Raw genomic sequence first — 144,179 nt, 5'->3', positions numbered from 1 at the left:
TGACATTACAACACAATGCTGAGTGAAGTCCTTTATTACATATGTTTGATAAATTTATGCCAAATGCAAAGTGAGTATAAAATAAATCAGAACACAGAAGCATTATTAAAGCTTAGTTAGGAAGGAGTCTTAATCCTGGAACTGATGTGAAACAATTCACGGTCAGCTGGTAAAGCAGGGAGACAAGGACCCAGTGGAAACGTCATTAGGTTAGTTAGGCAGAGGCTGAGGACACTGCTCATTACAGGGGTTCAAATCGTGCTCTAGGTCTGCCCTTAGCACACACAACAGAACAAAGCTAACCTGACCAATTACTTTCTACCAGTCTACTTAACACCATTGTTCAGTTTAGATTCCACCAGGGCCATACAGCTTCTCCCTCATTACAATCTTTGTCTAAAGGCTAAACAGGTGAGGTGAGAGTGACTGCTGTTAACACCAAAGAGCCGAGCAAGACAAGGGAAATGGAATGGAAGAAAATGCTTGCACCACAAGCGGCAGGCAATAACCATCTCCAACCAGGAAAAAATCCAATTGCCACACTCACTTATCTTTCCCATTTTTCAAAATCCTGGAGGTTAACATTGACCAGAACTGGCTCTGCCAAATCGATGACGTGGCTGCAAGAGCAGGTCAGCAACTAGAAGTTCGATTATAAATAGTTCACCATCTTAATCTCCAAAGCCTAAAAAGAGGTAAGCCAGGAGAATGCCTGGAATGTGTGCAACTCCAACAACATTCAAAAACTATCTCAGACCAAGTAGCTGCTTGATTGAAACCTCATCCATCACCATTGCACAATAGCAGCAGTGTGTCCCAACTACAAGATGCAGTACAATTACACACCAAAGCTCCTTCCAAAAACACAACCACTGCACGTTTTTCTCCAAGCCACTCACCATTTTGACTTGGAGATACTGTCTTTCTTACAATGTCACTGGACCAAAATCTTGGTACTCCCTCACTAACAACATTGTGGATGGACTGTAGTGATTTAAGAAGGTAGGTAACCACCATTTTCTCCTGTGCAATTAAGCGTAGGCAATAAACAGTCACCTAGCCAGCAACACCCACGTCTCTTGAACAAGTGACATGATATTTGGGTATGAGGAGGAGGAGTGGGATCAGGTTTCCTCTGTTCTAATTTGAAAGCATATGTTCTGCAAAACAAAGGCAACTAAACTATAAAAAATGTCACGAGAAGTAACAAAAATCTTCAGTTATTTAAAATAACCTGTCTGAACTGCCCATAACAATTAGCACAATTCACAGACTGTCATCATTAAAATCACATGCTGTGCTTAAGCCATATTTTGATTTGGGGTGGGTGGGTGTGTGTATATTTGGAAAATGGACATGTGGAGAAATCCCCACCAAAGTATTCAGGATAGAAGATCTAATCTTTCCATAAGTCTGCTTAATACGGCAGGAACCAAATTCTATCTTCATTCAACTTCAACTCACTCCAACCTATTCCCTCCCTCCCCCTCCAAACTAAACCCAAGTCCACCCATCTTTTCCTTCCCAATTCATCCTCTCAACTCATTCTCTTAAACCCATCCCTCATTTCCTCATCCAACTCATCCTGTCAATCCTTCCCATTCAGGTCTTCCCTCCTAGGCTTCCTCCAACTCACTCTTCATTCATTGTCTCACTCCCTCTTCCTAATCCCTCCACCCACCCTCATATTCTCCATTCCCCTCCTCCAGTCTGATCTCCTTCACACTCGACAGATTGGCCATCTCAGAGGGCAGTGACTATTGAGCCTTGTGGATATCAATGATAACTCAAACATCCCAATCCTGGTGTGAGTGAATATATTGAGGTTTATTGACATTTTTATAGAGATATTGGCCCATATTAAGGAGAGGAGATCTGTGAACACGAATAAAAGGGGCTAAGGGAGCAGGACCTTAAGGTACAGGAGCAGAATTAAGCCGTTGGGCTGATTGACTCTGCTTTACCATTTCTCAACCTCATTCTCCTGCCTTCTCCCCATAACTATTGATAACCTTATTAATCAAGAAGGAAGGTTAACCCAAGCCAGGAATGGACAGAATTACTCCGAAGCAGCATCCTGATCCCTAGCCTTTGCAACTTTCCAGAGGCAGTGTCGGAAACATAGATCTTTCAATCCCTTGTGCCTGTCCCACTGTTCAATGAGATCATGGGGCAGATTACAGGGGGTTATAATCTCCCTTGTGTCTGATGTCAATTTTAACACTGGAGAGCAATTGTTACAGATGCTGTCTTCTTTGGTGCAAGTTTACTCTGAGGAAGGCGCAAAAACAAAAGTGAAACCAAAAGATTATTTAACCAAGAAAGTGGAATTTAATGACCAGGGAAAGAAAATGGCCTTGGGGGAAATAGGACAGATAGTGGTAAAGTTGAAGGGGAGGGTGCTGGGTGAAGGGGTGAGGAGATGGGGAGCAGAGGTGATGTGGAAGAAGGATCGGATGGGGGTGGTTGATGTGAAGGAGGGATGGAGTGTTGGGGTCAGAAAAACACCTATTATTTCATCAGTTCCTGTGATATTTAAATTTAGTTCCAGTAAAAGCTCATTCATCTTCGAGTTGTACACTGTGTACTTGTGCAATATGGTCGGTTGCAAGGCGTTGCTTGGTCTCAGACAGGTAACGGGAGGCTCAGGTTCTTTCCTTTCAAGACTGAGGAGAAGAAACAGATCAAACATTTCAGCAGGAGCAGCAAACTCAGATCCAGATCCAAATCAGAGACCCATGAAGCCCCGGCCTATGCTCCCACCGATTCCGAGCGATGGCTGCCCCTATCCCAAGAAGGGACAGTTTCTCGGAGCCCCACAGCAAGGACAGTAACTTCTAGAAGCCCCATTGCAGGGTGGATGGCTTCAAGGAATGCCTATGGCACTGAAAAGTTTCTAGCAGCCCGGTAGTTCGGTAGGCAGTTTCTAGGAGTCCCATGGAAAGGATACAGTTTCTTAGAACCCCAGGTCAGGGCAAGTTGCTTCTCGGTCTTACCTTTTGTGACATAGAGGTAGAAGAAGTCACAGTAAAAGATGGTCTGCACGACACCAGCCACGACAGCAATCTGATCAAAGAAGCGTTCTGTGTGGTACCGCCAAATCCAATTGGCTAGATACAGCGCCCGGTAAAGCCCCAGGAAAAAGAGGTAATGGGTGGTGATTGTCTCAGCCTCGCCGGTTTTGGTGATCATGAAGAGCTGGGGCAAAATCGCAACGGATTCCAAATAAATGGAGAAGGTCCAAAGAATCTGGGAAAGACAAAGTGCAGTCACAAATCATAAACTATGAAATGGGAGGTGACAAGTTCGCCTGAATCATTTGAAGTCAGAGGGGGAGATGGCAAGGGGGAATAGAGGGATGAAGGGGTGCAAGTGTTGGGTGAGGTGAGGACACAGTCAGGTGAGGCACAGAGGATAAGGCAAAGGACCAGAGTGGAAGGGGTGGATGGCAAGAGAGATTTTGGAGAGAGTTCCAGATTACGAGCGATAGTAAACAAGTTGAAGGTACCTAACGGTGGGAAGCAGGAAGAGGATCAACAAGAAATGGGTCAAATGAAGGTGACAAACACAAACTGCAAGAGAAACTCAGCAGACCTGCTAGAGAGAAACAAAATTAATGTTTCGAGTCCAGTTCTTCTTCAGAACAGGAGTTGAAAAGTTAACTTTTTTTCTTCACAGATGTTGCCAGACCTGCTGAGCTTCTCCAGCAATTTTGGTTTTTGTTTCAGATTTCCAGAATCTGCAGTTCTTTGTTTTATTCACACGAAGGTGAATTTGGAGATTGTGGGGAGGGTTAGGTCTTGCAGTTGGGTTCGGTCATCCTAAATGAGGATTTTAAATCTGAAGCACCAGAGCAGGATTGTGGCAAAGGGACTGACAATAGCAAGAATAAAGATGAATCTGAAGATGACTGCAGCATCAAAAGGGCCCTCAGGAAACTGCAACATTGGGAGATTGGGCAGTCAGTGGCAACAGAGTGGACCTTGTAAGGAGGCAAGTAGTTAATTACTTGGAGGAGGTTCTAAAGATTAGGCTGGAGACAGCTAACATACAGATCTGGAACTGAGTGTCAAAAAATGAGCAATGGAGTCAGCTCAAACACTGGGCAGCAAACACTGCCCTAACCCCACAACCATCTCAACAAATAACATGAGCCAGGCCCAGGTCGGAGAGCAAGAGTATCTCCAGCTTCGTTTTTACTGCTGCCGATTGTAACTGCAAGACCAGGACAGAGCTTCCAGTGAGCCTGGGGTGAGGAGGGAGACAGCCTTACTCCCTGATCCCCAAGACTGGCCTCAATCCTAATCTCAATGACAACGTATTGAAGACTAATGCCCAGTTCCTAGACAATGATGCAAATCACTAATTTCGGATCTCAATCAATATTAGGTTCAGATAAAGGTAATCCAAAACAAAGGGATCATTAAAATCGGTCTCACCTCCAATGGAGTGTAGTCATGGTTGACAAGGAAGGAGAGACCAGCAACAGGGACCAGGACAAACTCCACGCGGAATGTGTCATTCTCCCGGTCAAAGGTGGAGCTGTATTTGATGTAGATCAGGTAAACAGTCACGTAGATACAGAGCAGAAATATGATCTGGAAAAGAATTCAAAAGAAATAAACACAAGGGGAAATGAGAGCAGTGCCTGCAAGTGAGCTGTGGCTGGCTTTAGCTGAGTGATAATTTCCTGATCCAGTACTGTCGCTGCATTTTTGACTGGTGCCTTGATGTCTTTTCCACCTTGTCTTCTCCAGAAAAGCAGAACTTCTTGCAATAGTTCTATCATATAGTTCTATCGCACTCTTTCCAGAAGAACCAGCCCCAACTTCCTGGGCTTTGAAATCTTCAAGCCTTCTCTCAACAAGCAGACAGCTTATTAACTGTTGAATTTACATTTCATCTACTTCTCTGGAAACCAACTCTGTAATAAAAGCCACAATCTTTCAAAACTCCTTTGGTGCAGGCATCAGGAGCCATTCCAACAACGGGGAGTGGGAGGTGGCAGCATAACCCCAGGAATGAGAGGCTGCCATTTGGATACAGAACTGGCTCAAAGGTAGAAGACAGAGGGTGGTGGTAGAGGGTTGTTTTTCAGATTGGAGACCTGTGACCAGTGCAGTGCCACAAGGCTCCACTACTTTTCATCATTTATATAAGAAATTTGGATGTGAGCATAAGAGGTATATTTAGTAAGTTTGCTGATGGCACCAAAAATGGAGGTGTAGTGGACAGCGAAGAAGGTTACCTCAGATTACAACGGGATCTTGATCAGATGGGCCAATGGGCTGAGAGGTGGCAGATGGAGTTTAATTTAGATAAATGCGAGGTGCTTCATTTTGGGAAAGCAAATCTTAGCAGGACCTATACGCTTAATGGTAAGGTTCCAGGGAGTGTTGATGAACAAAGAGACCTTGGAATGCAGGTTCATAGCACCTTGAAAGTGGAGAAGGCATTTGAATCGCTTTCCTTTATTGGTCAGAGTACTGAGTACAGGAGTTGGGAGGTCATGTTGCGGCTGTACAGGATATTGGTTTGGCCACTGTTGGAATATTGCGTGCAATTCTGGTCTCCTTCCTATGGGAAAGATGTTGTGAAACTTGAAAGGGTTCAGAAAAGATTTACAAGGCTGTTGCCAGGGTTGGAGGATTTGAACTATAGGGAGAGGTTAAACAGGCTAGGGCTGTTTTCCCTGGAGCGTCGGAGGCTGAAGGGTGACCTTATAGAGGTTTATAAAATCATGAAGGGCATGGATAGGATAAATAGACAAAGTCTTTTCCCTGGGTGGGGGAGTCCAGAACTAGAGGACATAAGTTTAGGGTGAGAGGGGAAAGCTATAAAAGAGACCTACAGGGCAACTTTTTCACACAGAGGGTGGTACGTATATGGAATGAGCTGCCAGAGGAAGTGGTGGAGGCTGGTACAATTGCAACATTTAAAAGCCATCTGGATGGGTATATGAATAGGAAGGGATATGGGCCGGATGCTGGCAGGTGGGACTAGATTGGGTTGGGATATCTGGTTGGCATAGACAGGTTGGACCGAAGGGTCTGTTTCCATGCTGTACATCTCTATGACTATCAACATGATGCTGGCACTGGGAAAGATTTGAGACAATAATGGAGGACAGTGGGAATCTTTGGAGCGATAAATTAAAACCCACATGGATTTATTAAACATGAATTATGTCTGACAAATGAGTTCTTCAATTAAATGATGAGAAAGTTACATTTATATGGCACCTTTAACAGGGTCAAATAACATCTGATGTTGAGCTGCAGATGAAGGCAGAATATCGAGAGGCAATGAATGGATCAGTGTTACTTAGGGGAGAAGGGTGGTTCCTATTCCCACCCTTGGTGTGGGGATGGTCTTGGCAATCACAGGGTCATCCTTATTCCCACTAACTGCAGCATTGCCTACAAACTATGCCCTATTATTCCCAGGATCATGTCAAATGGTAATGCACTTTTTGTTTAAAGTATCAGCAATAATTTACATGGTTTTCAGAAAAAGTTTGATAGAAAACAGGACCAGGGTTCTGTACCAACCAAAGATGGTTGTTTTATTATGAGTAATTAGAATGTACATACTGGTAGTGTCACAGTCATGCAGCATTGAAACAGGCCTTTCACCCACCGTGCCTATTCTGACCAATAAACACCAAACTATACTAATCCCATTTACCTTGGCATACAAAACATAAGTTTATAAATAAAACTTATAAACTCCCCCTTACACATGCACAGGCAAATAAACAGGGTAAATAGATTCTGAGGTCAGTGCTTCCCAGTTCCAATGTTAATGTGATCTTTAATACTATCATTAGCATTAATCCTTAAATTGGTCTTCAATATCCTGCCTCCAGGTGCTGCTCAACTTCAGATGTTATTCGACCCTGTTTAGTTGCATTTAAATGTAACTTACTGATTAGTTAATTGAAAAACCTCACTTGTCAGACATAAGTCATGTTCAATAAATCCACACAGGTTTTTATTTATTGCTTCAAAATATTCCAATGTCCCCCATTATTTCATATCTTTCATATTCCATGTTGGCCAGCTTCCTGTTTTTCAGATGTCTTTCTCTGGAAGCTTTGACTGGTTTTTAAAATGTACAGAACAATTGATTGGTTAGAGAAATTCAAAAATCCAAACATGGGAAGTGGTGAGAGAATGTTAATCGTACAGATAAACAGAAGAGATCTGGCACTCAGAGAAATATTCACTATATTGAATAATGGAGATCAGGAGGAGAAGTTTAGCAGGAATGAGATTGAGGGAACCAGGCAGTGGATCACATGGAGCAGTCAAACCCAATGAGAGAATAGTGGGAGGTAGGAGAGAACTTAATGACAATATGAATTTAGGGCGACAGCTGGAGACAGAGTTGGAAGAAGGGAAGGAAAGTGATAGATGAAGGATAGATGAACAGGTCGGTTTCAACCTTGTGATAAATAAAGCCATGGGTCTTTAGTGCCTTCTGGAGAACAGATAGCAAAAGAACTGAAGACAGTTTGTAGTGAAGAAGAAAGAGGAAGGAATTATCTTGGAATTTCAGTGAAGACCTAGAATCCAAACCACAGAGAGGAAAGTGGCAAAGCAAGGAATGGGCCCACGTCTGAATGTGGAGACCGCCTCCAGCCAATCAGAGGCCAGAACACGATATAGTACTCCAGCTAAAACTTGTAGTGTTTTATAAATGTTTGGCATAAGTCAGAGATATATAGCTCTGAAAAGGGCCTTTCAGTCTATCAAGTCTGTTCCAGTCTAAAATAACCACCAACTATTCAAATCCTATTTTCCAGCTCTTGGCCCATAGCCTTGAATGTCTTAGCATTGCAGCTGCACGTCAAAATACTTGTGAAATGTTCTGAGTTTTTCTGCCTCTATTACCCTTACAGCAGTGAGTTCCAGATTCCCACCACACACAGTGAAAAAAATTCCTCCCCCTTCTACCCATTACCTTCAGTCTATAACCCCTGGTCTGTGATCCCTTCAACAGGGGAAGGTTTCTTCCTGTCAACCCTCAGTCCGCTCCTCAACTGTTTATACATTTCAATCACATCCCCTCTCAATCCCCTTTGTTCTAAGGAGAACACTTCCATGAACTGAATTGACAGATTTATCCTTCATGACAATTCTATTTCTTCTGGTCCAACGTCTTACCTTCATGGTGGTGTTGTAGACTGAGATGAATGTGGTGAATAAATCCAAGTAACGTGTCGTAAACACCAGAGCAAAGAGAAGCTGACTCTTCCCAGAAATACCTAACAAAGTAAATTACAAGGTTAACAATGTGTGTGTAAAATAAAATCCAGCAGGAGAAAGCCCTGAACTCTCCTTCTGTCCCCCTCCCTTGCTTCCCATTTAATCTCACTCCTTCGATTCCTCTCCCTTGTCCCTCCCTGTTCCAGGGAGATTAGCCATCTCCCCAATTCCTTTCTTTTGTCTCTCCTTCCCCATCCCCTCTCTTGTGCACTGTAGTAATTTAGAGATTTTGAAAAGATTTATATAGTAATATAAAGCATTAAGCTTGACTGTGTAATAAAGTAAATAGGAGTGTATATGTAACGACAGGAAATGATACATTATCTTGCTCTCTCAGCTTTATGGGAAGATGAAGCTATGGTTAGGTGGTTCCTGGATAAGTTTTCCTTATCTCAGCCAACTCTAAATATTCTTTAGCAGCAGCATGACAGCAAAAACATGTTGGAAACAAGTAAAAGAACAAGATGGATAAAGGTTTGGCATATCAAAAAGCTTCAGCAGGTCACAGGGCCCACTGAAACAGATGCAAGGCTGAATTGGCAAATATTTACCAGGTATTGCAGTGCGAAACCATATGGTTCAGTACACTATTGCACACACTGGGGGCTGTGCCGATAATATTCTATTCAGGCTTGGGACTGATAAGAAAAGGGTAGATACAAAGAAGTCATAAAAATACTTAGCTGTGGAAAATGAATTCCATTACTGGACAGACTGAATTTAATAAGCAGACCTAGTGACAAAGGGAAAATGTTGAAACTTTCATCAGTGATTTGTGTAGACAAGCATAAAAGATGAACTAATCAGGAACAGAATTGTTGTTGGACAGGAAGCAAAGTTAATCAGCAATTTGGGATGACAGGAAGGACCATATCCAAAAATGATTGACTTGGCAGAAAGATATTAATTTCAAAGCAGTGAGGTGGCTATAAAGAAGCAGAGGAGGTAGAACAGGGCCCATCCATTAGCTACCTCAGTTAACCCTAATTGGTGTCGCTATATTAAAAGAAGCTCATTAGTTACTACACAAGAGTTGTGAAAAGTTTGCAGGTTGTGTTGTTAGAGTGAAGGTAGAGTTCACAAATCCTTCGTGACACTTTTCAATTTTAAGGAGTTAGCAAAAAATACCCCCGTGATTCATAATCAAGTTTAGGACAGCAGATACTTTGTCCCATGTCACAGTAGCAAGGCCTAAACAAGAAGATGGGAACTTTGTTGAAGAGGTGGAACCTACCAAAGACTGAATGGAATTACAGGTGCCTAGAAATCTGACAAAGAACATGTTCAGGTGAGAGAAAAAAATGTCCAAGGCTGACTAGTACAATCCCATTCTCAGGCAATACACAAAGAGTTTGTGTATTCAGCCTCAATATGCTCAATGATAATTCTAGACACCTGAACTGAATAAAGATTCGTGCACCTTGTTAAAAAAATACTAGACACCTGGAACGTTGGAGGGACTGAGTGGTTTCTAACACAGTGCAACTATCAGTGATTGGAGTATGGCAGTTTGATTGGGAGTTGAGTTAATCTTTTGCTTGAGAATCTAGTACTAATTGATGCTAATTCTTTGAGACATTCGACTGTTTAGATAGTGAGTGGGGATGTAGTAGTTAATTAGGGTTAATGATTAATGTGGTTTAAACCAGTTCCTAAAAGTAGGAAGGGAGCAAAAAAAAAGCAGGTAGCCAGCATTGTGAGGAGTATGGCAGTAGCAGACAGAATCCCAAGAACTGGGAGATTATCAAGGAATCGGCTGAAAAGTACAGCTATAAGTAAAAGTCAGAGAATAAAAGGAGACTACTAAGATAAAGGGAGTATATTTATGATTAAATACTTAGAAAAGTTAGCAAGCAAGACTAAATACATTCAACTTTGTTGTGGTGGATGAGGCAGCTTCCTGGACTGAGTGACCTATGTGGAGAAGTCAAGGACCTTAACTGGCAGTATGACCACATGCAGAAAATGCTTTCAACTACAGACATGTGAGCTATTTCAGAGCTCTGGTGGCTGGAGAAACTGTGCCACATCCATGAGGCTGAGAGATACATGGCTTTCATGTCTAAAGCTGCAGCAGACCAAAGTCTGCTCTCGTATTATAGAGAAATGACTAGTGGTTTAACCAGAACATTGCAATACAGGAATGGGGAGTAGCTGAAATGGAGAGTCCTTATGGCAACCTCAGCATATTTGGAGAAGTGGTCACACTGTAGGAAAAGGTATTGGAAAAAAGAAGGGAATGGGTGACTACTGTACAGTGAAAGACAATCTGGTAGGTAGTGCAGGAGACCCCAGGGTCCTTCTCTCAAATTGGTGTTTCATTTTTGAAAGTTAACAAGAGCACTGATCCCTATAGGGAGTGCAGATAGAGCCAAGCTTCTAGCACAAGTGGCCTGACTGTGTATAGGAGGAGGACAAGAAGAAGAAAGCTGGAGTGATAGTGACAGGGGGTTCACTAGTTATGCTAGTGAATACAGAAATAAGAGAATGGGCAGATGAATGCATGGCTGAAGAGTTGGTGCAGGAGAGTGGACTCCTGCATCACTGGGTCCATTTTTGGGGAAGGTGGGACCTGTCTGTGCAGGACAGTCTGCACCTGAAACAGAATGTGACCCACATCCTTGTTGGGGGGGGGGTTTACTCGTGCTGTTGGGAGGACTGTAAACTAGTTCATAGAATCCCTATAGTGTGGAAGGAGGCATTTGGCCCATCAGTTAACACTGACCCTCTGAAGATCATCCCATGCAGACCTACTCTCCTAGTCTATCTATGTAACCCTGCATTTCTCATGGCTAACTCTGTGTGCACATCCCTAGACACTATATGGGCAATTTAGCATAACAAATCCACCTAACCTACACATCTTTTGGACTAAGGAAACTGGAGCACTTGGAGGAAACCCATGCAGACCAGGGGAGAACGTGCAAACTCTACACAATCACCTGAGACTGGAATTGAACCTGGGCACCTGGCACTGTGAGGCAGCAGTGCTAACAACTGCTTTCAGCAAGGAAAGAGGACAAGGGACACTTACTACCATAGTGATACTGCAAACCTTACCAAAGCAGAGTTCAACCACGCTGCTTTTCAGGGGAGTAAGGTGAGGCTGGATAGCTTTTATTTTTTTTGCTTAGAGTATTACTGGCAAGACCAAGGCATTCAGGGTGAAATTGCAAAGTTCCAAGATCTTCAGGCAGGGTGGGGAGGGTAAAAACAAGGAGATGGTTAGGGAGTCAGTTCCTGCAGTTAGGAGGAACAGTATCCAGACTGGTGCTCAAATGATGCTTTGTGGGTACTGTGTAGGAATAAAAAGGCAGACACTCTGGGAGTGCATTACTGACCCCCAAACAGCCAGTGGACAATAGTGGAACAGATACGTAAACAATTCACTGAGTATGTAAGAGCAATAATAAAATAGGGGATTTCAATTATATTCCTCAATTATATATCAGGGGATTTCAACTTCCCCAATATTGGGGAATAGAGGGTTTAGAGGGGACAGATTTCTTGAAGTGAAAGTTTTTATATCAACCTGTAAATTGTTTTACAAGGGACAGTGCAGTGCTGGACCTAATGCTGGGCATGAAGTTAGACAGGTGATAGAGATGGAAAGCATTTTGGTGAGAGTGACTACAATACCATATGCTTAAATTTGATCCAGATGGTCTGCAAAAAAAATGGTCTGCAAAATGAGTTTCAGATTTTTTGGCCGGGGGGGTGGGGGGTTGGAGAAAGAGACAGACTTCATTTAAAATAAGGCAGGAGCTGGTCAAAGTAGACGGGGAACAGTTACTCCTGGGTAAATCCACAGCAGAACAATGTTGAATGTTCTAAATGGAACTAGGGAAAGTGAAGGCCAAACAAAGGTGAAACGTAAAAGTAATGAGCTAAGAGGCACAGTGGCTCAGTCGTTAGCACTGCTGCCTCACAGCACCAAGGGACCTGAGTTCGATTCCATCCTCAGCCGACTGTGCAAACTCCACACAGACATTCTCCCCAAGTCTGTGTGGGTTTCCTCCGGGTGCTCTAGTTTCTTCCCACAGGTGAAAGATATGCAGGTCAGGTGAATTGGCCATGCTAAATTGCCCACAGTGTAAGGTGCATTAGTCAGGTGTAAATGTAGGGGAATGGATCTGGGTGGGTTACTCTTCGGAGGGTTGGTGTGGACTGGTTGGGCTGAAGGGCCTGTTTCCATGCTGTAGGGAATTTAATCTAATCGAGAGAATCCTGGATGACAATGAATATTCTGAACTGGATGAAAAGGAAAAGGTACAGCCAGACATCCCAAATCAATGGAGGCTCTAGTGGATTATAAAATGTGCAGAGGGAAATGTAAGAAAGCTATTAAGAGAACGTAAGAGAGCAAATATGGAAAAAAAAAGCATGAGTAAAATTAGAGAGAATCTCAAACCAATATCCAATTTATTGAATGGGAAGAGACTCTGGAAAATGCTGTCTGGGTGGGGAGTTGAGGCAGTAAACCTCACAACGTTTTAATGGCACTTGGATGAGTACGTGGAAGTGTTTGGACATTCAAAGTGCTGGAAAGTGGGACTAGCGTAGATTTAGTTGTTTCTCTTTTCTTTACTGTACGATTGCATGACTCCATTCACAACCAGGACTTAAAAACATTTCAAGAGACCATCTCCTACTGGATTACTGGGTGCCCCTCATTGTCAATAGGCCGGGCAATTGAAATAATTGAGATTTTCTTTCCTAAAGGCATCAATGAACCAAATGGGTTTCAACAGCAGTTGAACTTTTATATTCTAGATTTATTTAAACTCAAATTTCACCAGTTGAAATTTGAAAGCATATCCCTGGCTAACAAACTGAAGCCCATGGATCAAGTGATCTAACCATAACCCTATCTCTCTTTATGTACATCAGCCTGCTCCTGAACTGCTCTCACTCCTTTCCCCCCCCCCCCCTGTCCCATCTCTCGCCTTTATCCCGTTGCTCTCCTATACACCTCACTTTCTAACCCCAACTCTCTACTGTATTCTTCCCTTCCCCTCTCATTTCCCCTTCTGCTTCCTACCTCCCTCACTCACTCTCTATCACCTTCCCTTTCTCCTATCTCTACTCTGCTCTCTCCTACCACCCTTTTTCTTACCTACTCCTGCATACCCATAACTTTCTCTCCCACACCTTTTTATTGCCACCTTTTTTTTCTTTCCTCCAGCCCCCGCTCCGTGTCCCCATCTCTTTCTCTCCCATTTTCCCCCCCCCGCCCGGGGGGTTGTGTTCTCTCACTCACCAGCGCAGGATTTGGATTTCCACATTTTCCCCAGCAGGATAAGAATGGCCAGTAAATGGGACAGGTCCCCTGACAGTCTGAACGCGTTCATCTTTCGCCGATCCCCAACTTTGCAAAACTGCCCAAGTCGGCACCAACTTTGCAGACAGCACTACAGTTAGACTCGGTGACGTGGCTGCAGCTTGCAGTCTGTCCGTTAAAGGGAGCTGTTGTCAGCCGACACAAAATCCCATTAAAGGCATCAGCTCAACAAACAGGGCTGCATTAAAAACAGCAGTTTTAAAAAAACACATCAAAATGGAAAGAGAGAAGTTCCCCACTCGTGGTCAGATACTGCAACATTCCATTGTCAAAAAGTGGCATGAAATTCCTTTAATGTACAGGGCCTTAAAAAAAGTTACTTGACTTCGATTATATACATAGAGACTGTTTTACTGTATAATGGGGGGAGCTGGGAAAAGCACTACGGGTCAGGCAGCGTCAGAGGAAGAAAGAGTCAACACTTCATGTTGGAACCTTTCATCAGGACTGGGGGAGGGGGATGGGAAAAGGTGGATGGGATACAGGTAAGAGATTGCTGTGATTGGGCCATGGGAAGGATGGAATGGATCTGTGGAAGGAAGATGGACAGTTAGGGTCCAATTAAGGGGTGGGGTGGAGAGGGAAGGCTGGGCCTGGGATGAGGTAGAAATTGGGAGATTTGGAATCTGGTGAATTCTATTTTCGGCCCTGTGATTGTAAGCTCCTGCGGCAGAAGATGAGGTGTTCTTCCTCCAGTTTGTGTGCGCGCCCTTGTGTTGATGGTGGAGGAGGCCCAGGATAGACATGTCACTGGGGGAGACTGAGTTGAAATGGATGGCCGCCAGAAGGTGGGTTGGTTGCTGTCTACGGACCATAAATGGGTTTGTGCTCAGTCTCGCTGACGTACAGGAGACCACATCGAGAGCCCCAGATGCAATAAATCAGGTTGGAGGAAATGCAGGTGAATCTTTGCCAGACTTGGAATGATTCTTTGTGGCCTTGGATGGAAGTGAGGGGTGGGGAGTGGAAGGAGGCAGGCTTTGCTGCTTGTGCAGCTGCAGAGGAAAGGTTCTGGGGAGGGGGAGCTGTTGGTTTGATGGGAGGTTTAGACCTAACAAGGGAGTGAGGGAGTGAAAAATAGTCCCTGTGAAAAGCAGACAGGGTTGGGGAGGAAAATATCATTTTGGTGGTGGGTTCAGTCTGCAGGTGGTGGAAGTGGTGGAGGATTATGTTGTACTTGGAAATTAGTGGGGTGGGATGTGAGGACCAAGGGAAATCTAACCTTATTGTGGTTGGGATGGGGGGGGGGGGGGGTGGGTTGGTGGTTTTTGAGGGCAGAGATGCAGGAAATGGAGAAGATGTGGTTGAGGGCATTATTGATCACTGTGGAGGGGAAATTGCGGTCTGAGGTGTCCTGTTGTGGAATTGCTCATCCTGGGAGCAGATACAGCAGAGATGGAGGAATCGGGAGTACAGTTTCACTGTTTTGAAGCATGGGGGTGGGGGGCTGGGAGGAGGTGTAATCAAGGGAGTCAATGGCTTTGTAATAGATGTTGGTGCTGAATTGGTTGCTAGAGATGGAGACAGGTCTAGGAAGGGGAGAGAGATGGTCCAGGTGAAATTGAGGTCACGTGGAAGGTGTGGGTGAAGTGAATTAACCATTTGAGCATGAGGCAATGCAGATACAGTCATTGACGTAGCAGAGGAAACTGTGGGAATGGTGTTAGCAGAGCTGCGGAAGGAGGACTGTTTCACATACCGTCCAAAGAGGCAGGCATAGTCTGGACACATGCGGGTACCCAAGGCCACTTCTTCAGTTTGTCAGAAATAGGAGGATTGAAAAGAAAAGTTAAGGGTGAAGACCAGTTTTGCCAGGTGGATGAGAGTGTTAGTGGCGGGGGGCTGGTTGGATCTGCTGGAGAGGAAGTGATGTAGGGCCTTGAGGGGATACAGGTGTAGAGAGGCTGGATGTCCATAGTAAAGATAAGGTGTTGAGGGCCGGGGAACTGAAAGTTATGGAGAAGGTGGATGGCGTGGTTGGTGTCCTGAATGTAGATGGGGAATTCCTGGACCAACAGGGACCAGAATTAAGATAAGAGGTGATGGGTTCAGTGGCGTGGGAGCAGGCGGAGCTGATCAGTTGGCTGGAGAAGTCAGGTTTATGAATTTTGGCAAGAAAATAGAACCAGGCAGTGTGGGTTGGGGAACTGAGGGGTTGGGGAACTCAGAGGCTGGGGGCTGTGGGTGGGAGATATTCCAAAGCGATGAGATTGTGGTTGGTCTTGGAGATGATGGTTTGGCACTGAGTGGTGGGGTTATGATCATGGGGGAGGGTAGGAGGAGGTGTCAGTGAGTTGGTGTGTGTGGCTTTGGTGAGATAAAGGTTAGTGCACCATATTATCGCCATGCCTCTGTCAGCTGGTTTAATGGTGAGGTTGGGGTTGGAGTGGAGGGCCACCCATTCAGATGGACACAGGAACTGCTATTTACTGTCAGATACTGTCATGATTGGAGCTAGGTTAACCTTGTTGATTGGGACTATTAACCGGGCTAATCAGGAAAGCCCTGGCTGACCAATATGAACAGGAGATAACAAAATCCATTTATTACAACAAATTTTCTGTGCAATATATTAAATTGTCCTGGATGATGGTTGAACCTTAGTAGAACCTGTGCTCTGTTGCCCACGCGACATGCTCAGGTATGTGTCTGGTTCAGCCAACACTTTGTGTATTTGAAGCAACAAATTCTGATTGTTGTGGGTGCAATAGCTGGTATTGGCGCCCATGGTATGACAGTGGAATTAGTGGAATTATTTCTCGTTAGGTATAAAATGAAGGTTTTTGCACTTCCTTCACTTGGAATTTAAATGCACTTGGCAGTTTTTGTTAATTTGGCAGTTTGGCATGCTTCAGTTTTAAACAAAAGTAAGCACTGGAGATATTGGAGATTTCAAATCTTGGATACGTTGAATCTTGGCCACTGTTAATTCTTTTGTGTTCGAGTAAAGTCTCTTGACCCAGCAAAAAAACAGGAGATTTAGAATCTCCTCCGTTCACAGGACTGACTCCGAGCTGGCTGGCTACGTAAGTAAATAAAGGTGAGGGACACAGGCTTCTCTGCGGTTATGGTAGAGAAGTGGTGATGGGAGGAAACAGGACGTGCCTCAAGAACATTGACTTGTACCAGTCATCTTGGAGTTGGGGTAAGCATTTTTGGCATCCTGCTTCTATTTGGAAAGTTTAACCCCTTTGATCCTGCTGTTGAAGACTGGGCCCAGGATGTGGAAAGAATGCAATATTTTTTCCAGGCAAATGACGTTGAGTAATCCTTCTGACTGTGTGGCCCTGCAGCATTTTTGGTTATAAGGGGTTTAACATTCCCAGAGGCACCAGACACTAAAACCTTCCAAGAATTGATGACGTTGGTTAAGGAATATGCAACCCCAAAGCTTCTCTACTTCTGAGACGCTATCGGTTTTATTTGGCTGTTAAAGAACCAGGGCAATCTGTAACAGGATTTTTGATGAGGTTGAGATAACTGGAAGAGGCATGTGATTTTGAGTTAGTCCTGAATGAGATGCTGAGAGACCACTTGGTGTGTGGGATTAATGATGTAACCATGCAGAAGTGTCTACGAGTTGAAGCCCAACTGGACTTCAAACAGGCGCTACAACTGACCTGATCATTAGAGAATGTGGCAAGTGAAGCCTGGGAGCTGTAGGGCATCCCAATGTACGTGGACTCCTTCACCTGTCCAACTGAGCTTGGGGAGCACCCCTTGTGTGGAGGCAATACCAGAGCCTCACACAGGGCATGTCCTAAGCACAGGGACCCCAGGCCAGCCCACGGCAGAACCTCTCAACAAAGCCAAGCCTTGGCCAAGTGGCTAAAATGTGCTGCAGGATGTGGACCAACAAGCCAACGTAGTTGCTGCCGGTACATGGACCCAAGACAGTAAAGGAGTCCGACAAGGTGGCTCACTCCTGCCTCACAGCGCCAGGGACCCAGGTTCAATTCCCACCTCGGGCAACTGACTGTGTGGAGTTTGCACGTTCTCCCCGTGTCTGCGTGGGTTTCCTCCGGGTGCTCCGGTTTCCTCCCACAGTCCAAAGATGTGCAGGTCAGGTGAATTGGCCGTGCTAAATTGCCCGCAGTGTTAGGTGTAGAAGAATGGGTCTGGGTAGGTTGCTCTTCGGAGGGTTGGTGTGGACTTGTTGGGCCGAAGGGCCTGTTTCCACACTGTTGGTAATCTTTTTTAAAAAATGGGTCAGACTGGAGTAAGAAAACTCGTGGGCCAGTATCCAGGAGAATGTACACCCTGGAAAGTCCCCCGACATGTGGGTTGGAACAATTAAATTGCTTAGTGACATCCAAATCAGAGTGAATTAAAACTAAGGTTTGGTTAAATGCACTCAGTTCCCATGGAGTGCAGCTTTATCTGTGGTTATAGAATCTGTCTTTAACAAGATTCGTCCAGGACTCCAACCTTTAACCACAGACCTCAGCCAGCCTGAGAACATACACCGGGGAACCATTGCAGATTAAGGGCACAACTTCCGTTTCAGTCTCCTGTGAAAAGCAGTTGGAGCAGTTATCCCTGGTGATTGTGAAAGATGCAGGCCGAAGCCTATTGGAACAGAATTGGTTGAGAAAGATTCACTTTGATTGGCTCAACAAGTGGCTGTCTCAGTGAAATCCTAGTGAAGTACCCAGGAGTATTTTTAAGACTGGTCTGCCAAAGTCACTTTACATGTTAAGCAGGAAATAATTCCAAGATTTTGCAAAGGCCCACCCAGTGCCATTTGCCTTATGGGCAAAAGTATAGGTGGAAATCAGGAGGCTGGAGAGTGAAGGAATCGTGAAAGCAGTGCGGTTAGCAGCATGGGCAGCACTGGGCATGCCAATTGTGAAGCCTGAGGCTCGGTTCATCTTTGTGGGGATTTTACATAAACAGTAAACTGCTTCTCACAGCTGGGTAAATACCTGGTCCCTCACATAGAGGACTTGTATGTAACATTGCCAGGGGTGCATGGTGTATATACACCATGTCTATCTGCAATTGAGACTGGATGACCAGTCCCAGAGGTGTGCTATAATTTAATATCCATAAGGGTTTATATCAAGAAGAAAGACTGTTTTTTTGGGGTATCATCGCCTGCTCCTTTTTCCAGCTGACCATGGAGAGCATTTTACAAGGGCTACTCCAGGTTGACATTTATCTGGATGATCTACTAAATAACAGACGACCAGTAAAGAGCACCTAGAGAACTTGGACAGAGTGCGTAAATGTTTCTCCCAGGCGGGCGTATGCCTTTGAAAGGAAAAATGTGTTCCAGGCAGACCAAGTGACCTACTCAGGTTACAGAATCCACAAAATTGGATTACACCCATTGGCGGTTAAAGTGAGGGTGATCAAAACAGCCCCAACTCCCACATCTGTACTGGAGCTTCAGACCTTCCTTGGGTTAGTGAGTTATTCCAGAAAATTCAGACATAACCTGGTCTCCACCCTTTGTGCCCTTATAGCTGCTATTGAAGAAGAGTCAGCCTTGGAAATGGTTGTGTAGCCAAGAAGCAGCCTTTAGGGAAGTGAAAAAGCAGCTATCGTCATCTAAGGTGTTGGCCCACTACAATCCACAGTGAGAGAGAGTGCTGACATGTGATGCCTCCCCGTACAGTATCAGGGTAGTGTTGGCCCAATGGAGAGCAAGACCCAACAGGGTATGCTTCCTGGAGTTTGGCTGATGCCAAACGCTGATATGCTCAGGTAGAGAAGGATGGTTTGGCAGTCATCTTTGGTGTGAGGAAGTTCCACCAATACCTTTTTACAGATGGAAATTTGTCATAGTAACCCATGCTAGAGCTACTGAAGGAAGACAAGACAGTGCCACCCATAACTTCCAGCAGAATTCAATGATGGGCCCTTAATCTCAGAGTGTACAAGTTGGAACACTGTCCTGGAAGCCAAGGGGCTCATGCGGATGCCTTGAGCTGTCTCCCCCGCTGACAGATACCCAACTGGTGGAGCCTCCCTTAGAGTTCATTTTGGTTTTAAACTTCCTGGACACCCTTCTACTGACCGCTGACAATGTCCGATACAAAAGGCCCTATCCTAGCGAAACTAAACCAGCTGGGGGTAATGGGAGGAGGAACCAAAGGATCATCACAACCTGGCTTGAAACCTTTCTGGATCCGGTGAGACCAGATTACCATAGAGGACAGCATATTACTGTGGTGAGCAAGGGTAATTGTCCTGAGCTAAGGTCACCACCAGATACTGGCCAAACTCCACCAGGGTCATCTCGGGATTTCCAAACTGAAAATGCTAGCAAGAACCTGTCCTTTGGCCAGAGTTGGATGCTGACATAGCTGCATTGGTGCCCAGAGTGCCAACCAGGACAAATTGCCATCTGCAGCATCCCCACACTCGTGGAAGTAGCTAGGTAAACCCTGAACTCAGTTGCATGTTGACTATGCCAGTCCTTTCATGGGCTCAATGTTTATGGTCATTGTGGATGCCCATTCAAAGTGGTTGGACGTGCATGAAGTTCGCTCAGCAAACTCCAGGATGACGATTCAGAAGCTGCGAGAATCGTTCATCATATACGGACTCCTGAAAGTATTGGTCATGGACTGTGGGATGTTATTTACCAGCAGGGGATTCAGATATTTCCTCAAGTTAAATGGCATTTGGTACATAAGGGCAGCTCTATACCATCCATCATCCAATGGTCTAGCATAAAGAGCAGTGCAAATGTTGAAGGTAGGCTTAAAGAAGCAGTGTACACTGTCACTTGATACTAAACTGTCCCGGTTCCTGTTCAATTACAAGGCCACCCTCCACACAACAGGGATAGCTCCAGCAGAGCTCCTGATGGGGAGCAGACTCCATGCCGGCATAACCTGATTTATTCCTGGACCTGGGAGTGGGGAGAGGGTGAAACAGCAGCAGGAATGCCAGTGGCAGCCAAGTGCCTCCCTCTAAGTGAGAGAGACAATTTAATTTACTTCAGAGAAGGAAGTTTAGTGCTGGAACCATGGGAATGGCCCTGTATGGGTATGAGGTGAGGTTGAAGTGGGGTCAGGTTCGATTAGGTGAGGCAGTCCTGAACAAACATAGATCATCTGAAATGGGGCTAGAGGCCTGGCCCCTCAGAACTCCCCTCCCTCCACCCTCTAGTCAGTTTAATAACATTTGATATTGGAGGCTGCTGTGCTGAATATACCAGGCATTGTGGCCAGTATATTTTCTCTCTTCCCCTTCCCATCCCCCAAATGCTGTGCTAACTCTAACAGCGTTAGCCTGTATACAATCCAATGTCATTTTCTGGCCCAGTTTGTGACTGTGGCTATCATTTTGTACCTGTAGGTTGGAAGCAGTTGCTGTGGCTTAGGTTACTTAGTGTGGAAACAGGCCCTTCGGCCCAACAAGTCCACACTGACTCACCGAAGCGCAACCCACCCATACATTTACCCCTTCACCTAACACTACAGGCAATTTTAGCATAGCCAATTCACCTGACCTGCACATTTTTGGACTGTGGGAGGAAACCAGAGCACCCGGAGGAAACCCACGCAGACACAGGGAGAATGTGCAAACTCCACAGAGTCGCCTGAGGCGGGAATTGAACCCAGGTCTCTGGCACTGTGAGGCAGCAGTGCTAACCACTGTACTACGGTGCCACCCATAAAATATGACATGAAATATGTAAAAATGTACAAGACCCTGGTCAGACCACAGCTGGAACACAGTGAACCATTTTCTCTGCCTTATTTAGGGTGGCACGGTGGCACAGTGGTTAGCACTGCTGCCTCACAGCGCCAGGGACCCGGGTTCACTTCCCACCTCAGTCAACTGACTGTGTGGAGTTTGCACATTCTCCCCGTGTCTGTGTGGGTTTCCTCCCACAGTCCAAAGATGTGCAGCTCAGGTGAATTGGAGTTTGGGAGCAGGGCATGTAATCTCAGAATAAGGGGTTGCAACTTTATGACAGAGGTGAGGAACAATTCTTTTCTGAGTAGTAAGTCTGGGGAATTACTAACTACAGACGTCTGTAAGTCTATTCAAGGGTTGTTAAACATATTCAAAGCTCAGTATGGGAATCAAGGCTTAGAGCGAAGTAGCAGGAAACTGAATTTCAGGATGATCAGATCTCACTAAATGACAGAGCAGACTCAATGGGCCAAATAGCCTACATCTGCTCCTACATCTGATAGAAACAAAAAATTAGGATCAGGAGGAGGCCATTCAGCCCTTCAAGCCTGCTTCCCCATTCATCACGATCATGGCTGATTGTCTAATTCAATACCTAATCCTGCTTTTTCTCCATAACCTTTGATCCCCTTCACCCCAAGTGCTATATCTGCCGCCTTTTGAATACATCAACTCCTCCCTGTGGTAATGAATCTAACAGGCTCACTGCTGTTTGGGTGAAAAAAGAGTCTCCTTATCTCCATCCTAAATGGTCCACCTGAATCCTCAGACTGTGACCCCTGGTTTTGGATGCACCCACCATCAGGAACATCCTGTCTGCACCCACCCTGTCTAGTCCTGTTAAATGTTATAAGTCTCTGAGTTTCCCCCCTCATTCATCAGAACTCTAGTGAAAACTATCCTAAGCTAGTTGACTTCTCCTCACACATCAGTCCCACCATCCCCGGGATCAGCCTGGGAAACCTTTGGCTGCACTCCCTTGAGAGCAAGAGCATCCTTCCTCAATAACGAGAGTAAACTGCACACAATATTCCAGGTGTGACCTCACCAAGGTCCTGTATAACTTCAGCAACACTTCCCTGCTCCTGTACTTGAAATCTCTCACAATGAAGGCCAACATACCATTTGCCTTCTTTACTGCCTGCTGTACCTACACTCATATCTTCAGCAACTGATGCCCAAGGACACCCGGGTCCTGTGTACGCTCCCCTCTCCCAATTTACAGCCATTCAAGTTGTAATCTGCCTTATTTTTGCTTCCAAAGTGAATAACCTCACATTTATCGGAATTATACTGCATCTGTAATTGATTTGCCCACTCCCCAACCTGTCCAGATCAGGTTGAAGGATCTCTGAATCCTTGTCATTGTTTGCCTCCTGCCCAACTTGGTATCATCTGCAAACATTTGTCTCATTATGGACTCAATACAAAGAGTTTCTGTGTCATCCACTCTTCAAGGCAGTGATTTTGAGATGAATAACCTCAGCCAGTAAGCAGTTGCTTCTGGGAGTTTTACTGTTCTCGAAGGACTCAGGTCTTTGTCAGTTCTTCCAGGTATATTGACTTTCCTGCCTGCTGTCAGCCAAGACCTCTGTGACAGAGGTCAGGAACACCTGGGAGTCTGTGCTGTCTGTCGGCTTCATGTCATGGTCTCACATAAATGGATTTGCACATGCACCATGATGACTGACCAGAAACCTAGGTGTAAGTTGCACTCCGAGCATTCCCTTTCAACTGAAGATGGTGAAAGCATTAACACTTTGGGGTCTATAAATCATTGACAAGACCAGCATTTGTTTCCCATCCCTAATTTTCTTGAATTGATTGGTTTGCCTGACCATTTCGGAGGGCCATCAAGAGTTACAATGCTGTGGATCTGCACTTGCGTGTCTCATGACATGATGTCAAATCTCCTTCCCTGAAGGCCGTCAGCAATTGATGATGGACTCCACTTTCAGAATTTGTTCACTGAATTTAAATTCCGCCTGCAATGACGGAATTTGAATCTGTGACAAGTGAGTTGCTATCATGCTAGCTTTTGATTGACATCATATGGGGCAAAATGCTGTCTCTGTTGGAATTCTTTGTATTTGTTTTCACCGACTGAATAAAAGATCATTTTTGCATTTGTCCAATTGCTGGTTGTACGTGATTGTTTCCCAATGGACAATGACCTGATTTGGCTCTATGTTACAGTATGACAATACTGTATGGCTATGGCTGTATATACTGTATATACTATGGTTCTATATGACAATAGTAGTGGTGATTTAGAGACCATGGGGTTAGACATGATGTATCTAATAACAGATGAAACCTGTGGCCTGGTGCTTGATCGGTGACTGCGGTGAGAGAATGGGGGTGTGGGTCTGCAAGGGAATGTCAGCCAGGCCAGTAATTTGCCATGAGCAGCACGGCTGTTGTACCATTATAATGCTGGCAACGGTCTACACCAGAATGCCAGTGCTTGCTCAGGTACAGAACAACCCTTTAAGGATATTCCGGGTGCCAGGAATGCCAGTATCCAGTGAGTGGTGAGTTGTTTCAGGAAGGATGTGTGTTAGTGTGGAGCTAGAACTGGATGTGAGGGGAAACTAAGGAGAGGTAGGTAGTTCATCAGACGTGTTTGAGAAGAAATAGAGAAGGATTTCGCTCAGCCTCACTAGTTTCTCAGCGAGAAATTCTCCGTATAACTTCACAAAACTGACAGAACAGAAGATTCAGCTTGATGTTTCAAGATATGAATATCCTGTTTTTACTTCAGGAGGTGTGACCATTGAAATTCAACAAATTTTCCTCTGCCATTCTCTGTCTGCTTTTGGGAACGGAGAGAGAGGCCATGACAGGGCAAACTGTTAGATTGGAGGAGGGGGAGATAGAGAGAAAGTAAATAGAGTGTAGAAACAGGCCATTCAGCCCAACAAGTGCACACTGACTGTCCAGAGAGCATCCCACCCAGGCTCACCCTACTACTCTATCCCTGTAACCCTGCATTTCCCATGGTTAATCCACCTAACCTGCGCATCTTTGGACTGTCGGAGGAAACCCCCACAGATGTGGGGAGAATGTGCAAACGCTGTACAGATGGTGGCCCGAGGCTGGAATTGAACCCCAAAGTCACCATTGTGGACCATAATACTGCTTCCTTACGAGCTGGTGGTGCTTTAACCTGAAGGTCACAATGTCACAGGTGAAGGTAGAGGTTAAGGAGAGTCTTTTACAGCTACTTCAGCCAATGATGGAACTAAACATGTATCAGAATGTCATGTCGCAGCTTTGTAAGACTTTGGTTAGGCCTGTATTGCGTTCAATTCTGGTTGCTACATTCGAGGAAGGATGCGGAGGCTTTGGAGAGGGTGCAGAAGAGGTTTCCCAGGATGCTGCCTGGATTAGAGAGTATTAGCTATAAGGAGAGGCTAGAAAAATTCAGGTTATCCAGAAAGCCAGTCTAATGCTCCAGGATCATGGGTTCAGCTCCCACCATGACAGTGGCACGAACTTCAGTTCTGAAAAATCTGGAATTGTCCACAAATCTCAGCAACAGAACTATAATTGATTGCCATATAGAATCATCCAGTTCACAAAACACCGAGTTATGGTCCAACGGATTTGTTTGGGGTTGTAAGCTTTCAGGGCACTGCTCCTTCATCAGGTGAAATATTCCTTCGCCTGACCGAGGTGGAGGGTGGTGGTGGACAGCCCTGTGAAGGCTGGTGATTTCAGGCAGCCTGTTGGATTCTAGCCTGGTGTAGTGTGACTTCTGACTGACTACAGCAATATGACTAACTGTTAAAACTACCTTCTGAGACAACCTAGCAGGTCACCCAGTTCAAGGCTAGTTATGGAAGAGCAATAGCCCAGCCAGTGTGTCCACTTCCCAGAAAAGAATACAGAAACATGTCTTGCAGCGGAAGCTGGGGTTGCTAAAGCATATAGAGCAGGTGATTGCATCATCAGAGGCAAGAATCGGCATCTCCCATTCCGTGTGTCAGCAACAGCGTTGAGCACATTGGAAACTGATGCATATGTTTGTGCTGGGGCCATGGCTCCCAGAATGGCACAAACAATTTTTCATCATTGCAGTTAAGGAGTGAGTACCTGAACGCACCACAATATCAAAGCATTGTGGCCCCAACTGTTTCCAGTCTTGGAGACGCAGCCACAGACCTGTACACCCCTATTGATGGCAAGGGCATCACCTGAGTGCTCAGTCGTGGCTTTTAAGAATAACTGTGTCTGGACGTATATCATTGTGACAGCACTAGCCAGAGTGTTTATATAAATATTGGCTGGGAATTAATCTTACTTTCCTCCCTTCCTTCATTGTGTGATCCTGATCCCTCCTTGATTTCACTGGCAGATGCAGCTGTTATCTGGGACCAAAGTCCCAGAGTGATTCTGAGGAGAGAATATAGGAAGTTAGGTAGGAATTTAAAAAGGAGGTCCTGTTGTGTAGGTGTGAGTGTGTACTGTATCTTTAAGTGAGAGAGGAAGCTGGCAAGGACTGACTGAAAGCACAGAGTATCCTGAACAAGGTAAAAATGTAACAGTTGGTCAAAACAAATAGCTGGAGCTGTGTTGCCATGGAACAAAAACAAATTCAAACTCAGCCAATCAGTTTAAACTATGCCCCAGATACCAAAATCCAATCTAACTTGAATTTTACTGTTTGGTACATAACATTGGTCATGGAGGGTTAACCCCACAGAATGCAAAGATGAAGGTCATTGAGGAATTTCCACGATCAACCGCGAAGAAAGAGGTGCTTTGATTCTTGGGACTAAGCGGATTCGGTCAGAAGTCTGTTCCAAATTTCAGCAGTATTGTGGCACCATTAACAGGTTTGCTGAAGAAGAACACAATGTTTTGGTGGACAAAACAATGTCAGGAGGCATTCAACCATTTGAAAACAATATTGACCACCGCACCAGTTTTAGCAGCACCAAACTTTCGGAAGCTGCCGTCGATGCTAGTCACATTGAAGTTGGAGCTGTACTCCTACAGGAAGAAGATGATGGGATTGAACTGCCAGTTAGTTACTTTTTGAAGAAACTCAACATCGACCAGAGGAAATACTCCATGATCGAAAAAGAACTATTGAGTTTGGTGCTGGCTTTACAACGTTTTAATGTGTATATCACAAACAATGTGTCTGAGACGGTTGTGTACACAGATTACAATCCTGTTACATTCTTGGAATGCTTTAAAGGCAAAAATATGAAACTCTTTAATTGGAGTCTTATGTTACAGACTTTTAATTTACAAATCATACAAATCACAAATTTACGAATCATACATGTGGGTCATAAAAATGTAATAGATGTGTTATCGTAGATTTAACTGCTAAAGATGAGATTAGTATCTATTCAACGTTATATATATTTGGGAAGAAGTTAATATGAACTTAGATTAAAGTTATCTGTATGTCATGATAATGTGATTAAGGAATAGAGGAAAAGAGTGAAGCCATCTTTTCATTATGATAGTTCATTTTTTATTAAGGGGGGAGGTGTAATGAAGGTGTCAGGTGTGTACTGTACCTTTGAGCAAGAGAGGAAGCTGGCAAGGACTGACTGAAAGCACAGAGTGTGCTGAACAAGGTAAAAATGTAACACTTGATTGAAACAAATGGCTGGAGACGTGTTGCCATGGAACAAAAACAAATTCAAATTCTGTCGATCAGTTTAAATTATGCCCCAGATACCAAATTCCAATCAAATTTGAATATTACTGTTTGGGATGACATCAAACCAATGAAATGGTCCGATGGTTTGGGATATAAAGTCAGACATTTTGAACAGTTAGGGGGAGAAGTGCCAAGAAAACCAACAAGTATAGACTGCTAGCCAAATAGCTCTCTGAAAGGTACCTGTTCATATGAAAGATCTGTGTAGAAAAGACGACAGAAGAAAATCTGCAGAGGAAGATACAGAGAAGATTTAACAGCTGACTGGTTTTGAAATTTGAATTTTTTTTGTAAATCTTAATCGGGGTTTTTGTCAGACCAGTATTATATATAGTGGGAGGTAAAAGATAGGTTTAAGAGAAAGGATTTGTAAGTGGGTGCTTAATGTTCTCTTGTGGACTTTAAAGTAAAAATTAATAATTTTATTCTTTAATAGTGACCTCTGGATAGTTCTTTGCATCTCAAAATTCAACAGATTACGGCGTAGCTTCTCTGTGTTTAAATTTTAAATTTACATTAAATTTAATTTAGTTTAAATTAGCAGGGGAGTTTACCCTGTGTCATCACACTCCTTGAGGGTAGTAATAGCTGGATTACTCCCGGCCACGAGCCAGTGAGGGTAGGAATAGGAGGATGCAGCAGATGAATATGTGGCTGAGGAGCTGGTGCACAGGAGAAGGACTCACATTTTTGGATCATTGGAAACTCTTTTGGGGTAGAAGTGACTTGGATAAGAAGAAAGGATTGCATCTGAATCGGAAGGGGACTAATATACTGGCAGGGAGATTTGCTAGAGCTGTTTGGGAGGATCTAAACTAGACAGGTAGGTGGAGTGGGGGAGGCGGGGGGAAGGAACTCGGTGATTTAGTGAGGACACAATACCTTAATGTTGCAGAAGAGAGATGCTATAAGATGTAGAGAAAGGGGAGCAAGAGAGGAAGGGGGAGTGGTGTTTTTGATTAGGGATAAGATTACAGTTGTACTTAGGAAGGATATTCCTGGTAATACGTCCAGGGAAGTTATTTGGATGGAACTGAGAAATAAGAAAGGGATGGTTGTCTAATTGGGATTGTACTACAGACCCCCTCAATAGTCAGCAAGAAGTTGCGAAACAAATTTGTAAGGAGCTCTCAGTTATTTATATTTATAATAGAGTAGTTATGGAAGGGGATTTTAACTTTCCAAACATAAACTGGGAAAGGCTTGGATGGAGAGGAATTTATCACAGAGTCATAGAGATGTACAGCACGGAAACAGACCCTTCGTTCCAACTTGTCCATGCTGACCAGATATCCCAACCCAATCTAGTCTCATTTGCCAGCTCCTGGCCCATATCCCTCCAAACCCTTCCTATTCATATATCCATCCAGATGCCTTTTAAATGCTGTAATTGTACTAACCTCCTCCACTTCCTCTGGCAGCTCATTCCATACACGCACCACCCTCTGTGTGAAAAAGTTGCCCCTTAGGTCCCTTTTATATCTTTCCCCTCTCACCCTAAATTTATGCCCTCTAGTTCTGGACTCCCTGACATCAGGGAAAAGACCTTGTCTATTTATTCTATCCATGCCCCTGATGATTTTATCAACCTCTATAAGGTCACCCCTCAGCCTCCAACGCTCCAGGGAAAACACACCCAGCCTATTCAGCCTCTCTCTATTGCTCAGATCCTCCAACCCTGGCAACATCCTTGTAAATCTTTTCTGAACCCTTTCAAGTTTCACAAGGGTGGCACAGTGGCTCAGTGGTTAGCACTGCTGCCTCACAGTGCCAGGGACCCGGGTTCAATTCCAGCCTCGGGTGACTGTCTGTGTGGAGTTTGCACATTCTCCCCGTGTCTGCATGGATTTCCTCTGGGTGCTCCGGTTTCCTCTCACAGTCCACAGATGTGCAGGGGGGGTGAATTGGCCATGCTAAATTGTCCATGCTAAATTGTCCATAGTGTTATGTGCATTAGTCAGAAGAGGATGGGTCTGGGTGGGTTACTCTTCAGAGGGTCGGTGTGGACTTGTTGGGCCAAAGGGCCTGTTTCCACACTGTAGGGAACCTAATCTAATCTAAAAAAATCCTTCCAACAGGAAGATCAGAATTGCACACAATATTCCAAAAATAGCCGAACCAATGTCCTATATAGCTATTGCAGATGACCTCCAACTCCTGTAGTCAATACTCTGACCAATAAAGGAAAGCATAACAAACACCTTCTTCACTATCCTATATACCTGTGACTCCACTTTCAAGGAGCTATGAACCTGCACTCCAAGGTCTTTTTGTTCAGCAACATTCTCTAGGACCTTACTATTAAGTCAAGAGTGTGGTGCTGGAAAAGCAGGTCAGACAGCATCCAAGGAGCAGGAGAATCGACGTTTCAGGCAATAGGCTGTCATCAGGAAAGCATAGATCACCTTGAATACAAGGAGACCTCACCATCTGGATACAGAACTGGCTCGAAAGGTAGAAGACAGAGTGTGGTGTTGAAGGGTTGCTTTTCAGACTGGAGGCCTCTGACCAGTGGAGTGCCACAAGGTTCAGTATCCAGTCCACTGTTTTTTGTCATTTATATAAATGATTTGGATGTGAACATCGGAGGTTTGTTTGCAGATGACACCAAAATTGGGGGTGTAGTGGACAATGAAGTAGGTAACCTCAGAGTACAACAGGATCTTGACCAGATGGGCCAATGGACCGAGGAGTGGCAGATGGAGTTTAACTTAGATAAATGCGAGGTGCTGCATTTTGGAAAGGGAATTCAGGGCAAGATTTATATACCTACGGTAAGGTCCTGGGGAGTGTTGCTGAACGAGACCTTGGACTGCAGGTTCATAGTTCTTTAAAAGTGGAGTCACAACTCGATAGGATAGTGAAGATGATATTTGGTAGTGCATTGAGTATAAAAGTTGGGAGGTCATGTTGTGGCAGTGCAGGACATTGGTTAGGCCACTTGTGGAATACTGTGTGCAATTCCAGTCTCCCTGGTATAAGAAGGATGTTGTGAAACTTGAAAGGTTTGACAAGGATATTGCCCAGATTGGAGGATTTGAGCTGTAGGGAGAGGCTGAATACGCTGGGGAGCGCGGAGGCTGAGAGGGTGACTTCCCAGAGGTTTAAAAAATCATGAGGGGCATGGATAGGGTGAATAGACAAAGTATGTTTCCCTGGGATGGGGGAGTCCGAAACTAGGGGGAAAAGATTTGAGGGGCAACATTTTCATACAGAGAGTGATGAGTTGCCAGAGAAAGTGATGGAGGCTTGTACAATGACAACACTTAAAAGGCATCTGGATAGGTGTATGAATAGGAAGGGGTTACAGGGATAGACAATAGACAATAGACGCAGGAGTAGGCCATTCAGCCCTTCGAGCCTGCACCGCCATTCAATATGATCATGGCTGATCATTCCCAATCAGTATCCTGTTCCAGCCTTATCTCCATAACCCTTGACTCCACTATCTTTAAGAGCTCTATCCAATTCTTTCTTAAATGAATCCAGAGACTGAACCTCCACTGCCCTCTGGGGCAGAGCATTACACACAGCCACCACTCTCTGGGTGAAGTAGTTTCTCCTCATCTCTGTCCTAAATTTTTAAGTTGTGTCCTCTGGTTCGGCACTCCCCCATCAGCGGAAATATGTTTCCTCCTGCCAGAGTGTCCAATCCTTTCATAATCCTATACGTTTCAATCAGATCCCCTCTCAGTCTTCTAAACTCAAGGGTATACAAGCCCAGTCGCTTCAGTCTTTCAGTGTAAGGCAATCCTGCCATTCCAGGAATTGACCTCGTGAACCTACGCTGCACTCCCTCAATAGCCAGAATGTCTTTCCTCAAATTTGGAGACCAGAACTGTACACAGTACTCCAGGTGTGGTCTCACCAGGGCCTTGTACAGCTGCAGAAGCACCTCTTTGCTTCTATACTCAATCCCTCTTGTTATGAAGGCCAGCATGCTATTAGCCTTCTTCACGACCTGCTGTACCTGCATGCTTGCCTTCATTGACTGGTGGACAAGAACACCCAGATCTCTCTGAACAGCCCCTTTACCTAATTTGATACCATTGAGGTAGTAATCTGCCTTCCTGTTCTTGCCACCAAAGTGGATAACCAGACATTTATCCACATTAAACTGCATCTGCCATGCATCTGCCCACTCACCCAACTTGTCCAGGTCACCCTGTAATCTCCTAACATCCTCATCACATTTCACCCTACCACCCAGCTTTGTATCATCAGCAAATTTGCTTATGTTATTGCTGATACCATCTTCTATATCATTTATATATATTGTAAAAAGCTGCGGTCCCAGCACGGATCCCTGCGGTACCCCACTGGTCACTGCCTGCCATTCCGAAATGGAGCCGTTAATCACTACCCTTTGTTTCCTATTAGCCAATCAATTCTCTATCCAATCTAGTACTTTGCCCCCAGTACCGTGCGCCCTAATTTTACTCACTAACCTCTTGTGTGGGACTTTATCAAAAGCTTTCTGAAAGTCCAGGTACACTACATCCACTGGATCTCCCTCGTGCATCTTCCCGAGTTACATCCTCAAAAAATTCAAGAAGATTAGTCAAGCATGATTTCCCCTTCATAAATCCATGCTGACTCTGTCCTATCCTGTTACTATTATCCAGATGTGCCGTAATTTCATCCTTTATAATAGACTCCAGCATCTTTCCCACCACTGAGGTCAGACTAACTGGTCTATAATTTCCTGCTTTCTCCCGCCCACCCTTCTTAAAAAGTGGCACAACATTAGCCGCCCTCCAATCCTCAGGAACCGACCCCGATTCTATTGAACTCTGGAAAATAATCACCAGCGCATCCACGATTTCCCGAGCCACCTCCTTCAGTACCCTGGGATGCAGGCCATCAGGTCCCGGAGACTTATCAACCTTCAGACCTAACAGTCTCTCCAACACCAAATCCTGGCAAATAGAAATTCCCTTAAGTTCAGGTCCTTCAGCCACTGTTACCTCAGGGAGATTGCTTGTGTCTTCCCCAGTGAACACAGATCTGAAGTACCCATTTAATTCCTCTGCCATTTCTTTGTTCCCAGTAATATATTCCCCTGTTTCTGTCTTCAAGGGCCCAATTTTTGTCCTAACCATTTTTTTGCCTTGGACATACCTAAAAAAGCTTTTACTATCCTCCTTTATATTCTTGGCCAGTTTACCTTCGTACCTCATTTTTTCTCTGCATATTTCCTTCTTACTAATCCTCTGTTGCTCTTTAAAAGCTTCCCAGTCCTCAGTTTTCCCACTTATCTTTGCTCAGTTATACTTTTTCTTTTAACTTTATATGTTTCTTTACTTCCCTCGTCAGCCACGGCCGCCCATGTCTCCTCTTGGGATCTTTCTTCCTTTTAGGAATGAACTGATCCTGCAACTTCTGCATTATACACAGAAATATCCGCCATTGTTCCTCCACGGTCTTCCCTGTTAAGGTATTGCACCATTGAACTTTGGCCAGTTGCTCCCTCATAGCTCCATATTTCCCTTTATTCAACTGAAATATTGTCACTTCCGATTGTACCCACTCCCTCTCAAATTGCAGATTGAAGCTTATTGTATTATGGTCACTACTTCCCAATGGCTCCTTCACTTCGAGGTCACTGACCAATTCTGGTTCGTTACATAATACCAGATCCAGAATCGCCTTATCCCTAGTCGGCTCCAGCACCAGCTGCTCTAAAAATCCATCTCTGAGGCACTCCACAAAGTCTCTTTCTTGAGGCCCGATACCATCCTGATTCTCCCAGTCTACCTGCATGTTAAAATCCCCCATAACAACTGTAGTGACATCTTTGCGACAAGCCAATTTCAGCTCCTGATTCAACTTACATCCGACATCCAGACTACTGTTTGGGGGCCTGTAGATGACTCCCATGAGGGTCTTTTTACCCTTAGTGTTTCGAAGCTCTATCCACACTGACTCTACATCCCCTGACTCTAGGTCCCCCCGCACAAGGGACTGAATATCCTCCCTTACCAACAAGGCCACCCCACCCCCTCTGATATGGGACAATTGCTGGCAAATGGGTGGCACAGTAGCTCAGCGGTTAGCATTGCTGCCTTACAGCACCAGGGACCCGGATTTGATTTCCACCTTGGGCAACTGTCTGTGTGGAGTTTCCACATTCTCCCTGTGTCTGCGTTTCCTCCCACAATCCAAAGATGTGCAGGTCAGATGAATTGGCCATGCTAAATTGCCCATAGTGTTAGGTGCATTAGTAAGGGGTAAATATAGGATAGGGGAATAGGTCTGGGTGGGTTACTCTTCGGAGGGTCGGTGTGGACTTGTTGGGCCGAAGGGCCTGTTTCTATACTGTAGGTAATCTAATCTAAATTTATTTAGGATATCTGTTCGGCATGGATGAATTAGACCAAAGAGTCCATTTCCTTGCTGTACATCTCTATGACTATACAGTATGGAAGTCCCTGTTAATACTATAGAGAATAGCAATTTGTGTGTGTTATAGCAAAGATAATATGTATATTGTAGAGAATAGCAGCTCCTGTGTATATTACAGAGAGTAGTAGTTTGTATGTTTATAAAAGAGCAGCCCCTGTGTATATTATATAGAATTGCAGACCCTTTGTATAGTATGTGGAATGTCAGTTCACAAGTATATTAGAAATAATAGCAGTCATAGAGTTACACAGTGTGCAGAGAGACACTACGGTGCCAACCAGAGTGCCAACCATCTAAACTCATCTAGATCCATTAACCAACATGTGGCCCATATTTCTCTTAACCCTTCCTAGTCATGTACTCATCCAGATGCCTTTTAAATGTTGCAGTTGTACCTACAACAACCATCTCCCCGGCAGCTTGTCCAATACATGCACCACTATCTGTCTGAAACAGTTACCCCTCAGGTTCCTTTTAAATCTTTTCCTTCTCACCTTCGATCTATGCCCTCTATATTTGGATTCCCCTGTCCAACAGACCTTGTCTTTTCGCCTTCTCTATGGCCCTCATGATTTTATAAACCTCTATAAGGTCACCCCTCAGCCTCCTACACTCTGGGGAAAAACATCTAGCTATTCCTTACAACTGAAACCTTCCAGTGTTGATACCATTCTTGTAAATCTTTTTTGCATCCTTTCCAGTTTAATAACATCCTTCCTAAAGCAGGGTGCCCAGAATTGTATGTGGTGTTTCAATGTGGACTTAGTAATGTCTTGTACAGTGTAACATAACATCCCAACTCCTGTACTCAATCTTTCCAATTTAATAACATCCTTCCTATGGCAGAGTAACCAGAATTGTATGCAGTGTTTATATTTGGACTTACTGATGTCTTGTACGGTGTAACATGGTGTCCCAATTCCTGTACTCAGTGCTCTGACAAATGCCTTCTTCACTGCCCTGTCTACCTGTGACTTGCACCCATGAAGAAAGGTTGGATAGACTGGGTTTGTTTTCATTCAACACAGGAGGTGACCTGATAGAAGTTTATAAGATTGTGAATGGCATGGATAAGGATTGGGTGAAAAGTATGAGGCTTTTTCCCAGGGTGGAGGGGTCAATTACTAGGGGACATGTGTTCAAGATGTTTAAAAGAGATGAGCAAGGCATGTTTTTCACACAAAGGGCAGTGAGTGCCTGGAACGTGCTGCCAGAGGAGTTAGTGGAAGCAGACACAATAGCAGCATTCACAAAGCACCTGAACGATTACAGGAATAGGAAGGGAATAGATGGATACGGATCCTGTAAGTGAAAACAATTTTAGTATCGAAGGGCAAAGTGTGTTGGCACAGGCTTGCAGGGCCCAAGGACCTGTCCCCGTGCTGTCTCTGTTCCTTATTCTTTGAATAGCAGTCTCTCTGTGTAATATACAGAGTAGAATTTTCCATGTGTATTAAGGAGAATAGCAGTTCCTGAGTATATTAATGAGAATAGCAGTCCTGATGTACATTATGCAGAGTTGAACTTCCTGGGTATATTATAGAGAATAACCGTCCCTGTGTATATTATGGAGAATACAAAGACCAACAGAGAGCAACTCAAAAAGAAATCAGGGAGAAGATTAAATATGAGGATAAGCTAGCCAGTTATATAAAGGAAGACTGTAAGAGTTTCTATAGATATATAAAGGGCAAAAGAGAGGCAAAAGTGGACATTGAGTTGCTGGAAAATGCCACTGGAGAGATAGTAGTGGGGAACATGGAAATGGCCGAAGAACCAAATAATTACTTTGTGTCAGTCTTCAGGGTGAAACACACGAATAACACCCCAAACATTCAAGAGAGTGAGGGGGCAGAGCTGAGGATGGTGGCCATCACCAAGAAGGAGATGCTAGAAAAACTGAATGTCCTGAAGGTGGATAAATCACCTAGACTAGATGGATTAGACTCCAAAGTTCTAAGGGAAATAATTGAAGAGATGGTGGAGGCGTTAGTGGTGATTTTTCAGGAATTGCTAGAATCAGGGAGGGTCCCAGGGGACTGGGAAATCACTAACGTGACACTCCTGTTTAAGAAGGAAGTAAGGCAAAAGACAGAAAATTACAAACCGATTAGCCTAATCTCGGTCTTGGGTAAAATCCTAGACTTCGTCATGAAGGATGAGTTTTCTGAATACTTGGAGGTGTGTGGTAAAATAGGGCAGAGTCAGCATGGTTTCATCAAGGGGACGTCATGGCTGACAAATTTGGTAGAATTGAGGAAGTAACAAGCAAGTTAGACCAAGGAGAACCAATGGATGTTATCTACCTGGACTTCAAGAAGGCCTTTGACAAGGTGCCACACAGGAGATTACTGAGTAAGATAAAGGCCCATGGTGTCAGAGGCAAGGTGCTAGCATGGATAGAAGCTTGGCTGTCTAGCAGAGAGTGAGGATAAAAGGATCCTTCTCAGGGTGGCACCCAATGACAAGCAGTGTTCCGCAAGGTTCAGTGTTGGGACCACAACTTTTCACTTTATACTCTAACAACCTAGATGAAGGAACTGAGGGCAGATGATACAAAGATAGGTCGAGGGACAGATAGCAATGAGGAAACAGGGAAGCTGCAGATGGATTTGGTTAAGTTAGGGGAGTGGGCAAACAAGTGGCAGATGGGAGTACAGTGTGGGAAAGTGTGAGGTCATGCACCTTGGTAGGAAGGAAGCGTGGGCTATTTTCTAAATGGGGAGAAGATTCAGAAATCTGAAGTGCAAAGAGACTTGAGAGTTCTAGTCCAGGATTCTCTCAAGGTGAGCCAAATAGTGGTGAATCTGTGGAGTTCGTTACCACAGAAGGTTGTGGAGGCCAGGTCATTGAGTATATTTAAGACGGAGATAGATAGGGTTTTGAGTATCAAGGGGAGAAAGTGGGAGAAGGGGTTGAGAAACCTACCAGCCATGATTGAATAGTGGAGCAGACTCGATGGGCTGAATGGCCTAATTTCTGTTCCTATATCTTATGTCTAATAGCAGTCCCTGAATATATTATCGAGAATAGCAGTCCTGGTGTATATTATACAGAGTAGATATTTCTGTGTGTATTGTGGAGAAGATCAGTCCCTGGATGTGTTACGGAAAAGAGCAGTCCCAGTGTATGTTAAATACCTGCCCAGAGCACAGTATCCTGTTCATTCAACCTTTATTTATTTCTGCACAGCACACTAGCTGTGTCCAGCCAGCTCAGAGTCAGTCCCCTGAACTGAGGAGATGCTAAGTCTCCTGTTTATTGTTTTATTCTTTCATGCTGTTCACATGACAACCAAGCAGTCAATAATCAACACGAAGCAATAGGTTGCAAGAAACAGCAATTTACAGGGGAAAGGGGCAACTAGCTCAAACGCCAAACACCAAGCCCCAAAACACCACAGTGAAACAAGTTCACAGGGAAATGCAAACAAACCCCAAACCCGACAGTACAACCAGTTCACAGGGAAATGCAGCCAAACCCCAAACACCACTGTACAACCAGTTCACAGGGAAATGCAGACAAACCCCAAACCCCACGGTGCAACCAGTTCACAGGGAAACACAGACAAACCCCAAACCCCACGGTGCAACCAGTTCACAGGGAAACACAGACAAACCCCAAACCCCACTGTGGAACCGGTTAACAGGGAAACGCAGACAAATCCCAATCTGCACTGTGCAACCAGTTCACAGGGAAATGCAGCCAAACTCCAAACCCCACATTGCAACCAGTCTTCAGGGAAATGCAGCCAAACCCCAAACCACATTGTGCAACCAGTTCACCGGGAAATGCAGCCAAACTCCGAACCCCGTGGTGCAACCAGTTCACAGTAAAATGCAGACAAACCCAAACTCCACGGTGCAACCAGTTCACAGGGAAATGCAGCCAAACGCCGAATTCCACGGTGCAACCAGTTCACAGGGAAATGAGGCAAACCCCGAACCCCACGGTGCAACCAATTCACAGGGAAATGCAGCCAAACTCTGAACCCCATGGTGCAACCCGTTAACAGTGAAATGCAACCAAACCCCAAACACCACGGTGCAACCAGTTCACAGGGAAACGCAGACAAACCTCAAACCCCACTGTGCAACCAGTTCACAGGATAATGCAGCCAAACCCCAAACCCCACTGTGCAGCCAGTTCACAGTGAAATGCAGCCAAACCCCAAACCCCACAGTGCAACCAGTTCACCGGGAAATGCAGCCAAACTCCGAACCCCACGGTCCTACCAATTCACAGGGAAATGCGGCCAAACCCCAAACCCCACAGTGCAACAAGTTCACCGTGAAATGCAGACAGACCCCAAACCCCACGTCCTATCAATTCACAGGGAAATGCAGCCAAACTCCAACCCCATGGTGCAACCAGTTCACAGGGAAATGCAGACAAGCCCCAAACTCTACTGTGCAACCAGTTCACAGGGAAATGCAGCCAAACCCCGAACCCAATGGTGCAACCAGTTCACAGGGAAATGCAGACAAACCCCAAACCCCACTGTGCGACCTGTTCAGAGGGAAATGCAGCCGAACCCCAAACCCCATTGTGCAACCAGTTCACAGGAAAATGCAGCCAACCTCCAAACCCCACATTGCAACCAGTCTTCAGGGCATTGCAGACAACCCCAAACCACACTATGCAAGCAGTTCACAGTGAAATGCAGACAATCCCCAAACCCCACGGTGCAACCAGTTCACAGGGAAATGCTGATAATCCCCAAACCCCACGGTGCAACCAGTTCACAGGGAAATGCAGCCAAACTCCGAACACCACGGTGCAAACAGTTCACAGGGAAATGCAGATAAACCCCAAACCCCACGGTGCAACCAGTTCACAGGGAAATGCAGCCAAACTCCGAACACCACGGTGCAACCAGTTCACAGGGAAATGTAGATAAACCCCAAACCCCACGGTGCAGCCAGTTCACAGGGAAATGCAGATAAACCCCAAACACCATGGTGCAACCAGTTCACAGGGAAATGCAGATAAACCCCAAACCCCACGGTGCAGCCAGTTCACAGGGAAATGCAGATAAACCCCAAACCCCACGGTGCAACCAGTTCACAGGGAAATGCAGCAAAACCCCAAACCCCACTGTGCACCTAGTTAACACGGAAACGCAGACAAACCCCAAACACCACGGTGCAACCAGTTCACAGTGAAATGCAGACAATCCCCAAACCCCACGGTGCAACCAGTTCACAGGGAAATGCTGATAATCACCAAACCCCACGGTGCATCCAGTTTACAGGGAAATGCAGCCAAACTCCGAGCCCCACAGTGCAACCCGTAAACAGTGAAATGCAGCCAAACCCCAAACACCACGGTGCAACCAGTTCACAGGGAAATGCAGATAAACCCCAAACCCCACGGTGCAGCCAGTTCACAGGGAAATGCAGCAAAACCCCAAACCCCACTGTGCAACCAGTTAACAGGGAAACGCAGACAAACCCCAAACAAAAAGGTTCCACCAGTTCACAGTGAAATGCAGACAATCCCCAAACCCCACGGTGCAACCAGTTCACAGGGAAATGCTGATAATCACCAAACCCCACGGTGCATCCAGTTTACAGGGAAATGCAGCCAAACTCCGAGCCCCATAGTGCAACCCGTAAATAGTGAAATGCAGCCAAACCCCAAACACCACGGTGCAACCAGTTCACAGGGAAATGCAGATAAACCCCGAACCACATAGTGCACCCAGTTCACAGGGAAACGCAGACAAACCTCAAACCCCACGGTCCTACCAATTCACAGGGAAATGCAGCCAAACCCCAAACCCCACGGTATAACAAGTTCACAGGGAAATGCAGACAAAACCCAAACCCCACGGTGCAACTAGTTCACAGGGAAATGCAGCCAAACCCCAAACTCCACTGTGCAACCAGTTCACAGGGAAATGCAGCCAAACTCCGAACCCCATAGTGTAACCAGGTCACAGTAAAATGCTGACAAACCCCAAACCCCACGGTCCTACCAATTCACAGGGAAATGCAGCCAAACTCCAAACCCCACATTGCAACCAGTTTACAGGGAAATGCTGACAAACCCCAAACCCCACGGTGCAACCAGTTAACAGGGAAACACAGACAAACCCCAAACCCCACAGTGCAAGCAATTTACAGGGAAATGCAGCCAAACCCCAAACCCCACGGTGCAACCAGTTCACAGGGAAATGCAGCCAAACCCCAAACCCCACGGTGCAGCCAGTTCACAGGGAAATGCAGCCAAACTCCAAACCCCACTGTGCGACCAGTTCAGAGGGAAATGCAGCCAAACCCCAAACCCCATTGTGCAGCCAGTCCACAGGGAAATGCTGACAAACTCCATACACCGCAGTGCAACCAGTTCACAGGGAAATGCAGACAAACCACGAACCCCACTGTGCAACCAGTTCACAGGGAAATGCAGACATACCACAAACCCCACTGTACAGCCAGTTCACAGGGAAATGCAGCCAAACCCCAAACCCTACGGTGCTACCATATCACAGGGAAATGCAGCCAAACCCCAAACCCCACGGTGCAAACAGTTTGCCGGGAAATGCAGCCAAACTCCGAACCCCGTGGTGCAACCAATTCACAGTAAAATGCAGACAAACCCAAACTCCACGGTGCAACCAGTTCACCAGGGAAATGCAGACAAACCCCATACCCCACGGTGCAACCAGTTCACAGGGAAATGCAGACTAACCCTGAAGCCCACTGTGCAACCACCTCACAGGGAAATGCAGCCAAACCCCAAACCCCACTGTGCAACCAGTTCACAGGGAAATGCAGCCAAACTCCGAACCCCATGGTGCAACCCGTAAACAGTGAAATGCAGCCAAACCCCAAACACCACGGTGCAACCAGTTCACAGGGAAATGCAGATAAACCCCGAACCACATAGTGCACCCAGTTCACAGGGAAACGCAGACAAACCTCAAACCCCATGGTCCTACCAATTCACAGGGAAATGCAGCCAAACTCCAAACCCCATGGTCCTACCAATTCACAGGGAAATGCAGCCAAACCACAAACTCCACGGTATAACAAGTTCACAGGGAAATGCAGACAAAACCCAAACCCCACGGTGCAACCAGTTCACAGGGAAAAGCAGCCAAACCCCAAACTCCACTGAGCAACCAGTTCACAGGGAAATGCAGCCAAACTCTGAACCCCGTGGTGTAACCAGTTCACAGTAAAATGCAGACAAACCCCAAACCCCACGGTGCAACCAATTTACAGGGAAATGCAGACAAACCACGAACCCCACTGTGCAACCAGTTCACAGGGAAACACAGACAAGCCCCAAACACCACGGTGCAAGCAATTTCCAGGGAAATGCAACCAAACCCCAAATCCCACTGTGGAACCAGTTAACAGGGAAACACAGACAAACCACAATCCGCACTGTGCGACCAGTTCAGAGGGAAATGCAGCCAAACCCCAAACCCCACATTGCAACCAGTCTTCAGGGAAATGCAGACAACCCCAAACCACACTATGCAAGCAGTTCACAGTGAAATGCAGACAATCCCCAAACCCCACGGTGCAACCAGTTCACAGGGAAATGCAGACAAACCCCAAACCCCACGGTGCAACCAGTTCACAGGGAAACACAGACAAACCCCAAACCCCACTGTGGAACCGATTAACAGGGAAACGCAGACAAATCCCAATCCGCACTGTGCAACCAGTTCACAGGGAAATGCAGCCAAACTCCAAACCCCACATTGCAACCAGTCTTCAGGGAAATGCAGCCAAACCCCAAACCACATTGTGCAACCAGTTCACCGGGAAATGCAGCCAAACTCCGAACCCCGTGGTGCAACCAGTTCACAGTAAAATGCAGACAAACCCAAACTCCACGGTGCAACCAGTTCACAGGGAAATGCAGCCAAACTCCGAATTCCACGGAGCAACCAGTTCACAGGGAAATGCAGACAAACCCCGAACCCCATAGTGCAGCCAGTTCACAGGGAAATGCAGCCAAACCCCAAACCCCACTGTGCAACTAGTTAACGGGGAAACGCAGACAAACCCAAACCGCACTGTGCGACCAGTTCAGAGGGAAATGCAGCCAAACCCCATTGTGCAGCCAGTCCACAGGAAATGCTGACAAACTCCATACCCCGCAGTGCAACCAATTCACAGAGAAATGCAGCCAAACTCTGAACCCCATGGTGCAACCCGTTAACAGTGAAATGCAGCCAAACCCCAAACACCACGGTGCAACCAGTTCACAGGGAAATGCAGATAAACCTCGAACCACAAAGTGCAACCAGTTCACAGGGAAACGCAGACAAACCTCAAACCCCACTGTGCAACGAGTTCACAGGATAATGCAGCCAAACCCCAAACCCCACGGTGCAACCAGTTCACCGGGAAATGCAGCCAAACTCCGAACCCCACAGTCCTACCAATTCACAGGGAAATGCGGCCAAACCCCAAACCCCACAGTGCAACAAGTTCACCGTGAAATGCAGACAGACCCCAAACCCCACGGTCCTATCAATTCACAGGGAAATGCAGCCAAACTCCAACCCCATGGTGCAACCAGTTCACAGGGAAATGCAGACAAGCCCCAAACTCTACTGTGCAACCAGTTCACAGGGAAATGCAGCCAAACCCCGAACACAATGGTGCAACCAGTTCAGAGGGAAATGCAGCCGAACCCCAAACCCCATTGTGCAACCAGTTCACAGGGAAATGCAGCCAACCTCCAAACCCCACATTGCAACCAGTCTTCAGGGCATTGCAGACAACCCCAAACCACACTATGCAAGCAGTTCACAGTGAAATGCAGACAATCCCCAAACCCCACGGTGCAACCAGTTCACAGGGAAATGCAGACAAACCCCATACCCTACGGTGCAACCAGTTCACAGGGAAATGCTGATAATCCCCAAACCCCACGGTGCAACCAGTTCACAGGGAAATGCAGCCAAACTCCGAACACCACGGTGCAACCAGTTCACAGGGAAATGCAGATAAACCCCAAACCCCACGGTGCAACCAGTTCACAGGGAAATGCAGCCAAACTCCGAACACCACGGTGCAACCAGTTCACAGGGAAATGCAGATAAACCCCAAAACCCACGGTGCAACCAGTTCACAGTGAAATGCAGCCAAACCCCAAACACCACGGTGCAACCAGTTCACAGGGAAATGCAGCAAAACCCCAAACCCCACTGTGCAACTAGTTAACAGGGAAACGCAGACAAACTCCGAACACCACGGTGCAACCAGTTCACAGGGAAATGCAGATAAACCCCAAACCCCACGGTGCAACCAGTTCACAGGGAAATGCAGCCAAACTCGGAACACCACGGTGCAACCAGTTCACAGGGAAATGCTGATAATCACCAAACCCCACGGTGCCACCAGATCACAGGGAAATGCAGACTAACCCCATACCCCACGGTGCAAACAGTTTGCCGGGAAATGCAGCCAAACTCCGAACCCCGTGGTGCAACCAATTCACAGTAAAATGCAGACAAACCCAAACTCCACGGTGCAACCAGTTCACCAGGGAAATGCAGCCAAACTCCAAACTCCACTGTGCAACCAGTTCACAGGGAAATGCAGACTAACCCTGAAGCCCACTGTGCAACCACTTCACAGGGAAATGCAGCCAAACCCCAAACCCCACGGTGCAGCCAGTTCACAGGGAAATGCAGCCAAACCCCAAACCCCACTGTGCAACTAATTAACAGGGAAACGCAGACAAACGCCAAACCGCACTGTGCGACCAGTTCAGAGGGAAATGCAGCCAAACCCCAAACCCCACTGTGCAACTAATTAACAGGGAAACGCAGACAAACCCCAAACCGCACTGTGCGACCAGTTCAGAGGGAAATGCAGCCAAACCCCAAACCCCATTGTGCAACCAGTCGACAGGGAAATGCTGACAAACTCCATACACCGCAATGCAACCAGTTCACAGGGAAATGAGGCAAACCCCGAACCCCACGGTGCAACCAATTCACAGGGACATGCAGCAAAACTCCGAACCCCACATTGCAACCAGTCTTCAGGGAAATGCAGACAAACTCCAAACCACACTATGCAAGCAGTTCACAGTGAAAGGCAGACAATCACCAAACCCCACGGTGCCACCATATCACAGGGAAATGCAGACACACCACATACCCCACGGTGCAACCAGTTCACAGGGAAATGCAGCCAAACCCCGAACCCCACGGTGCAACCAATTCACATGGAAATGCAGCCAAACCCCAAGCCCCATAGTGCAACCCGTAAACAGTGAAATACAGCCAAAGCCCAAACACCACGGTGCAACCAGTTCACAGGGAAATGCAGATAAACCCCGAACCACATAGTGCACCCAGTTCAAAGGGAAACGCAGACAAACCTCAAACCCCACGGTCCTACCAATTCACAGGGAAATGCAGCCAAACTCCAAACCCCATGGTCCGACCAATTCACAGGGAAATGCAGCCAAACCCCAAACCCCACGGTATAACAAGTTCACAGGGAAATGCAGACAAAACCCAAACCCCACGGTGCAATCAGTTCACAGTGAAATGCAGACAAACCCCAAACCCAACGGTGCAACCAATTTACAGGGAAATGGAGAGAAACCACGAACCCCACTGTGCAACCAGTTCACAGGGAAATGCAGCCAAACCCCAAATCCCACGGTGCAACCAATTTACAGGGAAATGCAGACATACCCCAAACCCCACTGTACAGCCAGTTCACAGGAAAATGCAGACAAACACCAAATCCCACTGTGCAACCAGTCCACAGGGAAATGCTGACAAACTCCATACACCACAGTGCAACAAGTTCGCAGGGAAATGCAGCCAAACACCAAACCCCATTCTGCAACCAGTTCACCGTGAAATGCGGACAGACCCCAAACCCCACGGTCCTATCAATTCACAGGGAAATGCAGCCAAACCCCGAACCCAATGGTGCAACCAGTTCACAGGGAAATGCAGCCAAACCCCGAACCCAATGGTGCGACCAGTTCAGAGGGAAATGCAGCCAAACCCCAAACCCCATTGTGCAACCAGTTCACAGGGAAATGCAGCCAAACTCCAAACCCCACATTGCAACCAGTCTTCAGGGCATTGCAGACAACCCCAAACCACACTATGCAAGCAGTTCACAGGGAAATGCAGACAATCACCAAACCCCACGGTGCAACCAGTTCACAGGGAAATGGTGATAATCCCCAAACCCCACGGTGAAAACAGTTCACAGGGAAATGCAGCCAAACTCCGAACCGCATGGTGCAACCAGTTCACAGGGAAATGCAGATAAACCCCAAACCCCACGGTGCAGCCAGTTCACAGGGAAATGCAGCCAAACCCCAAACCCCACTGTCCAACTAGTTAACAGGGAAACGCAGACAAACCCCAAACACCACGGTGCAACCAGTTCACAGTGAAATGCAGACAATCCCCAAACCCCACGGTGCAACCAGTTCACAGGGAAATGCTGATAATCCCCAAACCCCACGGTGCAACCAGTTCACAGGGAAATGCAGCCAAACTCCGAACCCCATGGTGCAACCCGTAAACAGTGAAATGCAGCCAAACCCCAATCACCACGGTGCAACCAGTTCACAGGGAAATGCAGATAAACCCCGAACCACATAGTGCACCCAGTTCACAGGGAAATGCAGACAAACCTCAAACCCCACGGTCCTACCAATTCACAGGGAAATGCAGCCAAACTCCAAACCCCATGGTCCTACCAGCTCACAGGGAAATGCTGACAAACCCCAAACCCCACGGTGCAACCAGTTAACAGGGAAACACAGAAAAATCACAAACCCCATAGTGCAAGCAATTTACAGGGAAATGCAGTCAAACCCCAAACCCCACTGTGGAACCAGTTAACAGGGAAACACAGACAAACCCCAATCCACACTGTGCGACCAGTTCAGAGGGAAATGCAGCCAAAACCCAAACCACATTGTACAACCAGTTCACAGGGAAATGCTGACAAACCCCAAACCCCACGGTGCAAACAGTTCACCGGGAAATGCAGCCAAACTCCGAACCCCGTGGTGCAACCAATTCACAGTAAAATGCAGACAAACCCAAACTCCACGGTGCAACCAGTTCACAGGGAAATGCAGCCAAACTCCGAACACCATGGTGCAACCAGTTCACCGTAAAATGCAGACAAACCCCAAACCCCACATTGCAACCAGTTTACAGGGAAATGCTGACAAACCCAAAACCCCACGGTGCAACCAGTTAACAGGGAAACACCGACAAACCCCAAACCCCACAGTGCAAGCAATTTACAGGGAAATGCAGCCAAACCCCAAACCCCACTGTGGAACCAGTTAACAGGGAAACGCAGACAAACCCCAATCCGCACTGTGCGACCAGTTCACCAGGGAAATGCAGCCAAACTCCAAACTCCACGGTGCAGCCAGTTCACAGGGAAATGCAGACTAACCCTGAAGCCCACTGTGCAACCAGTTCACAGGGAAATGCAGCCAAACCCCAAACCCCACGGTGCAGCCAGTTCACAGGGAAATGCAGCCAAACTCCAAACCCCACTGTGCGACCAGTTCAGAGGGAAATGCAGCCAAACCCCAAACCCCATTGTGCAGCCAGTCCACAGGGAAATGCTGACAAACTCCATACACCGCAGTGCAACCAGTTCAGAGGGAAATGAGACAAACCCCGAACCCCACGGTGCAACCAATTCACAGGGAAATGCAGCCAAACCCCAAACCCCATGGTGCAACCCGTTAACAGTGAAATACAGCCAAACCCCAAACACCACGGTGCAATCAGTTCACAGGGAAATGCAGACAAACCACGAACCCCACTGTGCAACCAGTTCACAGGGAAATGCAGCCAAACCCCAAACCCCACGGTGCAACCAGTTCACGGGGAAATGCAGACATACCCCAAACCCCACTGTGCAACCAGTTCACAGGAAAATGCAGACAAACACCAAATCCCACTGTGCAACCAGTCCACAGGGAAATGCTGACAAACTCCATACACCACAGTGCAACCAGTTCACAGGGAAATGCAGCCAAACCCCAAACCCCATTCTGCAACTAGTTCACCGTGAAATGCGGACAGACCCCAAACCCCACGGACCTATCAATTCACAGGGAAATGCAGCCAAACTCCAACACCATGGTGCAACCAGTTCACAGGGAAATGCAGCCAAACCCCAACCCCATGGTGCAACCAGTTCACAGGGAAATGCAGACAAACCCCAAACCCCACTGTGCAACCAGTTCACAGGGAAATGCTGATAATCCCCAAACCCCACGGTGCACCCAGTTCACAGGGAAACGCAGACAAACCTCAAACCCCATGGTGCAACCCGTAAACAGTGAAATGCAGCCAAACTACAAACACCACGGTGCAACCAGTTCACAGGGAAATGCAGATAAACCCCGAACCACAGAGTGCACCCACTTCACAGGGAAACGCAGAAAAACCTCAAACCCCATGGTCCTACCAATTCACAGGGAAACGCAGACAAACCTCAAACCCCACGGTCCTACCAATTCACAGGGAAATGCAGACAAACCCCATACCCCACGGTGCAAACAGTTCACCGGGAAATGCAGCCAAACTCCGAACCCTGTGGTGCAAACAATTCACAGTAAAATGCAGACAAACCCAAACTCCACGGTGCAACCAGTTCACAGGGAAATGCAGCCAAACTCCGAACCCCATGGTGCAACCAGTTCACAGTAAAATGCAGACAAACCCCATACCCCACTGTGCAACCACTTCACAGGGAAATGCAGCCAAACCCCAAACCCCACGGTGCAGCCAGTTCACAGGGAAATGCAGCCAAACCCCAAACCCCACTGTGCAACTAATTAACAGGGAAACGCAGACAAACCCCAAACCCCATTGTGCAGCCAGTCCACAGGGAAATGCTGACAAAATCCATACACCGCAGTGCAACCAGTTCACAGGGAAATCAGGCAAACCCCGAACCCCACGGTGCAACCAATTCACAGGGAAATGCAGCAAAACTCCGAACCCCATGGTGCAACCCGTAAACAGTGAAATGCAGCCAAACCCCAAACACCACGGTGCAACCAGTTCACAGGGAAATGCAGATAAACCCCGAACCACATAGTGCACCCAGTTCAAAGGGAAACGCAGACAAACCTCAAACCCCACGGTCCTACCAATTCACAGGGAAATGCAGCCAAACCCCAAACCCCACGGTATAACAAGTTCACAGGGAAATGCAGACAAAACCCAAACCCCACGGTGCAATCAGTTCACAGTGAAATGCAGACAAACCCCAAACCCAACGGTGCAACCAATTTACAGGGAAATGGAGAGAAACCACGAACCCCACTGTGCAACCAGTTCACAGGGAAATGCAGCCAAACCCCAAATCCCACGGTGCAACCAATTTACAGGGAAATGCAGACATACCCCAAACCCCACTGTACAGCCAGTTCACAGGAAAATGCAGACAAACACCAAATCCCACTGTGCAACCAGTCCACAGGGAAATGCTGACAAACTCCATACACCACAGTGCAACAAGTTCACAGGGAAATGCAGCCAAACACCAAACACCATTCTGCAACCAGTTCACCGTGAAATGCGGACAGACCCCAAACCCCACGGTCCTATCAATTCACAGGGAAATGCAGCCAAACCCCGAACCCAATGGTGCAACCAGTTCACAGGGAAATGCAGCCAAACCCCGAACCCAATGGTGCGACCAGTTCAGAGGGAAATGCAGCCAAACCCCAAACCCCATTGTGCAACCAGTTCACAGGGAAATGCAGCCAAACTCCAAACCCCACATTGCAACCAGTCTTCAGGGCATTGCAGACAACCCCAAACCACACTATGCAAGCAGTTCACAGGGAAATGCAGACAATCCCCAAACCCCACGGTGCAACCAGTTCACAGGGAAATGCTGATAATCCCCAAACCCCACGGTGAAAACAGTTCACAGGGAAATGCAGCCAAACTCTGAACCCCATGGTGCAACCAGTTCACAGGGAAATGCAGATAAACCCCAAACCCCACGGTGCAGCCAGTTCACAGGGAAATGCAGCCAAACCCCAAACCCCACTGTCCAACTAGTTAACAGGGAAACGCAGACAAACCCCAAACACCACGGTGCAACCAGTTCACAGTGAAATGCAGACAATCCCCAAACCCCACGGTGCAACCAGTTCACAGGGAAATGCTGATAATCCCCAAACCCCACGGTGCAACCAGTTCACAGGGAAATGCAGCCAAACTCCGAACCCCATGGTGCAACCCGTAAACAGTGAAATGCAGCCAAACCCCAATCACCACGGTGCAACCAGTTCACAGGGAAATGCAGATAAACCCCGAACCACATAGTGCACCCAGTTCACAGGGAAATGCAGACAAACCTCAAACCCCACGGTCCTACCAATTCTCAGGGAAATGCAGCCAAACTCCAAACCCCATGGTCCTACCAGCTCACAGGGAAATGCTGACAAACCCCATACCCCACGGTGCAACCAGTTAACAGGGAAACACAGAAAAATCCCAAACCCCATAGTGCAAGCAATTTACAGGGAAATGCAGCCAAACCCCAAACCCCACTGTGGAACCAGTTAACAGGGAAACGCAGACAAACCCCAATCCACACTGTGCGACCAGTTCAGAGGGAAATGCAGCCAAAACCCAAACCACATTGTACAACCAGTTCACAGGGAAATGCTGACAAACCCCAAACCCCACGGTGCAAACAGTTCACCGGGAAATGCAGCCAAACTCCGAACCCCGTGGTGCAACCAATTCACAGTAAAATGCAGACAAACCCAAACTCCACGGTGCAACCAGTTCACAGGGAAATGCAGCCAAACTCCGAACACCATGGTGCAACCAGTTCACCGTAAAATGCAGACAAACCCCAAACCCCACATTGCAACCAGTTTACAGGGAAATGCTGACAAACCCAAAACCCCACGGTGCAACCAGTTAACAGGGAAACACCGACAAACCCCAAACCCCACAGTGCAAGCAATTTACAGGGAAATGCAGCCAAACCCCAAACCCCACTGTGGAACCAGTTAACAGGGAAACGCAGACAAACCCCAATCCGCACTGTGCGACCAGTTCACCAGGGAAATGCAGCCAAACTCCAAACTCCACGGTGCAGCCAGTTCACAGGGAAATGCAGACTAACCCTGAAGCCCACTGTGCAACCAGTTCACAGGGAAATGCAGCCAAACCCCATACCCCACGGTGCAGCCAGTTCACAGGGAAATGCAGCCAAACTCCAAACCCCACTGTGCGACCAGTTCAGAGGGAAATGCAGCCAAACCCCAAACCCCATTGTGCAGCCAGTCCACAGGGAAATGCTGACAAACTCCATACACCGCAGTGCAACCAGTTCAGAGGGAAATGAGACAAACCCCGAACCCCACGGTGCAACCAATTCACAGGGAAATGCAGCCAAACCCCAAACACCATGGTGCAACCCGATAACAGTGAAATACAGCCAAACCCCAAACACCACGGTGCAATCAGTTCACAGGGAAATGCAGACAAACCACGAACCCCACTGTGCAACCAGTTCACAGGGAAATGCAGCCAAACCCCAAACCCCACGGTGCAACCAGTTCACGGGGAAATGCAGACATACCCCAAACCCCACTGTGCAACCAGTTCACAGGAAAATGCAGACAAACACCAAATCCCACTGTGCAACCAGTCCACAGGGAAATGCTGACAAACTCCATACACCACAGTGCAACCAGTTCACAGGGAAATGCAGCCAAACCCCAAACCCCATTCTGCAACCAGTTCACCGTGAAATGCGGACAGACCCCAAACCCCACGGTCCTATTAATTCACAGGGAAATGCAGCCAAACTCCAACACCATGGTGCAACCAGTTCACAGGGAAATGCAGCCAAACCCCAACCCCATGGTGCAACCAGTTCACAGGGAAATGCAGACAAACCCCAAACCCCACTGTGCAACCAGTTCACAGGGAAATGCTGATAATCCCCAAACCCCACGGTGCACCCAGTTCACAGGGAAACGCAGACAAACCTCAAACCCCATGGTGCAACCCGTAAACAGTGAAATGCAGCCAAACCACAAACACCACGGTGCAACCAGTTCACAGGGAAATGCAGATAAACCCCGAACCACAGAGTGCACCCACTTCACAGGGAAACGCAGAAAAACCTCAAACCCCACGGTCCTACCAATTCACAGGGAAACGCAGACAAACCTCAAACCCCACGGTCCTACCAATTCACAGAGAAATGCAGACAAACCCCATACCCCACAGTGCAAACAGTTCACCGGGAAATGCAGCCAAACTCCAAACCCTGTGGTGCAAACAATTCACGGTAAAATGCAGACAAACCCAAACTCCACGGTGCAACCAGTTCACAGGGAAATGCAGCCAAACTCCGAACCCCATGGTGCAACCAGTTCACAGTAAAATGCAGACAAACCCCATACCCCACTGTGCAACCACTTCACAGGGAAATGCAGCCAAACCCCAAACCCCACGGTGCAGCCAGTTCACAGGGAAATGCAGTGAAACCCCAAACCCCACTGTGCAACTAATTAACAGGGAAACGCAGACAAACCCCAAACCCCATTGTGCAGCCAGTCCACAGGGAAATGCTGACAAAATCCATACACCGCAGTGCAACCAGTTCACAGGGAAATCAGGCAAACCCCGAAACCCACGGTGCAACCAATTCACAGGGAAATGCAGCAAAACTCCGAACCCCATGGTGCAACCCGTAAACAGTGAAATGCAGCCAAACCCCAAACACCACGGTGCAACCAGTTCACAGGGAAATGCAGATAAACCCCGAACCACATAGTGCACCCAGTTCAAAGGGAAACGCAGACAAACCTCAAACCCCACAGTCCTACCAATTCACAGGGAAATGCAGCCAAACTCCAAACCCCATGGTCCTACCAATTCACAGGGAAATGCAGCCAAACCCCAAACCCCACGGTATAACAAGTTCACAGGGAAATGCAGACAAAACCCAAACCCCACGGTGCAATCAGTTCACAGTGAAATGCAGACAAACCCCAAACCCAACGGTGCAACCAATTTACAGGGAAATGGAGAGAAACCACGAACCCCACTGTGCAACCAGTTCACAGGGAAATGCAGCCAAACCCCAAATCCCACGGTGCAACCAATTTACAGGGAAATGCAGACATACCCCAAACCCCACTGTACAGCCAGTTCACAGGAAAATGCAGACAAACACCAAATCCCACTGTGCAACCAGTCCACAGGGAAATGCTGACAAACTCCATACACCACAGTGCAACAAGTTCACAGGGAAATGCAGCCAAACACCAAACCCCATTCTGCAACCAGTTCACCGTGAAATGCGGACAGACCCCAAACCCCACGGTCCTATCAATTCACAGGGAAATGCAGCCAAACCCCGAACCCAATGGTGCAACCAGTTCACAGGGAAATGCAGCCAAACCCCGAACCCAATGGTGCGACCAGTTCAGAGGGAAATGCAGCCAAACCCCAAACCCCATTGTGCAACCAGTTCACAGGGAAATGCAGCCAAACTCCAAACCCCACATTGCAACCAGTCTTCAGGGCATTGCAGACAACCCCAAACCACACTATGCAAGCAGTTCACAGGGAAATGCAGACAATCCCCAAACCCCACGGTGCAACCAGTTCACAGGGAAATGCTGATAATCCCCAAACCCCACGGTGCAACCAGTTCACAGGGAAATGCAGCCAAACCCCAAACCCCACTGTGCAACTAATTAACAGGGAAACGCAGACAAACCCCAAACACCACGGTGCAACCAGTTCACAGTGAAATGCAGCCAAACCCCAAACCCCACTGTGCAACTAATGAACAGGGAAACGCAGACAAACCCCAAACCCCATTGTGCAGCCAGTCCACAGGGAAATGCTGACAAAATCCATACACCGCAGTGCAACCAGTTCACAGGGAAATCAGGCAAACCCCAAACCCCACTGTGCAACCAGTTCACAGGGAAATGCTGATAATCCCCAAACCCCACGGTGCACCCAGTTCACAGGGAAACGCAGACAAACCTCAAACCCCATGGTGCAACCTGTAAACAGTGAAATGCAGCCAAACCACAAACACCACGGTGCAACCAGTTCACAGGGAAATGCAGATAAACCCCGAACCACATAGTGCACCCAGTTCAAAGGGAAACGCAGACAAACCTCAAACCCCACGGTCCTACCAATTCACAGGGAAATGCAGCCAAACTCCAAACCCCATGGTCCTACCAATTCACAGGGAAATGCAGCCAAACCCCAAACCCCACGGTATAACAAGTTCACAGGGAAATGCAGACAAAACCCAAACCCCACGGTGCAATCAGTTCACAGTGAAATGCAGACAAACCCCAAACCCAACGGTGCAACCAATTTACAGGGAAATGGAGAGAAACCACGAACCCCACTGTGCAACCAGTTCACAGGGAAATGCAGCCAAACCCCAAATCCCACGGTGCAACCAATTTACAGGGAAATGCAGACATACCCCAAACCCCACTGTACAGCCAGTTCACAGGAAAATGCAGACAAACACCAAATCCCACTGTGCAACCAGTCCACAGGGAAATGCTGACAAACTCCATACACCACAGTGCAACAAGTTCACAGGGAAATGCAGCCAAACACCAAACCCCATTCTGCAACCAGTTCACCGTGAAATGCGGACAGACCCCAAACCCCACGGTCCTATCAATTCACAGGGAAATGCAGCCAAACCCCGAACCCAATGGTGCAACCAGTTCACAGGGAAATGCAGCCAAACCCCGAACCCAATGGTGCGACCAGTTCAGAGGGAAATGCAGCCAAACCCCAAACCCCATTGTGCAACCAGTTCACAGGGAAATGCAGCCAAACTCCAAACCCCACATTGCAACCAGTCTTCAGGGCATTGCAGACAACCCCAAACCACACTATGCAAGCAGTTCACAGGGAAATGCAGACAATCCCCAAACCCCACGGTGCAACCAGTTCACAGGGAAATGCTGATAATCCCCAAACCCCACGGTGAAAACAGTTCACAGGGAAATGCAGCCAAACTCCGAACCCCATGGTGCAACCAGTTCACAGGGAAATGCAGATAAACCCCAAACCCCACGGTGCAGCCAGTTCACAGGGAAATGCAGCCAAACCCCAAACCCCACTGTGCAACTAATTAACAGGGAAACGCAGGCAAACCCCAAACCCCATTGTGCAGCCAGTCCACAGGGAAATGCTGACAAAATCCATACACCGCAGTGCAACCAGTTCACAGGGAAATCAGGCAAACCCCGAACCCCACGGTGCAACCAATTCACAGGGAAATGCAGCAAAACTCCGAACCCCATGGTGCAACCCGTAAACAGTGAAATGCAGCCAAACCCCAAACACCACGGTGCAACCAGTTCACAGGGAAATGCAGATAAACCCCGAACCACATAGTGCACCCAGTTCAAAGGGAAACGCAGACAAACCTCAAACCCCACGGTCCTACCAATTCACAGGGAAATGCAGCCAAACTCCAAACCCCATGGTCCTACCAATTCACAGGGAAATGCAGCCAAACCCCAAATCCCACGGTATAACAAGTTCACAGGGAAATGCAGACAAAACCCAAACCCCACGGTGCAATCAGTTCACAGTGAAATGCAGACAAACCCCAAACCCAACGGTGCAACCAATTTACAGGGAAATGGAGAGAAACCACGAACCCCACTGTGCAACCAGTTCACAGGGAAATGCAGCCAAACCCCAAATCCCACGGTGCAACCAATTTACAGGGAAATGCAGACATACCCCAAGCCCCACTGTACAGCCAGTTCACAGGAAAATGCAGACAAACACCAAATCCCACTGTGCAACCAGTCCACAGGGAAATGCTGACAAACTCCATACACCACAGTGCAACAAGTTCACAGGGAAATGCAGCCAAACACCAAACCCCATTCTGCAACCAGTTCACCGTGAAATGCGGACAGACCCCAAACCCCACGGTCCTATCAATTCACAGGGAAATGCAGCCAAACCCCGAACCCAATGGTGCAACCAGTTCACAGGGAAATGCAGCCAAACCCCGAACCCAATGGTGCGACCAGTTCAGAGGGAAATGCAGCCAAACCCCAAACCCCATTGTGCAACCAGTTCACAGGGAAATGCAGCCAAACTCCAAACCCCACATTGCAACCAGTCTTCAGGGCATTGCAGACAACCCCAAACCACACTATGCAAGCAGTTCACAGGGAAATGCAGACAATCCCCAAACCCCACGGTGCAACCAGTTCACAGGGAAATGCTGATAATCACCAAACCCCACGGTGAAAACAGTTCACAGGGAAATGCAGCCAAACTCCGAACCCCATGGTGCAACCAGTTCACAGGGAAATGCAGATAAACCCCAAACCCCACGGTGCAGCCAGTTCACAGGGAAATGCAGCCAAACCCCAAACCCCACTGTCCAACTAGTTAACAGGGAAACGCAGACAAACCCCAAACACCACGGTGCAACCAATTCACAGTGAAATGCAGACAATCCCCAAACCCCACGGTGCAACCAGTTCACAGGGAAATGCTGATAATCCCCAAACCCCACGGTGCAACCAGTTCACAGGGAAATGCAGCCAAACTCCGAACCCCATGGTGCAACCCGTAAACAGTGAAATGCAGCCAAACCCCAATCACCACGGTGCAACCAGTTCACAGGGAAATGCAGATAAACCCCGAACCACATAGTGCACCCAGTTCACAGGGAAATGCAGACAAACCTCAAACCCCACGGTCCTACCAATTCACAGGGAAATGCAGCCAAACTCCAAACCACATGGTCCTACCAGCTCACAGGGAAATGCTGACAAACCCCATACCCCACGGTGCAACCAGTTAACAGGGAAACACAGAAAAATCCCAAACCCCATAGTGCAAGCAATTTACAGGGAAATGCAGCCAAACCCCAAACCCCACTGTGGAACCAGTTAACAGGGAAACGCAGACAAACCCCAATCCACACTGTGCGACCAGTTCAGAGGGAAATGCAGCCAAAACCCAAACCACATTGTACAACCAGTTCACAGGGAAATGCTGACAAACCCCAAACCCCACGGTGCAAACAGTTCACCGGGAAATGCAGCCAAACTCCGAACCCCGTGGTGCAACCAATTCACAGTAAAATGCAGACAAACCCAAACTCCACGGTGCAACCAGTTCACAGGGAAATGCAGCCAAACTCCGAACACCATGGTGCAACCAGTTCACCGTAAAATGCAGACAAACCCCAAACCCCACATTGCAACCAGTTTACAGGGAAATGCTGACAAACCCAAAACCCCACGGTGCAACCAGTTAACAGGGAAACACCGACAAACCCCAAACCCCACAGTGCAAGCAATTTACAGGGAAATGCAGCCAAACCCCAAACCCCACTGTGGAACCAGTTAACAGGGAAACGCAGACAAACCCCAATCCGCACTGTGCGACCAGTTCACCAGGGAAATGCAGCCAAACTCCAAACTCCACGGTGCAGCCAGTTCACAGGGAAATGCAGACTAACCCTGAAGCCCACTGTGCAACCAGTTCACAGGGAAATGCAGCCAAACCCCAAACCCCACGGTGCAGCCAGTTCACAGGGAAATGCAGCCAAACTCCAAACCCCACTGTGCGACCTGTTCTGAGGGAAATGCAGCCAAACCCCAAACCCCATTGTGCAGCCAGTCCACAGGGAAACGCAGACAAACTCCATACACCGCAGTGCAACCAGTTCAGAGGGAAATGAGACAAACCCCGAACCCCACGGTGCAACCAATTCACAGGGAAATGCAGCCAAACCCCAAACCCCATGGTGCAACCCGTTAACAGTGAAATACAGCCAAACCCCAAACACCACGGTGCAATCAGTTCACAGGGAAATGCAGCCAAACCCCAACCCCATGGTGCAACCAGTTCACAGGGAAATGCAGACAAACCCCAAACCCCACAGTGCTACCAGTTCACAGGGAAATGCTGATAATCCCCAAACCCCACGGTGCACCCAGTTCACAGGGAAACGCAGACAAACCTCAAACCCCATGGTGCAACCTGTAAACAGTGAAATGCAGCCAAACCACAAACACCACGGTGTAACCAGTTCACAGGGAAATGCAGATAAACCCCGAACCACAGAGTGCACCCACTTCACAGGGAAACGCAGAAAAACCTCAAACCCCACGGTCCTACCAATTCACAGGGAAACGCAGACAAACCTCAAACCCCACGGTCCTACCAATTCACAGGGAAATGCAGACAAACCCCATACCCCACGGTGCAAACAGTTCACCGGGAAATGCAGCCAAACTCCGAACCCTGTGGTGCAACCAATTCACAGTAAAATGCAGACAAACCCAAACTCCACGGTGCAACCAGTTCACAGGGAAATGCAGCCAAACTCCGAACCCCATGGTGCAACCAGTTCACAGTAAAATGCAGACAAACCCCATACCCCACTGTGCAACCACTTCACAGGGAAATGCAGCCAAACCCCAAACCCCACGGTGCAGCCAGTTCACAGGGAAATGCAGCCAAACCCCAAACCCCACTGTGCAACTAATTAACAGGGAAACGCAGACAAACCCCAAACCCCATTGTGCAGCCAGTCCACAGGGAAATGCTGACAAAATCCATACACCGCAGTGCAACCAGTTCACAGGGAAATCAGGCAAACCCCGAACCCCACGGTGCAACCAATTCACAGGGAAATGCAGCAAAACTCCGAACCCCATGGTGCAACCCGTAAACAGTGAAATGCAGCCAAACCCCAAACACCACGGTGCAACCAGTTCACAGGGAAATGCAGATAAACCCCGAACCACATAGTGCACCCAGTTCAAAGGGAAACGCAGACAAACCTCAAACCCCACGGTCCTACCAATTCACAGGGAAATGCAGCCAAACTCCAAACCCCATGGTCCTACCAATTCACAGGGAAATGCAGCCAAACCCCAAACCCCACGGTATAACAAGTTCACAGGGAAATGCAGACAAAACCCAAACCCCACGGTGCAATCAGTTCACAGTGAAATGCAGACAAACCCCAAACCCAACGGTGCAACCAATTTACAGGGAAATGGAGAGAAACCACGAACCCCACTGTGCAACCAGTTCACAGGGAAATGCAGCCAAACCCCAAATCCCACGGTGCAACCAATTTACAGGGAAATGCAGACATACCCCAAGCCCCACTGTACAGCCAGTTCACAGGAAAATGCAGACAAACACCAAATCCCACTGTGCAACCAGTCCACAGGGAAATGCTGACAAACTCCATACACCACAGTGCAACAAGTTCACAGGGAAATACAGCCAAACACCAAACCCCATTCTGCAACCAGTTCACCGTGAAATGCGGACAGACCCCAAACCCCACGGTCCTATCAATTCACAGGGAAATGCAGCCAAACCCCGAACCCAATGGTGCAACCAGTTCACAGGGAAATGCAGCCAAACCCCGAACCCAATGGTGCGACCAGTTCAGAGGGAAATGCAGCCAAACCCCAAACCCCATTGTGCAACCAGTTCACAGGGAAATGCAGCCAAACTCCAAACCCCACATTGCAACCAGTCTTCAGGGCATTGCAGACAACCCCAAACCACACTATGCAAGCAGTTCACAGGGAAATGCAGACAATCCCCAAACCCCACGGTGCAACCAGTTCACAGGGAAATGCTGATAATCCCCAAACCCCACGGTGAAAACAGTTCACAGGGAAATGCAGCCAAACTCCGAACCCCATGGTGCAACCAGTTCACAGGGAAATGCAGATAAACCCCAAACCCCACGGTGCAGCCAGTTCACAGGGAAATGCAGCCAAACCCCAAACCCCACTGTCCAACTAGTTAACAGGGAAACGCAGACAAACCCCAAACACCACGGTGCAACCAGTTCACAGTAAAATGCAGACAATCCCCAAACCCCACGGTGCAACCAGTTCACAGGGAAATGCTGATAATCCCCAAACCCCACGGTGCAACCAGTTCACAGGGAAGTGCAGCCAAACTCCGAACCCCATGGTGCAACCCGTAAACAGTGAAATGCAGCCAAACCCCAATCACCACGGTGCAACCAGTTCACAGGGAAATGGAGATAAACCCCGAACCACATAGTGCACCCAGTTCACAGGGAAATGCAGACAAACCTCAAACCCCACGGTCCTACCAATTCTCAGGGAAATGCAGCCAAACTCCAAACCCCATGGTCCTACCAGCTCACAGGGAAATGCTGACAAACCCCATACCCCACGGTGCAACCAGTTAACAGGGAAACACAGAAAAATCCCAAACCCCATAGTGCAAGCAATTTACAGGGAAATGCAGCCAAACCCCAAACCCCACTGTGGAACCAGTTAACAGGGAAACGCAGACAAACCCCAATCCACACTGTGCGACCAGTTCAGAGGGAAATGCAGCCAAAACCCAAACCACATTGTACAACCAGTTCACAGGGAAATGCTGACAAACCCCAAACCCCACGGTGCAAACAGTTCACCGGGAAATGCAGCCAAACTCCGAACCCCGTGGTGCAACCAATTCACAGTAAAATGCAGACAAACCCAAACTCCACGGTGCAACCAGTTCACAGGGAAATGCAGCCAAACTCCGAACACCATGGTGCAACCAGTTCACCGTAAAATGCAGACAAACCCCAAACCCCACATTGCAACCAGTTTACAGGGAAATGTTGACAAACCCAAAACCCCACGGTGCAACCAGTTAACAGGGAAACACCGACAAACCCCAAACCCCACAGTGCAAGCAATTTACAGGGAAATGCAGCCAAACCCCAAACCCCACTGTGGAACCAGTTAACAGGGAAACGCAGACAAACCCCAATCCGCACTGTGCGACCAGTTCACCAGGGAAATGCAGCCAAACTCCAAACTCCACGGTGCAGTCGGTTCACAGGGAAATGCAGACTAACCCTGAAGCCCACTGTGCAACCAGTTCACAGGGAAATGCAGCCAAACCCCAAACCCCACGGTGCAGCCAGTTCACAGGGAAATGCAGCCAAACTCCAAACCCCACTGTGCAACCAATTCACAGGGAAATGCAGCCAAACCCCAAACCCCATGGTGCAACCCGTTAACAGTGAAATACAGCCAAACCCCAAACACCACGGTGCAATCAGTTCACAGGGAAATGCAGACAAACCACGAACCCCACTGTGCAACCAGTTCACAGGGAAATGCAGCCAAACCCCAAACCCCACGGTGCAACCAGTTCACGGGGAAATGCAGACATACCCCAAACCCCACTGTGCAACCAGTTCACAGGAAAATGCAGACAAACACCAAATCCCACTGTGCAACCAGTCCACAGGGAAATGCTGACAAACTCCATACACCACAGTGCAACCAGTTCACAGGGAAATGCAGCCAAACCCCAAACCCCACGGTCCTATCAATTCACAGGGATATGCAGCCAAACTCCAATCCCATGGTGCAACAAGTTCACAGGGAAATGCAGCCAAACCCCGAACCCAATGGTGCAACCAGTTCACAGGGAAATGCTGACAAAATCCATACACCGCAGTGCAACCAGTTTACAGGGAAATCAGGCAAACCCCGAACCCCACGGTGCATCCAATTCACAGGGAAATGCAGCAAAACTCCGAACCCCATGGTGCAACCCGTAAACAGTGAAATGCAGCCAAACCCCAAACACCACGGTGCAACCAGTTCACAGGGAAATGCAGATAAACCCCGAACCACATAGTGCACCCAGTTCACAGGGAAACGCAGACAAACCTCAAACCCCACGGTCCTACCAATTCAAAGGGAAATGCAGCCAAACTCCAAACCCCATGGTCCTACCAATTCACAGGGAAATACAGCCAAACCCCAAACCCCACGGTATAACAAGTTCACAGGGAAATGCAGACAAAACCCAAACCCCACGGTGAAACCAATTTACAGGGAAATGGAGGGAAACCACGAACCCCACTGTGCAACCAGTTCACAGGGAAATGCAGCCAAACCGCAAACCCCACTGTGCAACCAGTTCAGGGGGAAATGCAGACATACCCCAAACCCCACTGTACAGCCAGTTCACAGGAAAATGCAGACAAACACCAAATCCCACTGTGCAACCAGTCCACAGGGAAATGCTGACAAACTCCACACACCACAGTGCAACCAGTTCACAGGGAAATGCAGCCAAACCCCAAACCCCATTCTGCAACCAGTTCACCGTGAAATGCAGACAGACCCCAAACCACACGGTCCTATCAATTCACAGGGAAATGCAGCCAAACTCCAACCCCATGGTGCAACCAGTTCACAGGGAAATGCAGCCAAACCCCGAACCCAATGGTGCAACCAGTTCACAGGGAAATGCAGACAAACTCCAAACCCCACATTGCAACCAGTCTTCAGGGAATTGCAGACAACCCCAAACCACACTATGCAAGCAGTTCACAGTGAAATGCAGACAATCCCCAAACCCCACGGTGCAACCAGTTCACAGGGAAATGCTGATACTCCCCAAACCCCACGGTGCAACCAGTTCACAGGGAAATGCAGCCAAACTCCGAACACCACGGTGCAACCAGTTCACAGGGAAATGCAGAAAAACCCCAAACCCAACTGTGCAGCCAGTTCACAGGGAAATGCTGATAATACCCAAACCCCACGGTGCAACCAGTTCACAGTGAAATGCAGCCAAACCCCAAACACCACGGTGCAACCAGTTCACAGGGAAATGCAGATAAACCCCAAACCCCACGGTGCAGCCAGTTCACAGGGAAATGCAGCCAAACCCCAAACACCACGATGCAACCAGTTCACAGGGAAATGCAGCCAAACCCCAAACCCCACTGTGCAACGAGTTAACAGGGAAACGCAGACAAACCCCAAACCGCATTGTGCGACCAGTTCAGAGGGAAATGCAGCCAAACCCCAAACCCCATTGTGCAACCAGTCGACAGGGAAATGCTGACAAACTCCATACACCGCAATGCAACCAGTTCACAGTGAAATGCAGACAAACCCCAAACCCCCGGTGGAACCAGTTCACAGGGAAACACAGACAAACCCCAAACACCACTGTGGAACCAGTTAACAGGGAAACGCAGACAAACCCCAATCCGCACTGTGCGACCAATTCAGAGGGAAATGCAGCCAAACCCCAAACCACATTGTACAACCAGTTCATAGGGAAATGCAGCCAAACTCCAAACCCCACTTTGCAACCAATCTTCAGGGAAATGCAGACAAACCCCGAACCGCACTATGAAACCAGTTGAGAGGGAAATGCAGGCAATCCACAAACCCCACGGTACCACCAGATCACAGGGAAATGCAGACAAAGCCCATACCCCACGGTGCAACCAGTTCACAGGGAAATGCAGCCAAACCCCAAACCCCACGGTGCAACCAGTTCACAGGGAAATGCAGCCAAACTCCAAACCCCATGGTGCAACCAGTTCACAGTAAAATGCAGCCAAACTCCATACCCCACGGTGCAACCAGTTCACAGGGAAATGCAGCCAAACCCCAACACCACGGTGCAACCAGTTCACAGGGAAGTGCAGCCAAACCCCAACCCCACGGTGCAACCAGTTCACAGGGAAATGCAGCCAAACTCCGAACCCCACAGTGCAACCCTTTAACAGTGAAATACAGCCAAACCCCAAACACCACGGTGCAACCAGTTCACAGGGAAATGCATACAAACCCCAAACGCAATAGTGCGGCCAGTTCACAGGGAAATGCAGCCAAACCCTAAACTCCACTGTGCAACCAGTTCACAGGGAAATGCAGCCAAACTCCGAACCCCATAGTGTAACCAGTTCACAGTAAAATGCCGACAAACCCCAAACCACACTGTGCAACCAATTTACAGGGAAATGCAGACAAACCATGAACCCCACTGTGCAACCAGTTCACAGGGAAATGCAGCCAAACCCCAATCCCCACTGTGCAACCAATTCATGGGGAAATGCAGACATACCCCAAACCCCACTGTGCAACCAGTTCACAGGGAAATGCCGCCAAACACCGAACCCCACTGTGCAACCAGTTCACACGGAAATGCAGCCAAACCCCAAACCCCAGTGTGCAACCAGTTCACAGGGAAATGCAGCCAAACCCCAAACCCCACTGTGCAACCTGTTCACAGGGAAATGCAGCCAAACCCCAAACCCCACTGTGCAACCAGTTCACAGGGAAATGCAGCCAAACTCCAAACCCCATGGTCCTACCAATTCACAGGGAAATGCAGCCAAACCCCAAACCCCATGGTGCAATCAGTTCACAGGGAAATGCAGCCAAACCCCAAACCCCACAGTATAACAAGTTCACAGGGAAATGCAGACAAAACCCAAACCCCACGGTGCAATCAGTTCACAGTGAAATGCAGACAAACCCCAAATCCCACGGTGCAACCAGTTCACAGGGAAATGCAGCCAAACTCCGAACTCCATGGTGCAACCAGTTCACAGTAAAATGCAGACAAACCCCAAACCCCACGGTGCAACCAATTCACAGGGAAATGCAGACAAACCACGAACCCCACTGTGCAACCAGTTCACAGGGAAATGCAGACTAACAGTGAAGCCCACTGTGCAACCAGTTCACAGGGAAATGCAGCCAAACCCCAAACCCCATGGTGCAGCCAGTTCACAGGGAAATGCAGCCAAACCCCAAACCCCATTGTGCAACTAATTAACAGGGAAACGCAGACAAACCCCAAACCCCACTGTGCCACCAGTTCAGAGGGAAATGCAGCCAAACCCCAAACCCCATTGTGCAGCCAGTCCACAGGAAATGCTGACAAACTCCATACCCCGCAGTGCAACCAGTTCACAGGGAAATGCAGCCAAACTCCGAACCCCATGGTCCTACCAATTCACAGGGAAATGCAGCCAAACCCCAAACTCCACTGTGCAACCAGTTCACAGGGAAATGCAGCCAAACTCCGAACCCCATAGTGTAACCAGTTCACAGTAAAATGCAGACAAACCCCAAACCCCACGGTGCAAGCAATTTACAGGGAAATGCAGACACACCACGAACCCCACTGTGGAACCAGTTAACAGGGAAACGCAGACAAACCCCAATCCGCACTGTGCGACCAATTCACAGGGAAATGCAGCCAAACCCCAAACCCCATTGTGCAGCCAGTCTTCAGGGAAATGCAGACAAACCCCAAGCCGCACTATGAAACCAGTTGAGAGGGAATTGCAGACAATCCCCAAACCCCACGGTACCACCAGATCACAGGGAAATGCAGACAAACCCCATACCCCACGGTGCAACCAGTTCACAGGGAAATGCAGCCAAACTCCGAACCCCATGGTGCAACCAGTTCACAGTAAAATGCAGACAAACCCCATACCCCACAGTGCAACCAGTTCACAGGGAAATGCAGCCAAACCCCAACACCACGGTGCAACCAGTACACAGGGAAATGCAGCCAAACCCCAAACTCCACTGTGCAACCAGTTCACAGGGATATGCAGCCAAACTCCGAACGCCATAGTGTGACCAGTTCACAGTAAAATGCCGACAAACCCCAAACCACACTGTGCAACCAATTTACAGGGAAATGCAGACAAACCATGAACCCCACTGTGCAACCAGTTCACAGGGAAATGCAGCCAAACCCCAATCCCCACTGTGCAACCAATTCATGGGGAAATGCAGACATACCCCAAACCCCACTGTGCAACCAGATCACAGGGAAATGCCGCCAAACACCGAACCCCACTGTGCAACCAGTTCACAGGGAAATGCAGCCAAACCCCAAACCCCACTGTGCAACCTGTTCACAGGGAAATGCAGCCAAACCCCAAACCCCACTGTACAACCAGTTCACAGGGAAATGCAGCCAAACTCCAAACCCCATGGTGCATCCAGTTCACAGAGAAACGCAGACAAACCCCAAACCCCACGGTGCAACCACTTCACAGGGAAATGCAGACAAACCCCAAATCCCACTGTGCAACCAGTTCGCAGGGAAATGCAGACAAACCCCGAACCCCACGGTGCAACCAGTTTACAGGGAAATGCAGCCAAACCTCAAACCGCACTGTGCAGCCAGTTCACAGGGAAACGCAGACAAACCCCCAACTGCACTGTGCGACCAGTTCAGAGGGAAATGCAGCCAAACCCCAAACCCCATTGTGCAACCAGTCCACAGGGAAATGCTGACAAACTCCAAACCCCACGGTGCAACCAATTCACAGGGAAATGCAGCCAAACTCCGAAATCCATGGTGCAACCAGTTCACAGGGAAATGCAGCCAAACCCCAAACCCCACGGTGCAACCAGTTCACAGGGAAATGCAGCCAAACCCCAAACCCCACGGTGCAACCAGTTCACAGGGAAACGCAGACAAACCCCAAACCCCACTGTGCAACCTGTTCACAGGGAAATGCAGCCAAACCCCAAACCCCACGGTGCAACCTGTTCACAGGGAAATGCAGCCAAACCCCAAACCCTATGGTGCAACCAGTTAACAGGGAAACGCAGACAAACCCCAAACCCCACTGTGCAACCAGTTCACAGGGAAATGCAGCCAAACTCTGAAATCCATGGTGCAACCAGTTCACAGGGAAATGCAGCCAAACCCCAAACCCCACGGTGCTAACCAGTTCACAGGGAAACGCAGACAAACCCCAAACCCCACTGTGCAACCAGTTCACAGGGAAATGCAGCCAAACTCCGAAATCCATGGTGCAACCAGTTCACAGGGAAATGCAGCCAAACCCCAAACCCCACGGTGCAACCAGTTCACAGGGAAACGCAGACAAACCCCAAACCCCACTGTGCAACCTGTTCACAGGGAAATGCAGCCAAACCCCAAACCCCACGGTGCAACCTGTTCACAGGGAAATGCAGCCAAACCCCAAACCCTACGGTGCAACCAGTTAACAGGGAAACGCAGACAAACCCCAAACCCCACTGTGCAACCAGTTCACAGGGAAATGCAGCCAAACTCTGAAATCCATGGTGCAACCAGTTCACAGGGAAATGCAGCCAAACCCCAAACCCCACGGTGCAACCAGTTCACAGGGAAACGCAGACAAACCCCAAACCCCACTGTGCAACCGGTTCACAGGGAAATGCAGACAATCCCCAAACCCCACGGTGCAACCAGTTCACAGGGAAATGCAGACAAACCCCATACCCCACGGTGCAACCAGTTCACAGTGAAATGCAAACGGGCTATTCTGCGTAATAGACACAGTGAATGCTATTCCTTATAGTCTACACAGGAACTACTGCTCTCGATTATAGACACAGGAATTACTCTTCTCTATAATGTACACAGGAGCTGCTATTCTCTACAATACACACAGTAAATTCTATTCTCCATAATATACTCAGGAACTGATATTTTCAATCAGGGGGCACATTTTTAAGGTGAGCGGAGAGAGATTTAAAAAAGACTTAAAGAGCAATTTTTTTGCACAGAGGGTGGTTCATATGTGGAATGAACTTCCTGAGGAAGTGGTGGATGTGGGTACAGTTACAATGTTTAAAAGACATTTGGATGGACACATGAATAGGAAAGGTCTGGAGGGACATGGTCACACAGCAGGTAGGTGGGACTAGTTTAGTTCGGGAATATGTTCAGCATGGACTGGTTGGACAAAGGGTCTGTTTCCATGGTGTATGATTCTATGACTCTATTACCCATAATGTAGATGGGGGCTGCTATTCCCTGTAATACTCACACACGTTCTTTTCCTTATAACATACACAGGAACAGATCTTCTAAACAATGTACACAGAGACGGCAATTGCCTCTAAAATAGCCATGAACTGATGTTCCTCATACTATACACAGGGGCTGATATTGTCTATATTACACACAGGTGGTGCTATTCTCTGTAAAACACGCAGTAGGTTCTATTCTCCACAATACGCACAAAGACTGCTATTCATTGCAATATATTCAGAGACTGTTAGTTTCCACAATATACACAGGAACTGGTACTCTCTGTAATTTATGAAAGGTCTTCTATTCTCTATAAAACACACTGTGAATGCTATTCCTTAAATTCTGCGCAGGATTGCTGTTTTCTATAACAACCACAAGAACTGATTTCTAGCAGCCAGCCACAAAAACGTCTGTCTGTGCCTGACTAGAGAGTCCCCAATCACAATCGACCAATTGGAACTCGACGTACTCTTCATTACATTAGAGCCAGTCTTGCTACCAGAAACTTGGCTGTTTGTGCTACATTCCCCTGAGAGTCCATCACCCCTTACATTTTCCAGAATAGTATACTTGTTTGAGATGGGAATAGCGACTGGGTACTCCTGCACTACCTGCCTCCCTCTCCTACCTTTCCTGGAGGTCACCCACCTACCTGACTCTATCTGTGGTTTTTCTCCCTTCCTATAACTACCATCCATCACATCCCCTAGTTCCTGTAAATTCCTCCTCATTGCCTCTAACTGCTGCTGCTGCAACTGATTCATGTGATTTGATAGGATTCACAATCCGCAGACATAATCATCAGTAACATGGAAACTGTCCCTAATCTCCCACATCTCACAGGAAGAGCACATCACTCCACTAAAGGCCATACTTGCTCCTTAACACGCTATAGACCCAGAAAATTGGAAACAACACTGCTCCAGGCTAGCTTAGAATTATGTTTTATTCTTTTTTTATTTTAATCAAGACACAGATCTCAATAAGACAAAATAAAAAAGAACCCACTCTCTACTTAAATGAGCTGCCAGAGGAAGAATTGAAGGATGGTACGACTACAACATTTAAAAGGCATCTGGATGGGTATGTGAATAGTAAGGCTTGAGAGAGATATGGGCCAAGTGCTGGCAAATGGGACTAGATTAGGTTAGGATATCTGATCGGCATGGACAAGTTGGACCGAAGGGTCTGTTTCCATGCTGTACATCTCTATGACTCTATAACTGCTTTTCTCTATAATACACAGGAGCTACATTTCTCTATAATATGTGTAGTAAATTCTACTCTCTGTAATACTCTCCATAATATCGACAGTGACTGCTATTCTCAATAACATACACATTGTGATAATTCTGTCACTTTAAACATGTTTTTTGAAAAGACATAAAGCAGAGGTGCGGAAGAGTCTAGGGACCTTTTATAGAACATTACAGCACAGTACAGGCCCTTCGGCCCTCAATGTTGCACCGACCTGTGGAACCAGTCTGAAGCCCATCTAACCTACACTATTGCATTCTCATCCATATGTTTATCCAATGACCATTTAAATGTCCTTTAAGTTGGTGAGTCTACTACTGTTGCAGGCAGTGCGTTCCACGCCCTACTACTCTCTGAGTAAAGAAACTACCTCTGACACCCGTCCTATATCTATCACCCCTCAATTTACAGCTATGTTCCCTCATGCTAGCCATCACCATCTGAGGAAAAAGACTCTCACTGTCCGCTCTATCTACCCCTCTGATTATCTTATATGTCTCAATTAAGTCACCTCTCAACCTTCTTCTCTCTAATGAAAACTGCCTCAAGTCCCTCAGCCTTTCCTCGTAAGACCTTCCCTCCATACCAGGCAACATCCTAGTAAATCTCTTCTGAACCCTTTCCAAAGCCTCCACATCCTTCCTATAATGTCGTTACCAGCACTGTATGCAATACTCCAAATATGGCCACACCAGAGTTTTGTACAGCTGCAATATGATCTCATGGTTCTGAAACTCAATCCCTCTACCAATAAAAGCTGACACACCATATGCCTTCTTAACAACCCTATCAACCTGGATGGAAACTTTCAGGGATCTGCGTACCTGGACACCGAGATCTCTCTCCTCATCTACACTACCAAGAATCCTACCATTAGCCCAGTACTCTTTATTTCTGTTGTTCCTTCCAAAGTGAATCACCGCACATTTTTGATTAGATTCCCTACAGTGTGGAAACAGGCCCTTCGGCCCAACAAGTCCACACTGACCCTCCAAAGAGGACCCACCCAGATCCATTCCCCTACACCTAACACTACGGGCAATTTAGCATGGTCAATTCACCTGACCTGCACATCTTTGGACTGTGGAAGGAAACCGGAGCACCCAAAGGAAACCCACGCAGACATGGGGAGAATGTGCAAACTCCACACAGACAGTTGCCCAAGGCAGGAATTGAACCTGGGTCCCTGGCACTGTGAGGCAGCAGTGCTAACCACTGAGCCACCGTGCCACATTAAACTCCATTTGCCAACGCTCAGCCCAACTCTGCAGCTTATTTATGTCTCTCTGTAACCTACAACATCCTTCATCACTATCCACAACACTACCAACCTTAGTATCATCCACAAATTTACAAACCCATCCTTCAATGCCCTCATCCAGGCCATTTATATAAATGACAAACAGCAGTGGACCCAAAACAGATCCTTGCAGTACATCACTAGTAACTGAACTCCAGGATGAACATTTCCCATCTACCATCACCCATCCCTTCTTTCACCTAGTCAATTTCTGATTCAAACCACTAATTCACCCTCAATCCCACACTTCCATATTTTGTGCAATAGCCTCCTGTGGGGAACCTTATCAAATGCTTTACTGAAATCCATAAACACCACATCCCTCATTCACCTGTTTGGTCACCTTCTGAAAGAACTCAATAAGGTTAGTGAGGCATGACCTATCCTTCACAAAATCGTGTTGACTATCCCTAATCAACTTATTATCTCTAGATGTTTGTAAATCTCTTATAACCCTTTCCAACACTTTACCCACAACCGAAGTAAGGCTCACTGGTCTATAATTTCCAGGGTTGTCTCTACTCCCCTTTTTGAACAAGGAAACAACATTTGCTAATTTCCAGTCTTCTGGCAGTATTCCTGTCAACAATGATGACACAAAGACCAAAGCCAAAGGCTCGGTAATCTCCTCCCTGGCTTCCCAAAGAATCCTGGGTAAATCCAATCCGGCCCAGGGGATTTATCTATTATTACATTTTCCAGAATTGCTAACACCTCCTCCTTATGCACCTCAATCCCATCTAGTCTAGTAGCCTGTACCTCAGTATTCTCCTTGACCACATTGTCTTTTTCTAGAGTGAATACTGGCAAAAAGTATTCATTTAGCGCTTCCCCTATCTCCTCGGACTCCACGCACAATGGCCCACTACTATGCTTGAGTGGCCCTAATCTTACTTTAGTCATTCTTTTATTCCTGATATAGCTATAGAAAGCCTGAGGGTTTTCCTTGATCCTATCCGCCAATGACTTTTCATGTTATTATAACAGTTTAACAAGTAGGAGTAACCATTTCTCCGAGTTCATTGTTTTCTGTTTCTTTTTAGCTGTAGCAGTCACAAGATTTTGGAGTTCAGAAGGGCAGCACATTTCAGTGAAGGATTCCTAACTGAATCTCTCTGAAATCCCTTCTGTCTGTAAGAATCTGTATTTGAATTTATCTTTTCCCAAGGGGTGTGTTTATGGGATGTTACTACATTGGAATAGTAAATTAGTTAAGTTATTGTATTGAGTATTCAGTTAACTTTTCCAATAGTTAAGTTATTCTAAATTCTGCTTTGTTTTGTGTTTTAGTTGTAGTGTTTAAATAAATTGTTTTACTTGAAGCCGAGTGGTTTGACCTGTTGCATCACACCTTGAATATCCACTTCACATCTGCCTCTAAAATAAAAAAAAATTTAGGGTCGAGCCTATCTTCTTAAAATATTTTGAGGGGCTCTGCCTGGTGCATAACAACAAGAATTGGTATTCTCTGTAATACAAATGGGGGCTGCTGTCTTCGAGAATATTCATAGAACATTTTATTCTGCTTAATATACAGAGGAACTACTATTCAATATAATAGAACAGCTCTTCTATATAATGGACTGCGATTGTCTCTAAAATATGCACAACCTGATGTTCCTCATACTATACAAAGTGTCTCCAGCTCTACATAATATACATATGGACTGATATTATCTGTAATATACATAGGGACTGATATTGTCTATAATTTATACAGGGACCGCTGTGCTCTCTTGTAAACACAGGAGCTCCTACTGTTTAATATACACAGGGGCTGCTATTATCTACAATACACATAGTAAGTTCTACTCTCTGTAACATATACTGGTATTGCTATTCTCTACAATATACACGGGACTGCTGTTCTCTATAACATACGAGGAGATTGAGTCGAATATTATAAACAACGTACCATGTGGTACCTATCTTTCAGTTGTATAAGTTGTATGTAGATGATTTTTGTTATTTTCCATAATATACACAGATGCTGCTATTCTCTATAACACACACAAGGATTGCTAGTCACAATAATGGAGACAACTACAGCTATTCTCTATTATACACAGAGGGACTGCAGTTTTGTATGATGTACACAAGGACTGCTACTCTCTATAATATAGTTGCTATTCTCTATTATACAATTAGTAAGTTCTATTCTTTATAGTTTAGACAGAGACTGCTATTCCCAATAATATAAACAGGGGCTGCTATTCTCTATGGTATTCTCTATAACATACAAGGACTGGTATTGTCTCAAATAGATTCATGAACTGATGTTCCCCATATTATACAAATGATCTGAGATTCTAATATACATAGGGACTGTTATACTCTAAAATATAGACAACCACTGCTATTCTGTATAATGTAGACAACTACTACTATTCTCTACAATATACACGGGACTGCTGTTCTCTATAACATACGAGGAGATTGAGTCGAATATTATAAACAACGTACCGTGTGGTACCTGTCTTTCAGTTGTATAAGACTCTGGTGCGGCCGCATCTGGAGTATTGTGTACAGTTTTGGTCGCCATTCTATAGGAAGGATGTGGAGGCACTGGAACGGGTGCAGAGGAGGTTTGGTATGGTAGGAAGATCGTATGAGGAAAGGCTGAGGCACTTGGGGCTCATTGGAGAAAAGAAGGTTTAGGGGTGACTTGATAGAGGTGTACAAGATGATTAGGGGTTGAGATAGGGTTGACCATGAGAACCTTTTTCCACGTATGGAGTCAGCTATTATGAGGGGGCATAGCTTTAAATTAAGGGGTGGTAGGTATAGGACAGATGTTAGGGGTAGATTCTTTACTCAGCGAGTCGTGAGTTCATGGAATGCCCTGCCAGTAGCAGTGGTGGACTCTCCCTCTTTATGGGCATTTAAAAGGGCATTGGATAGGCATATGGAGGATAGTGGGCTAGTGTAGGTTAGGTGGGCTTGGATCGGCGCAACATCGAGGGCCAAAGGGCCTGTACTGTGCTGTATTCTTCTATGTTCTATGTTCTATGTTCTATGTAAAGTCGACATAAACAAGGACTACGGCACTGCCCTCATCTAATTTCTTGGTCACCCCTTCAAGAAACTCAGTTATAGAGTCATACAGTTGTAGTGATGTAAAGCACGGAAACAGACCCTTCGGTCTAACTTGCCCATGCCGACTAAATTAATCTGGTCCCATTTGTCAGCATTTGGCCCATAGCCCTCTGAACATTGTCTATTCACGTAGACATCCAGATGCCTTTTAAATGTTGTAAGCAAGAATTCTACCTCTGAACCACTCGTGTCAGCACCCTGCCCACCCCCTTTGCCCACCCCACTCCACCCCCCCACTGTCCCCCCACCCCCCCTCCAATATAATCCTGGCTGATCATTCAATTAACTACCTAGTTCCTGCTTTCTACCTAGATCCTTTGATCCCTTTAGCCTAAGAGCTATATCTAACTCCTTGAAAATATTCAATATTTTGACCTCAACCACTATCTGCAGCAGACATTCTGCAGGCTCACCACTGTGAAGAAATTTCTCCTGATTTTACACCAAATGGTCTCCCCATGTCCTTACACAGTGGCCTCTGGTTTTGGACTCCCCAGTCATCAGGAACAGGCTTTCTATGACCACCTTGTAAAGTCTTGTTAGAACTTTCTAGGTTTCTGTGAGACTTCCCCTTCATTTTTCAAAATTCCTAACTGGTCATGCGTTAGTCCTGCCATCCCAGGTAAATCTTTGTTTCACTCCCTCCATTGCCAGAACATCCTCCCTCAGATAAGGAGACCGAAACCACACACGATACTCTAGGTGTGGTGTAACCAAGGCCTTGTACAATTGCAACAAGATATCTCCGCTCTGTGGAGCAAGTTAGGACTTCGGATGCTGGAGATTGGAGTCAAGAGTGTGGTGCTGGAAAAGCACAGCAGGTCAGGCAATATCCGAGGAGCAGGAGAATCGATGTTTTGGGCATAAGCTGATGAAGAGCTTATGCCCGAAAAGTTGATTCTCCTGCTCCTTGGATGTTGCCTGACCTGCTGTGCTTTTCCAGCACCACATTCTCGATCGCTGCTCCTGTACCTAGGAAGCTCCTGAATCCAGGCCCAGAGCCTGTACCCTTGGCAGTGGTTGGTGAGGGGGTGGCAGCAGTTGAGCTGGGGTACCCTGGGGCATTGGTGTTGTCTTTGCAGTTCTTAGAATGGGACTTCTTGAGGACTTGAACACCTTGCAGAAGCTCTGAAACCATGCTTGAGACCCCAGTTTGAACAAAAGATGAACACTTCATTAAGTCATTTTTTTTACCCTAACTGTATGTCAAAATAGTGCCGGATTGTGGTGACAAAACACTTTTCACTGTAACTTCAAGATATATGTGACAACAAATCATTCATTCATCCTCAAAATCTCTCACTATGAAGGCCAACATCTCATGTGCCTTCTTCACCACCTGCATGTTTACCTTCAGTGGCTGGTGTTCAAGGACACCCAGATCTTGCTGCAGCTCCCTTTTCCAATCTATTGGCACTCAGCTAATAATTTGTATTTCTGTTTTGCTACTGAAATGGACAATCGTAAAGTTATCCACAATGCCTGTCATCTGCGATGGATTTGCCCATTCACTCAACTTGTCCAAATCACACCAACATACCTCTGCATCCTCCTCACAGCTCATCTTCCCACTCAGCTTTGTGTTAATCTGCAAACTTGGAGATGTTACATTTAGTTCCCTCATCTAAATTGTTAATATATATTGTGAATAGTTGGCGTCCAAGCACTGATTCCTGCGGAATCTCACTAACACTCCTGCCATCAGAAAAAGATTCATTTATCCCACTCTTTGTCTCCTATCTGTCAGCCAGTTCACTGTTCATGTCAGCACATTACCCCAATTCCATGCACTTTAATTTCACACATTGATCTCGTATGTGAAACCTGATCAAAAGCCTTCCGAAAGTCGAGGTAAACCACATCCAAGAGCTTTCCCTTATCAACTCGACTCGTTACATCATCAAAAAATTCCAATAGATTTGTCAAGCACAATTTCTCTTTTGTAAATCCATGCTGGCTGTCTCTAATTCTGTCACTGTTTTCCAAGTGCTCTGCTATTAAATCTTTTACAATGGACTATAGCATTTTCCTTACTACAGATGTCAGGCTAACCAGTCTATAATTCACTGTTCTTTTTCTCGATCATTTTAAAATAAATCCAAGGAATTGTTATAGAGTCGATAGAATCTTGAAAGATAATCATCAATGCATTCATTAATTGTAGGAATGCTTTCTTAAGCACTCTGGGATGTAGCTTGGTTATGAGGCCTGAGGACTTAGTGACTTATAATCCCCTCAATTTCCCCAATATCATTGTGTCACCTACAAACTTGGTGATATTATATTTAGTTCCTTCATCTAAATCATTAATATATATTGTGAGTAGCGATTTTTGAGAAGATTTGTAGCTCAGATTGAGGATAAGGGTGTAAGTTAGCTCGCTGAGCTGGATGATTTGTTTTCAGACATTTCATCACCACACTAGGTAACATTATCAGTGAGAGTCTCTGGTGAAGTGCTAGTGGTGTGTCCCACCTCTCTAGGTCTTGGCTTCTTTGGTGGGGGTACTGTCATTTCCGGTTCATTTTTTCAAGGGAAGGTAGATAGGATCTAAATCGATGTGATTATTGATGGAGTTTTGGTTAGAGGGCCGTACCTCTAAGAATTCTTGCATGTGTCTTTGTATTGCCTGTCTTAGGATGTGTGTGTTGTCCCAGTCAAAGTGGTGTCCTTCTTTGTCTGTATGTATGGAAGCTAGTGATAGTGGGTCGTGTCTTTTGCTGACTAGTTGGTGTTCATGTATCCTGGTGGCAAGTTTCCTGCTTGTTTGTCTGATGTAGTGTTTTTCTCCAGTTCTTGCATGGTATCATGTAAATGAAATTGGAATTGCTGGTAGTATCTAATGGATTCTTTAGGTTCATTAGTCACTGTTAAAGGTGTTGGTAGATTTGTGGTCTACCATGATGCCAAGGGGTCTGAGTAGTCTGGAAGTCTTTTCTGATATCTCTTTGATGTAAGGTAATGTGGCTACAGTTTTTGGTTGCGTTGTGTCTGCTTGTTTGGGTTTGTATCTGAGGAATTGGAGGTTTGTGTTTATTAGGTACGCTATTTTTCTTGAAAACATTTTTCTTCTGTTTTTTGTAGTTATACAGTCATAGAGTCATAGGGATGTACAGTACGGAAACAGACACTTTGGTCCAACTTGACAATGGCGACCAGATATCCCAACCCAATCTAGTCCCACCTGCCAGCGCCCGGCCATATCCCTTCAAACCCTTCATATTCATAAAACCATCCAGATGCCTTTTAAATGTTGCAATTGTACCAGCCTCCACCACTTCCTCTGGCAGCTCACTCCATGCACGTACCACCCTCTGCATGAAAAAGTTGCCCCCACCCCAGGGAAGAGACTTTGTCTATTTATCCTATCCATGCCCCTCATAATTTTATCAACCTCTATAAGGTCACCCCTCAGCCTCCGATTCTCCAGGGAAAACAGCCCCAGCCTATTCAACCTCTCCCAATAGCTCAAATCCTCCAACCCTGGCCACATCCTTGTAAATCTTTTCTGAACCTTTTCAAGTTTAACAACATCTTTCCGATAGGAGGGAGACCAGATTGCTCACAATATTCCAACAGTGGCATCAGACTCAGACCCCTTGGCATCATGTTAGTCCAAAAGCCTACCACCATACTTAAACAGCGACTAAAGCACCTAAAAGATCCAATAGACACTACCAGTCATTTACAAGATACCATGCAAGAACTGTAAACAAAGTTACATAGGGCAAACTAGCAGGAAACTTGCCATCAGGATACACGAACACCAACCAGCCACCAAACGACATGACCCCCTATCACTAGTTTCCATGCATACAGACAAACAAGGACACACTTTGGCTGGAACAACACACACATATCCTAGGACAGGTGAAACAAAGACACGCAGGAGAATCTTAGAGGCATGGCATTCTAACCAGAACTCCATCAATAAACGCATCAATTTAGATCCTATCCACCTCTCCTTGAAATAAACTACCAGAAATGACATCACCCACCTTAAGAAGCCAAGACCTATAAATAGAGAGGTGGGACATATCACCATAGACTCTCACTGATGATCTTACCTAGTATGATGACGAAACGTCTGAAAACAAACCTTCAAGTTCAGTGAGCTAACTTATATACATATGTTGTGAATATTGATTTCCTTCAGTTTTTCGTGAGACATGGTTTCCCATGCACACTATCTCAAATGAGTTCTTGCCTCTCCAAATGCCTGTAGATCTTGTCCACCAGAATCCCCTCTAACAACTTACCCACCAGGAACATTATGTCTGTAATTCCCAAGCGTTTCCCTGTAGCCTTTCTTAAATAATGGAACAACATTAGCCACCCTCCAAACGTGGCTGTCAATGATACAAATATCTCTGCTCGTGGCCCCGTAATTTCCTCCCTAGCCTCCCACAAAGTCCTGGGATACACTTCATCAGGTATTGGGCATTTACCTAACTTTTTGCATCTTAAAACTTCCAGCACCTCCTCTTCTGTAGTATGGACACTCTTCAATATCACTATTTATTTCCCAAGTTCCCTAGCATCCATACTTTTCTCAATGGTAAATACTGACAAGAAATATTCATTTCGGATTTCACCCATCTCTTGTGGCTCTGCACATAGATGACCTTGTTGATCTTTAAAAGGCCCTATTCTCTCCCAGATTACTTCTTTACCCTTTGTGTACTTGTAGAATCTCTTTGGATTCTCCTTTACCTTATCTGCCAAAGCCATCTTATGTCCTTTTTAACCTTCCTGATTTCACTCTTAAATGTGCTCCAATATCCTGTATACTCCTCAAGGAATTCACTCAATCCCAGCTGCCTATCCACGTCATATGCCTCCTTTTTCAAGACCAGGGCATCAATAGCTCTGGTCATCCTGTGCTCTCTACTCCTGCCAGCCTTACCCTTCACTCACAGGAACATACTAGCCCCGAACCCTCATTAACTCCCTTTTGAAAGCCTCCCTGTTACCAGGCGTCCCTTTGCCTGCAACCAGCCTTCTCCAATCAACTCTTGAAAGTTTCTAAGTCTAAGGTCTTCACCTGACAAAGGAGCAATGCTCTGAAAGTTTGTGATTTCAATTAAACCTATTGGACTATAACCTGGTGTCGTGTGACTTCTGACTTTGTCTCTATTATAAACACAGGCACTACTAATCTCTATAATAATTACAGGAATATCCTAAAGTATCTGTACCAAAGATACTCTGTGCCAAAGATGGCACTAAGAAGTGACATTACAAACTTTTCACTGCTCTCATTTGATGCATATACCAATAAAGGCTATTCTAAATTCTATTCCAGATTCTAGGAATTGCAATTCTCTATAAACATACAGTAAGATCTAATTTCTGTATTGTACACAGGGATTGCTTTTTTTTATATATTACCGTGGGCTGCTTTTCAATATGATATAGACAGGGACTACTATTCTCTATGATATATTCAGGAAAATCTGTTCTCTATAATATACACAGGGAATGCTTAACCCTATAATATGAATAGGGACTGCTATTCCCTGTATTATTGACAGCTACTGTTATTCTCTATAATATACAGAGGCCGCAATTGTCCATGATACATACAAGAAGTTTTGTTTGTTACAAATACACTTGCACTCCTATTCTATATCAGAGTGATGGACAGGATTCCAGCAGAGATTTTCAAACTTGGAGGGGTAGAGTTTATCCATCTCCATCAACTGTTCTTGAAAATCTAGGACAAAGAAGAAATCACTGCCAATCTCAGGGATGCTGCCATTGCCATTGTCGTCAAGTAATGAGACAAAGTAGACTGTGGAAACTACTGAGGACTCTCCTGCTCTCTATCACCCAAAGGACTGATCTGAATCCATGATAGCCGCCTTTCCCCAGTCTCCCAAAAAATTCATCCTGAAAACCAGTTTCCTTTCATTTTCCCTTAATATATGCAGGCCTTCCTATTCTTCCTAATTGACAGAGGAGATCCTATTCTCTACAATATGTTTTCAAAACGTTTCTTTAGCTTCAATGATTGAAACAATTGCTCAAACAACACTTCTTTCTTCTTTTGCAAATTCTTCAAATGTCTAACTTATTTTGTTGCTTAATCGAGAAACATCAGGTACAACTTCATAAGGATTGAGCAGTGATCCTTTAATGCCTTCAAAGTCTATGTTTTGGTTTTCTGACAAACTGGTATGCACATTCCGTAGCAGTACCCACCAAGACACTGTAACAGTAAACTCCAAATATCTTTCTGCCACTTCATCCTCAGAGATGCCTCTTCAAATGAGTCAAAGCGTCTTCTAACTCCATCCTTTGTAAATTAAAGCACAAAGTTCAAATTTTTTATTAAATCAAATACCACATTGGAATCAGAATCATCCTCTGAGCTATTAACTCTCTTCATTTACCCCAACCGTTGTGAAATTCTGCAGTGCAGTTTGTGTAGCTGGTACCAATCAAGTGGTCTGCTTTGTCCTCAATGGTGTCACACTTCTTGAGTGTTAAGGAGCTGCACCCTTTCAGAAAAGTGGGGATGATTCCATCACACTCCTGACTTGAGCCTTATAGATGGTGGACAGGCTTTGGGGAGACAGGAAGTGATTTACTAACCCTATTGCTATAATCCTAGCCTCTGACCTTGCTCTTGTAGCACCTATGTTTGTGTGGTAAGTCTAGTTGAGTTGCTGGTTAATGATAACCCAAAGGACGTTGATAGTGAGGGATTCAGTAGTGGTAATGCTATTGAATGTCAAGGGATGGTGGCTAGATTATCTCTTACATGAGAGGCATGGCATGAATGTTACTTGTCACATGTCACCCCCGAGGGATTTGACTGTCCCTAATTCAGCTTTGCTTTTCCAAATGCACATAAATCCTATCCCTAAGAATTCTCACCAATAGCTTCCCAACCACTGATGCGAGACTCACATATTTCCTGGCCTTTAATTTCCTGGCTTATCCCTATTTTCTTCCTTGAACAAAGGAACAACATTAACTACTCGCCAATCATCTGGGACCTGGCAGGAAGAGTTTAATTCAGATAAATGCGAGGTGCTGCATTTTGGGAAAGCAAATCTTAGCAGGACTTATACACTTAATGATAAGGTCCTGGGGAGTATTGTTGAACAAAGAGACCTTGGAGTGCAGGTTCATAGCTCCTTGAAAGTGCAGTCACAAGTAGATAGGACAGTGAAGAAGGTGTTTGGTATGCTTTCCTTTATTAGTCAGAGTATTGAGTACAGGAGTTGGGAGGTCATGTTGCGGTTGTACAGGACATTGGTTAGGCCACTGTTGGAATATTGCATGCAATTCTGGTCTCCTTCCTATTGGAAAGATGTTTTGAAACTTGAAAGGGTTCAGAAAAGATTTACAAGGATATTGCCAGGGTTAGACGATTTGAATTGTAGGGAGAGGCTGAACAGGCTGTTTTCCCTGGAGCATCGGAGGCTGAGGGGTGACCTTATAAAGGTTTACAAAAGTATGAGGGACATGGATACGGTAAATAGACAAAGTCTTTTCCCAGGGATTGGGGAGTACAGAACTAGAGGTCATAGGTTTAGGGTGAGAGGGAAAGGTATAAAAGAGACCTAAGGGGCAACTGTTTCACACTGAGGGTGGTCTGTGTATGGAATGAGCTGCCAGAGGAAGTGGTGGAGGCTGGTACAATTACAATATTTAAGAGGCATCTGGATGGGTATATGAATCGGAAGGGTTTGGAGGGATACGGGCCAGGTGCTGGCAGGTGGGACTAGATTGGGTTGGGATATCTGGTCAGCATGGATGGGTTGTACCGAAGGGTCTGTTTCCATACTGTATATTTCTATGACTCTATGACCTCTCCAGTGGCTAGTGAGGATACAAAGATCTTGATCAAGGCTCCAGCGATCTCCTCTCTTGGCTCTCTCAATAACCTGGGGGCAATCGTGGATAGGCCTGATGCCAGAGTGAAATTTGATTTGACAGATCATAAGTTTATTTTTGTGGTTTAATCAGGTAGTGATCGGGAACTTAACATATTCATAAAGGTTATCAGCGCTGGGGAAAGTGGAGTATCATGCTGGAACCAATGTTTTCGAGGTAGGGAGGGTTTTAACAAACCAATGAGATAGTGTCAAGCCAGGGAAACAATATGCGAATATGGGAAGTAAAAGTTAGAGAAGATGGGAAGAGACACAGAGAATACACAATAATCAATGTTACAAAGATAGAAAAAAAGCACAAAACTAATGGCTCTGTATTTGAATGTAAATAGCATTTATAACAAAGTAAACAAGTGTACTTTGAAGTAAAAAAATTGGATCCAATAACCATTACAGAGACATGGCTACAAATGACAGGATTGGGTCCTGAAGATTGAGGAATATCTGACATTGAAGAAGAATAGGAAGCTGGGTAAAGACAGAGAAGCAGCAGTGTGAATCAGGAATGGTATTGGTGCCATAGTTAGAGATAACCTTGTTCAGGAGATCAGGATTTAGGTGGACATGAGGAATAGCAAGGGAAAGAACAAAGGGAAAGTACTTGGGATGATGTAAGGTCCCCTGACAGTAACCACAATGTGGGACAATGGAGACAAAAAGAAATATTGGGTGTTTGTGATAGAGGGACCACAATAATAACTGGAAAAATCAGATGACACTGATAGACTGGATGAGGTTTTCCCTGATTCTCTAACTCTGCTTTTAATCAGAAAGGGAATGAAAGGTTACGGGGAAAAGCTGGGAAAGTGAAAGTCATGGGTTATCAGACCAGCCATGAATGATGGAGCAGACTTACTAAGCTCAATAGCTTACTTCTGTTCTTATGTCTAGTGGTCTTAAACAGAGCAGCACATTCTGGAACCAACCATAGTGCATGTTTTACTCTACTTGGTATTGTGTAATGTGACAGTACTAAATAATTACCTCAAAGTAAAGGCACCTCCAGGTAACAGCATCATAACATGATTGAATTTTACTTTCAGTTTGAGTGAGAGGAGTGGTTCTAAGACTATTATTTTAAACTTAAATGAAGAAATGAAAGCCAAACCAGCTGAAATGAAGCAAGATAAAGGGCTGCAAATGCATCAACAGCGATGCAATGGCAGACACATAAGTGGATATTTCAGAACACTCAAAATGTTGCAACTATTAAGAAAAATTCTGAGGAGATGACTCATCATCTGTGGTTAACTAAAGGAATTCAGGAAAGCATTAAACTTAAATCATATAATTGACGAAAGCTGACCAGCTGATCGATATTTTTTTAGATTAGATTGCCTACAGTGAGGAAACAGGCTATTTGGCCCAACTAGTCCACACTGACCCTCCGAAGAGTAACCCACCCAGCCCCAATCCCTTACCCAATATTTACCACAGACTCATGCATGATTGGACAGAATATAAAGAATGGCAGAGGAAGGGTTAATCAGGAGGAATAAATTAGACTATGAAACGAAGCTAGCTAGGAATGTAAAAACAGACAGCAAGAGTTTCTATAGATATTTATCATGGAAAAGAGCATGTAAAGTGAGTGTTTGTCCTGTAAAGAGTGAGAATAGGGATTCAGTAGTAGATAATAATGAATAAAATTAACCAATACTTTGTTTCTATCTTTGTTATAGAAACTAATCCCCGTAATGGCTATAATTCAGGAGGTGGAAGGGAGAGAAGAATTGGTTAGATTATAATCACGAGAAAAGTCATACTGAGCAAACTGATGGAGTTGTGGGCTAACAGATTCCTGGGTTCTGATTGACTTCGCACTCGGGTCTTGAAGTTCTGGCTAAAAGTAGCATTTTATGGAAGGGTTCCATCTGTCTAAAAGACAGCAAATCAAAAGTGACTTGATTGAGTGGTTAGGATCCTGAATGGTCTTGACAAGGTGGAAGAGGTAATGGTGTTTCTTCTTGTGGATCAATCCAGAAATTAGGGGGCACGGTTTTAAAATTAGGCAGTGTCTTTTTAGGACAGAGATGAGGTGAAATCCTTTCTTTCACAAGCCTGTGGAACTTCGAAACAGTTTTTCTCAGAAGATCGTGGATGTGGGATTAATGAATATTTTTAAGATGGGTTGATTTTTGTTAGACAAGGCAATCAAAGGTGTTCGGGGTAGATGGGAATGTGGAATTCAAAACACAAACCAATTAGCCATGATCTTTTTGAATGGCAGAGTAGATTTGAGGGGCCATATCTGCTCCTGGTTTGTATGGTGTTATATAAGATCTGGATCATGATGAAATCAACCCATCAGGCTAACGTGATGCAGCAACAAAAATGACTAGTCTCATGTTTTGCTGGCATGAGACTGTATGTACTATATTACTCCAGATTTAATTTTTTAAATGTGTTATCTGTCTTTGAAGTATTCTAAGCTCTCGCCAGGACTTCAATCCATCATTCTGATGAAGGGTTACAGAGCTAAAACATTAACTCTGTTTCTACTCTCCATAGATACTGCTGAATTAGCTATTTCGGCAGTTATTAATGTTCACAATAAAGTGGACAAATCAATTTATGGGCAAAATGATAGAGATCCGTGGGAGATGTTCAAAAAGGAACTGTATTTGGTATGGTATGCGTTTATACAGAATTGTACTTTCAGTGAAGGTAAGTGCCAGTGAGAAAGGAAGAGCTGAAGAGGAGGACAGTGGCTAAGAAAGTTATGGGTGGTTTCAAATTGAAAGAAAATGCTTAACATTCTGTGAAAATTCAATGTAGGTGACTAACTGGAGGAAATTTTACAAACCAGGAAACAGTGCTAAAACGATGAAAAGGGCAAAATTAGATTAAGAGACAAACTAGCAAGAAATATAAAATTAGACTATAAAACATTCTACAACTACATAAACAAGGAAAGTCTAGCAAAATTGAGCTTAATCAAGTAAAGGGTCTTCATTTTAAGGCAGAGGTGATAGAGATTGAGTTGTTGGTGTGGACTCTTCCCCAAAGGCACATAACTGGAGTTGTGACCAAAACCAGATCAATCATGATCTTATTGAATGGTGGAGCAGGCTCGAGTGGCCAAAAAGGCCAAACATTGCTCCTATTTCTTCTTACCTTGTGGTGTTACAATTGGTGCCTGACATGAACTCAACTATAACTCAACCTGCATTTCTTAATAAAATTAAATCATAGTAATTGAATTAACAACTTGGATTGGTTCCGATGTAATCCCATTTAGCCTCACAGACATGGGAATGAATCCAGCAGCAGCTGGTTTATGTTCACGTTGTAAGCAGATTCTCTTCAGTGGGACTTGGAGCATTTCACAGAACTACAGAGATTCTCAGAATGAGCTTTTCCCTTTGCATGAATTCCTTTTGCTTTGGTTGGAAGCAGTAATGAGTCGGCATTTCTGAACCTCGCTTCTCCCAAGGTTCAAGTCTCTGTTAGAGCAGTATTTATGTTCACTCTCTTCCTGCAGGGCTCCCGCCCTATTTCTCCATCCAAAGAGTTTTAGGGGACCTGGCTGAACTGAATGTGAGGAAGCACAAAGACAGATTGAAAGAAACCCCAGGGCAGAGTGCAAACCTGAACGGAGGCAGGAGGATTTACTTAACAAATCCAAAAATTGCAAAGAAAAAAAATCAAAGAGTGACATAACAGCAGAGCAGGTAAGTGAGCCTTTGATGAGTGTTACTGTTCTGTCACTGTAAATGGATGTGGGACTGCATATTCACAGGTCCTGCAGAACCTAATGTTGAAAGACTGATGTACACATTCATTACAGATACATGAAGGGTAGCACAAAGGTTACTCGAGAACTTCACAAAACACTAGCTCAGGGACATAGATAGAGTTAATAGACAAGGTCTTTTCCCTGGGAGGGGGAGTCCAGAACTAGAGGGATTGGTTTAGGGTGAGAGGGGAAAGATTTCAAAGGGATCTAAGGGGCAACTTTTTCACGCAGAGGGTGGTACGTGTATGGAATGAGCTGCCAGAGGATGTGGTGGAGGCTGGTACACTTACAACATTTAAAAGGCATCTGGATGGGTATATGAATAGGAAGGGTTTGGAGGGATATGAGCCAAGTGCTGGCAAATGGGATTAGATTAATTTAGGATATCTGGTCGGCATGGACGGGTTGGATTGAAGGGGCTACCTTTGTGCTGTACATCTCTATGACTCTAGACAGCAGCTCGCATATTTCATACAGGAAGGATAACACTGTACTGTTTATGGTAGCAGATTTACAAGGATGTTTCCAGCATGGGTTAATTCTAGAGATGAGGAAAGGATCATTTTCTTTGGGTGAGATTGAATGGAGGTGAATGGAGGAGTAGAGATTTCAGGGGCATTGGGGAGAATGTCTTGTTTTAACTTGGAAGACAGTGCTGGAGAAGACCATTGAGGCAGACACACCCATCACATTGAAAAAGCATCTGGCAATACATTTGAGATACTGCAATGCATAGAGCTACAGAGTAAGAGTTGAAGCTGTGACTGGGCAGAAAGGCTCTGTTTTGGCCAGAATAGAGATGGTCAACTTCTGAGAGTCGAACTATACCAACTCCCTGCTCCCCACCCACACAATGCTGCGAGGTCAGGGTGAGCAAACCCCTGTAGCTCTGTAGCAGCCAATTATCTGTCAATGCCTGGAGGAGGTGGAGGTTCACTCATTTGGGACAGGAAGGCCCTCTCAGGGAGCTGTTGATTAATCAGAGGCTGGCAACTCTCATCAGGTCAACACGGTGGCACAGTGGTTAGCACTGTTGCCTCACAGCGCCAGAGACCCGGGTTCAATTCCCGCCTCAGGCGACTGACTGTATGGGGTTTGCACATTCTCCCTGTGTCTGCGTGGGTTTTCTCTGGGTGCTCCAGTTTCATCCCACAGTCCAAAGATGTGCAGGTTAGGTGGATTGGCCATGGTAAAATTGCCCACAGTGTTAGGTGAAGGGGTAAAATGTAGGGGAATGGGTTTGGGTGGGTTGCACTTCAGCGGGTTGGTGTGGACTTGTTGGGCCGAAGGGCCTGTTTCCACACTGTAAGTAATCTAATCAGTGCCAGGAATACCAGTGGCAATGGTCAGTACTTCACTCCGAGAGAGTAGGCACAAGGTACAGCTGTTTGTAAAGGCTTGGGGTTAGGGTCAGGGGTTACAAAGGGCCAGGCTTTGAGATTCCATTGGTGAGGGAAACTTGGGATTAACCTCGGGGGTGTTCCCTTCCATGGGCACTGGGAACCAGATCCTTCCCAGCATCAGAGTAAATTCCAATCTGGTTGTTGGTGAAGGGATGGGGTCTCCCAATTAAAACCAGATGGCTATGAAATGATCCTGTTCATTGTGTATTACCTGCAGATCCCATCTCTCACAATCATCTGACCCTGAAGGAAGCTGCCCATGATTAAAGTTCATGCTGTTGGTCACCATGCCCCTTGTAGGTAATGGTGAGGTTAGGTAGACAGTTGGGCACAACATCCTGGGCACCCACCTTAACTTATGGGACCATCCACCCAGTTTCTTGCCTATGGTGGCCAGTCAAATTTGTCCCTGTTATCTATGTTCTGAGTCAAAGGGAGAAACATAGACACTGCTCGAGTAACCAGCAAGCACCACATGACTGTTCAGGTGTCAGACCTTGAATGGCCAACCGAAATCATCCCACTTATTAAACTATCACAAAACCCTGTAGGCACTGAAAATCAGAATCTGAAACTGGAAATTTGAGAAATAGTCAGTAGGTTCGACAGTGTCCAAGAGAAGACAAACTGTTTGACTGTTCAGATCAATGACCCGAATGTCAGTTCAAAATCAAAGGCATTGTGAGAAAGTGAAATGGATGAGTCATAGTGTCATAGAGGTGTACAGCACGGAAACAGACCCTTCGGTCAAAACCGTCCATGCCGACCAGATATCCCAACCCAATCTAGACCCACCTGCCAGCACCCAGCCCATATCCCTCCAAACCCTTCCGATTCATGTACCCACCCAAATGCCTCTTAAATGTTGCAATTATACCAGCCTCCACCACTTCGTTTGGTAGCTCATTCCATACACGCACCTACCTCTGTGTGAAAATGTTGCCCCTTAGGTCTCTTTTATATCTTTCCCCTCTCACCCTAAACCTACACCCTCTAGTCCTGAACTCCCCAACCCCAGGGAAAAGACTTTGCCTATTTACCCTATCCATGCCCCTCATAATTTTGTAAACCTCTATAAGGTCACCCCGCAGCCTCTGACGCTCCAGGGAAAACAGCCCCAGCCTGTTCAGCCTCTCCCTATAGCTCAAATCCTCCAACCCTGGCAACATCCTTGTAAATCGTTTCTGAACCCTTTCAAGTTTCACAACATCTTTCCGATAGGAAGGAGACCAGAATTGCATGCAATATTCCAACAGTGGCCTAACCAGTGTCCTGTACAGCCACAACATAACCTCCCAACTCCTATACACAATACTCTGACCAATAAAGGAAAGCATAAGAATGATTTTGGGATAGTGTGGGGGGGGATGAGCTGAGAATAGTTCACAGGTCGGCACAACATTGAGGACTGAAGGGCCTGTTCTGTGTTGCAGTGTTCTATGTTCTATGTTCTATACCAAACACCTTCTTCACTATCCTATCTACCTGCGACTCCACTTTCAAGGCGCTCTGAACCTGCACTCCAAGGTCTCTTTGTTCAGCAACACTCCCCGGGACCTTACCATTAAGTGTATAAGTCCTGCTAAGATTTGCTTTCCCAAATTGCAGCACCTCGCATTTATCTGAATTAAACTCCATCTGCCACTTCTCAGCCCATTGGCCCATCTGGTCCAGATCCTGTTGTAATCGGAGGTAACCCTCTTCGCTGTCCACTACACCTCCAATTTTGGTGTCATCTGCAAACTTACTAACTGTATCTCTTATGCTCGCATCCAAAACATTTATGTAAATGACAAAAAGTAGAGGACCCAGCACCGATCCTTGTGGCACTCCACTGGTCACAGGCCTCCAGTCTGAAAAACAACCCTCCATCACCACCCTCTGTCTTCTACCTTTGAGCTAGTTCTGTATCCAAATAGTTAGTTCTCCCTGTATTCCATGAGATCTAACCTTGCCAATCAGTCTCCCATGGGGAACCTTGTCCAATGCCTTACTGAAGTCCACATAGATCACATCTACTGCCCTGCCCTCATCAATCAGCTTTGTTACTTCCTCAAAAAACTCAATCAAGTTTGTGAGACATGATTTCCCAAGCACCAAACCATGTTGACTATCCCTAATCAGTCCTTGCATTTCCAAATACATGTACATCCTCTCCCTCAGGATTCCCTCCAACAACTTGCCCACTACCGAGGTCAGGCTCACTGGTCTATAGTTCCCTGGCATGTCCTTACCTTCTTAAACAGTGGCACCACGTTTGCCAACCTCCAGTCTTCTGGCACCTCACCTGTGACTATCGATGATACAAATATCTCAGCAAGAGGCCCAGCAATCACTTTCCATAGAGTTCTAAGGTACACTTGATCAGGTCCTGGGGATTTATCCACTTTTATGCGTTTCAAGATATCCAGCACTTCCTCCTCTGTAATCTGGACATTTTGCAATATGTCACCAAGATGAGGGTGGGAAAAGAGGAAAAGAAAAAGGCCAGAAGGCAGAAGAGATTAGATATCAAATATGTTGGTGGTACAGGACTGGTGGGACAGACAACAATGAAATGAGAGCTGTGGTTAGAGGTGGTATGAATGGCAGAATGATGGACAGCTGATCACTGGAAGGAAACTCAAACGAAAATTGAGAGTAAAAATAAAACTGAGTAAGAAACAGAAGCAAAACTGGGACAGAGGTTACAGCCTGAAGTTGTTGAATTGTGTGGAGAGTGCAAAAGCTTGTGAAGGACCCAATTAGAAACTGCCGATAGAATCCCTATAAAGTGAAAGCAGGCCATTCACCCATCGAGTCCACACTGACCCACCGAAAAGCATCCCACCCAGACTCACCCTATCCCTATAACCCTACATTTTTCATGGCTAATCCATCTAACCTATACATCCCTGAACGCCGTGGGCTATTTTAGCCTGGCCAATCCACCTAACTTGTACTTCTTTGGACTGGGGGAGGAAACCAGAGCACCCAGAGGAAACCCAGGCAGACATGGGGAGAATGTGGAAACTCCACACAGACAGTCACCCGAGAGTGGAACCAACCTCTGATCCATGGTGCCGTGAGGTAGCAGTGCTAACTACAGACCCATCGCCGTGCCACAGTCCCTCAGACTTACATTGAGTTTTGTTAGAACAATGGATCAGTCTGAGTTTGTGTTTGATTTATTGTCATCACATATATCGAGATACAGTGAAAAGTGTTGTTTTGTGTGCTTTACAGGCAGATTGTACCATACAAAGTGAACCAGGGTAGCAGAGCAGACTGCATAATACAGTGTTGTAGCTGCAGAGAAGGTGCAGAGAGAGAGAGAGAGATCAACATTAACATCTGAGAGGTCCATTTAAAAGTTTGATAACAGTGAGGAAGAAGCTGTTTTTGAATCTGTTCATATGTGTATTCAAACTTTTATATCTTCTGCCTGTCAGGAAACAGAATCAGGGTCTTTGATTACGTCAAATGCTTTCTCGAGGCAGTGGGAAGTATAGACGTAGTCAATGGATGGAAGGCTGGTTAGTGTGATGGACTGGGCTGTGTTCATGACTCTCTGTAGTTTCTTGTGGTCTTGGGAAGAGTAGTTCCCAACCCATGCTGTGATACATCCTGATAAGACGCTTTCTATTGTGTATCTATCAAAATTGGTAAAAGCCTTTGAGGACATGTGGGATTTCCTTAGTCTCCTGAGGAAGTAGAGACTTTCTTAGAATAAAGTTGAAAATCACACAACACCAGATTATAGTCCAACAGGTTTATTTGGAAATACAAGCTTTCGAAGTGCTGCTCCTTGTTAGCTAATGGGACAGGATCATAGGACACAGAATTAGAATACAGGAAAGTGATAAAGGGCTTGGTGTCATGGTGCAATGATAACGATCTCTCAATGTTGGCAAAACAAAAGAACTGCCCAATGACTTCAGGAAGAAAGCAGGAGGACACACCCTCATCTACATAATTGGAGGGGAGGTGGAGAGCATCAAGTTCCTCGGAGTGACAATAACCGACAACCGGTCTTGCACTTCCCACGTAGATGCGATGGTCAAGAAGGCACAACAACTCATCTCCTTCCTCAGGCAGCTCAGGAAATTCAGCATGTCCATAAAGACCCTCACCAACTTTTAGGGATGCACCATTGAGATCATACTGTCCAGATGCATAACAGCCTAATGCTTCACCCAGACCATAAAAAAGCTACAGAAAGTTATGTGCACAGCCCAGAGCTGGGAAGCCAAGCACCCATCTATGGACTCCATTTACACTTCTCATTGCTGTGGAAAGGCTGTCAACATCATCAAAGAACACCTCCCACCCCAGTAATGCTCTCCTACAACCTCAGGCAGAAAATCCAGAAGCTTGAACACAAGCACGCTTTCCTTTATTGGTCAGAGTATTGAATACAGGAGTTGGGGGGGGGGGGGGGGGGGGTCATGTTGCGGCTGTACAGGACATTGGTCAGGCTACTGTTGGAATATTGTGTGAAATTCTAATCTCCTTCCTATCAGAAAAATGTTGTGAAACTTGAAAAGGTTCAGAAAAGATTTACAAGGATGTTGCCAGGGTTGGAGGATCTGAGCTACAGGGAGAGGCTGAACAGGCTGAGGCTGTTTTCCCTGGAGTGTCGGAGGCTGAGGGGTGACCTCATAGAGGTTTACAAAATTATGAGGGGCATGGATAGGGTAAATAGACAAAATCTTTTCCCTGGGGTCAGGGAGTCCAGAACTACAGGGCATAGGTTTAGGGTGAGAGGGGCAAGATATAAAAGAGACTTAAGGGGCAACTTTTTCATGCAGAGGGTGGTACGTGTTTGGAATGAGTTGCCAGAGGATGTGGTGGAGGCTGGTACAATTGCAACATTTAAGAGGCATTTGGATGGTTACATGAATAGGAAGGGTTTGGAGGGATATGGGCCGGGTGCTGGCAGGTGGGACTAGATTGGGTTGGGATATCTGGTCGGCATGGACTGGTTGGACCGTAGGGTCTGTTTCCATGCTGTACATCTCTATGACTCTATGAACAGCTTCTTCCCTGCTGTTACTAAACTGCTGAATGGACTCTCTAACATCAAATAATGTTAATCTTGCTAATTTTGATCTGTGGAGTTGTAACCTTGCATGCCTCACTCTGTCTAAGCATCCTATGTATTTCTTGTTTGCTATGATCTGTCTGTATTGCTCACAAAACAAAGTTTGTCACTGTACATAGGTACATGTGACTACAATAAATCAAATCAAACATCAAATCTCAAGCATCATATTGGCATGGATAGACCAGGACAGGTTGTTGGTGATTATCAATCCCAGGAACTTGACAGTGTTGATCGTTTTCACCTCAGCTCCATTGATGCAGATATGCCCTCTACTGCACTTCCTGAGATCAATGAGCAGCTCCGTCATTTTGCTGACATTGATGGAGAGATTGTTGTCTTTACACCATTCAGCTAAGTACTCAATCTCTTTCCTGTGTTCTGTCTCATCATTGTTTGAGATCCAACTGTTGTCGTCAGCAAATTTGTAAATGGAGTTGGAGCGGAATTTGGCCACACATCATGAGTGTTGAAGGAGTATAGTAGAGGGCTGAGTACACAGCCTTGTGGGACATCTGTTTTAGGGATCATGGTGGAGGAGGTGTTATCACCTACTCTCACTGACTGCAGTCTACAGGTCAGGACATCGAGGATCCAGTTACAAAGTGGGGAGCTGAGATCCAGGTTTGAGTTTGGAGATGAGTTTGTTCAGAATTATGGTGTTGAGGGTGGAACTGTAGTTAATAAGTAGAAGCCTGACGTAGCTATCTTTGTTACCCAGATGTTGCAGGGATGAGAGTAGGGCCAGATCGATGGCGTCTGCTGAGGATTTGTTGCACCAGCAGGCAAATTTCAAAGGACCAAGGTAAGCTTGTAGGTTGGAGTTGATGCGAGCTGTGACTAACCTCTTGAAGCACTTCGTAATTATGAAGGTCAGAGCCACCAGGCAGTAGTCATTGAGGCATGCTGCATAATTTTTCTTTGGCACTGGGATGATGGTGGTCTTCTTGAAGCAGATGGGGACTTCAGATCGAAGCAAGGCGAGGTTAAAGATGTCAGTGAATGCTCCTGCCAGATGGTCCACACAGGATCTGAGTGCAGGATCAGGGACTCCATCTGGGCCAGTCACTTTCTGTAAGTTCACCCACAAGAAAGCTTATCTAATGTCTGAGGCATTGACTGTGGGTGCAGGTGCAGCTGAGGCTGCTGGGATAGGTGACATCCATTCACTGCCCTTCTGTTCAAAATGGATGTAGAATGCATTGATTCTGTTTGAAGATAGAGAACGAGGGTAGGTCCGATCAAGGACAGTGGTGGGAGACTGTGTATTGAGTCGGAAGAGATAGGAGAGGTCTTGAACAAGTACTTCTCTTCAGTATTTACGAACGAGAGGGACTGTATTGTTGAAGAGGAGAGTGTGAAACGGACTGATAAGCTAGAAGAGATATCTGTTAGGAAGGAAGATGTGTTGGACATTTTGAACAACTTGAGGATAGACAAGTCCCCCGGGCCTGACGGGATATATCCTAGGATTATGTGGGAAGCAAGAGAGGAAATTGCAGTACCGTTGGCAATGATCTTCTCGTCTTCACTGGCAACGGGGGTGGTACCAGGGGACTGGAGAGTAGCGAATGTTGTGCCCCTGTTCAAAAAAGGGAATAGGGATAACCCCGGGAATTACAGGCCAGTTAGTCTTACTTCTGTGGTAGGCAAAGTAATGGAAAGGGTACTGAGGGATAGGATTTACGAGTATCTGGAACGGCACTGCTTGATTAGGGACAGCCAGCACGGATTTGTGAAGGGTAGGTCTTGCCTTACAAGTCTTATTGAATTCTTCGAGGAGGTGACCAAGCATGTGGATGAGGGTAGAGCAGTGGATGTAGTGTACATGGATTTTAGTAAGGCATTTGATAAGGTTCCCCATGGTAGGCTTATGCGGAAAGTCAGGAGGCATGGGATAGAGGGAAATTTGGCCAATTGGATAGAAAACTGGCTAACCGGTCGAAGTCAGAGAGTGGTGGTAGACGGTAAATATTCAGCATGGAGTCCAGTTACAAGTGGAGTTCCGCAGGGATCAGTTCTGGGCCCTCTGCTGTTTGTAATTTTTATTAATGACTTAGATGAGGGAGTCGAAGGGTGGGTCAGTAAATTTGCAGATGATACAAAGATAGGTGGAGTTGTGGACAGTGAGGAGGGCTGTTGTCGGCTGCAGAGGGACTTAGATATGATGCAGAGCTGGGCTGAGGAGTGGCAGATGGAGTTCAACCCTGCCAAGTGTGAAGTTGTCCATTTTGGAAGAACAAATAAGAATGCGGAATACAGGGTTAATGGTAGGGTTCTTGGTCAGGTGGAGGAACAGAGGGATCTTGGGGTCTATGTACATAGATCTTTGAAGGTTGCCACTCAGGTGGATAGAGTTTGTAAGAAGGCCTATGGAGTATTATCGTTCATTAGCAGAGGGATTGAATTCAAGAGTCGTGAGGTGATGTTGCAGCTGTACAGGACTTTGGTTAGGCCACATTTGGAGTACTGTGTGCAGTTCTGGTCGCCTCACTTTAGGAAAGATGTGGAAGCTTTGGAGAGGGTGCAGAGAAGATTTACCAGGATGTTGCCTGGAATGGAGAGTAGGTCATACGAGGATAGGTTGAGAGTTCTCGGCCTTTTCTCGTTGGAACGGCGAAGGATGAGGGGTGACTTGATAGAGGTTTATAAGATGATCAGAGGAATAGATAGAGTAGACAGTCAGAAACTTTTTCCCCGGGTACAACAGAGTGTTACAAGGGGACATAAATTTAAGGTGAAGGGTGGAAGGTATAGGGGAGATGTCAGGGGTGGGTTCTTCACCCAGAGAGTGGTGGGGGCATGGAATGCGCTGCCCGTGGGAGTGGTAGAGTCAGATTCATTGGCGACCTTTAAGCGGCATTTGGATAGGTACATGGATGGGTGCTTAATCTAGGATAGAAGTTCGGCACAACATCGTGGGCCGAAGGGCCTGTTCTGTGCTGTATTGTTCTATGTTCTATGTTCTAATGTCAGAACAAGGTGGAGAGTTAAAATGACATGAAGCAGAAGCTTGGGACCACACTTGCGAACTGAAAGGTGATGTTACCAAACTGGTCATCCAATCTGCATTTGTCTCCCCAATGTAGAGCAGGGCGTTTTAGGAGCAGCTTATATAGGGGAGGTGATGGTTTAGTGAAATTATCACTCGACTATTAATCCAGGGGCCCAGGTAATCTGATGGCCTGAGTTGAATCCTATCATGGCTGGTAGTGAAATTTTAATTCAATAAAAATCTGCAATTAGAAAGCTAAAGATAACCGTGTCAATTGATGGAAAACCCATCAGGTTCACTAATTTACGGAAGGTAACTGCCAACCTTACCTACATATGACTCAGATCCACAGCAATGTAATTGACCCTAAACTGGCCTCTGGGCAATGAGGGATGGGTAATAAATGCTGGCATTCACATCCTGTGAATGATTAATAAATAATATATAACAAGAATTAGCTGTAAAGTGCTGTAATATTGGGATGGTGAAAAGGGACAGAATAAACGGGTGGTTGTCACTTCTCCTGTGTCTGCTTGGAAATGGACAGTGTCATCGGGCGCTGAGATACAGGCCAGGGTATCATAAGATAATGGCCCCTCCACAATACTGAAACGGCAGGGGAAGATGTATTGACTGTGATATTGCACTACAGATGGCAAGAGTGAAGCATTGAATATGGAGGCTAGTGGGATGGAAGATGAGGATAAGAGAAACTCTGTTGCGTTTCTGGGACAGAGGGGATGTGGTAAAAGGAGACTCATAGACATGGTTAAGGCCCTGTCAACAATGGGAGACAGAGCTCCCACCTGAAGAACTGCTTTCAGTAAGAGCCAGAGTTAGGGGCAGAGGAGTGGGTAAGGGAAGAGTCAGAGATGGATGGTGAAAGCAAGATGGCAATTGTAATCAAAGTTGATTCTTCAGTTTCGGGCAGAGGCAGGTGGCAGAACCTGGTATGAATACAAGTATTAATGCAATGGAGGAAAAAAATGCAAAGGATTAGAAGGACCTGAGCAGGACTGAAACAAGGAATATTTTCACAAACCCCCCAAAAGTTAAGTCAATGTAAATATTCGCAGTAACAGCTTTTATTTGGAGGAGGTATGTGGAGTTGAAAGATAAGTTGTTTACAATAAAAATGAAATCAGTTAGGCGGTGGAGGGTGGAGGATCTTCTGGTCAGGGTCTGTTCAATTTATTTTCAAGGACAAAGCAGAGAGGACTCAGACAATTGTGATGAGAGTGATGGAGGTTTAGAGGGATCAGTTATTAATGGTGATTGGGCAATGCGTAGGATTAATAAAGTGGAAATTATTGCAAGTGATGTAAGGTTTGTTAATTAAAATATCTAGAGAGAGGAAGAGGCTAAAGAGAAGGGTCCAGTTGGAGAGAGATTCACTCCGATACTGGATGCAGGATGATATAGGGTCAAGTGGGAATTATCGAGCCCCCAGTGATAGAACCCCCACATTGTGAGTTATAATTATCAACAGTGCTGTGAACTACTGAGGCCCTACCAGCTCAGATACGATGCTCCTGTGGTACTCAGCCCAGTTCTGAGATATAGTGCAGAATGCTTGATGTTCTGATACTTGAATCACAAATTGTCAGTGTGCAGTTTGGCATGTAAATAGGAAGGCAAATGGAATGATGACCTTTATTGCAAGAGGAATGAAGTGTACATGTAGGTACAAATATACAGGAATTGGTGAGGATCTAGTGGATCACCTTGTACAGTTTCAATTTCCTTACTTAAAACTGCAGTTGCTTTGGAGGCAGCTCAGAATTGGTTCATTAGGCTGATACCTGTGAGGGGTTTATGAGGAAAGGTTGAGCAAATACCACAATGATTTTATTGTAGGGTGAAGAAGGCTCAATGGCCTGAATGATCTACTCCTGCTCCCATTTATTTGAATTTTATTTTCCAGCCATCAGGTAAGAACCTGGTTGCCTTTATTAAATATTGCCCAAAATTCATCCAAGAGTTGTTCTGTAGGTGCAGATAAAGGTATTCTGTTAGTTTGTGAAATCTTGACCGTGCTATTTTCTGGGCCTATAGATTGTACAGGAGCAAAGATGGCCTTTAGTAGAGTGATATGCTCTTCTTGTCGGATGTGAGTGTTTAGGGAGAGTTTAGATTCCCTTCGGCCCAACCAGTCCACACTGAAGAGTAACCCACCCAGACTCATTTCCCTTTGACTAATGCATCTAACACTATGGGCAATTTAGCATGGCCAACTCACCTAACCTGCACATCTTTGGACTGTGGGAGGAAACTGGAGCACCCGAAGGAAACCCACACAGACACGGGGAGAATGTGCAAACTTCACACAGACAGTCACCCGAAGCTGGAATTGAACCCGGGTCCCTGGTACTGTGAGGCAGCAGTGCTAACCACTGTACCGCCCATAAATAACACTCCTGAGGTGACCTTGAATCATCTGGCACAAATCCATACTCACGCTGCGCCTGGAAGGTGGAATTGAACCATTCTGTTGCTAGACAGCTACAGGTTTGAAGCCTGCATCCCAGACCACTAGGAACCATCCAGGCAAATTAATTGGGTACTCTTGCACAAGTCATGAAATGCGGGCTCATCCAGGGTTTGAACCCGGTACTCAGGATTATGTCTGCAGGAAATGTCTTTGGATGCGAATCCTATCAGCTCAAATGGTTTGGTTGGAGTGACAGTTGGAGGCAAAGGGGAATTTACAAGAGCTATGGGGTGTGATAGATGGCAGTACTAGGAAGGGAGAAAAACTGCAGACACAGTCAGGCAGAGGAGTTAACTCCAGGAAAGGTAGGAGAGGTAGGCAGATGGTACAGAAGTCTCCTGTGGCTATCCCCATTTCAAACAAGTTCAATGTCTGGGAAAATGTAGGGGACTCTCAGGGAATGTGGCACGAACAGCTGTGTTTCTGGTATTGAGATAGGCTCTAATGTAATGAAGGGCACATCGGGTTCCAAGCGATCAACTGCATTAGGGGACTCTCTAGTCAGAACCACAGACAGACATTTCTGTGGCTAGCAGCAAAAAATCAGAATGGTGCATTGCCTCCCTGGTGCCAGGATCAAGGATGTCTCAGAGAGGGTGCAGTATGTTCTCAAGGGGGAGTGGGACCAGCAGGGGGTCATTGTACACATTGGAAGGGAAAGCATGTGATTCTGAAAGGAGAATATAGAAAGTTAGGCAGGAATTTAAAAAGGAGGTCCTCGAGAGTAGTAATATCTGGATTACTCCCAGTGCTACGAGTTAGTGAGGGTAGGACTAGGAGGATAGAGCAGATGAATGCATGGCTGAAGAGTTGGTGCAGGGGAGAAGGATTCACATTTTTGGATCATTGGAATCTCTTTTAGGGTAGAAGTGACCTGTACAAGAAGGACGGATTGTATCTGAATTGGAAGGGGACCAATATACTGGCAGGGAAATTTGCTAGAGCTGCTCGGGAGGATTTAAACTAGTAAGGTCGGGGGGATGGGACCCAGGGAGATAGTGAGGAAAGAGATCAATCTGAGACGGGTACAGCTGAGAAAAGAAGAGAGTCAAACAGTCAGGACAGGCAGGGACAAGGTACGACTAATAAATTAACTGCATTTATTTCAATGGAAGAGGCCTAACAGGGAAGGCAGATGAACTCAGGGCATGGTTAGGAACATGGGACTGGGATATCATAGCAATTACAGAAACATGGCTTAGGGATGGGCAGGACTGGCAGCTTAATGTTCCAGGATACAAGTGCTACAGGAAGGATAGAAAGGGAGGCAAGAGAGGAGGGGGAGTAGTGTTTCTGATAAGGGATAGCATTACAGCTGTACTGAGGGAGGATTTTCCCGGAAATACATCCAGGGAAGTTACTTGGGTGGAACTGAGAAATAAAAAAGGGATGATCACCTTATTGGAATTGTATTATAGACCCCCTAATAGTCAGTGGGAAATTAAGAAACAAATTTGTAAGGAGATTTCAGTTATCTGTAAGAATAATTGGGTGGTTATGGTAGGGGATTTTAACTTTCCAAACATAGACTAGTGTTAAAGGTTTAGATGGAGAGGAATTTCTTAAGTGTGTACAAGGAAATTTTCTGAGTCAGTATGTGGATGTATCTACTAGAGAAGGTGTAAAACCTGACCTACTCTTGGGAAATAAGGCAGGGCAGGTGACTGAGGTGTCAATGGGCAGCAATTTGGGGCCAGTGACCATAATTGTATTAATTTTAAAATAGTGATGGAAAAGGATAGACCAGATCTAAAAATTGAAGTTCTAAATTGGAGGAAGGCGAATTTTGACGATATTAGGCACAAACTTTCAAAAGCTGATTGGGGACAGATGTTCACAGGTAAAGGGACAGCCGGAAAATGTGAAGCCTTCAGAAAGGACAGGTTGGTAAAATGAAAGGCTGGTAGGTAAAGGGAATGCCGAATGATGAGAGAAATTGAAGTTTTGGTTAAGAAAAAGAAGGAAGCATGTGTCAGTATAGACAGGATAGATCGAGTGAATCCTTAGAAGATTATAAAGGCAGTAGGAGTATACTTTAGTGAGAAATCAGGAGGGCAAAACGGTGACATGAGATAGCTTTGGCAAATAGAGTTAAGTAGAATCCAAATGGTCTTTATAAATACATTAAGGACAAAAGGGTAACTAGGGAGAGAATAGGGCCCCTCAAAGATCAGCAAAAGTGGCCTTTGTGTGGAGCCACAGGAGATGGGGGAGATTTTGCAAAGCGTTTACTGTGGAGAAGGACATGGAAGATATAGAAAGTGGGGAAAGAGATGGTGACATCTTGAAAAATGTCCAGATTACAGAGGAGGAAGTGCTGGATGTGTTGAAACGCATAATTGTGGATAAATCCCCAGGACCTGATCGGGTGTACCCTAGAACTCTGTGGGAAACTAGGGAAGTGATTGCTGGCCTCTTGCTGAGATATTTGTATCATCGATTGTCACAGGTGAGGTGCCGGAAGAATGGAGGTGCCACTGTTTAAGAAGGGTGGTAAGGACAAGCCAGGGAACTATAGACCGGTGAGCCTGTCCTTGGAGGTGGGCAAGTTGTTGGAGGGAATCCTGAAGGACAGGATGTAGGTGTATTTGGAAAGACAAGGATTGATTAGGGATGGACAGCATGGCTTTGTGCGTGGGAAATCATGTCTCATGTACTTGATTGAGGTTTTTGAAGAAGTAACAAAGAGGATTGATGAGGGCAGAGAGCAGTGGACGTGATCTATATGGACTTCAGTAAGGCGTTCGACAAGGTTTCCCATGGGAGACTGATTAGCAAGGTTAGATCTCACGGAACACAGGGAGAACTAGCCACTTGGATACAGGACTGGCTCAAAGGTGGATGGTGGTGGAGGGTTGTTTTTCAGACTGAAGGCCTGTGACCAGTGGAGTGCCACAAGGATCGGTGCTGGGTCCACTATCTTTTGTTGTTTACATAAATGCTTTGGATGTGAACATAGGAGGTATAGTTAGTAAGTTTGCAGATGACAACTTGGAGGTGTAGTGGACAGCGAAGAATGTTACCTCAGAGTACTATGGGATCTTGATCAGATGATCAATTGGGTGAAGAATGGCAGATGGAGTTTAATTCAGATACACCTTCAACATATTGTCTAGCTATCACCATTGTTAACAGCTAACCCGAGAATGCAACTTTAAAAAAAAGGATTTGTGATTTACACATGAAAGAAGTGTAAATCACAAATGAGTTAATCACAGATGAAACCCTGCTCTTATTATCCATGCCATGACCGATAAAGGCAACTATGCCAAATGTCTTCTTTAACCTGATCTGCTGCATTCAGGAATTTGTGGACAAACACCCCAAGATCCCTCCGTTCATCTGAGCTTCTAGGTTTTGCCATTCATTAACTCATTTTTCCTTTATTAATTGGACCTGAGCATACCAGAGCAGTGAAGTGATGTTGAACTTGTCCAAGACGCATGTCAGACCTCAGTGGAGTAATGTGTACAAGTTGTGGGTGTCCCATTATATGAACAATGTGAATGCATTACAGGGAGCGTAGAAGTGGTCCCAGGAAAGAGAATCTTCAGTCATGAGCAGACTGGACAGAGGAGATAGGAAGAAGTCCTTCCCACTCATAAAAGGAACAAGGATGGGATGGCATAGGTTGAAAGTGATAAAAATAGTGTGCAAGGGTATGAGGAAAAGGTAGGAGATTGGCATGAGCTAATGATGCTTATTAGGAAGAACTGGTGCAGACATTTTGGGTCAAATGGCCTCCTTCTGTGATTCTGTGAACATAGGATTAGGTTTACAATACAAAAGAAGAAAAAGACAGTTACAGAAGAAAGTTTAAGATGTTTTTAACATACACTTCCTCACATCCTCCTTCCCAAAAGGACTCCATTTCCCCAGTGTCTCTGTCTCCATTGCATCTGGTCCGATAATGCTGCCTTGCGCAACAATGTCCTCCTCTTACTTCAGTGAAGGATTCCCACTTGACTAGGCCTGCCAATGTGTCCAGTTACCTCTTACACCTCTGCTCTCCCTCTTCCCCTCTCTACCAGAACCAAGTTCCTGGGTCTTCAGGTTCCACAAAACATTACTTGTATTCACGGGTCATCCTCTGCCATATCTACCAGCTCCAGTCTGCAAACCCAATCTCCCTACATCACCTTTTCAGCATTCTGGAGGGACTGCTCCCACTGTGACAACAAACACACTGCTCATTCAATCCGACAACTACATTTCAGGTGAACACAGAACACGTTAGCACTTGTTGCCTTAAAGCCTCAGGGACCCAGGTTCGATTCTATTCTCAGGTGACAATGTGGAGTTTGCAAATACAGCCGGTCTGCACAGGTGCTCCGGTTTCCTCCCTCGGTCCAAAGTTGTGGCATGTTAGGTGGATTGGTCATGCTAAATTTCTCATTGTGTCCAGGGATGTGCAGGAAATGCGGTATTATAGGGACGAAGTGGGTTTGGGTGGGATGCTCTTCGGAGGGTGAGTGTGGACCTGATGGGCCAAATAGCCTGCTTCCTCACTATAGGAATTCTATGATCCTGTGCAACACTTACTCTTTCAATACCTCTGCACTCGGGCGACCAAGCACAGACTTTTTCAAATCTTCGAATGGCATGTGGCCAATGTTTGTCATCTATTAAATGAGCAGCTGGCTCAGATTGTTCTGTGGGCAGTTAAGTGTCAACCTCATTTCTGTGAATCTGCAGTCACATGTAGACCAGACTGGGTAAAAATGGCAGATTTTCTTCTCTAAATGGCGTTAGGGAACCAGATGGGTTTTTATAATAAGTGACGATAGTTAGGTAACATCAGGTTTTTTTATTGAACGCAATTTCACCATCTTTAGTAGTGGAATTTGAACCCATGTCCCTGGGTTTTGGATGACATTGCCAGTATACCATTGCTTCCTCAGTGACCATGTTTGGAACACCCCTAATCCATCCACAGGCATGACCTAATGTTCCCATTTTTATTCTCCACCTTGGCTGCACTCTGACCTCAGCCTGCTCCAATGTTTCAGTGAACCCTATTGTAAGATCAGAATGGCATTCTTCCTCTTTGAGGTCGATGGCTTCTGGTCTCAACATTAAGTTCAACGAGTTTAGATCATAACCTCTGCCTCTATTCTATTCAGCATGTGGTTTTCCCCTTTTATTTGCAGGATTACCCTACATCATCAGGTGGTTTATGTGTAGCAATTCACACTTCATTTGGAAACAATCTTTTATCTTTGATTTACCCATTACCAGGAGAATGTGAGGACTACAGATGCTGAAGATCAGAGTCGAGAATGTGGTCCTGGAAAAGCACAGCAGGTCAGGCAGCATCCGAGGAGCAGGAAAATTGACTTTTCGGGCATAAGCCCTTCATCAGGAATGGGGCTGATAAAAGGCTTATGCCCGAAACGTCGATTCTCCTGCTCCTCGGATGCTGCCTGACCTGCTTTGCCTTTCCAGCAACACACTCTCGACTATATTCATCTTGACTGTTGGTATCATGATTTTATTCAATCACCCTGGCTTCCACCCTATCACAGATCGTCTCCTTTGCCCTTCCCACTGGATTAACTCTGTTTCTGTCAACAAATGCTGTCTGATTTACTGGCTAATGTGCAATATCGGAGAGTATCAAATAGAGAGATTAATGTACCTCGTATCAGAGGTATCAGACAGAAGGGTTAATTTGTATTGGAGGATACCAGAGGGGATTAATGTGCTCCAATGTCAGAGTGCATCAGACAGAGTGGTAAATGAGCCTCACTATCTTAGGATGGGGTTAAAAGGGTTCATGTACATTGAAGACTGTACTCAGGGCTAATGGATGTCATTGTAAAGAAAGATTGTAACTAACAGTGTGTGGAGACAATTAATTTTATTTCATATATTCATCTCTGTGAGCAAATGCATTTGAGACATTCACCTCCAATCTTGCCCAAATGAGATTGTTGAAGAGCTGTCTGTTTTGCTGAATCATTTGATATTTTACGAAGTGATTCTGGGAATTGAATCTTCCTCGTGGAACAGTGTTGTGTTTGAAGCTTCAGTAATTCTACCTCCTCCTGAATATCATTCATGACAGGATACTATTGGAACTATTCCTTCATGACCTGATTATATCATCCATAATAATATGGACTTGTTGGCAACCTTTCCATTTGTTAATGGCTCAATCTTTCAATTTGTTTGCAACAAGACTGAGTTTCAACCTTGTGCCTGTCAGTACAAAGTGGGATTTCACTGAAGATGCTTGGTCCTTAGCTCAGCTCATCAGCTGCTGAAACCCTTGTCCATGCCTTTGCAATCACAGGATTGGACAAATCAGCATGGATTTGCAAAAGAGAAATCACACTTGACAAATCTGCTGTAATGTTTTGAGGATGTGACTAGTAGAGTTGATAAGGGAGAGCCAGTGGATGTAGTTTACTTGGATTTCCTGAAGCTATGAAGAAAGGCTGGCCAAACTCAGGTGTTTTCTTTAGTGCAGGGAAGGCGGAGGGGGAGGGAACCTGACAGCGGGTTCTGAGGGGCATGGACAGAGTGAATAAAAAGCAGCTGTTCCCCTCACTTGAAAGGTCAATAAGAAGGGACCATTATTTTAAAGTGAAAGGCAGGAAGTTTAAAGGATATTTGCGGAACAATATTTTCACCTGAGGGTCTGGAATGCATTGCTGGGAGGGTATGAGATGCGAACCCTCACAATCATTAAAAAGTACTTGGATGGGCATTTGAAGTTTTATCACAGTTAAGACTATGGGGCTAGTGAGGGAAAGTGGGACAATTGTACTTTTGATGGCACTGCATAATTCAATGAAGGCTTTTGATAAGGTCCTTTATAAGTGATGATTTAAGATTAAAGTGCACGGGGTTGGGGTTAGTGTACTGGTATCGATAGACATCTGGTTGGCCAACAAGAAACAAAGTTTAGGTGTAAATCTTCCTCATCCAACACAGTAGGTAGTGCGTCAGTCTCATAATCTGAAGGTCCTGAGTTCAATCCTCAGAGAAGGCAAGATTGTGATTTTGGGGTGACACGGTGGCTCAGTGGTTAGCACTGCTACCTCACAGCAACAGGATCCCAGGTTCAATTCCAGCCTCTGTGTGGAGTTTGCACATTCTCCCTGTGTCTGCGTGGGTTTCCTTCGGGTACTCCGGTTTCCTCCCACAATCCAAAGATGTTCAGGACAGGTGAATCGGCCTTGCTAAAGTGTCCATAGTGTTATGTGCATTAGTCAGAAGAGAATGGGTCTGGGTGAGTCACTGTTCGGAGGGTCAGTGTGGACTTGTTGGGCCGAAGGGCCTGTTTCCACACTGTAGGGAATCTAATCTAATCAAAGATCACGAATACATTTTCTGAGTGGCAACCAGTGACTAGTGGGGTATACAGGGATCACTCCAGCAATTCGCAAAATATATGTTAATGATTTAGATGAGGGATCCAAATGTAATATTTCAAATATTGTGCAGACAGCACAGAGCTGGGGAGGTGGGTGGGTGAACTGAGAGGATGCAGCGTGATTTGTGATTCAGTGTGATTTGGACAAGTTGAGTGAGTGGGAAAATGCATCGCATATGAAGTACAATGGAGATAAATATGAAGTTATTCACCTTGATAGCAAAAGCAGTTAAGCAGATTATTGTCTGAATGATGATAGATTGTGAAAGAGGAAGGCACAACAAGACCTGGCTGTCCTTATCCACCATATTAGCATGGAGATGCAGCAAGGGGACAAGAGGGAAGTGGTATGCTGGCCATTATACTGAGAGGATCCAAGTACAGGAGCAGGGATATGTTGCTGCAATTATACAGGGCCTTGGTGAGAACACACCTGGAGGATTGTGTTCAGTTTTGGCTTCCTCGTCTGAGGTAAGCATGTTCTGGTGATGGAGCATTTGCAACAAAGATCTATCAGACTGATTCCTAGGATGGCAGGACAGACTTATGAAGAAAGACTAGTTCAATTAGGATTATATCACTGTAGTTTGGGAGGAGGAGAATTTTATAGAAACCTATTAAATCCTAACAGGACCGGGCAGAGTAAATGCAGGAGGGAGGTTCCAATGACCGGGGAGTTGAGGACCAGGGATCCCAGAGGAAGGATGCGAGGCAGAGGAGAGGAGAAATTTCTTCATTGAAAGAGTGGTAAGCCTCTCGAAGTTTCTGAAACAGAGAGTAATTGAGGTTGAAACAATTAATCTTTTCAAGAATGAGTTAGTTTTTTTTTTAAGAAATAAAAGGATCAAAAGGATATGTGGAGAAAGTGGGAACAGGGTACAGAAGTGGGTGATCAGCCATGATAATATTGAATGGTGGAGCTAATTCTGCTCCAAATGACCATATTCCTGTGAATATTCCAATACACATCTGTGCAACCAGCCATTGGCAGTATCAGGTAATAATTCTGAAAGCGTTAATTTTCACGTTGCGTTGGCTCCATCCATTGTAATGATGTCATAGTCTGTCACCGGAGGCAAGGAGCTTCACTTGAGCTTTTTTTTTAGATTAGATTAGATTAGATTACTTACAGTGTGGAAACAGGCCCTTCGGCCCAACAAGTCCACACCGCCCCGCCGAAGCGTAACCCACCCATACCCCTACATCTAACCCTTACCTAACACTACGGGCAATTTAGCATGGCCAATTCACCTGACCTGCACATCTTTGGCCTGTGGGAGGAAACCGGAGCACCCAGAGGAAACCCACGCAGACACGGGGAGAATGTGCAAACTCCACACAGTCAGTCACCTGAGGCGGGAATTGAACCCGGGTCTCCGGCGCTGTGAGGCAGCAGTGCTAACCACTGTGCCACCGTGCCGCCCTTTCAGAGGGAGCAGAGGAATCTGTATGTCACTGCCTGTAAGGGAGGTAGACTGAGTGTGAGTCTGTGTCAGAGAGAGACTGAGTGTGAGTCTGCAACTGTCCTAGACTGAGTGTGAGTCTGTGACTATGAGACACTGAGTGTGAGTCTGCAATAGTGAGAGACCGAGTGTGAGTGTGAGTCTGCAACAGTGAGAGACTGAGTGTGAGTCTGTGTCAGAGAGAGACTGAGTATGAATCTGCGACTATGAGAGACTTGGTTGTGAGTCTGCGACTGGTCAAGACTGAGTGTGAGTCTGCGACTGTGAGAGACTGAGTCTGAGTCTGCGACAGTGAGAGACTGAGTATGAGTGTGAGTCTGTGTCAGTGAGAGACTGAGTATGAGTGTGAGTCTGTGTCAGTGAGAGACTGAGTGTGAGTCTGTGACTGTCCAAGACTGAGTGTGAGTTTGCGACTATGAGAGACTGTGAGTCTGCAAAAGTGAGAGACTGAGTGTGAGTGTGAGTCTGTGTCAGTGAGAGACTGAGTGTGAGCCTGCAACTATGAGAGACTGAGTGTGAGTCTGCGATTGTCCGAGACTGAGTGTGAGTCTGTGACAGTGAGAGACTGAGTGTGAGTGTGAGTCTGTGACTGTCCGAGACTGAGTCTGAGTCTGCGACAGTGAGAGACTGAGTGTGAGTCTGCCACAGTGAGAGATTGAGTGTGAGTCTGTGACAGTGAGAGGGTGCGTGTGAGTCTGCGATTGTCCGAGACTGAGTGTGAGTCTGTGACAATGAGAGACTGAGTGTGAGTGTGAGTTGCGACTGTACAAGACTGTGAGTGTGTGACAGTGAGAGACGGAGTGTAGGTCTGAGACAGTGAGAGACTGAATGTGAGTGTGAGTCTGTGACAGTGAGAAACTGTGAGCCTGTGACTATGAGAGACTGAGTGTGAATCTGCGACTGTCCAAGTCTGTGAGTGTGCAACAATGAGAGACTGAGTGTGGGTCTGCAATTGTCCGAGACTAAGTATGAGTCTGCGAAAGTGAGACACTGAGTGTGCGTCTGTGACTGTCCAAGACTGAGTGTGAGTCTGCGACAGTGAGAGACTGAGTGTGAGTCTGCCACAGTGAGAGATTGAGTTTGAGTGTGAGTCTGCGACAGTGAGAGACTGAGTGTGAGTCTGCCACGGTGAGAGATTGAGTTTGAGTGTGAGTCTGCGACAGTGAGAGACTGAGTGTGAGTCTGCGATTGTCTGAGACTGCGTGTGAGTCTGTGACAGTGAGAGACTGAGTGTGAGTCTGCGATTGTCCGAGACTGCGTGTGAGTCTGTGACAGTGAGAGACTGAGTGTGAGTGTGAGTCTGCGACTGTACAAGACTGTGTGTGCGACAGTGAGAGACTGAGTGTGAGTCTGTGTCTGTCCGACACTGATTGTGAGTCTGCGACTGTGAGAGACTGAGAGTGAGTCTGCGACTGTCCAAGACTGAGTGTGAGTTTGCAACTATGAGAGATTGAGTGTGAGTCTGCGACTGTGAGGGACTGAGTGTGACTCTGCGACTATGAAAGACTGAGTGTGAGTTAGCGACTGTCCAAGACTGACTGTGAGTTTGCAACTATGAGAGACTGAGTGTGAGTCTGCGACGGTGAAAGTCTGAGTGTGAGTCTGCGACTGTCCGAGACTGAGTGTGACTCTGCGACAGTGAGAGACTGAGTGTGAGTCTGCGATTGTCCGAGACTAAGTTTGAGTCTGCGACAGTGAGAGACTGAGTGTGAGTCTGCGATTGTCCGAGACTAAGTTTGAGTCTGCGACAGTGAGAGACTGAGTGTGAGTCCGCCACAGTTAGAGGTTGAGTGTGAGTGTGAGCCTGCGATTGTCCAAGTCTGTGAGTGTGCGAGTGAAAGACGGAGTCTGGGTCTGCGGCAGTGAGAGACTAAATGTGAGTATGAGCCTGCGACTGTGAGAGACTGAGAGTGAGTCTGTGACAGTGAGAGACTGAGTGTGAGTCTGTGACAGTGAGAGACTGAGTGTGAGTCTGTGACAGTGAGAAACTGAGTGTGAGTGTGAGTCTGCGACTGTCCAAGACTGTGAGTCTGCGAAAGTGAGAGACTGAGTGTGAGTCTGTGACTGTCTGAAAGTGAGTCTATGACAGTGAGAGACTGAGTGTGAGTGTGAGTCTGCGACTGTCCAAGACTGTGAGTCTGCGAAAGTGAGAGACTGAGTGAGAGTCTGCGACTGTCCGAGACTGAGTGTGAGTCTGTGACAGTGAGAGACTGTGTGTGAGTGTGAGTCTGCGACAGTGAGGGACTGTGAGTCTGCGAAAGTGAGAGACTGAGTGAGAGTCTGCGACTGTCCGAGACTGAGTGCGAGTCTGTGACAGTGAGAGACTGTGTGTGAGTATGAGTCTGTGACTGTCCAAGAGTGTGAATCTGTGACAGTGAGAGACTGAGTGTGAGTGTGAGTCTGTGAATTTGAAAGACTGAGTGTGAGTCTGTGACTGTCCAAGACTGAGTGTGAGTCTGTGACAGTGAGAGACTGTGTGTGAGTATGAGTCTGTGACTGTCCAAGACTATGAGTCTGCGACAGTGAGAGACTGAGTGTGAGTGTGAGTCTGCGAATTTGAAAGACTGAGTGTGAGTCTGTGACTGTCTGAGACTGAGTGTGAGTCTGTGACAGTGAGTGACTGAGTGTGAGTGTGAGTCTGCGACTGTACAAGACTATGAGTCTGCGACAGTGAGAGACTGAGTGTGAGTGTGAGTCTGCGAATTTGAAAGACTGAGTGTGAGTCTGCGACTGTGAGGAACTGAGTGTGAGTCTGCGACTGTGTGAGAGACTGAGTGTGAGTCTGTGACTGTCCAAGACTGAGTGTGAGTCTGAGATGATCCGAGAATGTGTGTTAGTCTGCGACAGTGAGAGACTGTGAGTGTGAGTCTGCGACTGTCCGAGACTATGTGTGAGTCTGTGACTATGAGAGACTGAGTGTGAGTCTGCGATTGTTCAAGATTAAGTGTGAGTCTGCGAGTATGAGAGACTTGGGTGTGAGTCTGCGACTGTCCAAGACTGAGTGTGAGTCAGTGACAGTGAGAGACTGAGTGTGAGTTTGAAACTGTCCGAGACTGAGTGTGAACCGGTGACAGTGAGAGACTTAGTGTGAGTGTGAGTCTGTGACAGTGAGAGATTGAGTGTGAGTCTGCAACTATGAGAGACTTGGGTGTGAGTCTGCGATTGTCCGAGACTGAGTGTGAACCGGTGACAGTGAGAGACTGAATGTGAGTGTAAGTCTGCGACTGTCCAAGACTGTGAGTCTGCGACTATGAGAGACTGAGTGTGAGTCTGCGATTGTCTGAGACTGAGTGTGAGTCTGTGACAGTGAGAGACTGTGTGTGAGTGTGAGTCTGCGACTGTCCAAGACTGTGAGACTGCGAAAGTGAGACACTGAGTGTGAGTCTGCGACTGTCCGAGACTGAGTGTGAGTCTGCGATTGTCTGAGACTGAGTGTGAATCTGTGACAGTGAGAGACTGAGTGTGAGTATGAGTCTGTGACTGTCCAAGAGTGTGAGTCTGCGACAGTGAGAGACTGAGTGTGAGTCTGTGACAGTGAGTGACTGAGTGTGACAGTGAGTCTGCGACTGTACAAGTCTGCGACAGTGAGAGACTGAGTGTGAGTCAGCGACTGTGAGGAACTGAGTGTGAGTCTGCGACTGTGTGAGAGATTGAGAGTGAGTCTGCGACAGTCCTAAACTGAGTGTGAGTCTGTGACTACGAAACACTGAGTGTGAGTCTGTGACTGTCCAAGACTGAGTGTGAGTCTGTGACAGTAAGAGACTGTGTTAGAGTGAGTCAGTGACTGTCCAAGACTGTGAATCTGCGACAGTGAGAGACTGAGTGTGAGTGTGAGTCTGCGACTGTACAAGACTGTGAGTCTGCGAAAGTGAGAGACTGAGTGTGAGCCTGCGACTATGAGAGATTGAGTGTGACTGTGAGTCTGTAACAGTGAGAGACTGAGTGTGAGTCTGCGACTTGCAACACTGAGTATGAGTGTAAGTCTGTGACAGTGAGAGACTGAGTGTGAGACTGTGAAATTGAGAGACTGAGTGTGAGTGTGCGTCTGCAACAGTGAAAGACTGAGTGTGAGTCTGCGACAGTGAGGGACTGTGAGTCTCTGACTATGAGAGACTGAGTGAGAGTCTGCGACAGTGAGAGACTGAGTGTGAGTCTGTGACAGTGAGAGACTGAGTGAGAGTCTGCGACTGTCCGAGACTGAGTGTGAGTCTGTGACAGTGAGAGACTGAGTGTGAGTGTGAGTCTGCGACTGTGAGAGACTAAGTGTGAGTCTGTGACTGTGAGAGACTGAGTGTGAGTGTGAGTGTGCGACTGTCCAAGACTGTGAGTCTGCGACAGTGAGTGACTGAGTGTGGGTCTGCGACAGTGAGAGATTGAGTGTTAGTGTGAGTCTGCGACTGTCTAAGACAGTGTGTGTGTCTGTGACAATGAGACACTGAGTGTGAGTGTGAGTCTGTGTCTGTCCAAGACTGAGTGTGCGACAGTGAGAGACTGTTAGTGTGAGCCTGCGACTTTGAGAGACTGAGTGTGAGTCTGCGACTGTCTAAGACAGTGTGTGTGTCTGTGACAGTGAGAGACTGAGTGTGAGTGTGAGTGTGCGTCTGTCCAAGACTGTGAGTGTGCGACAGTGAGAGACTGAGTGTGATTCTGCAACAGTGAGAGACTGAGTGTGAGCCTGCGACTATGAGAGATTGAGTGTGGGTGTGAGTCTGTGACTTTGAGAGACTGAGTGTGAGTGTGAGTCTGCAACAGTGAAAGACTGAGTGTGAGTCTGCAACAGTGAGGGACTGTGAGTCTGCGACTATGAGAGACTGAGTGAGAGTCTGCGACTGTCCGAGTCTGAGTGTGAGTCTGTGATAGTGAGAGACTGAGTGTGAGTGTGAGTCTGCGACTGTGAGAGACTGTGAGTCTGTGACAGTGAGAGACTGTGTGTGAGTGTGAGTCTGCGTCTGTGAGAGACTGAGTGTGAGTGTGAGTCTGCGACTGTCCAAGACTGAGAGTCTGCAGCAGTGCGAGACTGAGAGTGAATCTGTGACTGTCCGAGACTGAGTGTGAGTCTGTGACAGTGAGAGATTGAGTGTGAGTGTGAGTCTGCGACTGTACAAGACTGTGAGTCTGCGACAGTGAGTGACTGAGTGTGAGTCTGCGACAGTGAGAGACTGAGTGTTAGTGTGAGCCTGCGACTTTGAGAGACTGAGTGTGAGTCTGCGACTGTCTAAGACAGTGTGTGTGTCTGTGACAATGAGAGACTGAGTGTGAGTGTGCGTCTGTCCAAGACTGTGAGTGTGCAACAGTGAGAGACTGAGTGTGATTCTGCAACAGTGAGAGACAGACTGTGAGTCTGCGACTATGAGAGATTGAGTGTGGGTGTGAATCTGTGACAGTGAGAGACTGAGTGTGAGTCTGTGACATTGAGAGACTGAGTGTGAGTGTGAGTCGGCAACAGTGAAAGACTGAGTGTGAGTCTGCGACAGTGAGGGACTGTGAGTCTGCGACTATGAGAGACTGAGTGAGAGTCTGCGACTGCCCGGGTCTGAGTGTGAGTCTGTGACAGTGAGAGACTGAGTGTGAGTGTGAGTCTGCGACTGTGAGAGACTGAGTGTGAGTCTGTGACTGTGAGAGACTGAATGTGAGTCTGCGACTGCCCGGGTCTGAGTGTGAGTCTGTGACAGTGAGAGACTGAGTGTGAGTGTGAGTCTGTGACTATGAGAGACTGAATGTGAATGAGAGTCTGTGACAGTGAGAGACTGTGTGTGAGTGTGAGTTTGTGACTGTGAGAGACTGAGTGTGAGTCTGCGACTGCCCGGGTCTGAGTGTGAGTCTGTGACAGTGAGAGACTGAGTGTGAGTATGAGTCTGCGACTGTGAGAGACTGAGTGTGAGTCTGTGACTATGAGAGACTGAGTGTGAGTCTGTGACTGTGAGAGACTGAATGTGAATGAGAGTCTGTGACAGTGAGAGACTGTGTGTGAGTGAGTCTGTGACTGTGAGAGATTGAATGTGAGTGTGAGTCTGTGACTGTGAGAGTCTGAATGTGAGTATGAGTCTGTGACTGTCCGAGACTGAGTGTGAGTCTGTGACAGTGAAAGACTCAGTGTGAGTGTGAGTCTGCGTCTGTCCAAGACTGTGAGTGTGCGACAGTGAGGGACTGAATGTGATTCTGCAACAGTGAGAGACTGAGTGTGAGCCTGCGACTATGCAAGACTGAATGTGAGTGTGAGTCTGTGACAGTGAGAGACTGAGTGTGAGTCTGTGACATTGAGAGACTGAGTGTGAGTATGAATCTGCGACTGTCCGAGACTGAGTGTGAGTCTGTGACAGTGAGAGACTGTGTGTGAGTGTGAGTCTGTGACTGTGAGAGATTGAATGTGAGTGTGAGTCTGTGACTGTGAGAGTCTGAATGTGAGTATGAGTCTGTGACTGTCCGAGACTGAGTGTGAGTCTGTGACAGTGAAAGACTCAGTGTGAGTGTGAGTCTGCGTCTGTCCAAGACTGTGAGTGTGCGACAGTGAGGGACTGAATGTGATTCTGCAACAGTGAGAGACTGAGTGTGAGCCTGCGACTATGCAAGACTGAATGTGAGTGTGAGTCTGTGACAGTGAGAGACTGAGTGTGAGTCTGTGACATTGAGAGACTGAGTGTGAGTATGAATCTGCGACTGTCCGAGACTGAGTGTGAGTCTGTGACAGTAAGAGACTGAGTGTGAGTCTGTGACAGTGAGAGACTGAGTTTGAGTCTGCGACTGTCCAAGACTGAGTGTGAGTCTGTGACAGTGTGAGACTGAGTGTGAGTGTGAGTGTGCGACTCTCCAAGACTGTGAGTCTTTGACAGTGAGAGATTGAATGCGAGTGTGAGTCTGTGACTGTGAGAGAGTGAGTGTGAGTTTGTGACTGTCCGAGATTGTGAGTTTGTGACAGTGTGAAACTGAGTGTGAGTGTGAGTCTGCGACTATCCAAGACTGTGAGTCTGCAACAGTGAGTGACTGAGTGTGAGTCTGTGACTGTCTGAAAGTGAGTCTATGACAGTGAGAGACTGAGTGTGAGTCTGCGACTATGCAAGACTGAGTGTGAGGCTGCGATAGTGAGTGACTGTGAGTCTGCGACTATGAGAGACTGAGTGTGAATCTGCAAATGTCCGCTTCTGAGTGTGAGTCTGTGACAGTGAGAGACTGTGTGTGAGCGTGAGTCTGCGTCTGTTCAAGACTGTGAGTGTGCGACAGTGAGAGACTGAGTGTGAGCCTGCGACTATGAGAGATTGAGTGTGAGTGTGAGTCTGCAACAGTGAAAGACTGAGTGTCAGTCTGCGACAGTGAGGGACTGTGAGTCTGCGACTGAGAGACTGAGTGAGAGTCTGCGACTGTCCGAGTCTGAGTGTGAGTCTGTGACAGAGAGAGACTGTGTGTGAGTGTGAATCTGTGACTGTGAGAGACTTAGTATGAGTATGAATCTGCGACTGTCCGAGACTGAGTGTGAGTCTGTGACAGTATGAGACTGAGTGTGAGTCTGTGACTGTGAGAGATTGAGTGTGAGTGTGTGCGTGTGAGTCTGCGACTATGAGAGAGTGAGTGTGAGTCTGCAACTGTCCGAGACTGAGTGTGAGTCTGTGACAGTGAGAGACTGTGTGTGAGTTTGAGTCTGTGACAGTGAGAGACTGAGTATGAGTCTATGACAGTAAGAGACTGAATGTGAGTGTGAGTCTGCGACAATGAAAGACTGAGTGTGAGGCTGCGACAGTGAGGGACTGTGAGTCTGCGACTATGAGAGACTGAGTGTGAATCTGCAACTGTCCGAGACTGAGTGTGAGTCTGTGACAGTGAGAGACTGAGTGTGAGTGTGAGTCTGCGACTGTGAGAGACTAAGTGTAAGTCTGTGACAGTGAGAGACTGTGTGTGAGTGTGAGTCTGTGACAGTGAGAGATTGAGTGTGAGTGTGAGTCTGCGACTGTACAAGACTGTGATTCTGTGACAGTGAGTGACTGAGTGTGGGTCTGCAACAGTGAGAGACTGAGTGTGAGTCTGTGACTGTCTAAGACAGTATGTGTGTCTGTGACAGTGAGAGACTGAGTTTGAGTCTCCGACTGTCCAAGACTGAGTGTGAGTCTGTGACTGTGAGAGACTGAGTCTGAGTGTGAGTCTGCGACTCTCCAAGACTGTGAGTCTGCGACAGTCGAGACTGAGTGTGAATCTGTGACTGTCCGAGACTGAGTGTGAGTCTGTGACAGTGAGAAATTGAGTGTGTGTGTGAGTGTGAGTCTGCGACTGAGAGACTGAGTGTGAGTCTGCAACTGTCCGAGACTGAGTGTGAGTCTGTGACAGTGAGAAGCTGTGTGTGAGTGTGAGTCTGTGACTGTGAGAGACTGAGTGTGAGTGTGAGTCTGCGACAGTGAGAGACTGACTCTGAGTGTGAGTCTGTGACTGTGAGAGACTGAGTGTGAGTGTGAGTCTGCGACAGTGAAAAACTGAGTGCGATTCTGCGACAGTGAGTGACTGAGTGTGAGTGTGAGTCTGCGACAGTGAAAGATTGAGTGTGAGTGTGAGTCTGCGACAGTGAAAGACTGAGTGTGAGGCTGCGATAGTGAGTGACTGTGAGTCTGCGACTATGAAGGGATAATGCGAGCCTGCAACTGTCCGAGATTGAGTGTGAGTCTGTGACAGTGAGAGACTGTGTGTGAGTGTGAGCCTGTGACTGTGAGAGACTGTGTGAGCCTGCGACTATGAGAGACTGAGTGTGAGTCTGCGACTGTCCGAGACTGAGTATGAGTCTGTGACACTGAGAGATTGAATGTGAGTGTGAGTCTGTGACTGTGAGAGATTGAATGTGAGTGTGAGTCTGTGACTGTGAGAGACTGAGTATGAGTATGAGTTTGTGACAGTGAGAGACTGAGTGTGAGTCTGTGACAGTGAAAGACTGAGTGTGAGTGTGAGTCTGCATCTGTCCAAGACTGTGAGTGTGCGACACTGAGATACTGAGTGTGATTCTGCAACAGTGAGAGACTGAGTGTGAGTCTGCGACTATGCAAGACTGAGTGTGAGTGTGAGTCTGTGACAGTGAGAGACTGAGTGTAAGTCTGTGACATTGAGAGACTGAGTGTGAGTGTGCGTCTGCAACAGTGAAAGACTGAGTGTGAGTCTGCGACTATGAGAGACTGAGTGAGAGTCTGCGACTATGAGAGACTGAGTGAGAGTCTGCGACTTTCCGAGTCTGAGTGTGAGTCTGTGACAGTGAGAGACTGAGTGTGAATGTGAGTCTGTGACAGTGAGAGACTGAGTGTGAGTGTGAGTCTGCGACTGTACAAGACTGTGAGTCTGCGACAGTGAGAGACTTAGCGTGAGTGTGAGCCTACGACTTTGAGAGACTGAGCGTGAGTCTGCAACTGTCCGAGATTGAGTGTGAGTCTGTGACAGTGAGAGACTGTGTGTGAGTGTGAGTATGTGACTGTGAGAGACTGTGTGAGCCTGCGACTATGAGAGACTGAGTGTGAGTCTGCGACAGTGACAGACTGAGTCTGAGTCTGTGACAGTGAGGCACTGTGAGTCTGCGACTATGCGAGACTGAGTGTGAGTCTGTGACAGTGAGGGACTGTGAGTCTGCGACTATGAGAGACTGAGTGTGAGTCTGTAACTCTCTGAGACTGAGTGTGAGTCTGTGACAGCGAGAGACTGTGTGTGAGTGTGAGTTTGCGACTGTCCAAGATCATGAGTCTGCGACTGAGAGATTGAGTGTGAGTCTGCGACTGTCCGCGTCTGAATGTGAGTCTGTGACAGTCCAAGACTGTGAGTCTGCGACAATGCGAGACTGACTGTGAATCTGTGACTGCCCAAGACTGAGTGTGAGTCCGTGACAGTGAGAGATTGAGTGTGAGTGTGAGTGTGTGACTTTGAGAGACTGAGTGTGAGTGTGTCTGCGACTGTCCAAGACTATGAGTCTGCGACTGTCCGAGACTAAGTGTGAGTCTGTGACAGTGAGAGACTGTGACTGTGAGAGACTGAGTGTGAATGTGAGTCTGTGACTGTGAGAGACTGAGTATGAGTGTGACTCTGCGACTGTCCAAGACTGTGAGTTTGCAACTACGAAAGACTGAGTGTGAGTCTGCGACTGTCCGAGACTGAGTGTGAGTCTGTGACAGTGAGAGACTGAATGTGAGTATGGTTCTGCGACTGTCCCAGACTGAGTGTGAGTATGTGACAGTGAGAGACTGAGTGTGAGCGTGAGTCTGCGACTGTCCAAGACTGTGAGTCTGCGACACTGTGAGACTGTGTGTGAATCTGTGACTGTCCGAGACTGAGTGTGGGTCTGCGACAGTGAGAGATTGAATTTGAGTGTGAGTCTGTGACAGTGAGAGACTGAGTGTGAGCGTGTGTCTGCGACTGTACAAGGCTGTGATTCTGCAACAGTGAGAGACTGAGTCTCAGTCTTTGACTGTCCAAGACTGAGTGTGAGACTTTGACTGTCCAAGACTGAGTGTGAGTCTGTGTCAGTTGAAGACTGAATGTGATTCTGCGACAGTGAGGGGCTGAGTGTGAATCTGCGACAGTGAGAGACTGAGTGTGAGTGTGAGTCTGCGACAGTGAAAGACTGAGTGTGAGTCTTCGACTGTCCAAGACTGTGAGTCTGCGACAATGAAAAACTGAGTGTGAGTCTGCGACAGTCGAGACTGAGTATGAATCTGTGACTGTCCGAGACTGAGTGTGAGTCTGTGACAGTGAGAGATTGAGTGTGTGTGTGAGTGTGAGTCTGCAACTATGAGAGACTTAGTGTGAGTCTGCAACTGTCCGAGACTGAGTGTGAGGCTGTGACAGTGAGAGACTGTGTGTGAGTGTGAGGCTGCGACTGTGAGAGACTAACTGTGAGTGTGAGTCTGCGACTATCCAAGACTGTGTGTCTGCAACAGTGAGTGACTGAGTGTGAGTCTGTGATTGTCTGAAAGTGAGTCTATGACAGTGAGAGACTGAGTGTGAGTGTGAGTCTGTGTCTATCCAAGACTGTGAGCCTGCGACAGTGAGAGAATGAGTGTGAGTCTGCGACGGTGAGAGACTGAATGTGAGTGTGAGTTCTGTGACAGTGAGCGACTGAGTGTGAGCCTGCGCCTATGAAAGACTGAATGTGAGTGTGAGTCTGCCACAGTGAGTCTGCGACAGTGAAAGACTGAGTGTGAGTCTGTGACTATCCAAGACTTAGCCTGCGACAGTGAGAGAATGAGTGTGAGCCTGCGCCTATGAAAGACTGAGTGTGAGTGTGAGTCTGCGACAGTGAAAGACAGAGTGTGAGTCTGTGACAGTGAGAGACTGAGTGTGAGTGTGAGTCTGCGACTGTACAAGACTGTGAGTCTGCATCAGTGAGAGTCTGAGTGTGAGTGTGAGCCTGCGATTGTGAGAGTCTGTGTGTGACTCTGCAATTGTCCGAGTCGAAGTGTGAGTCTGCAACTGTCCAAGACTGAGTGTGAGTCTGCGACAGTGAGGGACTGTGAGTCTGCGACTGAGAGACTGAGTGTGAGTCTGCAACTGTCCGAGACTGAGTGTGAGTCTGTGACAGTGAGAGACTGTGTGTGAGTTTGAGTCTGTGACAGTGAGAGACTGAGTATGAGTCTATGACAGTAAGAGACTGAATGTGAGTGTGAGTCTGCGACTGTGAGAGACTAAGTGTAAGTCTGTGACAGTGAGAGACTGTGTGTGAGTGTGAGTCTGTGACAGTGAGAGATTGAGTGTGAGTGTGAGTCTGCGACTGTACAAGACTGTGATTCTGTGACAGTGAGTGACTGAGTGTGGGTCTGCAACAGTGAGAGACTGAGTGTGAGTCTGTGACTGTCTAAGACAGTATGTGTGTCTGTGACAGTGAGAGACTGAGTTTGAGTCTCCGACTGTCCAAGACTGAGTGTGAGTCTGTGACTGTGAGAGACTGAGTCTGAGTGTGAGTCTGCGACTCTCCAAGACTGTGAGTCTGCGACAGTCGAGACTGAGTGTGAATCTGTGACTGTCCGAGACTGAGTGTGAGTCTGTGACAGTGAGAAATTGAGTGTGTGTGTGAGTGTGAGTCTGCGACTGAGAGACTGAGTGTGAGTCTGCAACTGTCCGAGACTGAGTGTGAGTCTGTGACAGTGAGAAGCTGTGTGTGAGTGTGAGTCTGTGACTGTGAGAGACTGAGTGTGAGTGTGAGTCTGCGACAGTGAGAGACTGACTCTGAGTGTGAGTCTGTGACTGTGAGAGACTGAGTGTGAGTGTGAGTCTGCGACAGTGAAAAACAGTGCGATTCTGCGACAGTGAGAGACTGAGTGTGAGTGTGAGTCTGCGACAGTGAAAGACTGAGTGTGAGGCTGCGATAGTGAGTGACTGTGAGTCTGCGACAATGAGAGACTGTGTGTGTCTGCAACTGTCCGAGATTGAGTGTGAGTCTGTGACAGTGAGAGACTGTGTGTGAGTGTGAGTCTGCGTCTGTCCAAGACTGTGAGTGTGAGACAGTGAGAGACTGAATGTGAGTCTGCAACAGAGAGAGACTGAGTGTGAGCCTGCGACTATGAGAGATTGAGTATGAGTCTATGACAGTAAGAGACTGAATGTGAGTGTGAGTCTGTGACTGTGAGAGACTGAGTGTGAGTCTGCGACAATGAAAGACTGAGTGTGAGGCTGCGACAGTGAGGGACTGTGAGTCTGCGACTATGAGAGACTGAGTGTGAATCTGCAACTGTCCGAGACTGAGTGTGAGTCTGTGACAGTGAGAGACTGAATGTGAGTGTGAGTCTGCGTCTGTCCAAGACTGTGAGTGTGCGACAGTGAGAGACTGAGTGTAATTCTGCAACAGTGAGAGACTGAGTGTGTGCCTGTGACTGTGAGAGATTGACTATGAGTGTGAGTCTGCGACTGTCCGAGACTGAGTGTGAGTCTGTGTCAGTGAGAGACTGAGTGTGAGCCTGTGACAGTGAGAGACTGAGTGTGAGTGTGCGACTGTCTGAGTGTGAGTCTGCAACAGTGAGAGACTGAGTGTGAGTTTGTGACTGTCTTAATCTGAGTCTGTGACAGTGGGAGACTGAGTGTGAGTTTGTGACTGAGTGTGAGTCTGCAACAGTGAGAGACTGAGTGTGAGCCTGCAACTGTCCAAGACTGAGTGTAAGTCTGCGACAATGAGAGACTGAGTGTGAGTTTGTGACTGTCTGAATGTGAGTCTGAGACAGTGAGAGACTGAGTGTGAGTTTTTGACTGAGTGTGAGTCTGTGACAGTGAGAGACTGAGTGTGAGTCTGCGATAGTGAGAGACTGAGTGTGTCTGTGACAGAATGTGAGTCTGTGACAGTGAGAGACTGAGTGTGAGTTTTTGACTGAGTGTGTCTGTGACAGTGAGAGACTGAATGTGAGTCTGTGACTGTCTGAGTGTGAGTCTGTGACAGTGAGAGACTGAGTGTGAGTCTGCGATAGTGAGAGACTGAGTGTGTCTGTGATTGAGTGTGAGTCTGTGACAGTGAGAGACTGATTGTGAGTCTGCGACAGTGAGAGACTGAGTGTGAGTCTGCGAGTGTCTGTGTGTTAGTTTGCAGCAGCGAGTGACTGAGTGTGAGACTGCAACTGTCCAAGACTGAGTGTGAGTCTGCGACAGTGAGTGACTGAGTGTGAGACTGCAACTGTCCAAGACTGAGTGTGAGTCTGCGACAGTGAGTGACTGAGTGTGAGACTGCAACTGTCCAAGACTGAGTGTGAGTCTGCGACTGTCCAAGAACCACTGGCAATTTTTGTTTCTATTGAATCTCTGTTCTTCAGCTATTTTTCTGTTCTTCCTTTTGACCTTTCTCTTCATCTTTTCCTGTCTCTCCAGGTTTTAGTGCCCTTCTGATTCTCATTCCTTTGTTAATATCTAATTTACACCATCCTTAGTGACCTCGTCAGTATTAAGAGTTTGATATAACCTCAATTCTTTTTATAATTTAATCTCCTCATAGTAGGATTATGAGGAGATTAATCCAAGTGGCTGAAGGCCATTTATAAATGTGGGCTGGTCTCTCTTGTCTCCTTTGAATGTGTGTTGGGAGGATAATTGGCAGTTCAGGTGAGCTTTGTGTGCTGAAGAGCATATGGGGAATAATGGTGAAGATTGAGGATTGAAGGGTGGAACATGTCAACGTTTACGATTGGCAAGGAACAACGTCACTGTAGCATTTGAGGTACTTAACCTGTCCAGTAGAAATTTCATCAGAGTTCATCAAAATTCAGAGGATGTACCTTTGTATTCTCTCATGCTGCTATTAATGAGCTGATGTTTTTGGAATTTCAAAAAGCAGTCAATTAGAGGCCACTCAAAAGGCTGTCACCCAAGATTAGGGCTCATGAGATTGGCAGTAATATATTAGCTTGGCATGAGGACTAGTTAATGGATAAAACAGAGAGGAGGAATTAAAGGCTCCTTCCTGGGTTGTCAGCCTGTGACTATGAGCTACCAGAGCAGTGTTAGGCCTTCAGGTACTAAGAGTCTCGATCAATGACATAACCGAATGAATAGTGCAGAATGTGTCCAAGTGTGCTGCTTTAATACAGATTAAAGAAATGGATAAGAACAGATGGTACACAATGAAGTGTGAAGTGATTCACTTTGGTAGAAAAATAAAAGGTAGAATACTTTTTACACCATGAGGAACAGAAACCTGTTCACTTTCAGAGGGATCTCGATGTGCGTGTACGTGAATCACTGAACATGGGGTGTTGGGGGATGGAGTCTTTGGGAAACCTCTTCAAAGAGGTTAATATTTCTGTTCTCTTAGCTGCCACCCTTTCTCTCCAAATGCCAGCTGTATTTCTCTCACAAACCTCCTTGTTCCCTAGCTTCACTCTTTACTTTCGCCTAACATACAGAGCCCAAAACCCCCCCTTCCATTTCCCTTCCATTTTCTGTGGAAGTGCTCATCACTGGACTCTCCTGGTCACTGACATATCTGCATTCTGCAACAGCCTTGCGCTATAGACTGAACAGGGTAGAATGTACGTTTAATGGCGTTTCATTTTCCTTACTTATATTTTGGTTTTTGATACTTATTTGCATACTTAGCCTAACTTTTGTCAAAATTTGTAGGAGCAGGAGGAGGCCATTCAAGGCCAACTAAGGCCAGATAATAAGTGTAATTGACAGTGAGAGCTACATCCCATGAGCAGTTAAACAGGTGGGAAGTGTACTAATCTCCTACTGCCCATGTTAGACATTTTCTCCTCTCATTCCACAGCATCCTCACTCAAATGTTTTGATAATGCTGCCTGGGCCTTAAACTCCCCCAACCCAACATAGAGTCATCCCAGTACAGAAAGGCCCTTCAGCCCATTGAGTCTGCGCAAACAATAACTATTACTAAGTGTGCACTAATCCCAATTTCCTACAGCTTGTCCCATATCATTGAATGCTGCCTGAACTGCTGTGCTCTTCCAGCACCACTAATCCATATCATTGAATGTTCATACAATCCATACAGTGTGGAATCAGGGCATTTGACCCATTGAGTCCACATCATCTCTTCGAAGAGCATCCCACCTAGACTCACCCCACCCAATCCCTGTAACCCTGTATTTAGCCAGACACAATGGGGTAATTTAGCAAGACCAATCCATCTTTGGACTCTGGAAGGAAAGCAGAGCAGCCAGAGGAAACCCACACACACGGGGAGAATGTGTAAATTCCACACAGACAGTCTGAGGCTGGAATCGAACCCTGGCACTGTGAGGCAGTAGTGCTATCTACTGAGCCACTGTGCCATCCCAGACCCAGACCTTCCAGTCACTGGCTCTTCACTGTTTCCAGTTTTGCATTGATTAGAACACACTGCAATATTTCCTTTTTAGAACCAAAGTGGAAGGAGTGAGAAAAAAGATCAAAACGCATGAAATAAGATAAAGGAGGAGAATAGGAGAAGGAAGGGAGCAGAAAGAGATAGAAGGTGAAAGAAATCTGTGTGGAGAGGGGGAGGATGAGAGTATGAGGAGAGAGGAGGAGAATGTGAAGAGAGATGGAGAGATGAACAGAATGAGGAGAGATGGAGAAGAACAGAGATTGAAGGGTGATGGAAAGATGAACTGAGAGTAATGAAAGAGGGAGAGCGTGAGGAGAGAGGGAGGAGTGTGAGCAGACGGGGAGAGAGTGATAGTGTGAGGAGAGAGAGAGAAATAAACAGAGTGAGAAGAGGGAGAGTGTGAGGAAATGGGAGAGATAAACAGAGTGAGGAAAGGGTGAGGAACAGAACAAGGAGAGAGTGAGTGTGTGAGAACAGAGGAGAGAGAGGACAGAGGAGAGAGAGAAATGAACAGAGCATAAGGAGAGGGAGCAGCAGATATTTGAGCCTCTGACAGGCTCCTTGTATAAACCAATTAAAATGTATTCTCTGACACTGTCAATCTGAGACTTCAAACTGCTGACTAATCTGGGGCTTGTCTGCAATGTTGTGAATGGTATTTGGAAAATCTGGAAAGGAAGTGGAGTTGACGTGTCCTTGTTTCCATCTTTTGAGGTAATTGTAGGGAAGGACACAGGCGGAGCAGGTAAACGCAGCAGTGTGGTTTTGTAAAGCAGTGAGTGTGTGGAATCTAGGGCACAGCCATCGTCCTGTATCTTCCAGTAACTCCCGCTCTCTATGCTACCTCTTTATTTATCTGTTCAGACTGAGCTTTCTTACAATTGATTTATCTTCTGTTGGAACTCGTCATTTTTGCTGTTGTCTCTTTGGCAGAATATTTCAGAGATATGTTTCTAGATTTCCTCCTTTTAGTAAATGAGACTTTAAAACCAGTCTATTTTTGGTACTCTCCAATTCTTTTGCAAACAAGACACTCTTGCTTTAAAAATAATAGTCATAATTTGATCTGCTAAAGTGCCTGTGTGATTGAGTCTGTACTAATTGTAACAGGCACTGAATCCCATAAATTACCTCCCTGTTACCAGGGAAACCTGTGGAAATATCTATGGGTGCTTCTTGTGGTAGTGCATAGTGAAAGAGAGAGATGGAAAAGGAAAAGAAATGGGAGAGTGTGACATTGGCCAGGGAGGACAGGGAGAGAGGGACAGTGTGACAGTGTAGAGGGAGAAGAGGGAGAGAAGAAGAGCGTGACAGGGCTGAGGGAGGACAGGAAGAGTGTAATTGGATTCAGGGAGGACAGAGAGAGTGTGATTGTGCCCAGGTAGGAGAGAGTAGTGATTTCAGAATTCATTTGGGATACAATTTGCATGAATGCATCAGATTTTAACCCCTCTTGCCTGGGTATCTGTCACATTTTGATGGATGTGATAAGAATGGTGTGTGTGGTGTGAGGGGTATGCTGTATAGATGGGGTAGAGAGATATAGTTCGTTCAATAGCTATAGTGGATGTGGTATGTGTGTATGTGCGTAGGTGATTACTATGATTAAGGCAAGATAGAATTAAAATTAAATAGTGATACTTCTTTTGTCTTTCCAGATTGCACTAGTTCATGGCTAATCCATGGGATTAGGGATTTGAGAAGTTTCTGGAACGTTTTTCAGAAAACTTCCATCCAGCCTTCTCTCCAAAGACTCATGATCATCACAGCAATGGGTTCAGTACGGGCCAACCAGTACAACATGGTGTCATCCGACAAAGATGGTGACAAACTCAGCATCTCATCAGCTGCCAACGAGCAGGATAATGGCAAGATCCAAACGCATCGTAAATGCCGCAACCGTTTTGTAAAGAAGAATGGTCAGTGTAACATCTACTTCAGCAACATGAGTGGCAAGTCGGAGAGGTACATGGCTGATATCTTTACAACCTGTGTGGACACTCGGTGGAGGTACATGCTCATGATCTTCTCCACTGCCTTCCTGATTTCCTGGTTGGCCTTTGGTTTTGCATTCTGGTTCATTGCCATGATGCACGGAGACCTGGACAAGTCAAAGCATGAGGAAAACTTCAGACCATGCATCATGCAAGTTAATGGCTTTGTAGCAGCCTTTCTGTTTTCCATTGAGACACAGACTACCATTGGCTATGGCTTCCGTTGTGTCACTGAAGAATGCCCAGCTGCTGTCTTCATGGTTGTAGTCCAATCCATCATTGGCTGCATTATTGACTCTTTTATGATTGGCACCATCATGGCAAAGATGGCACGGCCAAAGAAAAGGGCCCAAACTCTACTGTTCAGCCATAATGCTGTAATATCGATAAGAGATGGCAAATTATGTCTGATGTGGCGAGTGGGTAATCTCCGAAAAAGTCATATTGTGGAAGCTCATGTCAGGGCCCAGCTGATTAAACCTCATGTCACCACAGAAGGGGAGTATCTCCCTCTCGAACAAAAAGATCTTAACGTTGGTTATGATGTCGGATTTGATCGCATCTTTCTTGTGTCCCCGATAATTATAGTCCATGAAATTGATGAGGAGAGCCCTCTTTATGGGATTAGTAAGCAAGATCTAGAGACTGAAGATTTTGAAATTGTTGTCATTTTGGAGGGGATGGTGGAAGCCACAGCGATGACAACACAAGCACGAAGTTCTTACTTGGCTAATGAGATCCTTTGGAGCCATCGATTTGAGCCTGTGCTCTTTGAGGAAAAGAACCACTACAAAGTAGATTACTCACGGTTCCATAAGACTTACGAAGTGCCCACAACCCCCAGGTGCAGTGCCAAAGATCTGGTGAACAATTCATTTTCGATGGTGCCAGGCAACAATTCCTTTTGTTATGAGAATGAGCTAGCACTGTTGAGTCGGGAAGAGGAGGAGGAGGAACAGGCAAACCGCATTCTGGATGTGGACAACCAATTCGAATTTGACCGGCTACAATCTACCATCCCATTGGACAGTCTTGCTTACCAAAGAGAGTCTGAAATTTAATCTCAAAGGTGCCATTACTGAGTTTAAAAAAATCTTAGATGCTCTGCAGGATTTGAAATAAAATACAGGTCACTCATTGAACATTGTGACCTGCAGACGCTGCCAATGCATCAAGGAGCTCGTTTCACAATCAATAATTCGAATGCAGGAAACATGACAGGAAGGATTTGAGCTCAAGCTGTTCTTCGCTCTCCTGTCTGTTTGAATTCATTGTAATGAAAGATTCACAATATGAGGCAAGCATGCTCACTTTAAAAACACTGCAGAGAAGTTCTGTACATTCATTCCTGTTGACTATGACAGATAAAGTTTTAAAAGTCAGGCTCCAGTCAACCTTTCTGCAGTAAATAGATTGTTTGGATGAGATTAAAAACTTGCTTTAATCAAAAAACATTTACAGAATGTTTGAAGGGTTCTTTTTCTCATCCTGCTTTGTAAATAATGCAGCCAAATGATATAGTCTTGGATGTTCATATTTAATCCGGGGAATTAATCTTTCCAAAACTAAAGCTGCTTAAAACCAATGGGGGTTAGTGCATTTATTCTCTGTGGAGGAACTACTAACATGAGCCATTGTTCTGATGTCTGGTGGAAGTGTCCAGCCCATCAACAACTCCTGCTTAAAGGATGCTCACACCTATTTCTTCAGCATTTCTAAAGCAATGGTATAGAAGTTCTGTTTAACATGTACTTCAGCTTGGGGGAATTCTGAAATTCTTTATCCAGTTCATGTTGTAGAATTAAATGTGGCTTAATCTGACTAGATTAAAATATCAGTTACTGCTTCCTCAAAAGCCATCTTCCCCAAATCATAAAGCCATCTCAGAAACATTGCCGATTTATTCCAATTGCACATTTCAAACAACATTTAAGATCTCAATTTCTCTCCCAACTGTTTCTAATGATATAGCTCTCATTTATATTTAGTGACAAACAACCCTTCACAAACTACTAACTAACAGAAAGTTTGTTCAACCTCTGCCAACTGTCAAAAACAGAAAGTTTGTTCACCCATACAGCAAAGTAGTAACACAATGGAGGACATGATTCTATGGGCACGTCAGCAGCTTGATTTATCTGTGGAACAGCTCTCCCAGTTTTGGCACAAATCCCTAGATTGAGCAAATTGCAGGGTCAGTAAATTAATACAAACAACCGTACATCAGTCCTCATGGTGAGATCATGTGAGGAAGGGAGACTTTCCATTTGGGGTTTGCATCGTTACCCAACAGGCTACACTAGATTTAAATTTCAGAATTCAAATTTCACCATCTACTGTTATTAGGTTTGAATCCCTGTCACAGAATATTAGCCTGGGGCTGTGGAATACTAGTCCAGTGACATTGCCACCATCTCCATGTTCAAGTGCCATGCTGACCTTCCAAACCATCTATCATTGCATCTGCAACAGATCTATAGAATATCTAGACATGGCAGGAGTAGGAATGGGGCAGCACGGTGACTCAGTGGTTAGCACTGCTGCCTCACAACGTCAGGGACCCAGGTTTGATTCCCATCTTGGGTTACTGTTTGTGTGGAGTTTGCACATTCTCCCCGTGTCTGCGTGGGCTTCCTTCAGGTGCTCCGGTTTCCTCCAACAGTCCAAAGATGTGCAGGTTAGGTGAATTGGCCATGCTAAATTGCCCATAGTGTTAGGTACATTAGTCAGGGGTAAATGGGTCTGGGTGGTTGCTCTTCAGAGGGTCGGTGTGGACAGGTTGGGCCAAAGGGCCTGTTTCCGCACCGTAGGGAATCTAATCTAAATAAAATAAGTCAATAAATAAACTTTAGTAAAGCCTTTGACAAGGTTGTGCATGATAGAATAATTAGTAAAGTTAGATCACATAGGATTCAGGATGAGTTTGCCAATTGGATATAAAATTAGCTAAAGGGAGGAGACAGAGAATGATGGTGGAGGGTTGTTTTTCAGACTGGAAGCCTGTGTTCCACAGGGATTGGTGTTGGGTCCACTTTTGTTTGTCATTTATATAATTGATTAAGATGAGAATAGAGAAAGCATGATTAGTAATTTTGCAGATGACATCAGGATTGGTGTTATAGCAGACACTCTGAAGAAGGTTATCTAAGATTACAAAGAGACCTTGATCATTTGGGTCAATAGGCTGAAAAGTGGCAGATGGAATTTAGTTTGGATAAATGTGAGGTATTGAATTTTGGTAATACAACAGCAGGGCTTACATAATTAAAAGTAGAGCTTTGGGTAGTGTTGTAGATCAGAGAGGCCCAGGAGTTCGGGTACATAATTATTTGAAATTTATTGCTCAGACTTTGGAGCATAGGAGTTGGGACATTATGTTGAGGTTGTACAGGACATTGGTGAGGCCTCTTCTGGAGTATTGTGTCCAGTTCTGGTCTCCCTGTCATGGGAAGGATATTATTAAGCTGAAGAGGGCTCAGAAGAGATTCAACAGGATGTTGCCAGGAATGGAGGGTTCGAGGTATAAGGAGAGGCTGGATAGGCTGGGACCTTTTTCACTGGAGCGTACAAGGTTGAGAAGTGATCTTATAGAGGTTTATAAAATCATGAGGAGCAAAGATAAGTGAACAGCAGGTGTCTTTTCCCTGGGATGGGGAATTTCAAGACTGGAAGCATAATTTGAAGGTGAGAGGATAAAGATTTAAAAAAGACATGGGGGCAATTTTTTCACATAGGGAGTGGTTCTTGTGTGAAGTGAACTTACAGAGGAAGTGATGAATGCAAGTATACTAACAATGTTTAAAAAGCATTTAGGGCGGCACAGTGGCTCAGTGGTGAGCACTGCTGCCTCACAGCACCAGGGTCCCAGGTTCGATTCCAGCCTCGGGCAACCCTCTGTGTGGAGTTTGCACATTCTCTCCATGTCTGCGTAGGATTGCTCCGGTTTCCTCCCACAGTCCAAAACATGGACAGGTCAGGAAAACATGGACAGGTCAGGTAGATTGGCCATGCTAAATTGCCCATAGTGTTAGAGGGGAAATGGGTCTGGGTGGGTTACTCTTCGGAGGGTTGGTGTGGACTTGTTGGGCCGAAGGGCCTGTTTCCACATTAAGTCATCTAATCTAATAAGTGAATGCACAAGAAATGTTTGGAGGGCTAAGTGCAGGGACCAGTTTAGTTTGAGATTATGTTTGGCACTGACTGCTTGGACCAAAGGGTCTGTTTCTATGCTGTATGACTCAATGGTTCTGTGATTATCAATGATCAGAGCAGGAATTACTTAGCACAGGGGCATAGCAGGAATTAACAGGACAACATGGGAATGACTGGAAATAGTTGACTGGAGTTTCTGTAAATTCTCCTAACATAATACCTGCTACTTTCACTTTCTATTTTTGAACATTTTTTCCTATTTAACTGACCCTGTAACAAAACTCTGTTGGATATTTACAAGGAGGTTGAGCTGGGTCTCTGATCTATGGACAGAATATAAAGTTCACATACTAAAACAAGTTTTTTTTGTAGACAACCTTCTGTTAAAGTCTATGTCAAAAGCGTCTGGTATAGTTCAGGGAGATTTGTCTCCTTCTGCGGCATTCTGGTTCTCTGTGATCACTGTTTAACTGCTGTCTCGTAGTCAGTCCCTTTCTGTGTCAGACCCATTTGATATCATGTTGTGCTATTCTGAAATGCAATTTTATATCATGCTCTCTGAAAGCTGCTATACAGAAAGTACCAGGAGAGGGAGCTGCAAGAAAAAGAAATTGGAGTAGTACTTCATATGGCAACCATCTTGTTTGCCTCTGCAATATGAAATCCTGGTCTGCCTCTGCCAGTATCAAGTTCCAAGAAGCTATGTTAGCCAAGAACCTCACACTCATTGCTAACAGGATCAATCTGTACAAACACTGAAGTGCGAGTAGAGATGAGCTCAACCAAGACTGCCAAACTGTGGTGGTCAGATAATCATGACGAAAAGCTTTCTCCCTGCTCCCCCCAGAACTAGACAGAAAAACCCACTGTCAATAAATTAAAAACAATTCGGAAAAATTCTCCCAAATCCTTTCAGGAAATCAAAGGCATCCCAGGAGATTAACTGGAAGAAGAATTCTCTGTAAAACCAAATACTGTCCATATGGTAGCGTCCATATGAAACTGTTTATATCACACAATCTCTCCCACAGTCAAAACCTTGTCCAGCAACTTGTACATCATCCAGAAGTCTCAATACTCTCTAGAAAATGAAGACCGGCCCTGTCTTCAGTTTATTTTTACTCTCACACAATTTAAAATGACATCTGCAGTGAGTACCTCACTTCCTGACTCCGCAAAGCCTGTCCATGATCTACGAGGTACAAGTCAGGAGTGTAATGGAGTATTCCTTACTTATCTGGCTGGATGCAGCTCCAACAATAATCAAGAAACTTGACACCATCCAGGACAAAGCAGCCTGCTTGATTGGCACCACATTCCCAGGCATCCCCTCCCTCCACTACAGATGCACAATAGCAGCACTGTGTACTATCTACAAGATGCACTGCAGAAATTCACCAAGACTCCTGAGGTCACACCTTCAAAACTTAAACTGCTTTCATCTAGAAGAAGGAGAAAGTGATGACTGCAGTTCAGAATTGGAAAGTGTGGCACTGGAAAATCACACTTGGTCAGTCAGCATCCAAGGAGCAGGAGAGTCGATATTTCGAGCACAAGCCCTTCACCAGGAATTATGCCCGAAACGGCGCCTCTCCTGCTCCTTAGATGCTCCCTGATCTATTGTGCTGTTTCAGCTGCACACTTTTCCACCTTTCATCTCAAAGAACAATGGCAGCAGAAACATGGGAAGACAATCATCTGCAAGTTGACTTCCTGGCCACCCAACATCCTGATTTGGAAAAGTAAGGCTGTTCCTTCAGGGTCAAAATTCTGGAATCTCCTCTCAAATACCATTGTGGGTCAACCTACAGCATGTGGACTGCAGCAATTCAAGAAGGCAGCTCACCACCGCCTTCATAAGGGTAATTAAGGATGGGCAATAACTGGTGACCAGTCAGCGACTGAGAGGTGATACTGCTGTTACTTTGTGTTTACACATAAAATGTTCCAGTTTCACACAGATACAATCATCTGGATGTTTGTTCAGTTGAGTTGAAGGTCTGTTTCAGCATTGCTTAGCATGTAAACTTATTGTAAAGGTTCAGCAAATATCACCTCACAAAAACTCAACTGCCTTCCTTTATATTGCATGCTGCAGGATAGATTGACAGTGGTTGCTAGTTACATGTGCTCCCAGTTACTTGTTCATTCGCATGTTTCCATTTAAACTGATATCACCACAATGCAACATTATTGTTTTAAGGATGTCAAAAGGCCAATTACTGCTTTAAAGTCATAGGTCGAGGACCCGCAGTCCAGCAACTCTGAGGCTTGGAATCATTCTTGCTGCTCTATTGCCAATGATGATGAAGTGTGACAAGGCCTCGGGACAGGCTGTGGAGGAGCTTCACTGGTGATTATCAATGATCGGGATAAAGGAAATTAGGATTTTGTTTTGTGCGAGTTGTCATGATTTAAAATGTGGTGCCTGAAAGGACAGTGAAAACAGATTTGAAAGGGAATTAGATAAAAAGACCAGCAGAAGGAAAAATACACAACAATGAGGAAAGGGCAGAGCAGTGTTAGTAATGAGATACCAACTGACTAGTACAGTCATAATGGGCTGACTGGCCTTTGTGCTGCATTCTTTATGGGAATCCTTTATTGCTTTAATAACTTCACTATGGAGGAGAAGTATATTTTGTGTTGGACTTGTGAACATGAATGACTAAATTAATGTAATTTTGAAGCTACTTGTCATTGTGTGACTTCTTTGCAGAGGTCAATCTTTTTACATTTAAGTGCACCCCTTTACTATCTTAATTTTTGGACAAATTTTAGTGTTGTCTGAAAATCACTAACTGTGGTTATGAAAGTTGGATGAGGGGACTCACTGTCTTCATGTACATGAAAATATACACTTGCGATCATAAATACTGTTTAGCAAATAAAACCCTGATTCGAATAAAGATTGTCTTGTTTATCTCTCTTTCATACTTTATGCTGACCTTCATTTGCTGCTGATGAATTGTCACTGAAAGGTCAAAGATCAATCTGTTCCTCTATTTGTCCAGTCAGCTCGTATCAGGTGCCTCTAGCTGCTCCTGACCCTGTTATCACCTCCAACCTCTTTACCCTGGTCCCATAACTAATGATGTACTACATAGAAATGCCACTCGGTTCTGTAGACTGGTCATACTGGACTCCAGACGATAACTCTATTTCTGTCTCCACAAACTGCTGCTAGTCCTGCTGAGTTTCTCCAGCATTCTCTGTGTTTGTTTTAGGTCTGTAAGGGGAGGAGGGAAGGGTGTGGTGGTATTGTCACTGGACTGGTGACAAAGCTCATCTAATGGTGATCATGAAACCATTGTCCATTGTTGTAAATGGCCTGTCTGGAAACTTGGTCTGCCCTTTTGTGACCGCACTGTGGTCCACTCAAATAGCAGAATAAGTTGCTCAGTTGTTGCTGCAAAGTCTGATAAAAGGACCAGAAATAGTAAGGGCACACATAGTCAGAGAACATAGAACATTACAATACATTACAGTCCCTTCAGCCCTTGATGTTGCACCGACCCGTGAAACCAATCTGAAGACTATCCAACCTAAACAATTCAATTTTCATCCACGTTTATCCAAAGACCATTTAAATGCCCTTAAAGTTGACGAGTCTATTACTGTTGCAGGCAGTGTGTTCTATGCCCCTACGATGAGTAAAGAAACTACCTCTGCCATCTTGTTTTATGTCTATCACCCCTCAATTTAAAGCTATGTCCCCTCGTGCTGGCCATCACCATCTGAGGAACATGGTTCTCCCTGTCCACCCTATCTAACCCTCTGATTATCTTATATGTCTCAATTAAGTCACCTCTCAACCTTCTTCTCTCTAATGAAAACAGCCTCAAGTCCCTCAGCCTTTCCTCATAAGACCCTCCCTCCTTACCAGGCAACATCCTAGTAAATCTCTTCTGAACCCTTTCCAAAGCTTCCTCATCCTTCCTATAATACAGTGACCAGAAGTGCATGCAATACTCTAAGTGTGGCCTCACCAGAGTTTTGTACAGCTGCAACATGGCTCTGAGACTCAATCCCTCTATTAATAAAAGCTAATACACTGTATGCCTTCTTGACAACCCTATTAACCTGGGTGGCAAGTTTCAGGTATCTATGCACCTGTGACATGTTCAAACTACAGCTTGACATGGCCTGGAATAGCCATTACCATCAAGCCAGGAGATCAATAAAGACTACAGGAAGGCATGTTAGGAGCAGCTCCAGGCATAACTAAAAATGAGGTGTCAACCTGATGAAGCAACAAAACAGGACTATTTGTGAGGTAAAAACAATGACTGCAGATGCTGGAAACCAGATTCCGGATTAGTGGCGCTGGAAGAGCACAGCAGTTCAGGCAGCATCCAAGGAGCAGCGAAATCCTATTTGTGTGCCAAACAGCAAAAACAGCAAATAATAGACGGAGCTAAGTGATTCCACACTAACAGATCAGAACTAAGCTCTGCAGTCTTGCCATACTCATTTGTTTAGGGTGGTGGATAATTAAACAACTCAGTGGAGGAGGCAGCTCCACAAATATCCACAATCTCAACAATGGGGCAGCCCAGCACATCGGTGCACAAGGTGAGGCTTAGGCACTGGTAACAAACTTCAGCCAAAAATGCTGCGTGGATGATCTATCCTTGGCCTCCTCCAGAGGTCCCCAACCTCTGAGTGATTCCCAACTCTCTGAGTGAATAAATTCTTCCTCATTTCAATCCTGAACAGCTAACCCCTTATTCTTAGACTGTGACCCCTAGTTCTGACTTCCCTAGAGTCAGGAACATTCTTTCCACATCTAGCCTGACCAGTCCCATCAGGATATTATATGTTTCTATGAGAAACAGCCACCATTCAGATAATAATCTGCCTTCCTGTTTTTGCCACCAAAGTGATAACCTCATATTTATCCACATTGTATTGCATTTGCCAAGTATTTGCCCACTCAGCCAGTCTGTCCAAGTCACCCTGCAGCCTCTTAGCATCCTCCTCACAGCACACCCTGCCACCCAGCTTAGTGTCATCTGCAAACTTGGAGATATTGCATTCAATTCCTTTATCCAAATGGTTAATGTATATTGTGAACAGCTGGGGTCCCTGCTCTGAGCCCTGCAGCACCCCACTTCAGAAAAGCCTGCCTTTCTGAAAAGGAGAAAGTGAGGACTGCAGATGCTGGAGATCAGAGCTGAAAATGTGTTGCTGGAAAAGCGCAGCAGGTCAGGCAGCATCCAAGGAGCGGGAGAATCGACGTTTAGGGCATGAGCCCTTCTTCAGGAATGAGGAGAGTGTGCCAAGCAGGCTAAGATAAAAGGTAGGGAGGAGAGGGAGGAAGAGAGCTTCTTCAAGGAAGGCATCCTTGCAAGAGGATTTGCAGTAGGTTAAAATCTTCTCGGAGAAAGTGAGGACTGCAGATGCTGGAGATCAGAGCTAAAAATGTGTTGCTGGAAAAGCGCAGCAGGTCAGGCAGCATCCAAGGAACAGGAGAATCGACGTTTCGGGCATGAGCCCTTCTTCTGAAAAGGACCCCTTTATTCCAATTATCTACTTCCTGTCTGCTAACCAGTTCTCTATCCACATTAATACATTACCTCTGATACCATGGGCTTTAATTTTGCTTACAAATCTCTTGAAAGTTCAGATACACAATATCCACTGATTTGCCCTTGTCCACTCTTCCAGTCACATCCTCAAAAATATCCAGAAGATTTGTCAAGCACGATTTTCCTTTAGTGAATCCATGCTGACTCGGACTGATTCTGCAATTGCTTTCCAACTGCTCAGTTAATAATTGATTGTAGCATTTTCCAGACCACTGATGTTAAGCCGACTGATCAGTCATTCCGTTTTCTCCCTCCTTTCTGAAAAAGTGGTGTTACACTAGCTATCCATTGGTACTCTTCCAGAAGCTACAGAATGCTGGAAAATGATCACCTATTTAGAGGACCACTTCCTTAAGTACTCTGGGGTGCAGAGCATCAAACCCAGGGGACTTATTGGGTTTTAATCCCAACACCATATCTTGACTAAGAAGGATTCCATCAGTTCCTCTTTCATGGTTGATCCTCTGTCCCCGAGCATTTCCAGAAGGTTATTTGTGATCTCCTTAGTGAAGAAAGATCCAAAGCATTTGTTCAACTGGTCTGCCATCTCTTTGTTGTCTATTCTCAATTCACCTGAATCTAACTGCAAGGCACCAATATTTGTCTTCACCAGTTTTTTTCTCTTCATATATCTTCAGAAGCTGTTGCAGGCAGTTTTTATGGTTTTCACAGACTTACTTTTGTATTCTATTTTCCCCTTCTGAATTAAACCCTTTGTCCTCCTCTGCTGAATTTTACATTTCGATCAGTCCTCAGGTTTGCTGCTTGCCTGATTTCCCTTGTTAGCCATGGTTGATCCATCTTCCCTATTTTACTTTTACGCCAGACAAGGATATACAGTTTTTGAAGTTCATCAATGTGTTCTTTAAATTTCTGTCATTGACTATCTGCTGTCAACTCCTTAAGTATCCTTGGCCAGCTTATCCTAGCCAAAAGATGTCTGATACCATCAAAGTTAGCTTTCTTTAAGTGCAGTTTCATAAGCTCATAGATAGGGTTGACAGAATTCTTTTCCCCAGAGTTGAAATGTCGAATACCAGAGGGCATGCATTTAAAGTACGAGAGGGGAAAGTTCAAAGGAGATGTGAGGGACAAGTTTTTTTTTTACACAGAGAGCAATAGGAGTCTGGAATGTGGGTAGTGGTGGAGGCAGATATGACAGGGGTGTTTAAGGGGCTTTAGATAATCACATGAATAAGCAAGGAATGGAGGGATATGGACCATGGGGGTGCTGAGGGAATTAGTTTAGCTTAATGTCGTGTTTGGTACAGCATCATGGGCCGAAGGGCCTGTCCCTGTATGACTTGTGCTCCAGAACATGCTGTACTTGTAGCTAAGCTATTCCATTACAGCTACAAAACTGGCATCTTCCTGACAGTAGACAATTGCTCGAATATATCCTGTCGGTAAAAAAGGACAAATCAAACCTGACCAATTACTGTCCCTTTCAGCAAAGTGATGGAAAGTGTCATAAAGTGGTATTTATTTTACAAAACCTGCTCACTAACACCCAGTTTGGGTTCCTCCAGAGCCACTCAGCTCCTGTATCATTACAGCCTTGCAGAACAGGCCCTTCAGCCCTCAATGTTGTGCCGACCTGTCAACTAATCTAAGCCCATTCCCCTACTCTTTCCCGTCATCATCCATGTGCTTATCCAAGGATTGTTTAAATCTCCCTAATGTGGCTGAGTTAACTACATTGGCAGGCAGGGCATTCCACACCCTTACCACTCTCTGAGTAAAGAACCTGCCTTTGAAATCTGTCTTAAATTTAGGGTGTAGGTTTGCTCGCTGAGCTGTAGGTTTGATATCCAGACGTTTCATTACCTGGCTAGGTAACATCATCAGTGGCGACCTCCAAGTGAAGCGAAGCTGTTGTCTCCTGCTTTCTATTTATATCTTTCTCCTGAATGGGGTTCCTAGGGTTTGTGCTGATGTCATTTCCTGTTCATTTTCTGAGGGGTTGATAGATAGCATCTAGATCTATGTGCTTGTTTATGGCGTTGTGGTTGGAGTGCCAGGCCTCTAGGAATTCTCTGGCATGTCTTTGCTTAGCCTGTCCCAGGAGAGATGCGTTGTCCAAGTCGAAATAGTATTTTTTTTCATCCGTGTGTAGGGCTATGAGGGAGAGAGGGTCGTGTGTTTTTGTGGCTAGCTGGTGTTCGTGTATCCTGGTGGCTAACTTACTTCCTGTTTGTCCAGGGAGGGAAAGTTCAAAAAGCCCAAAAGGAGAGATACAGGGTTCACTTTAATTTCCGTTCCTAAAATTTCTGTCAGGGTACTTTCTACTTTAGTCCAATATCTACGGATCTTATGACAGGTCCATAGGCAATGTACAAGAGTGCCCACCTCTATTTTGCATTTGGGACACATTGGAGATGCTCCTGCCATAAATTTTGCCAATCGAACCGGTGCTATATGGGCCCTATGAAGTATCCTCACCTGGATAGCCTGGGTTCTGTTACAGATAGTAATTCTTCTAGCATTTTCCCAAATATCATTCCACGTTTCTATAGAGATTTCTAGTCCCAAATCCTGATCCCATGTTTTAAGCAGATTGTCCATATCTCCCGATACTTTATCATGTAGTAAATGATAAATAGTACTGACGAAGGATACCCCCACTGGTAGTAGGACATTACATTCTCTATCTGATTTATAAAGATTATCTAATAACGTAGTCTTCTTCTGTATATAGTCTCGAATTTGGAAGTATCGAAAGAGGTCTCCATTATGTAATCCGAATTTCTTACGCAGCTGTTCAAAAGACATCAGGACCCCTTCTTTAAATAGGACCCCTAGACATGAGATACCCCTGGATCTCCAGAGTTTAAAAGTGGCATCTGTAAACCCCGGTTGGAATCCCCATGCTCCCACGATCGGTGCATAGGGGGATGTTTTATGTGAATTAACCTCATTTTGCCGCATTATATTCCAAGCCTTAATTGTGTTTAGTATTAAAGGGTTTTTACAGTGATCTGTAATGATTTTCCTCTTGTCTGAAAATAAGAGGTTAATAAGTGGGTATTTTACTTGAGAGGCCTCGATGTCCAACCAGATTGATTGTGGATCAGACAAGACCCAATCAGCTATGTGACTTAATAGGGAACTTAACTGACATTTCCTAAAATCTGGGAAGTCCAGTCCTCCCCTTGTCAGTGGAAGCTGTAGCTTCTTCAGCTTAATGAGGGGCCATCTATGATTCCAGATAAAGGAACCCAGCCAGCTATATAATTTACGTAGAGCCATCCTCGACAGCATCACCGGAAGCATCCTCATAGGGTATAGGAGACGGGGCAGAACATTCATTTTAATTAGTGCTATTCTACCCAACCAGGAAATTGGAAGGTCTCCCCATCGCTGGAGGTCCTGCCTTATCCTTTCCAGTAAATGCACAAAATTAGCCTTATACAACTGACCAAATACTGGGGTAATGAAAATGCCTAAATATAAGAAGCCCTCCAGGGACCAACGAAAGGGAAAAGGGGATCCGTCCACTAAGTGAGGTGTCATAGCAAGGCCACCCATTGGCAAAGCCTCCAATTTTGAAAAATTAATTTTATAGCCTGAGAATGCACTAAATGTATTAATAACTTGGATTAGGCGAGGTACGGACATCAGAGGATTACTGAGGAATAAAAGAACATCATCTGCATAAAGGGTAATTTTATGTTTACCTGTACCAATCCTCGGAGCCGTTATATTAGGATCAGCCCGTATAGCTTCTGCTAGTGGTTCAATCATTAGCGTAAATAACAATGGCGAGAGAGGACATCCCTGACGGCAGCCCCTACCCACACTGAAGCTATCTGAACCTAATCCATTGGTAACCACAACTGCTTTGGGATCACAAGACAATGTTGAGACCCATTTGGTAAACACCTGTCCAACGCCAAACCTTTCCAATGTGTAAAACAAATATGACCATTCAACCCTATCAAATGCCTTTTCCGCGTCTAATGAAACTATTACTCCTGGTATCTTTCCCTGATGGCAGGCTTGAATCATATTCAAAACCCTTCTAATATTATTGGATGATCTACGGTCCTTAATAAACCCCGTCTGATCCTCCTTTATAATATGTGGCAGTACCCTTTCTAGTCTTAGTGCTAACAATTTAGAAAGGATTTTAAAATCTACATTTAGCAAGGATATTGGTCTGTATGACGCACAATCTTCTGGATCCTTTCCTTTTTTAAGGATAAGAGAGATATTTGCCTCTTTCAGCGAAGGCGGGAGACAGCCCTGACTATATGCATAGTTATACATGTCCATAAGTGGACCAGCCAATATTTCTGTAAATTCTTTATAGAATTCAGCTTGAAAACCATCTGGGCCCGGTGCCTTACCGCTCTGAAGTTGCCTAATTGCATCAAGTATTTCTTGGACTGTTAGAGGAGCATTTAGGACCGATACCTGTTCCGGAGTTAGGCCCGGAAAGGTCAAATTTTTAAAAAATGACTGCATCCTCCTAGTCCTATCTTCACAATCCTGCGATTTATATAACTCAGAATAAAATTCTCTAAAGATCGCATTAATCTTTTTATGATCATGAGTCAAAATACCTGTACTTTCCTTGATAGACGTAATAGTCTGAGGGGCCTTTTTTTTCTTTGCAAGAAATGCTAAGTATCTACCCGGTTTGTCGCCATATTCATATAACCTTTGTTTTGTAAATAATATTTCTCTCTTAGCCGTTTGAGTAAGCGTAGTATTTAGAGCTGTCCTAAGAGCCGTAATCCTTTGCAATTTAATAATAGACGGTCTATCAATGTATGCTGTTTCAGCTGCTTTTAAGCGAGCTTCGAGCAGACGCTGTTGTTCTCCCTTCAAGTTTTTCTGGGTCGCTGAACAGGAGATGATCAAACCTCGCGTGTAAGCTTTGATGGTCTCCCACATCATTGATGGGTTGCTAGCCGTACCTGAATTAATTTCTAAAAAAGTTTTAAATTCTTGAGAGAAGTACTTTACAAATTTACTATCTTTCATTGGGGAGGGGTCCATACGCCAATGCCGAGGGGATGTCCCATTGTTCCTCGCCTTAGTTTTCAAATATATACAGCAGCGTGGTCGGAAATTGCTATACTACCTATTTTACAGGATGGTATGGAATTTAAAAAAATTGAGGGGGCAAAAAACATATCAATTCTGGTATGGCATTTATGTGGATTGGAATAAAAAGAAAAATCTCTGCCCTGTGGATGAAGACATCTCCATACATCTACTAATCCTAATTCTTTGTTCAGATCCACCAATTGTCTAGATCTGGGAGATACTCCTCCAGGACTCTTGGGAATCCTATCTATTTCCGGATCCATAATACAATTAAAGTCTCCCCTTATAATTGTATGATGGGCACCAAAAGCCATCAATTTTGAAAAAGCTTCTGTTATAAATTTAAAGGGGTGTGCCGGGGGGGCAGTACAGATTTAAAATCCCATATTCCTCTCCATTTATGAGGGCTTTGATCAAAATATATCGTCCAGATTCGTCTTTTATCTGATTTAGGATTTTGAAAGGGAAATTCTTCCGAACAAGAATAACAACTCCCCTGCTTCTTGAGCTAAAAGAAGAAAAAAAGGCCTGATCAAATCCACCCTGTCGTAATTTCAAGTGTTCTTTATCCGACAGGTGTGTATCCTGGGCAAATCCGAGACCCCTCGGGAGGGGAAACCCTATCTAGAACATCCCGAGCATAGAGCATATAAAATTTACAAAAATAAAGGCTCTCTAATACACTCACAATAGTATAATAAAAAACTATTTCTAAATAAAAAAAAAATAAAACGTACCTAAGTGGAGATTTTCCCCCTTGTTCCCAGGGGGTGTCACTTCCTCTCCAAAAGTCCATCATATCCTCTCCCACCCAATGCCCCACCCTTGTCCCAGGCGCTCCTCAATAAAATGAGGAGAATTCAGATATAATACAAAGCTAGAGTTAACAGTGAGCACCCTACCCCCGCCCACACCAACACCTGGATATATTTGGTAATGTTAATACCATATATAAATATATAACTATAAAATTACAAACTCAACAAAAATAATTAAATATAATAATACAAAATAACAAGGGAGAAACAATCCCGCTCCTAAAGACAGAGGTAAAATAGAATAAGGTAACCACCTCCCCCCACCAACATTAACTAAACGCCCCAGCAACATATATACATATATATACATACCCACATATATACACAAAATAATAAAAGAAAACAACCCCAAGGGGTTTGGGTGGGGGGAAGAAAATCAAATCCCTCTCCCCACCCCCCATGATAATATTAAACAGTAAGGTAAGAAAAAAGAAAAAGGGGGGGGATATAGACCAAAGTGGGGGGAAAGGCAAACCAACATCCATTATCTCTTACAGTTTATCTAAGAGAGTCCAAGAATTCCTTAGCCTTTTCTGGTGATCCAAAGTTATATACGGAACCTTCATGGTTAAAGCGTAGCGTCGCTGGGTAGCCTAAGAAGTACTGAATATTTAAGTCCCTTAAACGCTTCGTCACCTCGTTGAATGCCTTCCTCTTTTGGACCAGAGCTGGGGAAAAGTCCTGGAATAACATGATCTTGGATCCTTTATAGATCATAGCTCGGGGGTCTTTTCCAAGATTTCTAGAAGCTTCTAGGAGTTTCTGCCTCTCCCTATAGCTCTGCAGCCGGAACAGGACCGGGCGTGGGCGCTGGTTCGAGCCGGGCCCGCGTATTGCGACCCAGTAGGCCCATTCCACCCTTACCTGGCCTGATCCAGCTTCCAGAATTAAAAGCTGTGGCAGCCACTGCTCCAGGAATGCTGTAAGCTGGCCTTCCTTTTCCCATTCCGGAAGGCCCAGCAAACGAATATTTTTTCGACGACCTCGATTGTCGAGGTTGTCAATGTGATTCTCTAAGGTCCGGACTCGCTGTTCGAGAGTCCGGACCCGATCCACGGTCGATTGCGCTGTAGTTTCGGAGGTCGTGGCCTTTAACTCCGCCCCTCCGACTCGGCGCTCGATTTCCTGGATGTCTCAGTCGTGCTTCTGCAGCGCGGCCGAGAGTGAGTCCCATCGATTTCGGGACTCCTCGATAAAAGCGTCGATCTTCGCGTCCAGTTTGGAGATCATCTCCACAAGGCTTGTTACTGTCGGTAAGTCCCCCGGGGCGGCTGTGGACGTCTCTGCTGCAGCTGAAGAGGGAGAGAATGGGGGAGGGGGTCCTGCTTGCTGAGAGCTGCGGGCTCCCTTCCCTTTGGTCATTTTTACTAAATATTAGATGATTTAAATGTAATACTAAGCAACTATTTAAATTTGACAGCTATTATGAATGATTTGGTGAGTGTGGTGGGGGTGGGTGACCCACTTTACCCAAGTCTTGGGAAGAGCACTATAGACTCAGACTTGCTGGGTCGCCGCCATCTTGGATCCCCATGTAGACCATCTCTAATCAAATTGCTGCTTGCTAGATGATTAGAAGTCCTATTTCTTATAATTCTTTCCAAAACTTTTCCTACAACAGGCGCAAGGCTCACTGGTCTATAATTACCTGGGTCATCTGTACTGCTCTTCTTGAACATTTGCAATCCTCCAGTCCTCTGGTACTAAACCTCTAGACAATGACGACTCAAAAATCAAAGCCAAAGGCTCCGCCATTTCTTCCCTTGCTTCCCAGGGAATCCTTGGATAAATCTTATCCGGCCCTGGGGACTTATCTACTTTCACACCTTCTAGAATTGATAACACCTCCTCCTCAATTTTTTCTCGTCTAACAGCCCATATTTCAGTCTTCTCCTCTACAATATTCTCCTTTTCCTGATTGAAAACAGATGAGAAATATTCATTTAGCACCTCTTAGATCTCCACAGGGTCCACATACAACTTCCCACTTCTGTCTTTGACTGACCTTATTCTTACCCTAGCTATCCTTTCAGTCCTCACATACCTATAGAAAATTTTAGGGCTCTCCTTTATACTATTTGATAAAGACTGCTCAGGTCCTCCCCTTGTTCCTCTTAACTCTCTCTTTAAATCCTTCCTAGCTAATCTGTACTCTCCAATTTTCATGTGGAAAGTCCTTGACACTGCTCTAGTTCCCTCAGAGCCAGCTCTCGGGGTGTCAGAATGTTTGACACACCTCTATTTTATCTGTCAGTCAGGACTCCAATTGGATGAGATGAACAGCCCCACTCAGGGGACTTACATTCTATGAGACCCAGCTGACTGACCTTGTTACAATTACTACAACGTTCCTCCTTTGAGTCAAAGGATGTAGGTTGGTCCTTTTTCTTGTCGTACCTCCTGCAGCATTTTAGCACTGGGTCAGGTTCCTATGACTCCGTGGAGGATATGGGCAGCGTGTAACATAGTAGCTTGCCTCTTGTGCCCAGAGCATCTTGGGGGAAAGTCACTCTCTTCTTCAATACAAGATCAGTTGCATCTACCTCAGATTCATGGAAAGGGAGAACCCACAGGTTCTGACAGCTTTTCTAACTATTCCGAGGAGCAGGGCACATTTTGCTCCCACACTGTCTGCGAGTTCATGGCTTTCACATAGTCCACTTGCTTGTCCATAACCATCGCTCCTACCCGAACTTTATACATCACTAGTGCTGACCTTATGTTGACCATGCCTCTTACCCATGCAGGGGGATTTCTGTGGTTCCTGCAGTAAACATCATCCCCCAAATAAACTGACTGCCTTGCTTGGTGGAGTCTGGTGTCCAGCACTGGCATTTCTGATACCATTTCATCCTCTCCTCCCAAGTTTGGGAAGATCGAATTTAACCTGGTGCAAAGTCTTCTCCCCATTAGCAACTCTGCTGGAGCTTTCCCAGGAGATGCATGAATGGCAGTTCCACTATCAAAACCTGGACAGATAGATATTCAGTAAAGCTGGAGGCTGTTTCTTCAAGCCTACCTTCAAAGTTTGGGCAGCTCTTTCTGCCAGGTCATTGGATGATAGATGACATGGAGCTGTCCTTGTTTGCCAAATCCCAGCTGAATTAAGGAAATACTTAAATCTCCTGCTGAAAAAGGGTGGACTCTTGCAACCAGAGCATGTTGGGAGATATTCACTCCACTCTCTTCCTCCTACATCTGTGACCAAGACTTCCAGGAGTCTGTGTACTGCAGATGATGCATACAGTTTTTCTAGCGTTGTCCTCATATTTGATTAATGAAATCCATGCACATTCAACCATTTCGAGTGGGCATCTACAGTGACTAAGAACATTGAGCCAATGAAAAAACCTGCATAGTTGACGTGTAACTGAGTCCGGGATTTACCCAGACATTCCCATGAATGTCAGAGAGTTGCTGACAGTAATTTTGGTCCTTGTTGGTTCTTTGGGCACTGCCCCATCCATGTGGCTATGTCTCCATATAATCCCAGCCACTGGACATAATACCTCGCCAACATCGCCATTTTGGAGGCCCTGGATGACCCTGGTGGAGTTCAGCCAGCATTTAGCAGTGACCTTTGCTCAGGACAATCGCTCTTGCTCCCCATAATAATATGCCTCCCTCTACTGTGATCTGGTCTCTCTGTGTCCAAACAGATTTCAGTTGTGGTTGTGATGGCCCTTTGGTTTCCCCCATTAGCACCAGCTGTTTCAGTTTTGCCAGGACCAGATCTTTCTGTGTCCAAAGTCTCACACTGTTAACTGTGACTCCAGAAGTGTATCCAAAAAAATGTAACATCTTTATGGAGTCTTCCAGTGACAGTACAACTGGTGGTTCATTTGCCAGTGGGAGGCGGCTCAATTCACCTGCATTTGTTGCTTGGCCTCCTGGACAATGTTCCAACTTGTAATTATATGCATTTAGTATTAAAACCCACTGCAGAATTCAGCCTGAAGCATTGCCTTGTCCTCTTTAAGCAGACCTGGTATGGGTCTGTGGTGCGTCATCATTACAAATTTACATCTATAATGGTACTGACAGAACTTCCTGACTCCAAATATGACTGCCAAACCTTCCTTCTCTACCTGAACGTATTTTCGCTCTGCATAGCCAAAGTCCTGGATGTATAGACTATTGGGTGCTCTTCTCCATTGGGCCACCTATGGGGTTAATACTACCCTGATGCCTTTTAGGGAGGCAGCAGATGTCAATATTAGATCTGACATAGTGTGCCAACACCTTGGAGGATGAAAGCTGCTTCTTCACTTTACTGAAGGCTATGGCTGAGTTACGTGAGCATTTCCAAGGCTGGCCCTTTTTGAGGAGTTAATGCAAAGGTGTCAAGATGGAGGCCAGGTTATGTATGAACTTTCTGCAATAGTTCACCAGCCCAAGGAAAGGCCTAAGCTCTCGTGTAGACGTGGGAGTCAGTGCACCGTTGATTGCCCTCAATTTATGTTTCAACAGGTGTAACCCGGTCTTGTTGATGCTGTAGCCCAAGTAGATCACTTCCTGTGTCTGGAAAACACATTTTTCCCTTCTAAGGTGTATACCCACCTGGGAGAAATGTCTAAGGACTTTGTCAAAGTTCTGTAAGTGCTCCTTATTTGTCTTCCTGCTATTAGCAATGTCATCTAGATAAATGGTAGGCCTTGCAAAATGTTCTTCATCATCCACTGAAAAATGGCACAGGCTGATGATAACCCAAACGACAATCTTGTATGTTGATACAAACCCTTCTGGCTATTAATTGTAACACACCCCTTGGAATCCTCATAGAACCATAATTGCAAGTATACATGACTCATGTCCAGTTTCATGAAGGATAGCCCCCCTGCCAGATTTGTGTATAAATCCTCTGTGCGAGGGATTGGGTATTTATCCAGCTGCAAAAAGTGGTTTACTGTTTGTATGACGTAGAAGTGCAAAGAAACTTTGGAGTTTTAGTTCAGGACTCTCTCAAGGTAAACCTGCAGGTTGAGTCATAGTTAGGAAGGCAATTGCAACGATGGCATTTAGTTTGAAAGGACTTGAATATAAAAGCAGGGATGTACTTCTCAGGCTCTATAAGGCTCTGGTCAGGCCACATTTGGAGTATTTTGCGCAGTTTTGAGCCCCATATCTCAGGAAGGATGTACTGGCCCTGGCGCACGTTCAGAGGAGATTCACGAGAATGGTCCTAGGAATGAACAGTGTAACATATTAGGAACATTTCGGGACTCTAGGTCTATACTCAAAGGAGTTTAGAAGGATGAGGAGGGATCTAACTGAAACTTATAGAATACTGAATGCGCCGGACAGAGTAAATGATGTTTCCATTTGTAGGGGAGACTAGGATTCAAAGGACAGCCTTGGTGTAAAGGGAAGACCTTTTACAACAGAGATAAGGAGAAACCTCTTCAGCCAGAGAGTAGTCAACCTATGCCAAGAAAAGCTGTGGAGGCCAGGTCATTGAGTATATGGAGATAGATAGGTTCTTGATTGCAAAGGGGATCAAGGGTTACAGGAAGAAAGCGGGAGAATGGGGTTGAGAAACTTATTAGTCATAATTGAATGGTGGAGCAGACTCAATGGGTTGAATGGCCTAATTTCTGCTCCTATGGCGCATGGTCTTATGGTTTAAAATCCCCACAAAGGGGAACTGACCATCAGGTTCCACAATTGGTATGACAGCTGCAGCCCATTCTGCAAACTGGACTGATTTAATGATTCCCTCACATTCCAGCCTTCTAATTTTTGCCTCTATTTTTGCCTTTAGGCAAATGGCACTGGGCGGGCCATGCAGAATCATGGAATTGCTTCCTGGCCAACATGCAAATGTCAAGATGGCGGCAGAGTAGGCCTCTTGAGCCAGGGCTCCTCCACTCCGACCAGTTTTCTTTCTTTCTTTCTTTTCTTGTTTTTTTCTTTTTACTTAGAACTTGTCCGCAGCTTGAACGTATTCGGCAGCAGTGAGGAACCCTAGTGCAGATTCTTGTAGGCACTACACAGACCTGAGTAGTAGAACATAGAACAGTACAGCACAGAACAGGCCCTTCAGCCCACGATGTTGTGCTGACCACTGATCCTCATGTATGCACGCTCAAATTTCTGTGACCATATGCATGTCCAGTAGTCTCTTAAATGTCCCCAATGACCTTGCTTCCACAGCTGCTGCTGGCAATGCATTCCATGCTCTCTCAACTCTCTGTGTAAAGAACCCACCTCCAACATCTCCTCTATACTTTCCTCCAACCTGCTTAAAACTATGACCCCTCATGTAAGTCATTTCTGCCCTGGGAAATAGTCTCTGGCTATCGACTCTATCTATGCCTCTCATTATTTTGTATACCTCAATTAGGTCCCCTCTCCTCCTCCTTTTCTCCAATGAAAAAGGTCCGAGCTCAGTCAACCTCTCTTCATAAGATAAGCCCTCCAGTCCAGGCAGCATCCTGGTAAACCTCCTCTGAACCCTCTCCAAAGCATCCACATCTTTCCTATAATAGGGCAACCAGAACTGGACACGGTATTCCAAGTGCAGTCTAACCAAAGTTTTATAGAGCTGCAACAAGATCTCACGACTCTTAAACTCAATCCCCCTGTTAATGAAAGCCAAAACACCATATGTTTTCTTAACAACCCTGTCCACTTGGGTGGCCATTTTAAGGGATCTATGTACCCGC

General features: G+C 45.9%; 2 protein-coding genes and 1 non-coding gene across 6 annotated transcripts; 1 reads left to right on the top strand and 2 right to left on the bottom strand.

Annotated features, from left to right (window-relative positions):
• Positions 1-16: 16 nt before the first annotated feature.
• LOC140489162 (ER lumen protein-retaining receptor 3) lies at positions 17-13,718 on the bottom strand. Its single transcript, XM_072588394.1, has 5 exons — positions 13,531-13,718; positions 8,169-8,269; positions 4,440-4,598; positions 2,997-3,249; positions 17-2,666 (listed from the first exon to the last, which is right to left on the bottom strand). Exons 1-5 carry the CDS (start codon positions 13,619-13,621, stop codon positions 2,626-2,628), a joined length of 645 nt encoding a protein of 214 aa, XP_072444495.1. The 5' UTR covers positions 13,622-13,718; the 3' UTR covers positions 17-2,625.
• Positions 13,719-83,223: 69,505 nt separating this feature from the next.
• LOC140489161 (ATP-sensitive inward rectifier potassium channel 12-like) lies at positions 83,224-128,942 on the top strand. 4 transcript variants are annotated; one of them, XM_072588393.1, is made up of 2 exons: positions 83,224-83,272; positions 121,563-128,942. In XM_072588393.1, the coding sequence occupies exon 2, from the start codon at positions 121,661-121,663 to the stop codon at positions 122,957-122,959; it is 1,299 nt and encodes a 432-aa protein (XP_072444494.1). In that variant the 5' UTR covers positions 83,224-83,272; positions 121,563-121,660; the 3' UTR covers positions 122,960-128,942. The 4 variants fall into 4 exon arrangements, with proteins under 4 accessions (XP_072444494.1, XP_072444491.1, XP_072444492.1 ...); XM_072588390.1 differs by lacking the exon at positions 83,224-83,272 and adding an exon at positions 118,183-118,296; XM_072588391.1 differs by lacking the exon at positions 83,224-83,272 and adding an exon at positions 120,529-120,618.
• Positions 95,281-95,367, bottom strand: trnastop-uca (transfer RNA opal suppressor (anticodon UCA)). Its single transcript has one exon. It is a non-coding gene; the product is annotated as a tRNA-Sec (tRNA).
• Positions 128,943-144,179: the final 15,237 nt, after the last annotated feature.

This window comes from Chiloscyllium punctatum, chromosome 18 (assembly GCF_047496795.1).
Source record: "Chiloscyllium punctatum isolate Juve2018m chromosome 18, sChiPun1.3, whole genome shotgun sequence".
NCBI lineage: Eukaryota > Metazoa > Chordata > Chondrichthyes > Orectolobiformes > Hemiscylliidae > Chiloscyllium > Chiloscyllium punctatum.
Note: the sequence above shows the minus strand (reverse complement) of the source record. Positions and strands in the feature narration are given on the sequence as shown.

Coding starts and splice junctions, on each gene's coding strand:
- LOC140489162 (XM_072588394.1), bottom strand. CDS start 13,621: ATGAACGCGTTCAGACTGTCAGGGGACCTGTCCCATTTACTGGCCATT. Junction 3,250..4,439: donor ATGACTACACTCCATTGGAG/GTGAGACCGATT, acceptor TGTCTTTCCCAG/ATTCTTTGGACCTTCTCCAT. Junction 2,667..2,996: donor CTACCTCTATGTCACAAAAG/GTAAGACCGAGA, acceptor TCTTCTCCTCAG/TCTTGAAAGGAAAGAACCTG.
- LOC140489161 (XM_072588393.1), top strand. CDS start 121,661: ATGATCATCACAGCAATGGGTTCAGTACGGGCCAACCAGTACAACATG.